Here is a 144,179-nt window from a genome sequence, read left to right as displayed (position 1 = left end):
CAAAACACTGAAAACATACAGTCGGAACAGGCCTGATCAAGGACGACTTTCTTCACTGGCAGAGACAGAGAGACTTGCACTTCATTTATAAGTAAAGGTAACACGATAATGAGTTTTTTTAATTATTTTTTTCTATGCTACAGTTTGTATACAGTATATAAAGAATGCTGACATGACATTTTAAACAAAACACGTTAACTGTTTCCAATCAAATGGTGAATAAGCTACTCTTTGGAGTTGATATGTTTATAAATCTGACTGTGACGACGTCAGTGCCTCACCAGCCATGAACCTCACTGGTATGTATGTATGTATGTATGTATGTATGTATGTATGTATGTATGTATGTATGTATGTATGTATGTATGTATGTATGTATGTATGTATGTATGTGTGTGTGTGTATGTATGTGTGTGTGTGTGTTTGTGTGTGTGTGTGTGTGTGTGTGTGTGTGTGTGTGTGTGTGTGTGTGTGAGTGTGTGTGTATTTGTGTGTGACTGTAAGTGTGTTTTTGTGTACGTGTGCGTGTGTGTGATTGTGTATGTATGATTGGGAATGTGTTATTGTGTGTGTGTATATCTGTGCGTGTGTTTGTGAAAGTGTATGTATTTGTATATGTGTGTGTGTGCGTCTGTGTATGTGTGTTTGTGTTGTAGTGTGATTGTGTAGTGTGTGTCTCCCAGTGCGTTTGTGCCCGTTGTGGGGACCCTTCCAGGCACAAGTGCGCCATCGCTATCAGCAAGCGAGCGGCACTCAGCCTGTTGCCACGCGGAGATTGCCCCTCTTCTCTAAACCCCCGAGTACCAAGTGTCACCTACAGTGAGGCAGGCGTCTGCACACGCGTGTACACGCGAGGATGCAGTGGCATAGATCTTTGAAAGTACAATTTCATCCTCTCACTGCTTGTGTGTGATGACAGGCTGTTCAAATCTCCTCTCGGTGGCTGCTTGTGCGGGTGTCTTGTGTCTTCATGTGATGGCCACCAAAGACACACACACACACACACACACACACACACACGCACACACAAATGTAAAGGTCAACTAGAGCTGACAGTTGATTTTTGTTGCGATGCTTCTGACGCTAAATGTGCCTGGTGTGCACAAGCATTGCGCGAAGCGAGTCGGATGCGTGGGTGCGCTCGTTTTTCTTTTGCCACTCCGACTCGTTTGGAAATCCAAACGACCGAGATGAATTCTTGCTTGACGCCATCAATAGAAAAAATGGGGGAAAAATGGACAAAAATCAGAGTTAAAGGCATTCTCATTCTGATTCTGAAAAAAAAATAATCCCAAGAAGAAAAAAAATCACAACACTACCACATTTCTACACGGCTGTCATCAAATCCATCCCGTCTTCTTGCATCACGGTTTGGTTCGGGGCCGCCAAAAAAATGGAAAAAATCCGACTTCAAGGGACAGTTAGGGTGGCGGAAAAAAATAATTGGCACCGCCCTAGCCACTCTGGAGGATTTGCACACTGCAAGAATCCAAACAAGTCACTCCCCTCAGGCAGGTGCTACCAAATCCAGCTGACATTTCAACAGCTTGGATGGATGGATGGATGGATGGATGGATGGATGGATGGATGGATGGATGGATGGATGGATGGATGGATGGATGGATGGATGGAAAGCGAGCCAGACAGCTAATAGATAGCAAGCTAGATAGCCATCCAGACAGACAGACAACACATAGCTAATAGATAATGTATAGCAAATAGCTAGCTAGCTAAGCGTTCAGCGTTCACTCAACCCGGAATAAGTCAAGTAGATAGAAAGCGAGCCAGCTAGCTGCTAGCTAGCTAGATAGATAGATAGCCATATAGCTAATAGCTAGTCGGCTATATAGCGAGCCAGGCAGCTAATAGATAGCTAGCTAAATAGCCATCCAGACAGGCAGACAACAGATAGCTAATAGATAATAAATAGCTAATAGGTAGCGAGCTCGGCGTTCAGCGTTTACTCAACCCGGAAATGTACACCATTTCCTCAAATATAAAATGGCAACAATAACATTAAAGTAAAGTCAAACTACTTACCATTTGATGACAATGCTCTGATCTTACCTTGACCTTCCCGTCATTTCTAAACGCTAGCTAGCTAGCTACACTGTAAAACCCAACAAGTTGAAAGTACTCAAAAATTTTATGGCAACTGATTACGTCAAAATTTTTTAGTACAGTTTACTCAAAATTTTTGAGTAGTGGAAATACATTTTATGAGTTTAAATGAACTTAAATGTTATGAGTTTGTATGGACATAAATGTTATGAGTTTGAATGAATTTAAAAGATGTACTTTCAGTTAACTCTAATGTTTTCTTGTTATCTTAATTTTTAAGTTAAAATTAGTTTTTATATTTAAGCGTAACCAACTCAAATTTATGTTAAATGAAAAATATATGTATACTGTACTTACATTTGCCTTCTATGTCTAAAAACAAAAACCCACCTCACGTCTGCTTTAGTGCACATTTTTTATTAAGGTTTAAAACAACCTTTGATAAAACATTCATGATAACAGTATCAAATGCACAGCATGTCCACGTACCAAAACAACAAATAAACCCCTGAACAGTTCTTTTTTAGTAATTAACACAACATCGTGATAAAGATGTGAAATAAACACAACAAAACAAAACAGAAAAAAACTACAAATTATACTCTGCTGTTCTGTTAAAAAATAAATTCTCTGACAAGCATATACTTGAATAAATACAAGAGAATACATTTCAATGTACTCGTTATAAGGTGCAAATCAAAGTAAAACTTACTAAAACCAAACAGTATTCATGAAATGAAAAAAGACATTTTGGTGAAATCCAGGTTTACACATCAAATTATGAATAGAAAATCAGTCACAAACAGTACAGCAATGTTTAGGTATACAAAGCAGAGTAAAACTATGAAATTACTTATCCAGTGTTACTTTGTTCCGTAATATTGGAGGCCTTCAATATTGCGGAACAAAGCATTTTTCAAACTTAGCAGGCGTGGTTTGAGTGGTCTGTTATCATCAAGACACAGCAGTATTTTCTGAATGAAGGTGAATGTGTGGATTAATTTTTTTGGAGAATCTAAATGCAGTGCATACATTAAACCAAACAAGAGGAGGTGTGTATCAGCCAACCTGGGGAGACATCTCACAATAATGCCATCTTCTATCACAACAGAAATGCTGTCGGGGTTAAACAAGATGGCGCTAGTTGTCAGTTGTCACGGAGAAAAGTGTGACAGGAATGTTTTCAATGTCTGGATCCTCTTCCCACTGCAAAATACATCAATAGACATTTGTATTAAGTCAGGCAATACATACATTGCATGTTTTGAAGAACTGTGAGTCATCTTCTCGTAGGTATGCATGGAGAGCAGACTGCGTCTCGTGTATATCATGCTGTTCTTTATCAAAAGCTAGAGGAGATTTTTATCTCCTCTTGCACAAGTTTTAATTTGGGGAAAGCGACAGGAGCTAAACATTGCAGTACTTGTCTTCAGCATCAAAAACCCAAGACAGCAGCCTATGGAGACCTATGGAGAATTAAGTTTAGGTAAAATTCTGTTCAATATAAAAAAATACATACATGTATTATTTTTAATAGGATTCGGGTAATTAATCATGTAGCCTTAATAAAAATGTAAACATACCTTAGATAATGGTGGTGTTACTCAATTTCCACCCTGGGGCTAAAAGGTTGAATAGAAAAAACAGACAACAAATGTAATCATTTAATTTAATAAAACACCCTGATCCATTTTTACTTTTTAAATTGAATAAATAATCTAATTTACCAGATTAAATGATGCCATCAAGCCAGTCAGGTGTTTGCAGTTTGAAAAATGGTGTTTGCAGGTGTTTGCAGTTTCAAAAATACATTTAAAAAAGTTTTATGTTTACACATGAATGACCATTTAAAACTACACCAATTGTACAGAGTGATATTTCATTTGGCTAGCAATATATTTACTTAGTGCCTTCTTAAAACGGCAGCACAACTGTTGCACGTTGAATTAGCATGATTTATTGTGCTGCCGTTTAAAACAAAGTTAACTCAAAGCACCAACCCGGGTGACCCATATAACTTTTGAAGTTCATATAAAACTTAATTTAACACCCATTTGACGATTATTCTCAGACCTTCGCCGACACAAACATAACATTTTATCACCTCGTGATAGTTGTTACTCCACCACCGCCCAAACAAACCTGCGCAGTACAATTCTCTTAATAACACTGCTGTGTCTTTCTACAAACAAGAGACGTTTAAGAAAAATTCTTACTTACCGCAGAAGACCTCATAACATTAGGAGAACGTCTGTGTAAGCTCTCAGTCGTACAGGAGTGGTCCATCGATGAGAAGGTTTCTTCAGCCGTCATCTGTACAAAAGTGAAGGTTTCGGACGTTTCGCCTCCTATCCAAGAGGCTTCGTCAGCGAACTAAAGTCTGACTGGTCGTAGCGGCCCCATTTATAACATTAGGAGAAGTCCTTGGCTCGAGCGGTGGATGACATTGATATTAAATACGATTGTTTGTCTTTCCACCCTAATTTAAAATAAATAATCCGTCGGTCTCTGCCAGATTCAGCCGTTGAGAAATCAAATGGCGTCCAATGAGAGCACGCAATGATGTCATCACGCAGCTTCCTGCCGTGAACTCAAAATATTTGAGTAAACGATTGCCATGAACTCAAAAGTATTGATCTCCTGCAAATTAAAAACGCAGGACTCATTCAAAAACTCAAAACGTTTGAGTTTTTGAAACAAAAAATCGGCTTTTGAGTTGACTGAGCTCAATGACTTTAAGTCAATAGTATTGTTTGGGTTTACAGTGTATGTCAATGAAATCAATGAAGCTGGAAGAAAATGCTGACTGTGTCGTATTGTTTTTTTTTCTTTCACCCCGCAAGGACGAAAAGTCAACGTTCTTCCAGTTTGGCGCCGCCTTGCAACAGGAGGCCCTCCTCATGCTGGCCATCATGGAGGAATACGACTGGCACGTTTTCTCCATCGTCACCTCCAAGTTCCCCGGCTACCAGGACTTCATCAGCACCCTCCGGGTCACCGTGGACCACAGGCAGGAGTTTTGTTTGAAAACAAAACAAAAAAGGGGGCAATATGGCATGGGTGACTTGTTCTTTCAGCTTTGTGCGCTGGGACCTGCAAAGCGTGGTGACTCTGGACGCCGTGGACGGAGACCCCAACTCCAAGTCTCACGTGGCCCTCAAGAGGATCCAGAGTCCCGTCATCCTGCTCTACTGCTCCAAGGACGAGGCCGCGTAAGAATGTTTTTGAGCAAATTGCCGTGGGGAAGATGAGCGCGGCGCCGACGTTGACTCGCCTGCCGCTGCCGCCGACAGCTACATCCTGGAGGAGGCGCGCTCGTTGGGCCTAATCGGAGCCGGTTACATCTGGATTGCGTCCAGTCTCACGACGGGAAACCCGGACTTCACCCCTGAGGTAGCGTGCCGACCGACCGACCGACCGCTTGAATCGCTTGTCGCCGTTTTGACGGCAATGATTTGAGCGGCGCCCCAAAGCCTTTGGATGCGCCATCTTGGTTACATGTACTCATACTGTGTACAGTGACCAACCAATTAAGTTCATGTACTCATACTGTGAACAGTGACCAACCAATTAAGTTCGTAAGATGAGGTCATCTTATGAACTTAATTGGTTCCCGGGAAGTGTTTGTTAGACAAAAAGTGTTTGTCCACAAAAGTGTTTATCCACTAAATAAGCCTTAAAACTACACAAAATATACCTTATTTATGTATAATAAATGTGCTATTGTAATTAAAGAAATAAACTATTGTATAATCAAGTCATTTTATTGACCTTTGTGATGGTCGTTGATGTAGTTGCCTCTTGATGATATCCGAGTGAAGTTACCGTGGTTTCTCGGCGATAATACCCTCACACACTGTCCCCTGCTAGCTGCTTTATGTTAATCCAAATCAGCAGAAGTTTTTCAACCTCTTCTGTTGCCTGAGACCGTTGCTTAGACAACACAGAAACACCCTTAGCCACACGTAGCCACTTAGCGTACTGGTGCTGGGACGCTAAGTCACACAAACGCACACCTTGTTGGTGTTTTTCGATGCTCTCCTTCCGTCATTTCTTTTGTGTACTCTTCGGCTTAACACGAGCCTGTGGTGGGGTCTTTTTCACTCCCATAATAGCAAAAGTACACCACTCGATAACAAACCACGTCCGTATTGTATACGTCAGGTATCGAAAACTAGTCCGGCAGCCACGGTGGCACTGTTCGACCGTGTGGTTTGGTGTTCTTCTGCCGAAAACTACTCCGCCAGCCATTGTGGCGCTCCGTGTGTTTCTCGAAAACTAGTTTGTATGCCAAAATTCTATTCTCGCAAATTTAATGTTCGTAAGGCGAAAGGTTTGTTAGCGAAAGCGTTCGTACGCCGAGGTATCACTGTACTTGGCAGAGGGCTCTTGAATAATAATCGTCTCGTCGTCTGGCAGTCCATCGAAGTCGAAGATGACATAGCTTCCATTCTTGTGGGGTATTGGACAGTGGTTATTGTCGCTATTGCTAGTATAGCCTCGATACTGGTGGAGGCAGTGCGTTGAAGGATGTCAGTGTGTGGGACACAATCCTGCCAGGTGATGCCGAGGATCCGTTGGAGGCACCTGATGTGGAATGCATCAAGTCATCTCACATGGCGTCGATAGATGGTCCAGGCTTCTGCGCCATATAGCAGCGTGGACACACACACTGCTTGGTAGACTGCGACTTTTGTTGGAGTTCTTAAGTGGTTGTTTTTGAACACACGAGTACGCAATCTGCCAAAAGCTTTGGAGGCTTCATTGATGCGGGCCTGGACGTCATCATCAATTACACAGGAGGGTGTTAGAAGGCTGCCAAGGTAGCTGAATTGTTGGACAACCTTGAGGGGTGTGCCACTGAGGGTGAACACTGGGGGTGGAGAACTCTATTTTGCCATGACCTCCGTTTTGGTTACATTGATCACGAGACCGAGTGATCGGTAGATGGAGGACATGGTATCAAGGGCATGCTGCATGGCAGCTGGGCTGTGGGCTAGCAGAGCACAATCATCTGCATACTGGGTCTTGGTCTTCTGTAGGCGTCTGATGTTAAACAGGCTACCATCCAGGCGGAATTGGATTTGTACACCGCCACCTTCCTGGATGGACTTATGGAAGAGGGGCGTAGCTGCCATCAGGAACAGGTTGAATATAGCAGGGTCAAGTACACAACCCTGCTTCACCCCGACTTCCACAGAGAAAGGGGAAGATTGCTGGCCACCAACAAGTACAGTTGCTTGCATGCCGCTGTGGAATTGTTTAAGGATGCTGAGAAATTTGGAGGGGACGCCAAATTTCTGCAGTATGGTCCACAAAATGTCACGGTTAACTGTGTCAAATGCCTTGGTAAGGTCGATGAAGGTGATATAGAGGTCCTTGTTTTGTTTCCTGCATTTATCCTGAACTTGGCGCACAGCGAAGATCATGTCCTGAATGCTTCGATCCTTTCTGAAACCGCATTGTGCCTCTGGGAGGATGTCTTCGGGAATGTGCGATGTAAGACGGAACAGCATTACTTTTGCAAGAATCTTGCCAGCAACAGAAAGCAGGGAGATGCCACGGCTGTTGCCACAGACTGACTTGTCCCCCTTCCTTTTATAAATGGTGACAATGCTGCTGTCTTTCCATTCCTGAGGAAGTGTCCCATTTTGCCAGATGTTGCAGATGAGGTGGTAAAGTTGCCGTGTCAGGAGGTAACCGCCGCTCTTGAAAACCTCAGCTGGAAGGCCATCTCAAGGTCACTTTACAGTCACAGTATGGGGTTTTCTGTGGGTGAGCAGCGGCAGCCACACACGGCAGCGTTCACTCAACCCGGAAGTAAATAGATAGTAAGCTAGCTAGTCAGCCATTAGATAGCTAATATATAGCCAAAAGATAGCTACCTAGATAGCCAGCCACTCAGATACCAATACAGCTAATATATAGCTAAATAGATAGAAAGCCAGCCAGCTAGTATATAGCTAATAGATAGCCAACAGATAGCTAGCCAGATTGCTAGCAAACTAGATAGCCATATAGCCAATAGAAAGCTGAAAGATAGCAAATAGATAGATAGCTAGGTAGGTGTCACATCTCGTCGCCGTCCTGGGCGCGCCCCGCCCCTCCTGTCATCTCCTCCGCTGCTCCCTGGAGACGGCCCCTCCCATCATCACGCACCTGGGTTCCCACAGCTGTTTGTCATTCCCGTGATTGTGCCTTCTGACTATATCTACCGATTGCGCTATTCAGTCTCCGTCGGAGTATTCAGAAAGCTTACCTCGCGACCTCCCTTCCGTCAGGTCTGCCATCTTTTTCCCTCACTCATCGCCACTTGTTTTGTTTGTGCACATGCTCCCAGTAAAGACTTTTCTTGATTCAAGTATCTGTCTCGCCGTGTACTTTGGATTCGACCCCCCGCTTTCCCTCGTCTCTTGAGTCCTGCCTCCTAGCCTCAAGAGACGCAACAGTAGGTACCTAGATAGAAAATAGATAGCCAGCTATGTAGCGAGCTAGATAGCAAGCCAGCCAGACAGCTGATAGCCAGATAAATAAGAAGTGAAGAGAGGAAAAAAGAAATAACAATAAAATAAGGCGAAAAGTTGGTTAGCGAAAGCCTTCGTAAGCCGAGGGATCACTGTACTTGGCAGAGTGCACTTGAATGTCAAGTCTCAGTCGATTCATTCCTTCAAGTGCTCAAAACGAATCGGCGGAATGCACAAATGCAAACGTTGAAATAGCCGCTGGTCGTTTCTCGGGGGCAATCAAAGCCAAAGGCACATGTCAATGCTCGTCGTTACCCGAGCTGCGCTCTCTTTAGGCTTTCATGTTCCTTTTCATTCAGATCAAAATGTCATTTGCATTCCCAATCATTTTTCGTTCTTTTCAGATACTTTTTCATTTTTATTTTGAAATTATGGTTCCATGTTAATGACGAATACATCTTCATTTTAATTCATAAGGAATTTTAATTTTTATTCATTTTCATGAAGAATAAGTAGTGATTTAAATTACAATGGATATTTTAATTCATGGTAAATTATCATGAATAATTACATTTTATTTTCATTTTAATTAATAATTCATTTCTATGTTTATTTTCATTTTAAATAAGAATTGTTTTTAATTTTAATATAATTTTAATATAGTTATAATATAATTTTCATTCAGAATACATTTCCATTTCAATTACAATTGTCATTTTAATTCATTGTAAATTCTCATGAATAATTATGGATTATTTTCATTTTAATTAATAATTTATGTCAATGTTTATTTTCATTTTAATTAAGAATTGATTTGAAGTTTCATTCATCATACATTTGAATTTGGATTGGATTGGATTGGATTGGATATGCCTTTATTAGTCTCACAGTGGAGAAATTTACATTTCACAGCAGCAAAGTGATGAAAGGAATGAAAGTAGAAAAACGAAATACATGAGCTGCTGGAAAGGCAGCCACTCTCGCGGCGCCGTCTTGAAGTCAAAAGAACAAAAAAAAACTAAATACCAAATAATATGACAGCATAGAGACAATATGACAAAACAAAGACACAGAGAGACATTCATTCTTCAGGACTTGCTGTACCCTCTTTGTGATGACACAGAATGATGAAACAGTTCTAGATGAAAGAGGAGAAGATCAAAGTGTCTTTCCACCAGTGGATCAGGGACATCATGGTGGAATGTGCATGTCAACTACAAGCTAAATGTTGAAAGCAAACACGCAGCTGTAGCATCCATTGACGAAAAGAGATTGTCTCACATCTCCTGTTCCACATAAATCTGCTTCAATTCCAAGCCGCAACAGTTCCACATACGCATCGGCGCTCTGCTGATTTTCATTCAGAATAAATTTTCATATTCATTCATATGAAAATTTCATTTTCATTCTGTCAGAGATATGACAGTCAGACACCGTGGACAGAGACTCGGAACCGGAAAGATCTTCCCCACTGCCGGCAGGAGACGCAGTGATCAAATGACATATGTCTGCATTCTGCGCCTCTCTGCCAAGCTATTTATTGAGAGTATATGTAAATTAAAGTGATATACAGTAAAGTCTCGTTATATCGATATTCAAGGGAGTCCAAAAAAATATCGATATAACCGGGACTATCGATATATCCGACCCTGTTTGCATGTAATTTTCTCCGTGCGTGCATAGAAATAGTATCGATATAACCGGGACTATCGATATATCCGATATCGATATAACGAGACTTTACTGTATTAGTAAAACATAGTTTTCTTGATTATAATGCCACGCCTCTGGGCGTTCTGAGCACCAACAGCTGCAAGCAGTAAAAGATAGACATTTTAATTGGTTGTCTTTTCCATGAACTGATAAATTTGTAATCTGGCACTTGTGCAGGATGTTTAAGCCGTAAATAACTTTGGTGAAAAGGGAGTATCTAAAGCCCTAAATTCTGTGCAAGGCTGGACCTTCTAGAACAGGGGTGGGCAAACTTTTTGACTCGCGGGCCGCATTGGGTTCTAAAATTTGACAGAGGGGCCGGGCCACGAGCATTTGGAGGGAGTGTTTGGGCCGGAAATACTAAACCTAAAGAATTAAAGGACAACCGACTTCTCCGAACAAGTTATGTCCATAATTTGTAAAATCACTTCAGATGACTTCGACTGGGAGTATTTTACAAAGATTCCACAGCAAATAGCTATAGTTTACATTTTAAGACTCACGCTGAATATTCATGAAGTCTTGTTTTCGAGTTGATGACGATCCCCATGTGACGTCACGTTTGGACCGCCCCTGACCGAGAAAGCGACACACAATGCATTTTGCGGTACTTTGTTTAGTCTGAAAACTTCGTGTTGATCCATGTTGATGGCGAAATTAGAAGAAAAACACATAACGCAATGGTTGTGTGTTGCACCAAGACAACTATTTGATATTCGCTGACACAAATTCCCAGCTGACAAATCAGCCCATTTCCAACGGAGCTTGGGCGCAATCTTCTGCATTTTCTGGGTGCTACATTGCTGTCATTGACGGCTGGAATTGATATTGGAGGACACCTTTAATCAATTGCAAACATTGATGCTTTCTTCATTAGAACTATTTGAATCATATTCATAACTGGATGAGTAACAAGAAAGCATCTTCTCCGAATCTGAAGCCATTGTTTTGATTCTCGAGCAAGGCAAAACGTCTTGGCGTGACGTCACGAACAAGGGGGTGGGACCTTCTGAAACTGGCCATTTCCGGATTCATTTTGAAGTCATCTTTATTGGTGTTTTTCATTGAACTAAAAATATCAGCCTGCCTGATTTGGGTATTTTCGATGCTATAGAACGTTTTTCAGTGGGAAACAAAAAAAGGTGCCGGTTGTCCTTTAAATGCAGTGTGTACAAACCTCATAGCACAGTAAGAACACTACAACCCAATTTATTAACTGTATTTCAAATGTGAATAATATTCCTGATCAGTTAATAAAATTGTCTCAAGGAATATGGCGTTTACATACTATTTCGCAGATACTTGGAGGTGGAAATGGAAAGAGATTAAAATAACATATGCACTGTGATTTATCAAGATCGCGTCTGTTTTTATTTTCATTGAAGTTGTCATCGAAGGGGCAAAGTTAAAGAAATCAACATTTATTGAAAAATAAATAAATTCCGCCAAATCATGGATGGATTGTCCTGACCGTGCGCTCTACAAACTCTCCACTGACGCCCTCGCCCTCACGCATAAACAATACACGTGTACGATCGCCGAGCACACAGACATAGGCTACTTGCAGTTGAAATTTGCATACTTGGCACGGCAGCCAATCAGAAGCCTGCTTCTTTCTTCCGGACTTTCGCAAGCGTTATAAAGTTATAAAGTCATTTTTCAAAATAGATGCACAGAACCTCAGCCCAGAAGAAAGATTCAAAAGAAGCTAACAACATGTGTGACGCTACAAAACGTAAATTTATATCAAACCGTGACTGTGAAGTGTACGTGAGACTTATGAAAGGGGCTTCGTGGCTCGTAGGAAGCAATGCAAACGTTGCGTTGTGCACCGCAATGAGAATGGACTACTGCAGCAAAATCTACAGCCATGCACATTTACCGTAAATTAAGCAAGGTACAATTTGTAGTTGGTACATTCTTGATTTAAAAAACTTTATACTTCGAGACAATGTTTTTTAATGTGATTAGTTGTCTCATTGTGTTTCAAGTTGTGAAAAATGGGGCAGGCAACTTTTCCGTTGTCTGGCCTGTTGTCTGCTAACTTTTTGTCATGAGTTTCAGACACTTTTTTTACTATAATTTGGGCAAATTCGGCGGGCCGGATTAAAAAGCATAACGGGCCGTATGCGGCCCGCGGGCCGTAGTTTGCCCATGCCTGTTCTAGAATCTAAATGGAGACGACAGTTCACCTTGCCGTGTCTGTTTCACTCAGATTTATGTGGCCATCTGCGCTTTGACTGTGGGCCCATTGTTTAGTTGGTCAGCAAAGCACGGCACTTTTAAACATGATAAATTATTATTCTCCATCACATTCCTAATCATTTTTCATTTGAATGTTTCTTTTCATCTTCTCCTCTTCTTTTCCTTTGGGCTTTTCCATTCACGGGGTCGCCACAGCAAATCAGTGTCCTCCATCTTGAGAGGTTTGATCTGCATGTTTGTTTTGGCCAAGCTTTTACATCGGATGCCCTTCCTGACACAACCCTCTGCATTTATCCGGGTTTGGGACCGGCACAAGAAGACTTATGCCTCTTTGTGGTTACAGGACAAGCAACTCGCTAAGTTAAAAGGCTCCCAAACACAAAATGGTAATCGGCACAACAACATTCAAAAAAGCAAAATGAATGTTTCTTTTCATCTACTTTTTTATTTTTATTTTGAAATCATGGGAATCACGAATACATCTTCATTTTAATTCATCAGGAATTTTAATTTTCATTCATCATACATTTGAATTTTCATGAAGAATAAATTGTCCTTTAAATTACAATTGTCATTTTAATTCATGGTAAATTGGATTGGATTGGATTGGATTGGATTTGCCTTTATTAGTCTCGCAGTGGAGAAATTTACATTTCACAGCAGCAAAGTTATGAAAGAAATGAAAGTAGAAAAAAATTCTCATGATTACGGCTTATTTTCATTTTAATCAACAATTAATTTCAATGTTTGTTATCATTTTAAATAAGAATTGATTTTCATTTTTAATTCATCTTACATTTGAATTTTCATTCAGAATAAATGTTCAATTAAATTACAATTGTCATTTTAATTCATGGTAAATTCTCATGAATAATTACAACTTATTTTCATTTTAATTCATAATTCATTTCAATGTTTATTTTCATTTTAATTAAGAATTGATTTGAATTTTCATGAAGAATAAATTTTCATTTGTCAGGGTGGGGAATGGGAGACGCCAAGCACACATCGTCAATCCTGCGTGAAAGCACTTTGTCACATTTTTTTTGGCTGGCAATCAACAGAGCAGCTTGAATCAATACCGGCTTGATGTATTGATCACCTTGTGCTGCCGTCGCTTCGCTTAACTTAGCATTTCGCTTAACTTAGCATAGCATCACCAAACTAGACGCTAAACGGCAAATTGACACGACGATTTACAACCCAATTAAGGGAAACCTCAAACTACCGAGGCTGCCTTTGAAATGCGGCTCCTCCATGTCTTTCCACTGCCCATCTAGGCGTTTCCCCTGGGCATGATCTCGGTGTCCTATGACGATTGGGAATACCCGCTGGAGACACGGGTGCGAGACGGGGTGGGCGTCATCTCGTCGGCAGCCACCGCCATGCTGCGAGAGAAGGGAGAGCTGCCCGAAGCGCAGGGCGGCTGCTACAGCACGCCCTCCGACCGCAGCCCGGGCAAGCTGCCACCCAGTGCCCTGCGCAGGTACGTTTCCGTGCAGCCTCGATCAGTGACCCCCTGCACCCCCCTTCCCCCCACCGCCCCATCCAATGGAAGTGAAAGCTAACCTAGCAGAAACTTTGTGACATGAGCTGTGGTCAGTTTTTTTTCTGTCGTCTCGCGTGTTGCTATCAACGTCTTAGCAAAGAACGTGACGACTGCCTCGATAGGCTGCGGGATAACACCCACACACAAAAAAAAACATATGGTACAGTTTGGCGTCTCTAATGTTTGTGTCAAACCCCCCTGGCTCATACGTTCTGTGGACGTCGTGGATTTTCATAAATCGCGACCCTTCTGCCGAGACGGGATGCAAAACAATATCAAATGAAAAAAAAAAAAGATTTTTGTTACAACGCCGTTGTTACTAGCGCTGAAGAAAGTCAACATGAAAAATACAAGGTGGCGTTTAGTGCGGCGTTTCTGTCTCATCTTCACATGACTGGATGCGGAGTCAGGGATTAAAGTGGCTTTGTTCTCCTTTTTTTGTTGCTCGGCTCTGCGGCTGTTACGCAAGCACGCATCGCAGAATAGAAACGTTGTGTTTGTGTATCTGTGTCTTTCTTTGAAGATGACTGGGTAGTGGCTGCAGAACGTCTTGCATTGATAGGCATAGAAATGTTCACCACTTGGCAACAACCAGCAGAAAATGCAATTTATTCAGGGCCAACCAAGGTTTTGCCTAAACGGGATGCGGCTGTGTATAAACAAATCCAAACCGTAATTCAGAAATGTTAAAACAAATTGTCAGTTTTGACTACACAGAATCAGAGTCATCTTGATTGGCCAAGTACGTAGAATGCACAAGGAATCTGTCTCCCGTAGAACACGCTGCACTCGTATCATCATCAAAAAAATTGCAAAGAGGCACTACACAGTTCCAATTTTGCGTTCCTGTTTCGTTCATGATGTTCATGGCGACAGGAGAAAAAAACTTTAAATGTCCGCTGAATTTTTTATTGTATTTTTTTAACCGCATGGATCAGTAGCGGCGGCCTGAGGAGAGAGGCTGGAAAAGGTGGTGGGCATGGTGTGGAGGGTCCAGTCGGATTTTCCGCACCCTTGTTTTGATTCTTGCAGCGTGCAAGTCCTCCAGAGTGGCTAGGGTGGTGCCAATTAGCAAATCAAACTTGATTCCTTTGTGTTTGCTCTGATACTTTTTTCCAGCAGCCCGTTTAGGCAGCAATAGTAACTCATTTGGAAGCGTGACACGGTTCATTTGCTACGCTGCGTTAACAGAAGCTCAAAACGACGAGTGTGAATTTTGGTGCTGCGCCTGATTTCTACGGACTATGGCTTACCTCAGCGCCCCGTTCCGAGGCCGTGAGCATTGTCTTTCAAAGTCACATCGCTGATTTATGAGTGGCTCGGTGGCACCACCTCTTCTATGAGCACAAGCTCCCAAACGTATCACGGCGCATTTCAATATCTCGGTCGCCACCAGCTCATTTATCGTGCTAACTTATGACATTAAATTTGCATATTTGTCCAAACAACTGAGCGAATATTACGTGTAGGCACTTTTGCAGCTTTTTGAATGTTATTTCTTTATTTTTGGTCCCCACAACAAAGATGTTCCCTAGCGCAGGAATAAAATGTCTTCGACTCGTTTGACTCTGACTATTTATATTTTTTAGGGGGGATAAAAGTGCTTAACCAACAGCCCAACACAAATACTTGAATAATTGAATAGAGCACAGCGGCAAGACACAGAGGCTGATTGATGCCTGAATGGGCTGCGGAACAATGTCAAAGTCAAAGAAAAGAGGACAAGTCCGGAAATTTGTTTTTCATGTATTAAACCAAGAGTGTTATGTAGGACGACGTGCCGTTAATACTATATTGCTGTTAGCGCTGCATAAATGGGCCGCTGAAGTCTGCTAAAACCAAGTTCATGTGAAAACCATTGGTATCTTTTTTGTCATGTTAATGTCAACATTGCTGCGTAATTCTACATCATCATTTGTAATGCTGCCTCAACAGGATGTGGAAGTGAGGATGCAGATTCACTGTGCTGCAAGTGGCCTTCATGCTGCCAAAACGGGCTGCTGAAAAAAGCAAACATGGACAAAACCAGCTCTACACGGCTGGCGTACCGATTCTTACATTGGTGTCAACCGTGGGAGAGAGTACTCCATGGTTCGTAGCGCTGCCTCGACAGGTTGTCAGAGAAAGTTGATTGAAGAAACAGGGTGGAATTTTTATAGCATGTCTACAACATTATTAGCAACAATGCCCAATAGTGGTAAGAGCTAGGGCGTTACCCATGCCGCCTAAACGGGCTGCTAGAGAAAGTCAAGAGTGTATTGCGAAATCAATAACGACTTGAAAGTGTGTTGCTGCTGCCACTTTTCTGGCTGCTTCACTCCAGCTCGTTTGCATCTCAGTGTTTTTGTTGAAGTGCGTGAGTAAGACCGAGCGAGGCTGCGAATCTCAGAAATCAACGGCAAGCGTCGTCGGGTTTGGTGTGTGCCCTCTGACTCGCCACCTCCCACATGCCAACACGGACATGCACGCTGAGCGAAGGCCTCATCGATTTGAAGAGCGCTCTCCTTGCTCGCGGGGATGACAACTGATAACTTGTTTCAAAGCACATACAGTACACGGTCAGGTGCGCCTTGCCGCCTAAACGGGTGGACAAAGAAATCCAAAGTGGGAAGCCATTGTGAAGAGTGTGGCCCGTTGCCAGCAAAAAAATAGGAATCCGGGCAAAATATCAATTCCGTCGCACAGGGACGGTTCCCGGCAGCCCGTCGAAGCAGCCCATCACATGACGCAGAATCCATCCTCAGTGTGTTGCTCGCCGCAGGCACATGATGCACGTGTGGAACGAGGGCAGAGATTTGTCCTTCACGCCCGACGGTTACCAAGCCAACCCCAAGCTGGCGGTCATCGTCTTGAATGGCAAGAGAACGTGGGAGAAGGTACGAAGCGGACCAAAAATCTCCACTTTCTCCTCGGCATAAAGCCTGACATTTTCTTTTCTTCTCTTCTTTTTTGTCCTCAGATGGGTCGCTGGGAGAACGGCACGCTGTCGTTGATGTTCCCCGTGTGGCCCCGCTACAATTCGCACGGTGACGAGGACGCCGACGAGAACCACCTGTCCATCGTCACGCTGGAGGAGAAGCCCTTTGTCATCGTGGACAACGTGGACATCCTGACCGGGACCTGCATGAGGAACTCAGTGCCTTGTCGCAAACACGTCAAAGAGTAAGTCGGGCGGTCGATCGGCGGGCGAGCGCAGAGCGATGATCGGCGAGCGCCGAGCGAGTGACGAGCAACGGGCGACGAGCAACGAGCGGCAAGCGGCGAGCGTGCGGCGAGCGTGCAACAAGCGTGCGACGAGTGAAAAAGTGAGCGACGAGTGATGAGCGATGAGCGATGAGCGACGAGCGATGAGCGAGCGACAATCGCCGAGTGAGCGACGAGCGCACTGTCGTTTCAGCTTTTTTCGGCTTCGTCGAGATTTGATTGAGAAAGCCATTTAATTTTAAGCAGATTCTTTACTTACAGACAGTGTAGGTGTTCAAATACCTGACGTGTTTCGGCGACTACTTCCGTCTTTTGTCGCCGAGACATGTCAGATATTTGAACACCTACACTGTCTGTAAGTAAAGAATCTGTTTAAAATTAGATATCAAGTAGACAGGATGAACTTAGTACAACGAGAAAGCCATTTGTTTGTTTTGATCATGACATTTCCGAATTGAAGGCCGCTGTGCGCCTTCTAATGAGATGCAAATGTTTTCCGCGGGTGCAATTATCACATGTTAGTGATGCGATTCCGGTCATATGACTGGCAGCTCATTAGCTATAATCTGTTTTCTCGCCGGACGTTTTTTGCCGTTTTTGGCGCATTTATTCATTGTGATTCACGAGCTAGCGTATGCCGCTTTGTTTTCCCAATATTGTGTTTGTTAATCACTTTCTTCCTTCTAAGGACAAATTAGCATCATCCAATTAGCATAGCTTGTGTGCGATCCGGCGCGTTGATGTTGTTTAAAAAAATGGCGACTTATCTGCTTGTGCTGCTCTTTGCAAGAGTGTGATGAGAGATGACTGAGCGACTTTAACATTGACGGCACTTTAGCGTGCAAATTGGGTCAAGGATGCTAACGCGACGTCGGGCTATTTCTTACAACCGAGTGGTGAATAAATCAAGAGCCGTATCCGCGAGAGACTTTTCTCACGCCGCTTTATTCCACTCTCAACCTCGCACAATTTTTTTTGCGCCGTAACTTTCTGTTAGCCCTTAACTGATTCATCATCATTTGGCTTCCTTTCTCTACAGTTTTTTTAATTGTCTTTGTATTTATTTGTTTGTTTGTATATGTACTTGTGTATTTAATAATGTTGTTTTTTTATGATGTGAGTACATCTTTTTATTTATGTACAGTATTTGTTTGTTTAGTTGTTTATTAGTGGGGCTACTTGTGATCAATGCGCCAAGCTGTGGTGGAATCGTGTCCTCATACAGATTATAAATGTATATAATAATAATAATAATAATAATAATAATAATAATAATAATAATAATAATAATAATAATAATCATAATCATAATGCATTTCATTTCTAAGCGCCTTTCAAAACTCTCAAGGTCACTTGACAGTGACAGAATCATTTTTTTTTGCAGGTGAGTAGCGGCAGCCACACGCGCCACCGTTCACGCAACCCGGAAATGACTCAAATTGAAAGAAAGCCAGCTCACTCACTAGCTAATAGATAGCTAATAGCTAGCTAGATAGCTAGATAGCTAATAGATAGATAGCCAGCTACATAGCTAATAGATAGCAAATAGCTAGATACATCAATTCGAGAATTGAAAGGCATAACGAGGGGCGCCATTCCCGAATTCATTTGTTTTTGTTTTTTTTTTGCTTGGGTGCCATAAAGCCATGGCCTCTGGCAAAGTTCTTTCCTTTTCCACGAGGGGGCATATTTGCCTTTTGTTCATGTTAGCGCTTTGTTCCAGCAAGAGCTGTTGGGAAAACGCTATATCAATCAGGTTTTGGACAGCCGCCCCCATTTCAAGCTCAGATAACTCCAGACCCATATCACTTGGGAATTAACTTAAGAAGAGAGTTTAAGATTTGATACGCTGAATTGAATGTTTATGGCATCCTAAAAGTCCATATTCTACCAGTGTCTGAAACTCATGACAAAGAGTGAGCGGACACCAGGGCAGACTACTCTGAAAAGTTGCCTGCCCCATAAAGTTGCCTGCCCCATTGACATTTGTAAAAAGACCACAGAGGGTACCCAGGTCTTTGAACATGTGTCAAAACGAAAGAATAGGGAATGAAATCAACAATTCTGAAGATACGAAAAGGAGAGGAGTAGCAGTACCTTACGTTGCAGGAGTTTCTGAAAAACTAGAGTCCTTTGGCAACACAAAATTCCTACTTATTTCAAACCGATAAATACTTGAAGGCAAAAATTAGTGCATCCAAAAATAGGCTGCCAAATGAAAAACATAGTAATTTAGTTTATTCAATACATTGTAAGAATGAACATTTTAAAGAGCAATACATTGGGGCGACTAAACAAATTCTCAAAAAAAGACTTTAACAACATCGCAGGGATAATACGAATGGGCCTCAATTGGCAGTACATTTGCACCTAAAACCTAGCAACCACTCCTTTGACGACAATGAGGTTAAAATCTTAGCGAAATAAAATAGAAAGGGGGGTAAAAGAAGCTATTTTCATAAAACAGAAAAATCCTTAACCGCCATGGTAATGACAGGTTCAATTTGGATCGTTCGTACAAGATGGGACTTAAAGGACAACCGACGTCACTTTTTTGTTTTTTTAACTGACACCAGAAAAACGTTTTATAGCATCTAAAATACCCAAAATACGCAATATGATATTTTTAGTCAAATGCAAAACACCAATAAAAATGACTTAGTGTCCAAAATCTGCAAAAAAATTGAGCTGCGAATTGGGCATTTTCAGAAAGTCCCGCCCCCAGTTCGTGACGTCACGCCAAGACGTCTTGCATTGCTAGTAAATCAAAACAATGGCTTCAGATTCGGTTTATGTGCTTTCTTGTTACACATCCAGTTATGAATATGATTCAAATACTTCTGAAGAGGAAAGCATACATGTTTGCAATATATTAAATAATTTATTTGTGCCATTTTGAGGCAACATTGGGGGAAAATCTCTCACCTAAAAAAAGAGGCACAAAATGGTGACATCCTGTGGCCACCTCCGTTTACACAGGCTGATAAATTGGACGCCCTCTTCTGGCCTTCTGGCAGCTTTTGGGTGCAACACGAGGTCCCCAGACCAAATAAGTACGGCAAAATACATTGACGTGATGGAAGGACCGCTACAATGCGTTTTCACGGTCAAGCGCAGTCCCTTACTGACGTCACATACGGACTCGTCACCAACTCAAAAACAAGACTTCCTGAATATTCAGCGCAAGTCTTAAAACGTAAAATATAGCTAAATGCGGTGGAATCTTTGTAAAATACGCTCAGTAGAAGTAATTTGAAGCCATTTTACAGAGTGTCATTTCAGTCACGGAGGTGTTTGGTGATTGACGGCATGACCCCGGATGCCTTTTGAGTCAGGTTTTAAGGCGCCACGCACAGGGGCGCAACGTCCCGAACCGTAATGGAGTCGTTGACACGAGAGAAAAGCGTCACATCAAATTGGTCAAAAACTCGTTTCTCACATCCATCACACAGTGCGTATCTTTGTGGGACTTAGGTGTCCGCTGTGCACAAGCACTCTCCTTGTGTCTACATTATCCTTGCCCAGCTGAGGCTAAGCTGTCCTTCTGCCACAAAAAAAATAAATAATAATAATAAAATAAAATTAATATATTTCCTTTCTTCACTACTTTTTTATTTATCTAGCTATCCATCTGTCTTCTCATCGATGGACCACTCCTGTGGTCCATCGATGTCATCTGTACAAATTTGAAACAGATGACGGCTGAAGAAACCTTCTCATCGATAGCTATCCATCTAGAAAAATAAAAAAAGAAATGCGCGTGATCCGGGTCTTTCCGAGAATCTCACTGCATTTTCTGGGTGCTACATTGCTGTCATTGACGGCTCGAATTGATATGGGAGGACTCCTTTAATCAATTGCAAACATTTATGCTTTCCTCTTCAGAACTATTTGAATCATATTCATAACTGGATGAGTAACAAGAAAGCATCTTCTTCTAATCTGAAGCCATTGTTTTAATTCTCGAGCAAGGCAAGACGTCTTGGCGTGACGTCACGAACAAGGAGGGGGGAACCTACTGAAACTGGCCATTTCCGGATTCATTTTGAAGTCATTTTTATTGGTGTCTTTCATTTGACTAAAAATATCAGCCTGGGTGTTTTGGGGATTTTAGATGGTATAAAACGTTTTTCTGATGTCAGTAGGAAACAAAAGAAATGGTGCCGGATCTCCTTTGAATGTAGTGTGTACAAACCTCATAGCACAGTAAGAACACTACAACCCAATGTATTAACTGTCTTTCAAATGTGAAAAATATCCCTGATCAGTTAATAAATTTGTCTCAAGGAATATGCAAGATATGGCGTTTACATACTATTTCGCAGATACTGGGAGGAGGAAATGGAAATAGATTAAAATAACATATGCACTGTGATTTATCAATATTGCGTCTATTTTTAATCAGTTTCAATCGAAGGTGCAAAGTTAAAGAAATCAACATTTATTGAAAAATGGAATCACTTTCAACATTCAAAACATATTATTACACAACGAAATATTCAAGCTCAATAATACCTACTTGTGTTAAATTCCGCCAAATCATAGATTGTTTGTCCTGACCGCGCGCTCAACAAACTCCTCACTGACGCTCTCGCCTTCACGCGCTAACAATACACGTGTACCGTCGCCAAGCACACAGACATAGGCTACCTGCAGTGAAATTTGCATACTCAGCACGGCAGCCAATCAGAAGCCTGCTTCTTTCTTCCGGACTTTCGCAAGCGTTATAAGGTCGTGCATTTGCATATCATTTTCCAAAATAGATACACAGAACCTCAGCCAGAGAATACAGATTCAAAAGAAGCTAACAACATATGTGATGCTACAAAATGTAAATTTACATTAAACTGTGACTGTAAAGTGTGTGAGACTTAGTGGCTTGTAGCAAGCAATGCAAACGTTGCATTGTGCACCATGATGACAAATGACTACTGCAGCAAACTCTACAGCCATGGACATTTGCTGTAAATTAAGCAAGGTAGCGTTTGTGCTAGGTACGTCCTTAATTTAAAAAAATATATATACTTTGAGACAATGTTTTTTTTATGTGATTACTCATCTTATTGTGTTTCAAGTTGTGAAAAATGGGGCAGGCAACTTTTCAGAGTTATCTGCCCTGTTGTCTGCTAACTTTTTGTCATGAGTTTCAGACACTGTTTTTACTATAATTTGGACAAGTTCGGCGTGCCAGACTAAAAAGACTAACGGGCCGTATGTGGCCCACGGGCTGTAGTTTGCCCATGTCTGATCTAAACTGAAGGAAGGCAAAGCACGACTGTGGAGAATAGCCATGGAAATACTGCCTCCTCCCTGAAGGGATAAAGCATGAAATATATATGACAATGTTCCGTTATACTCGAATAAATACGGTACTTCTGTTATCTATTATCTATTAGCAATCTAGCTGGCTAGCGAGCTATCTAGCTGCCTAGCTATCTATCTAGCTAGCTAGCTATTAGCTATATAGCTGGCTAGATAGCCAGCTATTAGCTATGTATTAGCTTGCTAGCTAGCTTTCTATCTATTTGAGTTACTTCTGGGTTGAGTGAGCGCTGGCGCATGTGGCTGCCGCTGCTCACCCACAGAAAAATCTATCCTGTGATTGAAAAGTTACCTTGAGAGTTTTGAAATGCGCTTATGAATAAAATATAATAATAATAATAATAATAATAATAATTATTATTATTATTATTATTATTATTATTATTATGTATGCACACACGCACACACCGTGCCTGAGGTACATGCTCATCTGTCGACACAAGCACACACAACAAAGCCATGATGTTGGAATTGCGTGCATGCATGTGTGTGTGTGTGCTTGTGTGTGTGTGTGTGTGTGTGTGTGTGTGTGTGTGTGTGTGTGTGTGTGTGTGTGTGTGTGTGTGTGTGTGTGTGTGTGTGTGTGTGTGTGTGTGTGCGTGTGGGTGCGTGTGTGTGTGCGTGTGGGTGCGTGTGTGTGTGCGCACGTGCGCGCAGCAACAGCACATCGGGTGGCTCGTACATCAAGCAGTGCTGCAAAGGCTTCTGCATCGACATCCTGAAGAAGATCGGCCGCAACGTGAAGTTCACGTATGATCTCTACCTGGTCACCAACGGGAAACACGGCAAGAAGATCAACAACGTGTGGAACGGCATGGTGGGAGAGGTATGGACCCCACACAAAACCAACCGCCGCTGCCATACACTCAAGCACCTTGCTAGGAAAGTCGCTATCTCCTTAGCTGGCTAGCTAGCTAGCTAGCTCGCTCATGTCCAAATTCCCCATGAACGGCCCCCGTCCCAGTGGTACGACCGCCTCAGCTCCCGAACGTGGACGTCCGCGGCCGTTGACAAAGTAATCAAACAACACTCCCCTGGAGGCAATATGGCGCGGCGGCCCCGCCGTCATGTGTCACGTGACGTTGGCACGCCAGCGGGGATAGATGACAACCACCATTTCTTCTTCAATGCCCCAGAAGCATTGAAGAATATATACTTGTATATATGTATATATATTAGTGACGGGCAGTCAGGGGAGGCAGGTGAGGCCGTGCCTCATCTGTCATCATAGAAATATCAAATGCAAAATAAATTAAACAGTTATATTTATTTAGTGATTTGTACTTTAAAGTTCTTTTCCATTTAACTTCACCATTTTTGGATTTTTTTTCAAAGTCAAAGAATTTTCACGTTTACCGTTCAAATACTAAGTAGAGACGAGCAGTGAGGCAGCAGCCGGATAAACCTCACCATGGGTTGTGCAATAACTATGCTAACTTGCTGGCTTGCTCTGCAGTGAGACCGCATTGCTGTCCCTCTGTATATCGCAATTAAAGTGTTCAAACGCTTCGAACTAAATTTCTACAGTTTAGCTCAGGCATGGGCAAACTACGGCCCGCGGGCCGCATACGGCCCGTTATGCTTTTTAATCCGGCCCGCCGAACTTGCCCAAATTATAGTAAAAACAGTGTCTGAAACTCATGACAAAAAGTTAGCAGACAACAGGCCAGATAACGGAAAAGTTGCCTGCCCCATTTTTCACAACTTGAAACACAATGAGACAACTAATCGCATTAAAAAGCATTGTCACGAAGTATAAAGTTTTTTAAATCAAGAATGTACCAACTACAAATTCTACCTTGCTTAATTTACGGTAAATTTGCATGGCTGTAGATTTTCCTGCAGTAGTCCATTCTCATTGTGGTGCACAACGCAACGTTTGCATTGCTTCCTACGAGCCACGAAGCCCCTTTCATAAGTCTCACGTACACTTTACAGTCACGGTTTGATATAAATTTACGTTTTGGATTGGATTGGATTGGATTTGCCTTTATTAGTCTCACAGTGGAGAAATTTACATTTTTGTAGCGTCACACATGTTGTTAGCTTCTTTTGAATCTTTCTTCTGGGCTGAGGTTCTGTCATCTATTTTGGAAAATGACTTTATAACTTTATAACGCTTGCGAAAGTCCGGAAGAAAGAAGCAGGCTTCTGATTGGCTGCCGTGCCGAGTATGCACATTTCAACTGCAAGTAGCCTATGTCTGTGTGCTCGGCGATCGTACACGTGTATTGTTTGTGCGTGAGGGCGAGGGCGTCAGTGGAGAGTTTGTAGAGCGCGCGGTCAGGACAATCCATCCATGATTTGGCGGAATTTATTCTTTTTCAATAAATGTTGATTTCTTTAACTTTGCCCCTTCGATGAAAACTTCAATGAAAATAAAAACAGACGCGATCTTGATGAATCACAGTGCATATGTTATTTTAATTTCTTTCCATTTCCACCTCAAAGTATCTGCGAAATAGTATGTAAACGCCATATTCCTTGAGACAAATTTATTAACTGATCAGGGATATTATTCACATTTGAAATACAGTTAATAAATTGGTTTGTAGTGTTCTTACTGTGCTATGAGGTTTGTACACACTGCATTTAAAGGACAACCGGCACCTTTTTTTTGTTTCCCACTGAAAAACGTTTTATAGCATTGAAAATACCCAAATCAGGCAGGCTGATATTTTTAGTTCAATGAAAAACACCAATAAAGATGACTTCAAAATGAATCCGGAAATGGCCAGTTTCAGAAGGTCCCACCCCCTTGTTCGTGACGTCACGCCAAGACGTCTTGCCTTGCTCGAGAATCAAAACAATGGCTTCAGATTCGGAGAAGATGCTTTCTTGTTACTCATCCAGTTATGAATATGATTCAAATAGTTCTAATGAGGAAAGCATCAATGTTTGCAATTGATTAAAGGTGTCCTCCAATATCAATTCGAGCCGTCAATGACAGCAATGTAGCACCCAGAAAATGCAGAAGACAAGCTCCGTTGGAAATGGGCTGATTTGTCAGCTGGGAATTTTTGTCAGCGAATATCAAATAGTTGTCTTGGTGCAACACACAACCATTGCGTTATGTGTTTTTCTTCTAATTTCGCCATCAACACGGATCAACACGAAGTTTTCAGACTAAACAAAGTACCGCAAAATGCATTATGTGTCGCTTTCTCGGTCTCCTATCCAAGAGGCGAAACGTCCGAAACCTTCACTTTTGTACAGATGACGGCTGAAGAAACCTTCTCATCGATGGACCACTCCTGTACGACTGAGAGCTTACACAGACGTCACTGATATATATATATATATACAGTAAAGTCTCGTTATATCGATATTCAAGGGAGTCCGAAAAAATATCGATATAACTGGGACTATCGATATATCCGACCCTGTTTGCATGTAAATTTCTCCGTGCGTGCATAGAAACACTATCGATATAACCGGGACTATCGATATATCCGATATCGATATAACGACACTTTACTGTATATATATATACATACATACATACACACACACACACACACACACACACACACGCACGCGCGCACGCGCACACACACACACACACACACACACACACACACACACACACACACACACACACACACACACACACACACACAGGTAACATCCCACTTACAACTTACAGCCGTAAGTCAAAATGGTCGTAAGTGGAAATCCATGCAAATGCTAAATGACTCGCAAACTCTGGTGCCATCACACGGTCGATTGCTGTGCGAGAGTGAGATGCTGGCTGGCCAAAATCGTTGAACGCGTTGCCGGCCTGGTAGTGCGTTGTGATGCCAGGCGTAGAATTTAAATTTAAAAAATAGGGTCTAGGTCAGGGGTGCAAACTTTTTGACTCGCGGGCCACAATGGGTTCTAAAATTTGACAGAGGGGCCGGGCCAGGAGCATTTGGAGGGAGTGTTGGGGCCGGATATACTAAAGCATTAAATGCAGTGTGTGCAAACCCCATAACATAGTAAGAACACTACAACCCAATTTATTAACTGTCTTTCAAATGTGAAAAATAGCCCTTATCAGTTCATAAATTTGTCTAAAGGAATATGCAAGATATGGCATTTACATCCTATTTCGCAGATACTGGGAGGAGGAAATGGAAATACAGTAAAGTCTCGTTATATCGATATCGGATATATCGATAGTCCCGGTTATATCGATACTATTTCTATGCACGCAAGGAGAAAATTACATGCGCGCAGGGTCGGATATATCGATAGTCCCGGTTATATCGATATTTTTCGGACTCCTGAGAATATCGATATAACGAGACTTTACTGTAGATTAAAATAACATACGCACTGGGATTTATCAAGATTGCGTCTGTTTTAATAAGTTTCAATTGAAGGCGCAAAGCGAAAGAGATCAACATTTATTGTAAAATGTAATCACTTTCAAAACATATTATTACACAACGAAATACTCAAGCTCAATAATATGTACTTGTGTTAAACTCTGCAAAATCATGGATGGATTGTCCTGACCGCGCGCTCTACAAACTCGTCACGGGCGCCCTCGCCTTCACGCGGAAACAGTACATGTGTATCGTTGCTAAGCACACAGACATAGGCTACCTGCAGTTGAAATTTGCATACTTGGCACGGCAGCCAAGCAGAAGTTTGCTTCTTTCTTCCGGACTTTCCCAAGCATTATAAGGTTGTGCATTTGCATCTCATTTTCCAAAATAGATGCACAGAACCTCAGCCCAGAAGAAAGATTCAAAAGAAGCTAACAAAATGTGTGACGCTACAAAATGTAAATTTAGATTAAACCGTGACTGTAAAGTGTACTTGAGAGTTATGAAAAGCGCTTGGTGGCTTGTAGCAGGCAACACTAACATTGCATTATGCACTATGATGAAAAACTACACCTGGAGAAAAACAACGGAAATTAAGCAAGGCCGCATTTGTGGTAGGTATAGGCTTAATTTAAAAAGTTAACGTTATACTTTACGACAATATTAATACTCGTCTTATTGTGTTTCAAGTTGTGAAAAATTCGGCCGGCCGCTTTTCAGAGTTGCCTGCCCTGTTGTCCGCTAACTTTTTGTCATGACTTTCAGACACTGTTTTTTACTATAATTTGGACAAATTCGGCGGGCTGGATTAAAAAGCCTAACGGGCTTGTGGCCCGCGGGCCGTAGTTTGCCCATTTCTGGTCTATGTCGTGGTCATAAGTACAGGTGGTCATAGGTCGAGCAGGTCGTAAGTCGGATGTTACCTGTATATGATACAGTGCCCCCCCCCCCTTGCTCCCCCCCCTCTGTGTGTCTTCCAGGTGGTGTACAAGAAAGCCGCCATGGCGGTGGGCTCTCTGACCATCAATGAGGAGAGGTCAGAGGTCATCGACTTCTCCGTGCCCTTCGTGGAGACGGGCATCAGCGTCATGGTGTCGCGTAGCAACGGCACCGTCTCGCCGTCGGCCTTCCTCGGTAACAAAGCGGTTGGGAAAGGGGGGGGGGCTTCGTCGTATTATCTGCGTTATCCGTTTAGTATTAGCATCCCATTAGCGTTGTGGGACCTCAAGTATAGACACCTCTACCTGAAAAAAATGGCTAACGCGAGCAGTCACATATGCACGCCCCCAACCCCACCACCCTCAACCACCACAGACATTTACACACACTTTGTCAGTGTTTTGCTTCCGTGTGTGTTTGATCCCCGCCGCCCCCTCCTCTTATTCTTCCTCCACTACATACAGTGATACCTCGGCTTACGAACGCTTTAGCTCATGGACTTTTCACCTTACGAACGTTATAACGTATAATCTTGGCATACAAACTATTTTTCACACACACGGAGTGCCACAATGTGCAGTTCGCTCTTGGAGCTGGATCTCTGAAGTGGACAAAGAGAGCCTAACACTCCTAACACTTTTTTTTGGCCTCTATTCCTCGCCCCCCATTCTTTGGTTTGAGCCGCACGTGATTGGTCAAGATATGTGGTAGAGGAGAGAGGGGACACACGCAGCAGGACACATGCAGCAGTGAGGAGGAGGGAGGGGTTAGAGAAACAATCACGCTGTGAGCACATGAAACAGGAAAGGCAGGCGACAGAGGTTGAAGTAAAGAAAAAACAAAAGTGAAAAGGTGAGAAAATGGACGGCAAATACAGTGAAATTTTGACTCGTTTCAACTTTATTGATAGTTCAAAGGCAGAGTGTAGACTGCAAGGTTAAAATATCCCATCAATCATGCTCCCCAAATAACCCACGCAAGCCATCTGTACAGTTTGAAGAGAAAAGACAAGCAAAGGAACCAGCTATTAATGAAGTTTCTAGTGTGTCTGCCTGCATCTGTTGCTGTTGCAATATCACAACTTCCAAGATGTACAACCCAGAGCTCTTTGAGACTCCACTCCATTCCATCAAGCCATCGACGACCATCACAGAGGGAAATAAAATGACTTTATTATACTGTAAAGTTTATTTCTTTCATTACATTACCTTAGCACATTTATGACACATAAAATAAGGTATAGTTTACATAATTTTAAGGCCTGTTTAGTAGAAAATTATGTTTTATGGGGACCTGGGAACAGATTACGGGAAATTAATGTTTGGAATACACACTTTTCTTACACACATTTTCTGGGAACCAATTAAGTTCGTAATCACTGTATGCAAATGTTTCCAAACCACTGACTAACTCTTTCTCCTCTTCGTGTGCCCCCCTACCCGCACCGCTTCACCATGGACTTTTTCTCCTTCCCTCAGAGCCGTTCAGCGCGTCCGTTTGGGTGATGATGTTTGTGATGCTGCTGATCGTGACGGCCATCGCTGTCTTCCTTTTCGAGTTTGTCTCTCCGCTGGGCTTCAACCGCAACTTGGCCCAAGGCAAAGGTACACAAGCGCGGAGGCCAACCAGCGCCCCCCCCCAATCCCCCTTCTCCAAACTCCTCCGTCGTTGTTACGCAGTTTTTTTTTTTGGGGGGGGGGGGGGTGCTAGCCGCTACTAATGCGCTCCCAAAGCATCCGTGCGAGCCCGCCGTCAACTTGCCGTTTCTATTTTCATCCTCGTTTCATTGGGGAGGATGTGGGGCCACCCCCGCCTCCAAAAAAATGGCCTCATTTCCAAACCCAATTTTAAAACACGTTGGATGATTTAGCTGTCGTAGCATGTTGTTGCTAAGCTAACCTGAACGTTGAGTTGTCTCGGAGAAGAACAGTTGTACGTCTCCCCCCCCCCCCTCAGACCCCCACGGTCCGTCGTTCACCATCGGCAAGGCTGTCTGGCTGCTGTGGGGTCTGGTGTTCAACAACTCAGTGCCGGTGCAGAACCCTAAAGGTACCACCAGCAAGTTCATCGTGTCCGTGTGGGCTTTCTTCGCCGTCATCTTTTTGGCCTCGTACACGGCCAACCTGGCCGCCTTTATGATCCAAGAGGAATTTGTGGACCAGGTCACCGGACTCTCGGACAAGAAGGTAGGAACTGCCGGGCACCCCCTGATGCCCCAACCGCTTCGTTCGCTCATCAAATTGATCAAAAGGTTGAGCTGGTTTTCCGCTAAAGTGATTCAAAAATTGTTTTCAGATTTTACCTCGGTTTACGAACCCCTTGGCTTACAAACTTTTTGGTTTCCGAATGTTAAATTTATGAAAATTTAACCTTGGCAAACGAACTATTTTTCGGGATACACACGTAGCACCCCAATGAGTGATGTGTCGTTTGCAAACGAGCCCGTTCTCCAAACAATAAAATGGCAGCTGACTTTTTTTTGTCCTCTATTCCCCGCCCTGAGTCTTCGGTTAAAGTCATGTGATTGGTCAAGAACGCAGCAGTGGGGGGGCGTTCTCCTACCAAGAAAATGGTAGCCGACTTGTTTTTGTCCTCTATTGCCTGCCCCCAGTCTTCGGTTAAAGCCACGTGATTGGTCAAGAGCGCAGCAGTGAGGAGGGTGTTGAAACATTAGAAAAGAAATTGATTATAATTAAAGAGATAGTCAGACGACAGAGAGTGAGAAAATGGATAGAAATCAGTGAAAGTTGGACTCATTTCAACTTTGATAGTTATAAGGCAGAGTGTAGACTGCAAGGTTAAAATATCCCATCATGTAACCCGCACAAGACATCTTGATGCAAAAAGCTATCAACCCAGCTAAACAGAACACAATTAATGAGGAACTAGGTAAATTTATCGCAGAGAAAGCACCTACAAGGGATCATTCCTCAAGATGGTAAAAGAAGAAGGCTACGTTCCTCATCAAGTGTTTAATGTTGATGAAACCGGCCACTCCATTCCATTAAGTACAGTACAATTACAATTACACAGTACAGTTAATTACTTTAATTACAGTCCTTATGGAATGTTACTCTCTTTCCAAACAGCAATTCCCTACCTCCGACCTCCTCCCACCCCATTCCATCAAGCTATCAACGACCATCACAAATGTAAATAAAATAACTTGACGATACAGTGCAGTGTATTTCTTTCATTAGAATACAGTAGAACATTTATTATACATAAAATAAGGTATATTTTGTGTAGTTTTACGGCTTATTTAGTAGAAAATCATGTTTTATGGGGACCTGGGAACGGATTATTCTCATTTTAATGTTTTCCTGTTTTCCTATGGGAAATTATTTTTGGGAATACACACTTTTAGCCTTACACACTGCCTGGTAACCAATTAAGTTCGTAAGCCAAGGTATCACCGTATTCCTATGCAATTGATGGGGGGGGGGGGGGTGGAGGCAGGTGTAAAGGGGGGGGGGGTAAAAAAGGGTCAGCTTTAATCCAGTTTGCTCATTTGAACAAAACAACCTCCCCCCCAATTGGCATACATGTTTGTCAATCAGAGAGCTGTGTTCACGTTTTAGTTGTATTAAGTTCATCCTGTCTACTTGATATCTAATTTAAAACAGATTCTTGTCAGGTATTTGAACACCTACAATACAATGTCTGTGTGAAAAGAATCTGTTTTAAATTAAATTATGTGTTGACGTTTGTTCGTGGAGGGGTCTCTTGTCAAACCCGTGCCAAGCTGAGTGACAGCTTGCCGGCTGTCACTCAGCCCGCACTTGTTTGCTCACGCACACTTTGCGCGTCATCCCGCAGTCGCACTAAGCGACGGTTTGGTTGCGGCCTGGTCCCTGTCCAGTTTCAGAGTCCATACTCGTATTCGCCACCCTTCCGCTTCGGCACGGTGCCCAATGGCAGCACGGAGCGCAACATCCGTAAGAACTACCCGGACATGCACCAGTACATGACCAAGTACCATCAGACTGGAGTGCAGGACGCCCTGGTTAGCCTCAAGACTGGGTAAGTCCGTCAAAGCCGAACTGGAAGCCGTTTGGTCCTTTGGGGTCCGGGTGAGCCCTTGACGCCTGGCTTCCGACGGCAGCAAGCTGGACGCGTTCATTTACGACGCGGCAGTGCTCAACTACATGGCGGGCCGAGACGACGGCTGCAAGCTGGTGACCATCGGCAGCGGTTACGTCTTCGCCACCACCGGCTACGGCATCGCCCTCCAGAAGGGCTCCTACTGGAAGAGGCTGGTGGACCTGGCCATCCTCGGCATCATTGGCGACGGTGCGCTCGCCTTAGATTTAGATTTCCCCCATCCATTTCCACCAAGCCCCTTTGACGGCTTCACCGTTTACTTCCCTGTCAAGTTCCCCGACCTTCCTCTCTTGCCCATCCTTTGCGCCAAACCCCCCCTTTCATGCGCTCTCCTTTTGACCCCCAGCCAATTCCTTTTTGCAGCCCTTTCAATTCATTTTGCTCGACGCATACCTTCCCTTTCATTTTTTCCCCAACTCCTCTCCATCTCACCCCCCTCCCCTCTCAATTTGTTTTCAACCCCCCCTTTCATGCGCTCTTCTTTTGAGCCCGAGTCAATTCCTTTTTTCAACCCTCTCAATTAATTTTGCTCGAGAGCGTCCCCTCCCTTTCATTTTTTCCAACTACACTCCACGCACCGACCTCACCTCTCAATTAGCTTTACACGCTCCCCCCCCACCTACACCCCCACCCTTCCCTGCACTCTTCATTTTTTTATCTTTCGGCTTCTGTCCTTGTCCAATTTTGACATCATTTCATTGTCTATTGGACTTCCATTGTCCTTCTATCCTTCCTTTTTGATTGACCTTTCTTTTTTGGGGGCGCGGGGTCCAGGTGAAATGGAGGAACTGGAGGCGCAGTGGCTGACGGGCATCTGCCACAACGAGAAGAACGAGGTCATGTCCAGCCAGCTAGACGTGGACAACATGGCGGGGGTCTTCTACATGTTGGCCACGGCCATGGGCCTTTCCATCCTCACCTTCGTCTCCGAGCATCTCTTCTACTGGCGTCTGCGCTACTGCTTCACCGGCATCTGCTCAGGACGCCCCGGCCTGCTCTTCACCATCAGCAGGGTGAGCGAGAACAAGGCCAACTGCCACACCCCCCAAAAAATTGCGCGTGCAGGTTAAGTGTCTGGAGGAGGAACACGTCCTCGCACTTAAAGGCGTCATGCGCTGACATCATGGCCTCAATTCAACCCGGAGGGAGTCATTTTGTCATTTGTTGCATCCTGGTTCATCAAGGGCATCTGGAGCTGCATCCATGGCGTTCACATCGACATGAAGAAGAAGACCCCCGAGTTGGACTTCAGCCCCCAGGCCAACATGCTGCACCTGCTGAAGTCGGCCAAGTCCATCGCGATGTCGTCGCCCAAACGCAACACGGTGCTGCTGCAGCCCAGCATCCTCGACGTCATGACAGGAAAAGGTCTCATACACCTCCCCCGTACCCACGAGCAAGGCTTGCAGAGTGTGGACTTCCGGTCCACCTCGTGGTTTCAAATTCAGGTTTTAAACAAGGACTTCAAGTATACATTCGAGTTGCAAACCCTGGTTGACTTTCAAAGGCAGGTTTCTGTGTCGTGTATTTGGGTTTCAAGACAAGGGGTCTCAAATTGGAGATCGCCTTTGCTTTCCTGACCAAGGTCTGGGTTTCAAAGGATGCTTTTGAGTCCAGGTTGGGGGTTCAAACCATGACTTCATGTACACGTTAGCATTTCAAGCCAAGGTTGGGGTTCAAGAGAAGGTTTCAAACACAGGGTAGGACTTTTAACTGTCATGCGTTTGGCTTTCAATACAAGGGGCGTGAAATCAGAGAGCGGGTTTGGCTTCCGGACCAAAATGAGTGTTTCAAATTCTTGTTTTGAGCCCAGATGGGGGTTTCAAGCCACCACTTCAAGTCCACGTGAGTGTTTCGGGCCATGGTTGGGTCTCAAATACAGGGTGAGGCATTTCCGTGTTGTGTGGTTGGGTGTCAAGACAAGGGTTGTTAAACCAGGTTTGGCTTCCCAACCAAGGTGAGGATTTCAAATTTGTGTTTCCAGCCTGGATCAGGGTCTTAAACATTGACTTCCGGTACACGTTAGTGTTTCAAGACAAGGGGTATCAAATCGAAGGCCAGGTTTGGCTTCCTGACCAAGGGGAGGCTTTCAAAGGTTGCTTTTCAGCCCAGGTTGGGGATTCAAGACAGGTTTGGGCTTTCAAAGTGACATGTTGGAGGGGGCACGGGCGCCCACTGTACACGCCCTCACCATATTTCCTCGTCTCCTAGGTAACTCCCTGCACAGCTTGAATCCGAAGGGTCCCTGTCTCTATAGCAACGCCGGTGGTCCGCAGGCCTTCCTGTCTCTGGCCGGCCGCCACAAGAACCTCCTGAACAATGCGGCGCCTTTCCCGGCCCCGCAGAAGCCGCCGACGCTCCAGGTCAGCCCCCCCGACAAGCCGCAGCTTTCGGTCGACAACGGCAAGACACAGGGCGTCCTAGCAGGGGGTCCTGCCGGACCTCCGTCCAAGCCCCGCGCCCTTTGGAAAAAAGAGCGTGGAGACCCTCAAGACTCAGCCCGGGGGGCCGGCGCCGGGCGGCGCTCCCGTTGTCGCCGCGGGCGGTCCGCCGGCGATGCTGAGCCAGCGCTACCTCCCTGAAGAACCGCCGCCCCCGCCCCATTCGGATATCTCCGAATGCTCCAGCCGCCCCGCATCCCACAAAGACTCTGACTCCGTCGCCGCCAGGGGGGGCTTCAAATCCGTGAACCAGTTGAGGAAACGAGGCGGCGGGGGTGGGGGGGCCAAGATCTACTCCATCGACTCAGACCAGGCCAGCCTGCAGTCGGCGCCGCCTTGCCGGCGCGACAGCCTGGGGTACAGCGGCGAGGCCGACAAGGGGGAAGCGCCCATCCTGCAGTTGAGCGCCACCTTGCTGCACCACAGCCACAGCGCCGAGGCCGACCTGCACTCCATGAAGGACAAGAAGTACGGCACCTACGCGCACGGCAGGTGAGAATCGCACACGCACATTCGCTTTTTGACATCTGGAGATCTATCGCCGCTGCAACGGCGGTAGACACGCTCGGGTAGCAAAAACAAAGGTACCTTGCTTTTGTGCCTCGTGACCAAGCACCTAACAAGGCGTCTTGACGCTTGCCGATTGTTTTGCTGCCCACCCGCCCCCGCAGCTGTACCAGGGACAAGTCCAGCGCTTCCTTCGAGGCTCCCGGTTCGTTCGGCCACTGCCGGTCTTGCCTGACCAAGCTGAGCGGCTACTCGGGTCTGTACACGGTGCGCCCCCCGCAGGCTCGCTGCGACGCCTGCGCCCACCTGTGCAACCTGTATGACATCAGTGAGGACCACCTGAACTACTCTCGGGTGACCGAGGCCTTCACCCATTTCCTGCCCCAAAGCCAGCTGGGGGTGGTGGGAGAGGGGGACGACCTGGTCAGCCATTTTGAGCCGGCGACGGCGGCCGCGCCTACGCGCTCACCGTCCGCCCTGACCGGCACCTCCTCGTCCGGGGCGCCGCGTCTGCGGCTGAGTCGCCAGCACTCGTACGAGAACCTGCTCCCGGACGGCGTCCCCGAGCGGGACCGGGAGGCAGCCTTCAACGAGGGCCCCTACGCCAACGTGCTCACCGTGCGCTCCGAGCGCCCCTTGAGCGGCCGCCACCAGCCTTCGCCGTCAACCTCGCCCTCCCCCCTGCCGACCCCACGCCGCTCCAAGAGCCTCTTTCCCGACCGGCCCTCGCAAAACCCCTTCCTGCACCCGGGACAGGGCGCCCACACCGGCGCACTGCCCGCCGGCCGTCCGCTCTGCCAGCAGCGCCCGACGTTCTCGTTCACCGTGGCCAATCACGGGGGCCACCACGCCAACCACCACTTGGACCCGCAGGCCTGCTCCCCTCAAGCGGAGCCCCCCGTGGTGGCCTACGTGGTGCCGCCCGCCGCCACCCAGCCCATCAGCTACGTGACGGCGCCGCGAGCTTCCAGCGCCGGCGGCAACCGGCCCCGCCTCTATCCACGCATGCCCAGCATTGAGTCCGACGTGTAAGACACACACCCCCCCGCGCCTCTCTCACCAGCCTTCCTGGACTTGAGGGAGGGGATACTCACTGCCACCACACAGGGATTAAATTTACAGATGGTGGACTGACTGTGTTCTCGGACCCCTTACACACATGCACACACACACAGAAAGACTGTTTGATAATGTTGATGTCAGCCAATTGAACAAACTAAGTCAATCATTTAAAGGGGCAGGGGGAGGGGCTTGCTTTCAGGATAAGGTGTGCTCCATTGGGACCTGAAATGGAAGCACACTCACACACATACACGCATACACACTTACACACAAACATAGCAAACACACACACATACACGCATATACACTTACACACAAACATATCAAACACACACACACACACACACACACACACACGTCTCTATATATAGCATTTAGCATCCTAGCTTCCTTCCTCTCTTAGCTCCTAGCCTTCAGGTCACACACTTGCATGCTTCCTTAACAACCCTGCGCGACACTCATACACGCGTACGCAGGGTCACGGATGTGCACATGCACTCCTACACATACACGCGCACACGTGCGTGTGCGTGTTGATGCGGTAAACTAGCCTAGCCGTTGTGCACTTTGTACATTTTCTAACGTGCCAGCAAACACGAACCAAAAAGAAACACTTTTTTGATACTTGCACAAATTCGCTGGCTTTGATGCTTTGCTCTCTTTTGTTTTCTTTTTCCTTTGGAGCCGAGGCGGCCGCTGTGAGCTCATGAGTTAACTCTCGGCTTCATTCTTAGACATGCTAGCGAACGTGCGTAGGCCTGGTTGAGTGACGTGAGACGTACTTTCTAAAGTTGCTTTATCATAATCATCATCATAATAATACATTTAATTTAAAAGCGCCTTTCAAAACACCCAAGGACACTTTACAATTAAAAGAACAAGAAACACCAGAACAATAAAACCATAAATAAAATGATGATTAATAAAATAGTTTAACCCCCTCCTGCCCCTACTAACATCCATTATTTTTGTTTTAGTTTAGTTATTTTTATTTCTTGGTAGTTTTTTCCCCTTGCAAATGTGCATAGCCCCCCCTACCTAGTAACACCCATCATTTTTGTTTGATTATTATATTTTTATTTTTTGTTTATTTTTCTTTTTTGTTGTTGTAATTTTTTATGTATGATTTTTTTGCTAGCGAGTGTGCTGAGGCCTGCCTGAGTGACATGTGAGATGTGCTTTCTAAAGTTGCTCCCCCACCACCACCTTGCCCCGATTTTAATTAATGTATTTATTTATTTTGTATTTGTTTTATTTAATTGTCGTATCAATTTCTTTATTCATTTTTAGTATCTTGTATTCCCATCTTGCAGAGGAAGGTCCCGGAGGTGAAAGTACACAGAAGACACATGCATTTTGGAACAAAACTTGAACACTGTGTCGACATGCGGAATGGCTTACACACGCGCACACCCACATACAAACACAAACACAAAAACTGTGTCCCAGTCGAGGGTGTTAAAAAAAGCATTTAAAAAAAGATCAATGAGGACGAAGAAAAGATTTGAGATGCCCATTTTGAGTTGAGGGCAACCTTTTGGGCAGCGTTATGCATGCCGCAGGCCGCATTTAATTGATGCGTCATCAAATGCAGTCCTCTTTGAATTGGGGCAATAGAATTTTGGTCTACCTTCAACTGCCCCCCTCCGATGGGACACGGCCACACGACTGCAACTTGATGACAAGACGCAAAGCCAAGTGGAGTGAGGACCTTTGGGGGACGGGGCGGAGGTTGATCCCACCCCTATTCCAAACACTCACATGCCCACACATACATGGTTTGTGGATGGCCCCGCCTCCAGCCCGGCCCCCCAATGGTCTCGTGTGAGTCCTATGCACGAAATGGGGTTTCCATCTGATTGATGTCCAAACATTGTGACGCGGTGCTTTTTTGCTTTGGCTTCGGTCGGATGTGGGACCACAACTTTGGATTCTTCTGATAACAAACTGCCATGTTTTCTATGTTTCGTCTAAGGGGGCGGGGATGTGGGTGGGGCGGGGTTCTCCCCTCTTTTTTTCCCCCTCTTGGATTCCTGATGTAATGACGTCCGTCGCCCGGGAATCAATGAGGAGTGCGCAGTTCCCTGAAGCCGCCTGCGTGCGCGCGCGGTTACTTTCCTCTTCTCTTCTTTCCTTTATCCCACTGGTAACATTTGACCCACTCATGTAACACAACACATGCACTAATTGATGTGAGTGTGATTGTGAATGTGTGTGTTATTGTGTGTGTGTGCGTGTGTGTTATTGTGTGTGTGTACGTGTATGAGTGTGTGTGTGTATGTGTGTGAATATGTACGTGTGATTATGTGTGTGTGGATGTGTACATGTTCTAGTGTGTGTGTCTGCTTGCGTGTCTGTGTGTGTGTGTGTGTACGTGTGTGACTTTGTATTGTGTAATTGTGTGCGTGTGTAAATGTGTGAATATGTACGTGTGTGATTGTGTATGAATGTGTGTGTGTTGATGTGTACATGCTATTGTGTGTGTGTCTGCTAGCGGGTCTGTGTGTGAGTGTGTGAATATGTACGGGTGATTGTGTACGTGTGATTTTGTATGTGTGATTGTGAATGAATGATGAATGAATGAATGTGTGTGTATATCTGTGTGTATATGAATGTGCGTGTGTGTGTGTTATCTGTGTGTTTGTGTTAGTGTGATTTTGTGAGTGTGTGTGATGTTTATACCATCACTGGAGATTTGAATGTGTTTTTTTTTCCAACTTGCATGACTGCACTTGTGTTTCTGGTGTCATTTTTTGTTTGTTTTTTTTTTAAGCAGAACGCGCGCGCACTCCAACACACTACCGCACATCGGCTGCACAATGAGCGGGCGATGTGCGGTTACGCGCCCACGCGCGCTATTTTGTCCCCGTGTGTACGTGTCCGTTCAGGGCTTTGGACACGACTGCTTATGTTCTACACAAAACATGTCACACGCTACTTGTGCACAAGGTGGAAAGAAGTAAAGGGGACATTGTTTTATGCGGCTGTCTTTTTGATTGCTTGCGGTGCGGCGTCAAATCAACACATCGTTCGGGATGTTCGGCGTGACGTGAGCCACCCAGAAACCAAATCAAAAGACGCCCAAACAAAAAAATCGCATGACGAGCCAAAGAGGTCTCGAAAATCAGACGGGGAATCATTTGAGGGGACGGCGGTTGGTTGGTGGCGCTCAATGCGGAAGAAAACCTCGACAAGCGTCCGCAGGAAGTGCGCCAGCAAGTAAAACAAAAAGTCAACCAGGAAGTGACCAGCCCAGCGGGAAGCCAAATGACAACATGACAAAGTCCACCAAAAGTCCAGAAAAGAAAGTTTGGCGGACATCTTGGGAGGCTCACCAGGGAGCAACCATGGAAAAAAAACAACAAATACACACACACACACACACACACACCAACATTTTAGAATAATAATAATAATAATACATTTCATTTATAAGTGCCTTTCAAAACTCTTAAGGTCATAAGATGAGTTTTTCTGTGGGTGAGCAGCGGCAGCCAGACACGCCAGCGTTCACTCATCCCTGAAGGAACTCAAATAGATAGTAAGCGAGCTAATATATAGTTACTATCTAGCCAGCTAGATAGCAAATAGCTAGCTAGATAGCTAATAGCCAGCTAGATAGCTATCATATAGCCAGCTAGATAACCAGCTTGACAGCTAATAGATAGGTAGCCAGATGGGGAGGGGCATATTTAATAATAATACATTTCACTTCTAAGCGCCTTTCAAAACTCTCAAGGTCACTTTACAGTCACAGGATTGAGTTTTTCTGTGGGTGAGCAGCAGCAGCCACACGCGCCAGTGTTCATTCAACCCGGAAGTTAATAAACAGAAAGCTAGCTAGCCAGCTAGTAGATAGCCAACAACCCAGAATAACTCAAATAGAGAGAATAGATAGCTATTATATAGCCAGCTAAACAGCTCATAGATAGCAAATAGCTAGCTAGGCAGCTAGATAACTAGTCAGATAGATAGCTAATATATAGCCAGCTAGATAACCAGCGAATAGATAGCTAGCTAGATAGATAGCTAATAGATAGGTAGATAGCCAGCCAGATTGACAGCTAGATGTTCTTCTTTTCCTTTCGGCTTTTCCCTTCAGGGGTCGCCACAGCGAATCAATGCCATCCATCTATCCCGGTTTTGTGCATCCTCTTCTCTCACAACAGCTACCTTCATGTCCTCTTTGACAACATCTATAAACCTCCTCTTCTGTCTTCCTCTCAGTCTCCTGCCTGCCAGTTCAAGGCTCAGCATCCTTCTGATATAGTCTTTCTCTGTCCTCTGGACATGTCCAAACCATCTCCGTCTGGCCTCTCTGACTTTCTCTCCAAAGCCTCGAATATGAGTTGTCTCATTCCTGATCCTATCCAACCTGGTCACTCCCAAAGAAAACCTCAACATCTTCAGCTCTGCTACCTCCAGCTGTGCTTCCTGTCTTTTCTTCAATGGCACTGTCTCCAGTCCAAACATCATGGCTGGTCTCACCACTGTTTTATACACTTTTCCTTTCATCCTAGCTGAAACCCTTCTAGACAGACAGACAGACAGACAGACAGACAGGCAGGCAGGCAGGCAGACAGACAGACAGACAGATAGATAGATAGATAGATAGATAGATAGATAGATAGATAGATAGATAGATAGATAGATAGATAGATAGATAGATAGATAGATAGATAGATAGATAGATATAGACAGACAGACAGACAGACAGACAGACAGTTAGATAGATAGATAGATAGATAGATAGATAGATAGATAGATAGATAGATAGATAGATAGATAGATAGATAGATAGATAGATAGATAGATAGATAGATAGATAGATAGATAGATAGATAGATAGATAGATAGATAGATAGATAGATAGATAGATAGATAGATAGATAGATAGACAGCCAGATAAATAAAAAGAAGTGGAGAGGAAAAAAGAAATAACAAGTCATTGATGTGCTCGGATTCCAACGCCGTGCGAATAGTTGAGCATTTTGACCACAAAATAAAAAATGTTCAAAATGTCAACAGACTTGAATTTTGCAAAAACATTTTGTATTTTACAATAATTGTAAGAATCGTCTAATTGTGTTTATTTTTGGGGCAAAGAAATGCTCGCAAACATCTGACTAAATTCTCGTGAAGGCGGAATTCCGAGAAGTCGTTAAACTTTGGCAAAAACCGAAAGCAATCAATGAATCCATCCAAAGCGACTTGACTTGAAAGCGGCGAGCCGCTGCCTGAATGTTTTTTCAATCGGAGAGCGACGCCCCCTGGTGGCCACCGTTGTCTTTTTGAAGAAAACAACAACACCAAAAAAAGTCTTGATCACTGTAACAATTAACCCGGCGCTCATGCTAATCCGACAAACTCCCAAACGGAGACCAAATCACCTACCGGCCATCCGCAAGGGGACGCCAAAGTGACGACCGCGAGAACACTGGAGTCATTCATTTGTCGAACGTTACAGGTGCATACCCGTCAACCTTAACTAATGACTGCAGTAAAAAATGATTACAATTCCCGTATAAAAGTTGTAGTACGCCGTACATTATTTGAAATGATTAAAAAAAGACAATAACACAAGTGGAAATGCAGTTTACCGCGCATGCGCACATTATGCGCTCATAATTGACCGTATGCAGCGATAAAAAATATATACATATGATCGAGTATTACTTTTGCTCCCCTTATTAATGATTGCAATTCCCCTTATTAAGCGATAATAAACCTTACAAACACAACTTGATATAATTATTTACTTATAGCAAGAATAAAAACAGAGATAGAATAAAAACAAAGGTAATTTGTTGAAATTATTTTATTTACTTACTATACACCACAAGCAGTTATTTCAATTTTTTTCTTAGTGCTCTCCCCACATGTGGTAAATTTAGTGTTGCTTATTATGTGCAGCAGTGCAGGATTTAGCAGACTTCATCTGTTCTAAAGATTGTTTTACTCTGTAGCACACACTGTCACAATTTAGCTTCATCTGCAACAATGATGTTAAAGTATCAGTAAAATCCACTTGCAGCAACTTTTACGTTCTTTTTACACGGAACGCAGAACGAAAACTGAGGACCTTTTGTCGCCGATTTTATCCACCTTGGAGACTCTCCCATTGTTTTTGGTGCCCGATCCTAGAGTTTTTCTCTTCTTACTTGGCGGTTCTCCCATGCTTACTTCTACGTTATAACTAGTTGATTCCTCGATTGCAACACAAACGCCGGACTTCAAATACGGAAACGGAAACACAAAATCAAACGAAAACAATGTGACGCGCATGCGCATATCATGCTTCATCGGCAAAGATTTGATAACCGCAGAATTTTCTTTTAGCGTATAAAAGTTGTTATATGGCATACACAATTCAAAATGATGAAAAAACATAAAATAGGAGGAAAACGGAAACATTGACAGGTATGCAGGTGTTTGAATGTCACTTCTTTTCCTTTTTCAACATTTATTTTCCAGCTTCAATGATATTGTTACCACATCTGGAGATGTACATCATTAAACCTTTGTCTCTTAGTGGGTTCACAGGAAGAAAAAAATTAACCAAAAACAGCCATCTTGTAGAAAAAAAACAAGTATTTTTTTAATTTGATCTTTCATTATGTTACAAGACTAAAAGCTAATCATAAAAAATGATTAGGAGGATGGAAAGCTGTTTTAAAAACCTTGTGAATGGTGGGGAACGCTGTTCAATGTAGCACGATGCGGCTGAAGAGAATACCTCGCGGCAAAAAAAATGTAAAATTGTCTCGCTTTGACGAGAAGTGGTGGTTAAACCCATGAATTCAAACGTGCTAATGTTGTAACAGGGTCGGAATTCAACGACCTTTACAGTTGACTATGACACTCTCACAATGCTAATGATCTATGCCGGATTGTTTAAAAAAAAAAAGCAAAAAATAAATATGCGTTTCTGCCCAGTTTGTCCACTTGGTACGGAAGAGCATTAGGGCCAGGTTGAAATATATATATTTTTAGAGATGGTGTATTATTCTGAGAAAAAAAGTTGCAAATTTGCGAGTTTCAAACTGGCAAATTTGGTAGATTTAAAGTCACAAATTTGGTAGATATCACACAAAAAGCCGAACTTCTTTCTTCGGATTTTCGCAAGCGTTCTAATTTGCGAGATTTAATCTCGCAAATGCTACATTTAATTTCGCTAATTTGCTAGATTTAAAATCACACATTTGCTAGATTTAATCTAGCAAATTTGCTAGATTTAATCTAGCAAATTTCCTACATTTAAAGTCACAAACTTGCTAGATTTAAAGTCGCAAATTTGCTCGATTTGAAGTCACATTTTTGCTAGATTTAATCTTGCAAATTTGCTAGATTTAATATCGCAAATTTGCTCGATTTAAAGTCACAAATTTGCTACATTTAAAGTCACAAACTTGCTAGATTTAAAGTCGCAAATTTGCTCGATTTGAAGTCACATTTTTGCTAGATTTAATCTTGCAAATTTGCTAGATTTAATATCGCAAATTTGCTCGATTTAAAGTCACAAATTTACTGGATTAAAAATCACTAATTTGCTACATTTAAAGTCACAAATTTGCTAGATTTAATCTCGCAAATTTGCTAGATTTAAAGTAATAAATTTGCTAGATTTAAACGTAAAAGAAAAACTTTTGGAGTTTGAGATACATCATTCGGCCGTGCGGTGGGTCAGCGTTAGCAGCCTTGTGAGACGAGATAATTTGCAGAACCGAAGTTGGTACCTGTGGAGTTGCAGTTATGGCGTAATTCATGTATTTTATAACGTTTTCATGGCCTAACTATGGACAAAATGTCAATACTTTTGACGAGTTCACGACACCGCCTCTTCAAACGCTGGATAGAAATCACAATATTGTGATTCTGTGCAAAGACTTGAAGGATCTCTTTGAGACTAAACCCGATCTCAAAGTAACAACTGATTAATTCGTCCATTTCAGCAAGACCATATCCGTCAGCGGAGGAAGAGCATTAGGCTGCTAACCCCCCGCATGACCGAATGATGTATCTCAAACTCCAAAAGTTTTTTTGGAACATTTAAAACTTACATAGTTGTGAATTTTTTACATTACATTAGTTATTTTGTGTGTGGAATTATTTACGTGACAAAAACATTTTGGGCTTTTTTGATGTGGGCCTGTGGGGGGGGGTTATTTAAGAAGAATGCATATAATTAATAAGGACCTTTCAAAACTCTCAAGGTCACTTTACAGTCACACGATATGTTTTTCTGTGGGTGAGCAGCGGCAACCAGACGCACAAGCGTTCACTCAAGCCGGAAGTAACTCAAATTGATAGAAAGCTAGCTCGCAAGCTAATACATGGCTAATAGCTAGCTAGCTAGCCAGTTTGATAGATAGCTAGGCAGCTAGATAGCTCGCTAGCCAGCTACATAGCGAATAGATCAGGGTTGAGTTTTCAATTCCTCTCTTTTGTTTAGTCTTCCCTGCTGCGGGAAACTGGAAATTTCCCACTATTTGACACATGAAAATAAACAAACGGCCCTAAACTTGTCCTTTCACTTAAAAAAAATGTCATATATATTTCATGCTTTATCCCTTCCAGGAGGGGGCAGTATTTCCATGGCTATTCTCTACAGTCATGCTTTGCCTTCCTTCAGTGTCCATTCTCAGAAAGACCCGGATCACTGCATTCCTTTTTTTATTGTTGATTAGCATTTCTTTAGCTACGCTTCATTTCCTTTCCTCGCCTCGCCGACAATGAAACGTGAGTTAAGCATTGCTGTTTTGCACAATTACCAATATCCAGAGTTTACGTTCAGTGTTCTTCATACAGTAAAGTCTCGTTATATCGATATCGTTTATATTGATAATACTGCTTATTACGACACTATATTCATTTCCCGTGCACATTTCTAGTCTTCTTATGTATAATTAGTTCCGTTTAGTACGATTCGTGGTTTTTACGATAATCCGGTTACTATGGTGCTCTTTTTCATCTCCCGCCAGCCATTTTGCTATGTTTATATCGATACAAAAGATATTCAAGATGAATCGATATTTGCTTAGGGGTTTCTATACAGTACCACCATTATCAAAATCTGTATCGGTCGCGCCATTGGTCGACTTGGTCACGTGACTTGCTCACGTGAGTTTGTTACATGACCAGCTCCCGTGTAGCAGAGCCATTTTCATTTTCAGACGCTAGCTTGTGTGTAGCAGACGAGATTGAAGTGTTTTTTACAAGGTAAAAATGGGAAGCCGAAGAAGATTGCTGACTTTTTTAAAATGTATACATAATACAGTAAGATGTAAGTGTTGCAGTTTCCCTGTTGTGTTATGTACATGCCCACTGTACTGTATATGAATGCAATCGTTTTTTGCAACAATGTTTCTTGTTTTGTCTGCTGAAGCGTGATGATTTTGAAAATTACCGTACATTCCCTACTGAGTATTAAAGGACAACCGATATCACTTTTAATTGAAATGCAAAACACCAATAAAAATGACTTCACGGCAAGACGTCTTGCATTGCTTGTGAATACAAACAATGGCTTCAGATTCGGATAATATGCTTTCTTGTTACACATCCAGTTATGAATATGATTCAAATACACTGTAGTTCTGAAGAGGAAGGCATACATGTTTGCAATCGATTAAAGAATTATATGTGCCATTTTGAGGCAACATTGGGGGAACATCTCTCACCCACCCCCAAATGGGAGCTCATGGCCAGCTCCGTTTCTTATATGGCGCTTGGATGCCCTCTTTTGGCGGCTTTTGTTAATGCAGTTCGGCGCAGGACAGATATATCGACGGTACGGTTATATCGACATTTTTTCTAACTCCAGAGAATATCGATATAACGAGACTTTTGTATTTTACTACTGTATTTTAATTGATATACTGTTACCGAGCCAAGAAAAAGTGAAAACAATGTATGCCGATTTTTAATTGAAAATTAGGGGTGCGCGTTATACACATGTGCGTGTTATACTCAAATAAATACAGTAATGACTGTTTTTGTCAACAGGCTAAAAAGGGGGAAGAAAAAAAGGGGCAAGATACTGTTTCCGAATCAGCAAAACAACAAAAACGACTGTGTAGGTCGTTCAAGGTTTGAACTTGTAGCTTACTCGCCCTCCCAAAATGTTGTGTGTGTGTGTGTGTGTGTGAGTGTGTGTGTGTGTGTGTGTGTGTGTGTGTGTGTGTGTGTGTGTGTGTGTGTGTGTGTGTGTGTGTGTAGCATTGTTAATGGCTAATAACACTTTGATACAACCACATCTTAAAAACGCATATTTCCTGTGGCGGCAATTTTTTCGCACTGTTCATATGTGCCTTTTTTTCTTTTTTTCACTCTTTGACTCAACTTTCTTTCATCCCATTTAGCCTTTTTAGTCTTTTTATCTTGACTTCATTTCTTTTTTCCTCTCTTCACTTCTTTTTATTTATCTAGTAATCCAGCGATCTATCTATCTCGCTAGCTATCTAGCAAGCAGCCCTTGAGAGTTTTGAAAGGGGCTTATAAATGAAATGTATTATTATTATTTGGAAAAAGTGGACACGCAAAGCAAAAGAGCTATCCTATCCTATCCTATCCTTATGCTAAGCGTACTTTTTTGATGACATGTCACACAACAATGACTTGTTTAGTCCTTTCCATATCTGTCTGACGATCGTTTAGAATGAAAATCAGAATCCGAATCCTCCTTATTGGCCAAGTATGTAGAAAACACAAGGAATGTGTCTCTGCTAGAACACGCTGCACTAGTATCATGAAATCCTACTGGACCCTCCGCACCCTGCCCACCACCTTATCCAGCGACCCCCCTCAGGGAGGCACTACTGATCCATGCGTACCAAATCCAGCAGACATTTAAACGGCTTCTTCCATCATCTGCATTTATAATAATAATAATAATAATAATAATAATAATAATAATAATAATAATACATTTCATTTGTAAGCGCCTTTCAAAACTTTCAAGGTCACTTTACAGTCACAGGATCAGTTTTTCTGTGGGTGAGCAGCGGCCGTCACACGCGCTAGCATTCACTCAACCCGGAAGTAACTCAAATAGATAGAAAGCTAGCTAACTAGCTAGCTAATAGATAGCCAGCTAGATCGACATATAGATAATAGATAGCACCTAGATAGCTAGTTAGCCAGCATGATAGCAAATAGATAGATAGCTAGGTAGCTATCTAGATAAATAAAAAATAGGTGAAGAGAGGAAATATATTTATTTTGTTTTACTATTATTAGTTTTTCTGTGGGTGAGCAGCGGCCACCACACACGCCAGCGTTCACTCAACCCGGAATAATTCAAATAAATACAAAGCTAGCTAGCTAGCTATTATATAGCCAACAGATAGCTAGCCAGCGAGCTAATAGAAAGCCAATAGATAGCTATTAGATAGTCAGATAACCAGTCAGTCATAATAATATTCTAATTCTAATAATATAATAATATAATAGTCATATTAATAGATAGCGAGCCAGCTGGATAGATAGCTAACACTCTCGAAACAGGAAGCCGAATAGAACCCAAATAATAAAAAGTGCCTCTTTGCAATTTAATTTGATCCGATTAGGTAATCCTTTATGAGTGTCCTCCATAATTATTTTGTCATGTCTTTTTTTTATGATGATACTAGTGCAGCGTGTTCTAGCGGAGACAAATTCCTTGTGTGTTCTACATACTTGGCCAATCAAGAGGATTTGGATTCTGATTTAGCATTTCACCTTCAATTTACACAAATGACCTTCCGATCGGAACGAGCGTTTTGGATTGAAGACGTACAGCTGGAGTGCGAGGGTCCACGGGCGCCGGCCTTGTATTTTCAATGTAAACAAAGTTGAACCCGCCGAGGATTTGTCACACCCGCACATCACTGTAAGTCTTCACATGCTTTCCAGCAGCTCCTATGTTTTGCTTTTCTACTTTCATTTCTTTCATAACTTTGCTGCTGTGAAATGTAAATTTCTCCACTGCGAGGCAATAAAAAAGAAGAAATAATAAAGGCAAATCCAATCCAATCCAATCCAATCCATGTTGTACAGTAGCAGGAGGACCATTGGCAGTGTCCCATTTAGCCTTGAAAACACGACTAGGAGAGAAAAAAAAAGCAATTGTGCTTATGAGGACTCAAAAAAAAAAGTTCATCACAGTATCACTTGTGGTAAAATATTTGGGAAGAAAATAAAAAGAAAAAACGCAAAAGCCTTTTTGTCCTTGCCAGTTCATGGTAGCACCAAGCAAACAATTTCCTCCTTTTTCCAGAGTCCAGTAACCGTTTTCCTGGCATCATTTTCAGGCACCCTCGTTTATTTTGGCACATGGTCGGCCTCTCGGTTGAAAGGCTCCAGAGTGCTTGAATTCCACAAAAAGGGGGGTACTTTTAAGGTCCAGTCTTCGTTCTGTGTTATTTTGGTTCCGATGTTAGACTACACTGATGTGTGCGTGTGCAAAAAAGGTGTGTACCCATGTTTAGGACAAACCAATGCACGTCCTCAAAACTCATGAAAACGTGTGTCTGGGTGAGAAAAAGTGTTGACCAATCTTTGTGAGAAATCAACGTACATCCTTAAAACTCATGAAAACATGTTTGTGTGTGTGTGTTTGCGTGTGTGTATGTGTGTGTGTGACAGTAACATAAGTGCACAGCACAGCACATCACCAGCTATTAACTCAGTGGTGGCATTCATATTTACAGCGTCTTTACAGTGTGTGTGTGTGTGTGTGTGTGTGTGTGTGTGTGTGTGTGTGTGTGTGTGTGTGTGTGTGTGTGTGTGTGTGTGTGTGTGTGTGTGTGTGTCTAATGAGAGGTCCTTAGTGGACCGAAGACTGCGGCCGGGCGGCGGTGTGGGGCCTGTTGGGTGGGTCCAGCTGGTCGTTGGGGACGGAGCGGCGGTTCTGGTCGGGGCGGTTGGTGGCCAGGTATTTGGCCCTCATACTGGAGGTGTACTGAGGACCACCGGGGAGATGTCAAAGGACAGAAAAGAAACAAGACCAGAGAAAGGTGTTTTACATGGAGTCAATGCAGCCGAGTTGTGTTTGCGGAAGTGGGGTGGTGGTGCTAGGGGGTGGAGGTAGCTTGAGGAGCTAGGTCGGTAGTGGAAGGATGCAGATGGAAGGATTGTTGGGTGAGAAAGGGAGGTAGGTACGGCGCTCAGTCGCTCGGTCGGTAGAGGTATGAAGCATGTAGGTAAGTCGGTAGGTTGCTCGGTCAGTCGGTGTAACACGTAGCTCAGTCGGTCGGTACAAAAATAGACAAATGGAACTGTCAGAAGAAGATTGCCAGGTAGGTGGGAGGAACACCAAAGTAGATATATAAGTAGATAGGTAGGTAGGTAGGTAGGTCTGCAGGTCAGGTGCAACACATTGGTAAGCTGATGGAAAGGGAGCGAGGTAGGAAGCTAAGGAAATAGGAGTTGAGGAGATCAGTCGGTCAGTCATTGGGTGTACACGAGAAGCGAGAAGAAAAGAAAGGATAAGTGCGATTCGGTGGAAGACTTGGGTCACTTGGTCAGGACTTGGTTCATAGCTAGGGTGGAACACATGGCTGAGCTGCTAGAAAGGTAGGAGAGTCAGTAAATAGGTCCGGAGGTGATCGGTCAAGGATTTTGTTTGCTTGGTTAGTTTTGGTTAGGTATGGTGATGGTCGGAAGATGGGGAAAAGTCGGGAGGCAGGGGGGGGGGGGGTGTCTCCTTTGGTCCAGTCGCTCGGTCAGTGGAATACAGTTAGCCAGGTTAGTAGGGAGATGGATGACGACGACAGGAATATTTGGACCGGTCATTTGGACAGCTGGGGTTTAATTATAGACATTAATTGACAATCAATTAGGTGGAAACGAGGTTATTGTCATTGATTAAATCGTTAGTGCTCCAGTTCTGATGTTAGCGCGCTAACCACTAATACTCTGCTACATCCAGCGGGCATGTAGCATGTGCACTGCGCAGCAAGGACACACACACCTCCACTCAAAGGCACACAATGAAACACTGTGGGTAGAGGCGGAGTGGTGGTGGTGGGGAGGGGGGTTCAAGGAGAGGCTGGGATGGTGGAGATCCGAGGAGGGGGAAGGTGGGAATAGGGCGTACCGAAAAAACCGTTACATGGACTCGCACTAGCAAACCCCGCGGATACCAGAAGTAGAGGACTCATCTATTGTCGTTTCCCCAGGCTGCCAAAATGACCCTGATCCGGACCCTGGTGGGGGTTGGGGGGTGGTCATTCCTTCCAATTGCCACCGATGACAAACATCCGGTTGATGGTGTGGCTAATTGGAAGGCGGCATGCGTGCGATGGGTGCGGGGGTGTTCTAGAAAGTGTGCACTTACAGAGGGTGGAGGGGACTCCCTGCCAATCAAGGGGGTGTTCTCACACCGGGGGGTCTGAAAGTTTGCGTTCTGGTTCCTGCGTTGTAGAATCAGAGGTTACCGCGACGGGCAGACGGCTAGCGGCTCGGCTAACTCGATTGCAGCGTGTCAGGCTTGCCAAAAAAATCTGGAATGTTCTAGCGCAGGGGTGGACACTCCTGGTCCTGGAGGGCCACCCTCCTGCATGTTTTCCAAGTCTCCCTGTTACAATACACCTGATTCAAATGAGCAGGTTCAGTATTGTAACAGGGAGACTTGGAAAACATGCAGGAGGGTGGCCCTCGAGGACCAGGAGTGCCCACCCCTGTTCTAGCGTGATCGTTTTCGGGGGTCTGTTTTGGCGAGGGAGACAAGCGGGAGGGCCGATAATTTGTCCCCAGGTACGCAAAGATCTGTTTTTTGGTTTGCTACTGCTTCAGGAGGCACCTCAATGGTGGAAACATGTTATTTTACGCTAAATATCAGGTACCTAACGCTGAATATCAGGTTGAACAATGATTTTCACTACATTGTCACAGTGACGGGCGGGTATCGCACTTTTGCTTTGGATTCAATTTTGGGAACCGTCGTGGTGCAAATGTGGGGCACCAGAATTTGTTACTCTGCAGAGCAAGCTACTTTGGGACCCTTGGACTACAGTGGGTGGAGTCAAAAAGTAGAAAACTGCACTGCAGTTAGGGTCTACGTATCGGCTACCAACCAGCGGTACCAAACGGACCGCTCCATTTTGTGCGCAATCGCCACGACTTGACAGATCTCTTTTCGCAGCATTAGCAAAAATCGCCGCACCCTACCGACGTGAGGACTTTGGTTTATTGTACCCCTCACCTATGCTAACTCAAGCCGAGCTGTTGCTAGCTAGCATAGTGCGCTAACTCACATGTACTCAGTGACGGGGGCATTGCTGACGGTGTGGGCGGTGGCGGGCAGGCTAGCTTCGCTACCGTAGCTGGAGCCGCAGCTGTAGAGACTGGGCATGTGAACGCGGTACAGGTTATCGTGAACACCGCCGCCTCGCGAGGCGCCCGACTCATCCTCTCCGTCTTCCTCCTCCGTCCTTTTGTGGGGAAGGGCGAGGGGGGGTTAGGGAGCGGCGGGTAGAGTCGGGAATTGGTGGTGGGGGGGGAGACAACAGATTGTAAACAAACAGCAGGAGAGGAGAGGGGCAAAGGTGACTTAGCTCGGCGCTAACATCGGCGCTAAAGCCGCCCGGCGGCAACGTGAGCGCCATCATGCCGAAAACATGCAGCCGACGGGTGCACATGCAGCCTTTTTTGTCCGGGAAACTTAAAGCAAATAGGATCATGATGATGATCGGCGTACCACGAAAAACAAGAGGGGCGGGTTGGCGGTTGGCAAACTACCATTTCCAGACAACAACAACAAACACAAAAAAAAAAAACGGTGAAAATGAAGCTGATTATCAGCCAGTCAAGTCGAGTCACTGCTGATTTGGAATGTGGATCCGATGTATATACATTCACAGTGAGTAGATTTGAAATGTTGGTTTGCCGTTACGCAGTTTTGTGCTGCCCTTGAAACGGCAATTAATTTTTGAGAAGAAAAACATTTGCAACGGCTACTGACGGTTTCGCAACCTGGCAACACGGAACAAATTCCGTCGATCTCACAGCATCCATTAAATCCTTCCTATTCGCTTATGCAAAATGTCATTCCATAAAACATTCCATAAAAAAATAAATCAACAAATCATTAAATGTGTGAATAAAAAAATAGACAAATAAATAAATATGCAAATAAATAAACACACCAATAAATAAATAGATCAATAAATGAATAAATAAATTAATAAATAAATGAACTCATAAATGAATAAATGAATGAATTAACATCTGAAAAGGTACATTGATTGACAAAAAAATAAATACCTGAATACATAAATAAATTGATAAATAAATGAACACACAAATGAATGAATAAATACATGAATAAATAAATGAATAAATAAATGAGTAACTGAATAAATATGTTGAGAAATAAATAAATAAATGAACAAATGAATCAATGAATGAATAAATAATCAATGAATAAATAAATAAATAAATAAATAACGGAATGAATACATTGACTGATGAATAAATAATAAATAAACAAATAAATAACGGTATGAATACATTGACTGAATAAATACATTGATAAATAAATAAACACGAATGAATAAATGAATGAATAAATAAATAACTAAATGAATACAATGATTCATAAATAATAAATATAAAAATTAATGAATAAATGAATAAATAAATAATGAATACAATGATTCATAAATAATATATAAATGAATGAATAAAAGAATAAAGAACTAAATAAATAAATACAATGATAGATATATCATAAATATATAAATGAATTAATAAAAGAATTAATAAATAACTGAATAAATATGTTGCTAAATAAACACATGATTGACTAAATAAATAAATACGATTGATAAATAATAAATATATATATGAATGAATAAAAGAATGAATAAATAACTGAACAAATAAATACAATAATAGATGAATGAAGTTAGCAGTTTTTTTGACGACGATACTAGTGCAGCGTGTTCTACCGGAAACAAATTCCTTGTGTGTTCTACATACTTGGCAATAAAGATGATTCTGATTCTGATTAATAAAAGAATAAATAAATAACTGAATAAATAACAAAACATGAATAAATGAACAAATAAATGAATAAATAAATACCTAAATGAACACGATTGATAAATACTAAATATATAAATGAATAAATAAAAGAATAAATAAATAACTGAATAAATACATTGATTGAAAAACAAACAAATAAATGAGGTGGTTGTTGCCAGAATTAGCATGGCCGCTAACAACATGGAATCTCGCCCGCGTCATTCACGTGACCACGCGCCGATCAAGACGTCGGCACGTCAAAGCGAAGGAGACAAAGGAGGAGGAAAGGACGGAAAGAAGAAGGCAACACACACAGGCAGGAAGACACGGCCATGTAGAGAACTTGGGCTGGTTTGGAGTGGTTCGGAGGGTTCCACACAAGCGGGTGCCGCAAAGATCAAGATCTGAAGATGAAGGATGCAGGGGAACACGGCGCCCAAGGACAACATGCAAAGACTCCTCAAGTCTCCAAACAGCCATTCCTTTCGCGCAGCGGTGCTTCCCAAACGTAACGGCTCGCCACATTGCAACATGCAACATATACACCGCGAGAAAGTCCCCCAACCGCTTCCGGCCCGTCTTTGGGTGGCTTTTGTCAAGTGATTCCAGTCTGAATATATGAAGCAAAATTTGAAGCCTGTGCCTAAAAATGACGTCCAAAAAGAAAATCAAATACATTTTTCAGAGAGTTTAGGGTGCCCCCCCCCACCCACCCACCCCAAACCCTGCCTGATACCCGAAAACGGCCAGGACATTTTACAAGCGCATGGTCATGAGTCGCAAGGCGCTCTATGTTGACGTCATTTTGCAACTTCATGCCCAGCATTTTGACTTGGAGCCGAGACAAGTTGAGGAAACCCCGCATGGCATATCAGTAGCACGTTAGATGTTAGCGTATGCATTCGTCGCGCGGGCGTGCGATGGCGCGCAATGGCGCTTACCTCTTGCCGGGCCAGGTGTGCGGCACGCTGCACACGATGGAGGAGAACATGAGCGCCGTGACAAAGGAGAAGAGCACCAGATAGATGAAGCCCTCCACGCCGTCGTAGCACAAGCCCGTCAGAGCTTGCACGTAGTCCTGCAACAGGCAAATAGGGGCCGCCCGCGACAAGAGCACAAGTGTCAAAGTCTTTTTCTTGCGGCTCGATCGCTAGCTAGCTCTATTGCTAGCTAGCTCCATCGCTAGCTGGCTCAATCGCCAGCCGGCTCTATCGCTGGCCAGCTCCATCGCTAGCCAGCCCCATCGCTAGCTAGCTCAATCGCTAGCCAGCTCGATCGCTAGGCAGAATCAGAAAACCTTTATTCGTCCCACAATGGGGAAATTTGCATCTAGCGATGGAGCTGGCTAGCTCCATCGCTAGATAGCTCCATTGCTAGCTAGCTCCATCGCTGGCTAGCTGCATTGCTAGTTAGCTCCATCGCTAGCTGGCTCGATCGCTAGGTGGCTCGATGGCTAGCTGGCTTGATGGCTAGCTGGATCGATGGCTAGCTGGCTCGATCGCTAGCTGGCTTGATCGCGACCTAGCTCGATAAATGAGTATGGAATTTCACAAATTTGATTTGCTTTCACGGGCCGAATAAAATGATGTGGCGGGCCAGATTTGGCCCCCAGGCCTTGACTTTGACACCTGTGATGTAAACTGGCAATGGGAAAGGACCAAAGGACCATTTTCAGAAAATCGCTGAAGAGGAAATAAAGTCTGATTAATAGACCAATTAAAAATAATAATAATAATAATAATGTTTCAAAAAAAATCATGTGCCCGTTCTTGCACCATCATGTCCTTTTGGATTCGTTTCACATCACAACTAACAGTGATTTTTATTTTTCAAGTAAAAACCAAAAAAGGCCTGAAGAGTGGAATGGACGCCCGGGAAAATGGCATCCGTTCAACCTTTGGGCGACCACTCACCATGTGCAGGCTGCGACAGTCCACCAGAGCCGTCAGCTGATGAAGGCCCGCTTCCGTCGAGTTCAGTACCGACTGGATCTGATCCAGACTTGCCTGAGGGCCACGCGCAACCAAGTTACTCATTGTACGAGTTGCAAAAAAGTTACAAGATACATAAAATAAATAAATAATTGTAAAAAAAAATCAATCATACGAGATTATGTTAGGATTGAATAAACAAGACGAACATTTTTGCAACGCAATACGTGGGGTAAAAGTAAGAATGAAGTGGAGGCAGGGATGAGAATGACAAATGAGATGAGGCGTGGTGCACACACATCGATACTGTGTGTGTATATATATATATATATATATATATATATATACAGTAAAGTCTCGTTATATCGATATTCAAGGGAGTCCGAAAAAATATCGATATAACCGGGACTATCGATATATCCGACCCTGTTTGCATGTAATTTTCTCCGTGCGTGCATAGAAATAGTATCGATATAACCGGGACTATCGATATATCCGATATCGATATAACGAGACTTTACTGTATATGATTAGAAGTATGTTGATGCTAACGTTAGCCAGGGGCTTGCATTAGTGCCACTGACATTCGACTGTTTCATCCATTGTATGGTTTCATTAGAACGTGTTCTCTCCACAAAGGCGAATTCTTCGGTCCATTCAAACAGATGTATTTTAACTTGTCTGGTTTTTCAAAAGGGGAAGTTCACCTGCTTTGATCATCCAATCAAAATGGCGCTTTCCACCAACCGGCGTCAGTATCATTCATTCAAAATTGCGTTTTCCGCCAACACAAGTCGAAAAAGGAAATGAACAGCGAAAAAGCGAGAATACATATTTAGTTTTATCCGGTCATTTTGGTCTGAAAAAGTCAAAATTCGCCGATCGGCGGAAAATTCTCATCCCTGAGTGGAGGAAATTATTTTCAAAGCACAGTCTGAATTTCACAAAATGGCATTAGTGTGAACCCCCCCACCACCAAGAACAACAAAAGAAAAATCCTTGTCAATTTCTTGACTTTTTTAAAGGACAACCGACGCCTCCGTTTGGTCGGAAAACTTTGTGTTGAGCTGTGTTGATGGCAAAATTAGAAGGAAAACACATAAATAACGCGATGGTGAATCGTTTATGTGTTGCACCATTTGATACTAGCTGACACAAATTCCAAGCAGCCAAAACCCATTTCCAACGGAGCTCTGGCTCCATCTTCTGCATTTTCTGGGACGCTACACATCAGTCTTGATGCCTCAAAATGACCCGGAAGACCTTCTTTAATCGATAATTTATGCTTACCTGTTCAGAACTGTTTGAATCATATTCATAACTGGATGCGCAACAAGAAAGCATCTTCTCCGAATCTGAAGCCATTGTTTTGATTCTCGAGCAAGGCAAGACGTCTTGGCGTGACGTCATGAACTGGGGGCGAGACTTTTTGAAAATGCCCAATTCGCAGCTCAATTTTTGGCAGATTTCGCACACTTTAAGTCATTTTTATTGGTGTTTTGCATTTGACTAAAAATATCAGCCTGCGTGTTTTGGGTATTTTAGATGTGATAAAACATTTTTTTGACGTCAGTTAGGAAACAAAAAAACGGTGTCGGTTGTCCTTTAAAGGACAACCGACACCATCGCGCTGAACATTCAGGAAGTCTTGTTTTTGAGTTGGTGACGAGACCGTACGTGACGTCAGAAAAGGACCGCCTCCTCACCGTAAAAAACACGCATTGTAGCGTCTTTCCATCATGTCAATGTATTTTGCTGTACTGTTTTTTTAAACCATGTCTTACACCCAAAAGCCGCCAGCAGAGGGAGGCAAACTCCATGGAAAGAATGTATCAGCCTGTGTAAACGGGCTGATTCATTCCTCACCGGAGCTGGTCGCCATTTTTCTGCCTCTTTTTGGGTGAGACATCCCCACCGCCCCTTGCCTCAAAATGGCCCAAATAAATTATTTAATCGATTGCAAACATGTATGCTTTGCTCATCAGGACTATTTGAATCATATTCATAACTGGATGTGTAACAAGAAAGCATATTCTCCGAATCTGAAGCCATTGTTTTGATTCACAAGCAATGCAAGACGTCTTGGCGTGACGTCACGAAATGGGGGCGGGACTTTCTGAAAATGCCCAATTCGCAGCTCAATTTTGGATTGGATTGGATTGGATATGCCTTTATTCGTCTCACAGATAGTGGACACTAAGTCATTTTTATTGGCGTTTTGCATTTGACTAAAAATACCATACTGCATGTTTTGGGTATTTTAGATGCTATAAAACGTTTTCTGGTGTCAGTTAAAAAAAAAGTGACATCGGTTGTCCTTTAAGTGAGAATATGATCCTGTACTAAGCCCGCCCCCGTGCGTGCGTGCGAACCCCCCCCCCGGAGCAAGCTAACGCACGGCACACCTTGGTGTTGGCGTATTCCCGCGTGGCCGATCGCAAAAGCTCGGACACGTCATCCTGCATCTCCACCAACGCCTTGTGGCTCCCCGACAGCCTCTGCATGCGCACACACACACAAACAAATACACACACACACACAAACACACAAACTCCAGTCAACATGGAATATTCATGTACATATGTCCAAGATGGCTGCCATGGACACACTTTGATGGTCAGCCAAGTGGGGCCTGTCAAGTCTCGTCTGTTGTTTTTGGAGCACTCTTGTGGCTATTAATTGCTAAGATCCCTTCAAACCTTAATAATAATAATAACTTTCATTAATAAGCGCGTTTCAAAACTCTCAAGGTCACTTTACAGTCACAGGATAAGTTTTTCTGTGGGTGAGCAGCGGCAGCCACACGCGCCACCGTTCACTCCACCCGGAAGTAACTCAGATAAAAAGCTAGCTAGCGAGCTAATAGATAGCTAATATATAGCTAGACAGATAGATAGCTAGCCAGCTAGATAGCTAATAGATAGCTAGCTAGATAGATAGATAGGCAGCGAATAGATCAGGGTTGAGTTGGATTCCTCCCATTTGTTTTTTCTTCCCTGCTGCGGGAAACCGGAAATTTCCCACTGCAGAGAATGAATCGGGAAACAAAATGCCGCTGAAACTTGGTCTCGTTTCCATTTGGCGGTCGCTAAATAGGCAGCCATTTTGACTTTGGTCACCTTTTTTGCTTTGCTGCCCCCAGGGATGGGTGTGCGTTGAGAGTTCTGAAAGGCGCTTATAAATGCAATGTATTATTATTATAAACGAGGCCCGGGAAAAAAATTCTCATGTAGATATTTCATGCTTTATCCCTGCCAGCATTTCCTTGGCTATTCTCCATAGTCGTGCTTTGTCTTCAGTTTCGATTCTCCAAAAGACTTCACACGCATTCCTTTTCTTTGGATTGTTGATTAGCATTTCTTTAGCTACGTTTCATTTCCTTCCCTCGCCTCGCCCACACTGAAACGTGAGTTAAGCATTGCTGTTTTGCACAATTACCAATATCCAGAGTTTACATTAAGTATTTAACTTGTCAATAAATTATTTTTATCATGGACGCATATTTTGTCACGACAATGCTTGGTGTGAGCCGAGAAAAAGTGAAACAAAATTTTATGCCGATTTTTAATTGAAAAATAGGGGTGCGCGTTACACTCGAATAAATACAGTACTTTTCAAATGTGATGTCAAAAATAATGACTGTCGTTCTGGTTGTATGGGAAAATTTGAAATTTGGGTTTGGACTTTAGCAAGCGTAATGGCGCTTGATGTGCTTGCTTTGCTTTGGCGGGCCGAGTAAAATGATGTGGCAGGCCAGATTTGGCCTACGGGCCTTGACTTGGACACCAGTGATCAAAGGGATTAGCCAGCTAGCTGAATAGAAAGAGAGCTAGTTAGTTGGATCGCTGGCTAGATCACTAGCTATCTAGCTCGCTAGATGAGCATGGAATTTAACACATTTGATTTGCTTTGGCGGAGCTAAATAAAATAATGTGGCCCCTGGGCCTTGACTTTGACACCTGTGGTGTCAAGATCTTTCCATTGTAGACGTGGCACATCTCCAAGTGGAATTCAAAGAATCAAATTACCTGCTGGAAAGGGTTGACTTGTCCCGGGCTGCACATAAGGTAATACTGCAGGATATCTGGCAACCAAACAACATATGTGATAGAGATTAGACAGAATAAGAAGTTATCATATTTAAGTTTCGTCAATCACGTGGAATAATCATTTCCTTCTGTGAAGCGAAACATGGCGGCCACGGGGGGTTGAGGGAGGGGGGCAGTCGCTTCACATGCTCCGAAGAGGAAATGCCATTTACATGCCACCATTTGTGCAACCCGCCACAATGTGTGTGTGGGTGTGCGTATATGTGCGTGTGTGTGTGTGTGCCATTGCGGAAACAAGTGTGAGACAACAGATCCCATTAAAACAAGACACAAGGGAAATGAGAAATAATGCTGTTAAAAAATAAATAAATAAACAAACAAATAAGTCAAGAAGTAAATGGATCAAAAACACAGAAATAAATATATAAGGTGAATAAATAAATAACCAAGTGAATAAATAAATCAAATAAATGAATAAATACATAAACACATAAACAGATACATCAAGAAAAGAATATGTAAATAGATAATCAAACAATTGGACAAACGAACAAATAAATTGATAAATAAATGAATAATAAATTAAATAAAAACATATACAGTGAGACCTCGACTTACGAACACCTTGTCTTATGAACTTTTCATCTTACGAACGTCAAATTTATGAAAATTAAAACTTATAATAAGCACTATTTTCATAATACACACCCACCACGGTTGGTCCATCAAGCACACGACCTTTGGATCTGGCGGAGTGATCTTCGGCGGAAGCACATGACCGAACAGCGCACCAGCCGGCGCTACTTTCCACACACCCTCTCATTGAATGCACACATCGATCGCCTACTTGGAGCTTTTTGCTGATAATTTTACTATGATGGGACCGGAAAAAAAACACCACAGGCTCGTGTTCAGCCCAAGAAGACACAAAATATAATCACCGTCGCTGAGAAGAAGGAGATAATTGAAAAACACAAACAAGGTGTGCGTTTGTGTGATTTAGTGGCCGAGCACGGCTACGCTAAGTCAACCATTGCTACCATTCTCCGGAACAGAACCAAGCCATCAGAGGTGCGTCTGGTGCAAAAGGTGTTTCCATGCTCTCAAAGCGACGGTCTCGGGCAATCGAAGAAGTTTAAAAACTTCTGTTAATTTGGATTCACGAAAAGCAGCTATCTGGCGACAGCATGAGTCAAGCAATTTTATTTATTTATATTATATATTATATACAGTAAAGCAACCTCAAACTAGCAACAAGGAAAGCGGCTACGACCAAATACCTCCAGCGGGTGAGGCAAGTCCTAAGAAGCCAGCTCAATGGCAAGAACAAGACCCGGGCAATAAACAGCTATGCCCTGCCAGTGATCAGATACCCTGCAGGAATAATAAGATGGCTAAAGGTAGAGATTCAGACCACTGATGTTAAGACCCGAAAACTCCTCACCATGCATGGAGGGTTCCATCCCAAGTCCAGCACACTGAGACTGTACACAAGCCGTAAGCTAGGAGGTCGGGGGCTAGTGAGTGTGAGAGCCACTGTCCAGGATGAAACATCCAAGCACATGGAATACATCAACGGATCCAACGGATGATGTACTCAAAGAATGTCTCAGTGCTGGAAGAGGGACAATCATGTGAGCAAAAGCCCCTACACGGGATGTACCACTGAACCATAACTGAAGTGGCTGATCTCAAGAAGTCCTATCAGTGGCTAGAGAGGGATGGCCTAAAGGACAGCACAGAGGCACTCATCCTCGCTGCTCAAGAGCAGGCCCTGAACATCAGAGCCATAGAGGCAGGGATATACCACTCCAGGCAAGACCCAAGGTGTAGGTTGTGCAAAGAAGCACCTGAGACAATCCAACACATAACTGCAGGGTGTAAGATGCTGGCATGGAAAACCTACATGGAGCGCCATAACCAGGTGGCTGGCATAGTCTACCAAAACATCTGTGCGGAGTCTGGCCTGGAAACCCCAAGGTCAAAATGGGAAACACCTCCCAAGGTAGTAGAGAATGACCGAGCTCCTGTGGGAATTCCAGATACAGACTGACAAGATGGTAATGGCCAACCAACCAGATATCGTGGTCATAGATAAAGGACAAAGGAAAGCCGTTGTCGTGGATGTAGTGGTCCAGAGTGATGGAAACATCAGAAAGAAGGAACATGAGAAAATCGAGAAATACCAAGGGCTCAGAGAGGAGCTGGAGAGAGCCTGGGAGGTAAAGGTGGTCGTGCCTGCTGTGGAGCACTCGGGGGCAGTGACCCTCAAACTCGACCAGTGGTTGCAACAGATCCCGGGAACAACATCGGATATCTCGGTCCAGAAAAGCGCAATGCTGGGAACAGCACGGATACTGCGCAGAACCCTCAAGCTTCCTGGCCGCTGGTAGAGGACCTGAGCTAAAATGGGGCCAGACACCACCCGTGGGGGGTGAGACGAGGAATTTTAACATTTTTATATGCTTATATAAGTGAATAGGTGAATAAATGAATAAGAATGAATAAACGAATAAGTTAATAAATAAAGTTAATAAATGAATGAATAAATAAACATATATAAATAATTACTATCTACTAAATATCCTATACAACCGATGTCAGAGTCTGGTTTGCATTGCGTTTCCAGTGAGGGTTGGGCTCCACCAAGGCTGCCCTTTGTCACCGATTCTGTTCATAACCTTTATAGTTATGAACAGAATCCATTCATAACCTTTATGGTTATGAACGCAGCCGAAGCGTTGAAGGGTTCCGTTTTGGTGGCCTCAGTATAGCATCTCTGCTTTTTGCAGATGATGTGGTAATGTTGGGGCCTTCAAGCGGAGCTCTCCAACTCTCTCTGGAGCGTTTCGCAGCTGAATGTGAAGTGGTTGGGATGAGAATCAGCACTTCCAAATCTGAGACAATGGTTCTCAGTCGGAAAAGGGTGGAGTGCCCTCTCCAAGTCTGGGAGGAGATCTTGCCTCACGTGCAGGAGTTTAGGTATCTGGGAGTCTTGTTCACGAATGAGGGTGTGAGGGAGCGAGAGGTCGACAGGCGGATCGTCTGCTGTGATGCGGACTTTGTACAGATCTTTCGTGGTGAAGAAGGAGCTGAGCCAAAAAGCGAAGCTCTCAATTTACCGGTCGATCTACATCCCACCCTCATCTATGGTCACGAGCTATGGGTTGTGACCGAAAGAACGATTACCCAGATACAAACAGCCGAAATGAGCTTTCTACGTAGGGCGTCCAGGCTCTTCCTTAGAGATAAGGTGAGAAGCTCGGTCATCCGGGAGGGGGCATCTGATTAGGATGCCACCTGGACGCCTCCCTGGTGAGGTGTTCCGAGCATGCCCCACTACCGGGAGACCACGGGGACGACCCAGGACACGCTGGAAGCCCAGACTTCCTTCTCCCCAGCCACTTATTCTAGCTCGTCCTTGCGCATCCCGAGGCGTTCCCTGGCCAGCTGGGAGACATAGTCTTTCCAGCGTGTCCTGGGTCGTCCCCGGGGTGGCAGAAGATGGGTGGATGGATAAATAAATGAACAAGTCAATAAGACAATCAATAAAAGTAATGAATAAATAAATAAACATATATCTAAATAAGTGAGTAAATAAATAATCAAATAAATGAATAAATAAATAAACATACACTGAAATAAAAGAAAAAATAAATAGATAATCAAATAACTGGACAAAAAAACAAATAAATGGATAAAAAACTAAATAAATATGCATATAAATAAATATATAAATGAGTGAACAGGTGAATATATGAATAAAAATGAAAGCAAAAATAATCTGATGAATAAATAAAGCAAATAAATAAATAAGCAAATAAATTAATGAATAAATAAATATATATATAAAAAAAAAAATCCTCGTCTCACCCACCATGGGTGGTGTCTGTCCCCATTTCAGCTCGGGTCCTCTACCAGAGGCTAGGAAGCTTGAGGGTTCTGCGCAGTATCCGTGCTGTTCCCAGCACTGCGCTTTTCTGGACCGAGATATCCGATGTTGTTCCCGGGATCTGTTGCAACCACTCGTCGAGTTTGGGGGTCACTGCCCCGAGTGCTCCAACCACCACAGGCACGACTGTCACCTTTACCTTCCAGGCTCTCTCCAGCTCCTCTCTGAGCCCTTGGTATTTCTCGATTTTCTCATGTTCCTTCTTTCTGATGTTCCCATCACTCGGGACCGCTACATCCACGGCAACGGCTTTCCTTTCCCCTTTATCTATGACCACGATATCTGTCTCGTTATATCGATATCGGATATATCGATAGTCCCGGTTATATCGATACTATTTCTATGCACGCACGGAGAAAATTACATGCAAACAGGGTCGGATATATCGATAGTCCCGGTTATATCGATATTTTTTCGGACTCCCTTGAATATCGATATAACGAGACTTTACTGTATATATATATATATGTATATATATATATATATTTATTCATTAATTTATTTGCTTATTTATTTATTTATTTGCTTTATTTATTCATCAGATTATTTTTGTTTTCATTTTTATTCATATATTCACCTGTTCACTCATTTATATATTTATTTATATGCATATTTATTTAGTTTTTTATCCATTTATTTGTTTGTTTGTCCAGTTATTTGATTATCTATTTATTTTTATATATAAGTGAGTATATAATCACATGAATTAATAAACACACGAACAGATAAATAAATAAATAAAAGAATACTTAAATAGATAAACAAATAAATTGAAAAATGAACAAATAAATACATGGATAAATAAATAAAAGGGAAATGGTAATACAAATGGTAAATAAATAAAATGAAAATAAGAAATGGATGGTAAATAAATACAAAATAAAGACACAAATGAATAAATACATCAATTTGTGGAATACAATGCAGCAGCAAGCGAGCCAGCGATTGGACGCTTGCGCAGTTCGACGGTACCTTGATTGATGACGGCGTTTTCCTTGGTGGCGCGGACGACGTACGTGTCAGGGGAATCGCAGAAGTCACTGGCCGCCTGCACGTATACAAAGAATCAGAATCAGAATACCTTTATTCGTCCCACAATGGGGAAATTTGCAGTCCAGAGCAGCAATTGAAAAGGGATGGGGTAGGGGTGGGGGTGAAAGGATCGAAAACAAGATATTCTAAGCATAACAAAATAAAGTGTAACAAAATAAAGTGTAAAGAGATGGTGTCGGCTCGCCGACATTGCCACGGCGACAACCTTACCGCAGCAACGCCCAGTTCCAGGCCCAGAGACACCCAGCTGACGATGAGCGTAAGTACGCCCAGCAGGCACACGCTGCCGACGGTCACAAACGTCAAAGTCGTGAACGTTGGGGGGTGAAAATGTCTACGGGTGAACTTTGCGGCGCCGTGACGTACCCAATGAGAGTTCCCCTGGAGTTGCGAATGAGTCCGAAGAGAACCAGGAGGCAAATGAGGACGTCGAACAGCAACAGGCCCAGGTAAGCCAACCACCTGCCAACGCACCACCACAACAACAATGGCGTCCATCAAACTTGTTCAACTGAAATGACCAAGGCCACTTTTTCCAGACCACTTTGCCAATTGTTGTCGTGGGAAACGCGCACGAGTGAACCTGAAATAAAACAAAAATGAGGAAGCTTTGCGGAGGAATGTCCCGAATGATCAGAATGCTTCAAATGTGTTGAGAAATATGGAAGGACTGTGAAGGGTGGGCAAGAATGGGAGCGGGGGTTCAAAATTTTTGAGGGATTGATATTCACGTACAGTCAATCCCTGGTTTTTGACCATAATCTGTTCCGGAAACATGTTCAAAAACCGAAACAACACTTCCCATTGTACAACCCTTTTTAACTATTTTACTGCAATTGCGGAGATCTAAGCCAAACACGGCTGCCGTTTAGTAAAAAAAAAAAGGGATTCAACAAAACAAAGGCATCGGCAGTGTCTGAAACTCATGACAACAAGTTAGCGGACACCAGGGCAGACAACTCTGAAAAGTTGCCTGCCTGCCCATAAAATTGTCTGCCCCATTTTTCACAAGTTGAAACACAATAAGATGACTAATCGCAAAAAAAAAACATTGTTGCAAAGTACAGGTGACATCCGATTTACGACAAGCGCTCGTTACGACCACCCGCACTTACGACCACCAGACCGTTTTTTTTTTTCTTTTAAATTGTACGGATGCCACCGCTACAGCCAGCAACGCGACAGAGACCCGTGCAGGATGATTCATTAAGCTACAACACAAAGCGCTGGTCTCAAAAACTGGACCAGGAAAATAATCAAAAATAAAGAATACCAAAAACGACGAGTCGGGGGCAATAGAAAACCCAACAATGGCGAAAAGCAACTCGCACACGGTGAAGCAGAAAAGGTACAATTCCGAAAGGATGACGGGATGTAGTGGGGGGGCTCGGACCGACCACCGAAGATATACAAAGTCCAGGGTAATACAAAATACAAATACAAGTTGACAGCGTCCATTGGATGCGGAGAGGCGTTGCCCCGCCCCCAGCTGTCAATCCGAACGTGACAATATCGAAGTAGGAAAAAATGAGGATACAAAATAACTGTTTCTTAACAAACGCTTATGAAAATTTTCTTCAGCATGACAGCATCTCACTAGCACAGTAATTGGACACCCCCACACTCGAGCGGGTGGGATCGCCGCGACGCAATTGCCGCGTCGGCTCACGGTCGGCGCCGCTGCCTTTTTGAGACAGTTCATTCTGCTGTGCTGCGAGATGGCGGGTTGGGAGAGTCGGCGTTGCAGACGGCCCCTCGGTCGCGCCGCACGTCAGCGTGGGGTGCGGCCGCAGAGAGGGCAACCGGGAGAACCTTTTTGCTTCTGCGTCCGCCGGAGTCCGAGCGTGTGTCTTGGGTGACTTCTCCGTTAGCAAGGAGAGCGATTTTTGGACGGCTCGCATGCGTGGGGAAGCCGTGCGGATTTGGGTCAGCAGAAAGCATGTGCGTCGACACAGTAATAAAGATCGATAATATGAAATATAAAATGATTAAAATGACACTGAAAATTATACGATTTATAAATGAACTGTCAACATTTTGATATGTAATAATATTCAATAGAAAACGTTGCTTAGAAACAACGGATTTAGATCGTATACTATCCTGTCGTATGGGAGATGCCAGCGTGTCGTCATTTGTTATGATCATGTGGTCGGTCGCGTCAGCCATTTTGAATGCTTTTCGATTTACGACCGTTTGACTTACGACCGTTTTGTCGGAACGGAACCTGGTTGTAACTCGGATGTTACCTGTATAAAGGATTTTTTTAAATTAAGGAAGTACCTAACACAAATGTTCCCTTGTTTAATTTATGGTAAATATCCCTTGCTGAAGATTTTGCTCCAGTGTCGTTGGTCGTCATGGTTGTCTGCTAAAAGCCACGTGGACTCCTCTTTCTAAGTGCCTTTCAAAACACTTTACACTCACGGTATAATGTACGTTTACATTTTGTAGCGTCATAAATTTTGTTAGCTTCTTTTGAAGCTTTCTTCTGGAGCTGAGGTTCTGTCAATCTACTTTGGAAAATGATATTAAAATGCACGACCTTATAACGCTCGGAAAAGTCCGAAGAACGAAACAGGCTTCTGATTGGCTGCCGTGCCGAGCATGCAAATTGCCAAACAAACGTTCATTTGGCTACATCAAGAAGTGACACAAAAGGAAGCGGATGGGAGTCGGGTGGTGCATTTAGGTGCGCTCAGTTTGGTCCACAACCCTTTTTCAGTTGTAAACGGAGTCATCAAAAACTCAACATTTTGGTCGAAAACTGACTTTGTCTAGAACTGAGACGCCCGAAAACCCAGGTGACCATAATCGGTTCCGGAAACTTCTTGGAAAACTGACTTGCTTGAAAACCAAAACAGCACTTCCCATTATAATCAATGTAAAAAATGTTCATCTGTTACTAATTGATAAAGTGTGGAAAACTGAGACGTTGGAAAACCCAGGGTTGACTGCAATTTGACTGATCAAAGGGCTAAAGCGAACAGCAGACAATTGTCAGCAAAAACCAAAAAAAGCAGAAACATTTTTTGCACCAAAATTGCACCGTGATGTCATATTTGTCCAAAATGTGAATAATTTGAGAAATGTGGAGTGACTTTCTTGAAAACTTGGAATTAGCATGCCATTTGGCGGATGAATTAAGGACGTCCAAGTTTTTGATGCTAGAATTGTTTGAATGATTTGCAAAATGGGGGGGCGGGGTCCGACCTGTAGAAGTCAAAGGCGTCGGTGCGGCGGGCCAGGTCCTCCAGAGACACGTCCGTGTTGGACCAGAAGGGGACGTCGGCCAGGAGCTTGAGCAGCTCGTCCAGCTGGCCCTGCAGCTTCTGGATGATGGACACATAGTCCGTCTGCTCCCGGTAGACCGTCTCCAACTGGGCCAGGTTCTCCTCCACCGTCCGGTTCAGGGCCAAGGCGTTGTCCCACACCTGCGGCGGGGGGACGTCAGGCACCGGCCAACGCATCGTTCCTTGACGCGCCCCTCCCTTACCAGTTTCTCCATGCCTGACACAGTGCGGTTGGCGTGGCGCAGGGAATAGGCCAGGCGACCGGCGCCATCGCTGGATTCGCCGTTCCCGTAGAAGCCCACGGCAATGCCGGCGCTGGAGGGACGAAAACGGGCGGTGACACAAAGATGCTGCTTCGCTGGCGGAACGTTTGCGAGGGAATTCACGGCAGGCCGTTCTGCTCCGCACACCCGCGCGCAAGCTAGGTGATGAACGCGCGTGCAGCGACGACATCAATCCTCATCTGCCGACGCTAACAAGACGGAAGCTGGGATGAACATCCATTGTAGTTTATGGGAACCAATGAGTTTTTTTATGGTCTCCACAATGCAATTTCACGGGGGTGGGTGATGGGGGGGATACTTCATCACCTCACCACCCTTTGTCTCAAACCTAACCGCACCAAAAAGGATCCTTACGCACCTTAGCCAAAACAGAATTATAATGCTGCAAAAAAAAACAACAACATTTTTTAAAACACTTCTCGTCAGCCAATCTGCTTCCATCACCATGGCAACCATGAGAGGCCGGACCGAAGGCAACAGCTGTCAATCAAATTTCACACACACAGTCGTGATCAACAAGGATTCTGGTGGAGACGCACCGCCTCTCGCACTTACTTGAGTGACAGTTGGTTGTGACCCCCACCCACCTGCCCCCACACCCCCACTTTTGGCGACAAACGTGAATGGACATCAAGCGTGGCTCACCTGCACACCAGGGTTGCGATGATGACGCACCAGGCGGTGCAGCAGCAGTCAGCGCTGGGCCGCCGGGAGTGGTCGCGGTGCAGCGAGGCCGACGAATGGTCGCTGCTCTTGCGCCGGCGGCAGCACAGCCAGAAGGAGTAAAAAAGGAGGAACAGGAGGTCCAGGCCCAAACACAACAAGGCCACCGAGCCCAGCAGAAGCACCGACTGCCAAGACACAAGTGAGCAGGGGTTGGGTTGCGGTGGCACAGAGTCAAAATGGGAGGCCGCGTGAGTTAGCTTCCGGCGCTAACCGCCAACTCGGATTGAAACCTGCTGGAAACAGCCACTGACAATGGTCCCCAAAGTCTTTGTCGTGAACCGCTAGCATCTCTGCGATGCTAGCTTATTAGCACGTCATCAAAAACGCGCCCATCCTCCACGCGGGGAGCCCAAACCACGATGATTTGACAACCATTGTGGTTAAAACGGTGGTTCTCGTTTTTGACCCCCTCGTGGTCAAATTCAATCCATTTTCTGTCAATGCTGGTGCTGAAATCGAAACACACTCGAGTGTGAATATTTCTTGATTTATTTATCTAGCTATCTAGTTGGATATCTCACTAGCTAGCTATTTGCTATCTAGATCTCTGGCCGGCTATCTAGCTACCTAGCTATTAGCTATATATATCTGACTGGCTGGCTAGCTATTAGCTATCTATTGGCTAGCTAGCTAGCTAGCTTTCTATCTGTCATGGTTTGCAAGGTGGTGATGGCGGTTGTGGATCCCAAAAAAGCAGGCAGGAGGGAGCAGCAGGTTGTATTTGACAAATTGTATTAAAATAAAGTCAGCTGGAACAAAATCTAAAACATCAAAGTCATCCGAACATAAAAGTACAAAGTATCAAAGAAAACAATGAGTAAAAATCTGCCGAGATGAAACAAACCTGACAAGGTGAAGCAAACACATTCAATGCACACATACAATGACCAGACACGAAATGGTCGTGCCGGGAGTCCTTTCAACTGCCACTGATTGCAACGATCAACACCTGTGCGGCTGCAGGCAGGGCCGACAGCGCTATCCGTTGGTCGCCAACCAGAGCGTGACAGTGTGCCCCTGATCGGAACGACCAGCACTTGTGCAGTTGCAGGCGCGGCCGACAGCGCCACACGATGGTCGGCAACCAGATCGTGACACTATCTATTTGAGTTACTTCCGGGTTGAGTGAACGCTGGCGGATGTGGTTGCCACTGCTCACCCAAAGAAAAACGTATCTTATGACTGTAAAGTGAGCTTGAGAGTTTTGCAAGGCGGTTAGAAGTGAATTATATTATTATTATTATTATTATTATTATTATTATTATTACCCCCCGGGGGCGACCCAGAACACGCTGGAGAGACTATGTCTCCCAGCTGGCATGGGAACACCTCGGGATCCGCCAGGACGAGCTAGAAGAAGTGGCTGGGGAGAGGGAAGTCTGGGCTTCCCTACTGAAGCTGCTGCCCCCGCGACCCGACCCCGGATAAGCGGCAGAAGATGGATGGATTATTATTATTATTATTATTATTATTATTTATTGTACATAACTCAGCAATGTTGCTGCGACATCAGGTTGGCCATTCCGTACCCCAGCCCGAAACCCCCCCATTTCTGGCTAATCTCCCATCTCGGTTCTTCGACCTCAAATCCCCTCGGACAGTCTGGAAAAGTCATTGTGAGGCAGGACCTCACCAAGAGCCGGAATGTTCTCAGGACTCCATTTTGGATGGCGACCGAAACTGACCACCCCCTCCTCCCCTATTTGACCTCGTTTCTCCATCCCCAAATTCACTCGGTTCGACGGTTGCACACACGGGGCATCACGGGACCTGTTTGGTGTCGGTTAGCATCAAAGAGCACAATGCTAATGAACGAGCATGGCTTGTACGACCCTCCCCCGCTACCCCGCCTACGAACTGTATTGGTCGCACTTGCACAATGGCATGAAAAATGTCCTTGCTACCGTCTCAAATTTTAGCAGCGACCATTTGGGGACGGTATGGCGCCATGAAGTTAGCTTGGCCACAAAATTATTGGATTGGATTAGCCTTCATTAGGCTAATCCAATTACTAAAGATGAAAATTTATGATTTGTTGAACGTTTTCATGGATAAATATTACAATATTTACTTCATATTTTGTTTGAGTCTGGATTTATCTATCTGGCTATCTAGCTAGCTATCTAGCAAGCTATCTGGCCAACTACCTACCTTGCTATCTATTATCTATATATAAGATATCAATTAGCTATCTGGCTGGCTAGCTGTCTATCTAGCTATATATCTGGCTATCTATTGTAGCTAGCTAGCTTTCTATCTATTTGAGTTACTTCCGGGTTGAGTGAACGCTGGTGCGTGTGGCTGTCGCTGCTCCCCCACAGAAAAACTGATCCTGTGACTGTAAAGTGACCTTGAAAGTTTTGAAAGGCGCTTAGAAATGAAAATTATTATTGTTATTATTATTATTATTATTATCATTGGGGCTATTGTGAACATTGTGAGCATGCACGAAAATTTTGCGCAATCTGGCAAAACCGCAAAGAAGTTTTGAATCCTTCAGTTTCATTTTCGGCTTTGGAGCAAACCAGTTGGAATTTACCACACAATTGTCTGCAAAATAGAGACAAGAAAGCCCGTTTACATGTTTCATCCGACTCAGACCCCCAAAATTGTGCTTAAAAAAAGAGAGGGAAAAAAGAGACTAGCAGATCCAAACCGACAGCTGTGAGATTAACTGTCAACGCAGATTAGGCGAGAACCAATTAGTTTGTAATTAGCACACTCAGCTCGCGGCGTGGGGGTGTTGGACTCCAGATCGGCTTGCGGGGTGGGCAGTCAGCCGCAGTACGTGATCTACTTTCAATCTGTGCTTTTCCCAACGCGTGAGCGCGGTCGGGCTGACCCGATCAATCGCTTCCACTGCACTGACTCATCCTTGTAACCCCCACCCCCACACCCAACCACAACCCTCCCGGGCGTTACACAAAGACTTTGAGCCTGGCAAACAAGCACCCGGTCTGTTTTCCCAAGGCGTTCGCTGACCTCCAGTTCATCCGAGCGCCGTTTGCCTTTGACCCAGTCACCAAGACGGGCCACCGCAAGACTTCTCCGATGCTTCCCAAAACGGCAACGAATGACAATGAGAGGGCAAAGCCGCCGTGGTGCTCTACCGCTGGGAAACCGCAAAAGCGACTCTGCAGTTCCATCGTTGTATACAGACAACACACGCGGACACACACCAGTTCTAGTCTGAGGCCCTGACAGAATTTGCGGACTCTATATCCAGTTTCAGAAAGGAAAAAGTCACCAGAGAGAGAGAGAGCAAGAAGATTGCATTGAATGTATTTCTGCCATTCTTTGAGCCAAAATGGCCGCCACAAAGAAAACCATCATGGCCTTTTGTTCCCTAGTTTGTGTGTGAACATGCAAACATTTGAGACGCAACTACGCTTGTGCGACCAGAACCTAAGTCAATCCCCTTTTTTTCATTTATTTCAACTAATCTTGCTGACAAGGTCTGCCGCCATTTTGGCAAGGAGACGCAAACATACAGCATGTGCTTCGTCTTGGAAACATTTCTACGACTGTTTGAGCCAAAATGGCCCCGCAAAGAACATACTTTTCTCCAATGACAGGAAACTGTTTGGGCCTTTTGTTCCCTTGTTTGTGTGTGAACATGCAAACATTTGAGACGCAACTACGCTTGTGCGAGCAGTACCTAAGTCAACTGCCTCACCCAGCCTTTTTTTTTTCATTTACAACTAATCTTGCTGACAATGTCTGCCGCCATTTTGGCACGGAGACGCAAACATATTGCATGTACTTCATCTTTGAAGCTTTTTTGCGACTGTTTGAGCCAAAATGGCCACCGCAAAGAAGATAGTTTTCTCTAATGACAGAAATCTATTTTGGCCTTTTGTTGTGACATGCAAACATCAGCGTTTCAACTTTGACGTATTTCTGCGATTGTTTTTAGCCAAAATGGCTGCCACTTTTAACCACCATCTTTTTTTTCTTCCTGTGACTGTGTCTGGTTGTGCCGGATGCAAGAAAGATCTTGCGGGTGAATCAAAAGAGGCCTCGCTGTGAAAAAGTGGCCGGGAAAAAAGTGCTCTTTTCTTTTCAGCCAGCAAGCTATTCAACCTCCGATTCCTTTCTTGTCATTCTCAGCCACTCTCCTGGTCTAACATAATTAACGATTGCACCCTGAATGGAACCCCTCTCTTCCCATCACCCCCCCTCCCCGACTGCCCTCCCATCAACGCACAAAGTAAGACACACGTCTATAAAAGGCCCGAGGAAGCTTTGTGAACGAACGTCAAGTGCTAAATACGCACTGACACAGAAACCATGCACACAACATGCAATCAACAACATGCGAGATGGTGCCCAATGTATGGCGCGCGGGACAGAATAGGACCCTCGATTTGGCCCGTGTGCGTAGATTACACAAAAATCACAATTTTAAATTCAAGTACCCGTTGAGGATGATGCTGATGTCCACTGGAGGGCGCACATACAACTACCTAGCACACTGGTGTCCAAGTCAAGGCCCGGGACCAAATTTGGCCTGCCAGATTATTTTATTTCGCGGGAAAGCAAAGCAAGCATGTCAAGGGCCGTTAGCTGGAAAATGTGGTGGGCAGGGTGCGGAGGGTGCAGTAGGATTTCCCGCGCCTTTGTCTTGATTCTTGCAGTGTGCAAGTCCTTGAGAGTGGCAATGGCGGACTGCTAAAGTCCAAACCAAAATTTCAAATTGTCGTACATAAACCACAATAAGTCATTATTTTTACTTCAAATTTGAAAAAGAAATATTCATTCTTTTTGGGGGGTTTCTGATGTATTGTGTGGAGGGGATAAATATTAATAATACATTTAATTTCTAAGCGCCTTTCAAAACTCTCAACGTCACTTTACAGTCACAGGAGAAAAAAAAGCAGCATTGGGCAGAAAATGAATCAGATCCAGGTGCTCTATTAGCAAAATGGCTGTGCAAAATGTTTACAACAAGAGAAGTACATTCCACATGTGTACTGCCGCAGTCGTCTTTGCTCCCACAGGAGAGGCTGAGACCAGGAGACGAGGACCTGATCATGACGATCAAGCGAAAGATGTGGTCGCCACCAAAGTGGGAGGGGCCATTCACCGTGCTGATCACAATGCCAACTGCCATCAAAATCGCGAAAGAGCCACCTAGGTGTACCAAAGTCATTGCAAGGTCGTTCACCAACCGGATCCTGATTAGGTGGAAGACGGGTGGTGCCAAACCCGTACCCACAGAAAAAGCTAGGTTTGATCCTACTCACTAGCTATGGGTTGGGTCAACATTATCTTTATGTACGGACTCGTGGGGGCCATCCTGATGACACACGTAAAGCTCCCCACTCTTCCCGCCTGCCAAACTCCACTATTCTATCCAGTGACAACAGATAAATGCCCAAACATGGCACATCCCGTGGCCTGCCTGCCCCTACATGCTGCAGGAATAGTTTTGTTTCCCCTTGGCGTCCTAGTGAATAAAGCACGACAAAATGGAAGTGATTATCCCCATGGTTCTTGGTACGCTCGTGTCAAGTTGGGGAAGGCTTAGACCACTGGTTGGGATTACGTTGTGGTCCATTCCAAGCCCGACACAAAATGGGTTCGGGACAGCTGTGCTCAAGAATGCAGCACGAATTGTCCTCAGAATAGCTAGGGGGAACTGGTTGGGAACTGGCACTATGACAGATATCCAACTTGCTATCATAACTCACGACGTTGCAGGATGCATGGACTTGAGGCTCTGTCCAGGGCTTCCTGAACATCATATTGGTTTTCCCGTAACTATATGCATTATATCATCTGTGGCATCACCAGTCGTGACGTCGCCTGTCCACCATAAACCACACAACCACACTTTCATTTCTTTCATAACTTTGCTGCTGTGAAATGTAAATTTCTCCACTGCGAGACTAATAAAGGCAAATCCAATACAATCCAATCCAATACATCAGACTGTCAGCCTGGGTGGAGGCAGCTGACAACACTGCCCAGAGCCTAGGTGTCATAGACGTATAATATCAACCGTTTGCAGGAGAAAGACATGGCTGGAATCTGTTATTATCAAACACGTGGTACCGTTATGCTACGCTCAGTGCGAAGCAAAATAGAAAAAGTAATTGTTTTGTATGCTCTTATATGCCTTATTCTGTGACACAACAACGCATGCATTCGAAGTTATTCGGAGAGAGAATGGCTAGAGATGCATATTTGTCAATATCTTTGCATAAATCCGATCAACATTTTCCGGTTCTTCGTAATGCTTCGAAAGGAGAGATGGTTCCAGGCTTAGACACTGTTTTGGAACCAGTTAACCAAGTTATGACCGAGAGCGGGTTGTGATTACCATTACGCGTTATAATGTACAGTACGGGTCAAAATTTGGGTTTTATAGATGAGGATAGATGTTTATCCCTTTACGGACGATTGGGTCAAATTCGGTACACTAAAGATAAGTGCTTATAGATCGACAAAATGAAAGGTAGCAGTTCAAGTGCCGATTGGAACTGATGCAGCACAAGTTACATGTCCCTTTAAAACAGGTTATGTGCAGCTTTGCCTTTAAGAGAATCAGTGACATCATCTCCTTCTTGCGCAACACAACGTGCGCTCCTCGATCTTCAAAGCTCCTTCTATTTTTCGTCATGGATCAAATATCACGTAAGTATATGTTGTGATGATTTTATGAGCTATTCAGAAGAGGTTTACCTTGATAGTCCGGTTATATCGATATTTTTTCCGACTCCCAAGAATATCGATATAACGAGACTTTACTGTATTTTAATAAAAAGATGTCATATGATTAAATGTGCTACCGCTAAACACTAATGTCACCGTTTTGCCCGTATCTTTGCATCTTTGGTGGTTATGCGGTTGGAAAGTATATTCTTTTATTCCCCCGCGAGCCTACGTCTGTGCGCACCTGGTACTGTGACCGACAATACTTTCATCGTCACCAGCCGTCCAGTACACCATCATGTTAAGAGAACAGAACGCTCTCAGACTTTTCAACGCTTCATCCACTCTGTCCTGCGCGGTCTTGACTTCTGCTGTGCCTACATCGACGACATCCTCATCGCCAGCGACTCCCAAGAAGAGCACCTGCAGCACCTGGAAACGGTTTCAAGCGTCTGGACGAGCACGGCCTGGTCGTCAACTCCGACGAGTGCGTTTTTGGCCAACCCAAGATCAAGTTCCTGGGTCACCTAGTCGATGGCAAAGGAGTACGCCCTCTACCCGGCAAGGTGCAGGCCATCTGTGACTTTCCCACACTTGAGACAGTAACCCAATTACAACGATTCCTCGGGATGGTAAACTTTTACCGCCGCTTCATCCCGAATTGTGCCGAGGCTGCCCTGCCACTAAACTCGCTGACTGGCAACAAGAAGAAGCATGTTCCCGTCGACCTCTCCTCCAAGCAATTGACGGCTGAAGGATCTCGTTGCCGATGCAACACTCCTAGCTCACCCAAGCCCCGGTGGTCAGTTGTCTCTCATGGTTGACGCCTCCACGGTTTCAATCGGTGCGGTTCTCCACGACGGCCTCAACGGTGACTCTCGACCCATCGCCTTCTTCTCCAAGGCCCTCCAGCCGGCCGAACGACGGTACTCCACCTTTGGCCGGGAACTTCTTGGCGTCTACCTCAGCGTGAAGCACTTCCGGCACTTCATCGAGGGTGGCCGCGTCATCATCTACACAAGCCACTCCTCTCCGCCATCCCCTCGGCATCGACGAAGTACCTGGAGCGAGAAGTTCGGCACTTGGACTACTTCTCGCAATTTCACCTTGAGTTTCGCCACGTCCAGGGGGCTCAAAACGAGGTCGCAGACGCCCTTTCTCGAGTTGAGATCAACGCGATCCAGTTTCCCGACGGTCTTGACTACGACGAGATGGCATCAGCCCAGGTACGAGAAGGGCTGGCCGACCATGCCAACGACCCCAACATCATCGCTGTCCCTGTCCATAACTCTGGCTGCACAATCCTGTGCATCCAGTCTGTCCCTCGACCACTGGTTCCAGACTCCTTCCGGCGAAAGGTGTTCCACTCTCTACACAGTCGCTCTCATCCCGGAATTCGTGGCACAATCAAGTTGCTGGCGAAAATGTTTTCCTGGAAGGGACTGCAGAGGGACACGCGAGACTGGGTGTGCGGCTGTCTCCGATGCCAACGCTCAAAGGTCCAGCGCCATACAAAGTCACCCATGGGAATTATTGACACACCGGACGCCCGGTTCAGTCACATCCACATAGATCTTGTCGGACCCATTTGCCCCTCCCGTGGCTTCCGGTACTTGTTGACTTGCGTTGACCGCTTCACCCGATGGTGCGAAGCCCTTCCCTTGTCCGACTACGGGTCCGAAGATGTTGTCGTGCCTTCCTCCAACACTGGGTCGCCCGCTTTGGATCACCAGTCTGCACTATTTGGCAAGCTGTGCAAGTTTCTGAGATGTGAATGAAACCACACGACCGCCTACCACCCAGCTGCGAATGGCATGGTTGAGCGCCTCCACCGCCAAATGAAGGCCTCCCTGATGTCTTCCGACAATGCCGAACACTGGGTGGATAACCTGCCTCTGGTGTTGCTGGGCATCCGCTCCACGATAAAGCCTGACATCAACTCGACTCCAGCGGAGCTGGTATACCGCGCCAGTTTACGTCTGCCTGGTGAGCTGTTCAACCCGACCGACCCTACGACTGTCGTCGTCAATGATCTGCTTACCCGCCTCCGGCAGTTTGCGCTGGCTCTGCGGCCCCGGCCGCCGCGAACATCGTACCAACCTACGCACGTGGATCCTGCACTCCTCACATGTACGCATGCCTCGCGCGGTGTGATCAGGTGCGCAAGCCCCTCCAGCCCCCTTACGATGCCCCGTATCCCGTCCTCTCCCGCGGTGAGAAGACGTTCCGGATTCAAGTCAACGGCCGCAAGGACACAGTCTCCATCGACCGACTCAAACCGGCAGTCGTAGAGCACACGTTGCCGTGCTCCCGAACATCGACTTCGGCCACCCATGTCTGATGATCGACCTTCTTCGTGCCTGCCTGGCCTCTCCGTGTGGCCGAACGACCGGCAGCGGCAGACGTGTGCACTTCCCAGAACGGCTCACCTCCTACCGGCTCTTCTGAGCACGTCCAGCACATTTTTTCCTGCGTCACCTACCCCGACTTCAGATCCAGGAGGGGAGCCCTGTGGCGTCACCAGTGCGCACCGCGGCTTTGATGTCTTTCAAGCCGTTGATCTCCTTGATGTGCGGCTCAGCCTGACGCATATCACATGCTTGAAAATTGTATAAAAGTAGCCGTCGCAGGACAGAGAGGTTCACTCATCTCGGACTCAGACCCAGACAGACACACAGCTCAGAGACCTGCTCAGCATCGCACGGCCTCATGACAGGGGGCGTTGGTGATTACAGATTCTTCTCGCGACTCCTCGGCTGCAGAATAATAGAATTAGTGACAGCAAGCTACAGTAAACAGTTAGCAAGTTAAGTGCAACCATCCAGTCATTTTTTGTGTTGCTTGGCCTTATTTTCAGAATGGTGGATTACATATCTAAATTGAAAGAATTTTCTAAACTGGACTTTCAATCGAAGCAGGAGATAATTAAAGGAAGACCAACACCGGACTGTATAGCTCACAAACGGTGAGGAATAAATGTAAATCTCCTGGACAGCTTCTCAGCTTTTTGGCCAAGAAGGATATATCATTGAAACTATTCCTGAAGCGACAAAGTTGCTCCAGCTCGTGCTCACTGTTCCAGCTACTAAAGCATCAGTGGAGCGGTCATTCTCAGCACAAAATACTGAAAACATACAGTCGGAACAGGACTGATCAAGGACGACTTTCTTCACTGGCAGTGATCTCCATTGAGACAGAGAGACTTGAACTTCATTTATAAGTAAAGGTAACACGATAATAACATTTTTGTAATTATTTTTTCTATGCTACAGTTTGTATACAGTATATAAAAAATGCTGACATGACATTTTAAACAAAATACATTAACTGTTGCCAATCAAATGGTGAATACGCTACTCTGTGGAGTTCATATGTTTGTAAATCTGACTGTGATGACGTCAGCGCCTCACCAGCCATGAACCTCACCGCACGACACTGGTTTCCAGGCAGGCTGGAGAAAAATGTCAGGTGTGATGTGTGATATAAGGATTTCAGCTAGCATGAAAGGAAGTGTATAAAACGGCGGTGAGACCAGCCATGATGTTGGGACTGGAGACAGTGCCACTGAAGAAAAGACAGGAAGCAGAGATGGAGGTAGCAGAGCTGAAGAAGTGACCAGGTTGAATAGGATCAGGAATGAGTACATGAGAGGGACAACTCATATTAGAGGCTTTGGAGAGAAAGTCAGAGAGGCCAGACTGAGATGGTTTGGACATGTTCAGAGTAGAGAGAGTGACTATATCAGGAGAAGGATGCTGAGCCTTGCACTGCCAGGCAGGAGACCGAGAAGGAAACCAAAGATGCTGTTTATGAATGTTGTCAAAGAGGACATGAAGGTAGCTGGTGTGAGAGAAGAGGATGCACAAAATCGGGTTAGATGGAGGACATTGATTTGCTGTGGCGACCCCTGAACGGAAAAGCCGAAAGGAAAAGAAGATCATATAGCTAATAAATAGCTAATAGATCAGGGTTGAGTTGGATTCCTCTCATTTGTTTTTTTCTTCCCTGCTGCGGGAAACTGGAAATTTCCCACTGCACAGAATGAATCCTGAAACAAAATGCCGCTGAACCTTGGTCTCGTTTCCATTTGGCGGTCGCCAAATAGGCAGCCATTTTGACTTTGGTCACCTTTAATTTGCTTTGCTGCTCCCAGCGATTTGGCAACTCTAATGCGGGATAATGGCTTCCCCAAATTCATAACGGCCCCCGAGAGGAAACCGGAACAACCCCCCCCGTGGCAAAAAAAAACAAATACTTTGACACCCCTGACCTAAACGACGTTGGGAAATGGGCTGTTTCTCGGGATTCTACGCCTGATGATTTCGTAAGTCTATAAGCTGTTGTAGGCTTATGTTTGATAATAAAAAGCATCAATAAACGTGAGTCTTTTCAAAATGTACATTTGCACCCAGGAAAAAAGGCGGGAGGTGTTTGGAATTGTCATTTTTGCTGGCTTATTAGGCCACAAATATTCACACCGGGCCCGCTTGAGATCAATTTGGGGTAAATGTGATCCCTTAAAGGACAACCGACATCACTTTTTTGTTTCCTAACTGACATCAGAAAAACATTTTATAGCAACTAAAATACCCAAAACACGCATTATGATATTTTTAGTCAAATGCAAAACACCAATAAAAATGACGTAAAGGGTCCAAAATTTGCAAAAAAATGAGCTGCGAATTGGGCAGTCCCTTTTCTAACTGTTCCAAAAAACAATTAAAAAAAAAAAAAAACAAGTGTGCTGAAACTGCAAAAAATTGAAACCGGAAGTGGCCAGTTTCAGAAGGTCCCGCCCCCTTGTTCGTCGTGTCACGCCAAGACGTCTTGCCTTGCTCGAGAATCAAAACAATGGCTTCAGATTCAGAGAACATGCTTTCTTGTTACTCATCCAGTTATGAATGTGATTCAAATAGTTCTGAAGAGGAAAGCATACATGTTTGCAATCGATTAAAGAATTTATTCCGTGTCATTTTGAGGCAACATTGGGGGGGAATATAGCACCAAAAAGAGGCAGACGATGGCGACAAAGCTCCGTGGAAACAGGCTGATTTGTTTTCTTAGATTTTTTTTGTCAGCGAATATCAAATTGGTGCAACACACAACGATTCACCATAGTGTTATTTATGTGTTTTGCTTCTAATTTCCCCATCAACACGGATCAACACGAAGTTTTCAGACCAAACAAGGTACCGCAAAATGCATTGACGTGATGAAAGGACTGCTGCAATGTGTCCTTTCTCGGTCAGGGGCATTCCTTCAGTGATGTGACATGAAGACATGTTTTCCTTTTCTACTTTCATTCCTTTCATAACGTTGCTGCTGTGAAATGTAAATTTCTCCACTGCGAGACTAATAAAGGCAATTCCAATCCAATCCAAGACTCGTCATCAAGTCAAAATCAAGACTTCCGGAATATTCAGCGCGAGAATTAAAACGTAAGACATAGCTATATGCGGTGGAATCTTTGTAAATTACGCTCAGTAGAAGTCATTTGAAGCGATTTTACAAATTATGGACACAACTTGTCCTGAGGCGTCGGTTGTCCTTTAAATGAATCTAATCCCCCCTAGTTTGAGTGGAATGGGGAGGCTACTTAAAATTCCATCGCTTCCATGCACACACAAAGAGCCTCAGTTAAGCAGTGAAAAGGTCACAGGAAGTCGCCATATACAAGAAAAAAAGCAGCTCCCACGGCTCATCAAGCTGGCGCCCCTCCAGCCTTTTTGCTCTTCCTGCTCTTCGTCTCCCATCACCCTCATCATCATCGTCATTGCCATGCCCACCACAAGCCTGTGCTCCCCCCCTCCCTCCATTTTATTTTGTTCTCGACGCCGGTAGACGCTTGGTCTTCCCACGCTGTCAGCGCAAACGCCGCTCGGACGTGCGTTTACTCAACTGCAGATAGGTCAAGGCGTCTATGGCGGCAACGCGGCGGTGATGAAGCGAGTTGCACAATTACCTTTTGATACTCGGTGTCTTCGGGTCGAAAGTCGCTGCTGACCAACTGGAAGTCCAGGTTGAAATGAGGCAAGCGGTGGAGCAGGTTGACCCACCACGGCGGCGAGTAGTTGACCACGGCCGCCATCTTTATGACGAGATGGTTGGCGTACCCCTCGTTAAAACACGATTATTCGATGCGGACACTGCGGGAGCCAAAAGATATCTTGAAAATAAATCCCTCACACTTGATCAGCCATAATTACACAAAAACAGTAAATAAATAAAAATAAACATCGCTTTTGCTCTCCCAGGGACGTCAAGTTAAATATTTTCTTGACAAGAATGAGCTCTATGCACCTCCACTAGTCTACACATGGCGTTCTGAGAAATAATAATAATAATAATAATAATAATAATCATCATCATCATCATCATCATCATAATCATAATAATCATCATAATCATAATAATAAATTTTATTACTAAGCGCCTATCAAAACTCTCATGCACACATCATAATAATACTACATTTCATTTATAAGCGGCTTTCAAAACACTCAAGGACACTTTACAGTCACAGGATAAGTTTTCAGTCATCTAGACAATAACAATAAAAACACAGATCAAATTATAAATAATAAAAAGAGATTAATTTATATTAAGATTTCAATTTTAAATAATTGCGTTTTGAGATGGGATTTGAAGGTGGGAAGAGAATCATATTTTCGGATGTAAAATCGAGTTTGCGCAAAAATAATTTCAGCAGTAATATGCAGCCATTTTGGGGGCGGCCATTTTGCCTTGTGCTGTCGCCAGGCAATGACAACATTCCTGCTCAGGTAATGGACCAATTACGGCTCACCTATTTTGTGGGTTTGAGTCATAATTGGTTCTTATTTCAGGCAGTGGCACCGTGATGACATTTTTCGTTAGAATATGGATAGTTACACGTTCTCTTGAAAAGAAAATACTTAATTTTGGAGGGGCAAAGGGGATCCTCTTGTTTTTGAAACTATTTTTATCAATGAATATTTTTTTTCGTTTCTCAAAAACAATTAAAATCATTTTTTTAAAATCCCCCCCATGAATAAAATGAAAAAAATCTCTTTGAAAGAAAAATCTTTACAGCTGTCAAGTCCATTTTTCTCTTTTGAACAAAATACTTTTCACCTTGCAGTTCATTCACACGAAAATAAGTCGGTGCTCAAGAACAAAAATTAAAATGAAAATATTCAATGTTTTTAAGTTTAAAAAAATCACAGGGGGAATAAACACCAAAAAAATTATTTCAAAAAAATATGCGTGTTTTCATTTCGTAAAATGTCCGCCTAATAGTCAATCTGGTATTTATGTATCGATCCAAATCGTGCCGTTTCGTCAAAAAAGGGAAAAACACTACGTTCCCCCTTTTCTCCCGGAACAACAAGAAAATTTCAGTTTCGCTCACGACTATTGGAATTTCTACACGTCTGCTTTTTTTCTGCATTTGACGATCTTTCTGCTTCAGTCCCCTGCAATCGAATGCACGGGCTCCTTTCGCCTTCATGTTTACCACGGGCTGACACCACTTGACTTTCATATCGATTCCCATTCAAGTAAACAGCTTTTTTGGAGGGGGCGGGGCGTCATTCGCCGGCGAAGGTGGGGAGGGGGGGACCTCAACAAAAGCAGACACATTATTTCGACTCGCACGTTGACAATGGAAGACGAAAACAAAGCCTTCCCAAAAGTTCGATGGCCGACTCCACATTATAACGGACAACAAAAATGGCCGTTCAATCACACATCCATGTGTCCGTCCGTCCACACATACACGCGCGCGCACACACACGCGCACACACAAGTAGGTCAAGCTCGGCGCTCGACGCCGGCCGGGACCCCCCGGTAGTCGAGGCGACCTGGCCCGGTTTAGCTCGCTGGCGTCAGCCGCCCCCCTCCACATCCCCACCCCACCGGCTTTGTCCTCGGCGAGTGCCGCAGTCTCGGCCGAGTCGCCACGGCAACACCACCGCAGCGCCTCGGAACATCCCGTCCCGCTCACCTCTCTGTTCGCTCCGGGGGCGTCTGTTGCCTTGTCCGTTGCCGCATCAACGCGACGGCGGCGAGCGAGCGTTCACCGTCAGTGGCCGACGACCATTTCCAGGCTCTCGCGGGGGTCGAGTCGGTCGCTCCGGCCGCTTTGTTTGGTTCACCTGGTCGCGATGGCGTCCGCCGGACCGCCGTCGCTCATATTCACCGCGGACGGTGCTCGACGAAATGCGCACACGCACGGGAAGTGTTGGAAAGAGCGGAGAAGATTGTGGGGAGGTTTCGCGGTGGCTCACGCAGCGCGCGCGGGTGCATGTGATTGAAAAAATAAATAAGAGCGCAAGGTTACCCCCTAGCGGAAAACAAATGACAGTTCCCAAAAAGAAATGACGTCATCCATAGGACGACTTTAAAAAAAAAACTACAGAAGGCTATTGTTGCCAGATCAGGACAAAAAAAATCAATACTTTAATTGGCTATCGTTTTACTTTAATTGGCTAGACATTCACAATTGCGAGAAAATAAATTTACCCCTCAAAAAATAGGTTTTCCCTTGCCCACAAGGTTGAGATTTGATCCCCACAACTGGATGATTTATTTGATTTGATCAAACTTTTTGAAATGATTCACTTTTCTTTGAAAATCTGTCATTTTGAATCTTTGTGTCTTAGAAGAAAAATGTCCCTTGAAAAGTAACAAAAATATCATCACGTCACCTGAAAGGACAACCAACGTCACTTTTTTGTTTTTTAACTGACATCAGAAAAACGTTTTATAGCATCTAAATACTCAAAACACGCAGTATGATATTTTTAGTCAAATGCAAAACACCAATAAAAATGACTTCAAGTGTCCAAATTCTGCAAAAAAATTGAACTGCGTTTTCAGAAAGTTTTCAGAAAGTCCCGCCCCCAGTTCGTGACGTCACGCCAAGACATCTTGCATTGCTTGTGAATCAAATCAATGGCTTCAGATTCGGAGAATATGCTTTCTTGTTACACATCCAGTTATGAATATGATTCAAATAGTTCTGAAGAGGAAAGCATACATGTTTGCAATCGATTAAAGAATTATATGTGCCATTTTGAGGCAACATTGGGGGAAAATCTCTCACCCAAAAAAAAAGAGGCACAAAATGGCGACCTCCAGTGGCCACCTCCGCTTCCACAGGCTGATAAATTCCTTATATGGAGCTTGGATGCCCTCTTCTGGCAGCTTTTGGGTGCAACACGGTTCTCAGACCAAACATGTACAGCAAAACACATTGACGTGATGGAAGGACTGCTACAATGTGTTGTTTTTCCGTCAGGGGGCGGTCCTTTCGTGACGTCACGTACGCACTCGTCACCAACTCAAAATAAAGACTTCCTGAATATTCAGAGTGAATCTTAAAAACGTAAAATATAGCTATATGCAGTGGAATCTTATTAAAATACGCTCAGAAGTCATTTGAAGCCATTTTACGAATTATGGGCACAACTTGTGTCGGTTGTCCTTTAAATCAGACATCAGAAAAACGTTTTATAGCATCTAAAATACCCAAAACATGCAGGCTGATATTTTTAGTCAAATGCAAAACACTAATAAAAATGAATTAAAGTGTCCCAAAACTACTTCAAAATGACCTCGGAGATGGCGAGTTTCAGGTCCCGCCCCCTTGTTCATGGCGTCACGCCAGGATGTCTTTGCCGTGCTCTAGAATCAAAACAATGACTTCAGATTTGGAGATGCTTTCTTGTTACTCATCCAGTTATGAATATGATTCAAATAGTTCTGGAGAGGAAAGCATAAATGTTTGCAATCGATTAAAGAAATACTTGGGTATCAATTCGAGCTGTCAGGACTCCAATGTCGCGTCCCAGAAAATGCACAAGTGGCGTCTACTGGGAAGTTGTGTCAACTAGTATCAAATAGTGCAACACACAACGATTCACCATCGCGTTATGTATGTGTTTTCCTTCTAATTTCGCCATCAACACGGATCAACACGACGTTTTCAGACCAAACAAAGTGCCCAAAATGCATTGTGTGTTGCTTTCTCGGCCAGGGGCGTTCCAGACGTGACGTCACGTCAGGCATCATCATCAACTCAAAAACAAGACTTCTGAATATTCAGTGCGAGTCTTAAAACGAAAAATATAGCTATATGCTGTGGAATCTTTGTAAAATATGCTCAGTAGAAGTCATTTGAAGTGATTTTTAAAGTCAAAGTCAGCTTTATTCTCCAATATGCTAATATGTGTGACATACAGCACAGATGAAATTACTGTCCTCTCGGACCCAGCATGCAAGGCACTTATAATTACTTTAACAAACATAATAAACATGAAAAAGCCAATTTGCCGGGAGAGGGGAGCCGCTGCGTGTTCACGCGCCGCCATCTTGGGGAAGAAAAAAAAATGACAACACAAAGACACAGAATCATTCATTCTTCAGGACTTGCTGTACCCTCTTTGTGATGACATGAAGCAGTTCTAGTTGAAAGAGGAGAGGATCAAATCATCCATGTCAGCAGTGGATCAGGGACGTCATGGTGGAATTTGTACGTCTACAAGCTAAATGTTGAAAGCAAACATGAAGCTGTAGCATCCATTGACAAAAAGACATTGTCTCACATCTCCTGTCCCACATAAATCCGCTTCAATTCCAAGCCGCGACAGTTCCACATACGCATCGGCGCTCTGCGCTGACGCTGCTTTCTTCTTATCGCGGGCTCCTCAAGCCAGGCATCCATCCAACTGCAGACTGTCCAACAGCACTGACCTTTCCGCTGACAAAGCGGGGCTGTGAAGATGCTGCCCATTACAGGCGCAAAAACGCACAATGGCCCGAGAGCTGTCCAGCGATCGCAGTCAAATGGCTCCGACATTCCTCCCATTCAAAAACAGTACTGGCATATTCATGCTGCCGAAAGGCGCAACCGCTCAGCACAGTCTCCTCCTTAATGATTGTCGTGGCCAAAAATGATAAAAAACATTCTGTATCCGTTCCACACGACGCACAACAACACAAAGTGGCAAAAGAAAACACAATAACAAGACAAAAACAACACAAAAAGCAAGGCTCGTGAGAGCACTTGCTGATGGCTGCCTACTTAGGCGCCATCTTGGAAAAAAAAAGGTTGGTGAGATTGACAAATGAGTAGAGTGGGCAATCAGTGATTCAGGCGGAATCAGAGATACCAGCTCGTCCTTTAAAGGACAACCGACGTCTCCGGACAAGTTGTGTCCATAATTTGTAAAATGGCTTCAAATGACTTCTACTGAGCGTATTTTAATAAGATTCCACCGCATATAGCTATATTTTACGTTTTAAGACTCGCGCTGAATATTCAGGAAGTCTTGTTTTTGAGTTGGTGACAAGTCCGTACGTGACGTCACCAAAGAAAAAATGACGCATTGTAGCAGTGCTTCCATCACGTCAATGTATTTTGCTGTTCTTGTTTGGTCTGGGGACCTCGTGTTGCAGCCAAAAGCCGCCAGAAGTCCAAGCTCCATAAAAGGAATTTATCAGCCTGTGGAAACGGAGGTGGCCACGGGAGGTCGCCATTTTGTGCCTCTTTTTCGATGAGACATTTCCCCTCAATGTTGCCTCATAATGGCACGGAATAAATTATTTAATTGATTGCAAACATGTATGCTTTCCTCTTCAGAACTATTTGAATCATATTCATAACTGGATGTGTAACAAGAAAGCAGATTCTCCGAATCTGAAGACATTGTTTTGATTCTCCAGCAATGCAAGACGTCTTGGCGTGACGTCACGAACTTTCTGAAAATGCCCAATTCGCAGCTCAATTTTTTGCAGATTTTGTACACTTTGTCATTTTTATTCGTGTTTTGCACTTGAATAGAAATATCAGACTGCGTGTTTTGGGTATTTTAGATGCTGTAAAACGTTTTCCTGATGTCAGTTAAGAAACAAAAAAGTGACGTCGGTTGTCCTTTAAGTGTCATTCAAAAGAAAACAACATTGCATTTTCCGAAAAATTAACATTTATCTATCAAAGAAATATCACCCATCCATTTTTTGAAGACAGATATTCCGTCGGTCACTCCAAAAAATCTTTCAAAAAACATGACACATTTCTAAAAAAAATCTTTGAAATGAAAACACATTTCATTTCCTAAACATAAAAAAATCAACTGTTCACAAAAAAATGGGACTTTCAAAAGTTTCTTAAAAATAACACAAAAATCTTCAAAAAGTCTAAAAACATGAAATTTTCCTCTTAAAAAAATATGTCTCTTTACCCTCACTTTGTTTTCGCATGACGTCCAAACTACATCGTATTCACGCCGGCTCCACTTTTGATTTTAATGTATGCACCCATATGAATTATGTCGCGGCTTGGAATTGAAGCGGATTAATGTGGGACAGGAGATGTGAGACAATCTCTTTTCGTCAGTCAATGCTACAGTTTGGTGTTTGCTTTCAACATTGCGCTTGAGAAGCCTGATCCACTGCTGAAAAGGATGCTTTCATCATCTCTTTCATCTAGAACTGCTTTATGTCACAAATAGGGTACAGTAAGTGCTGAAGAATGAATGACTGTGTTTTTGTGTTGTCATATTGTTTGTTATTTATTTATTTTGACTGCAAGATGGCGCCACGATAGTGGCTGCCTTTTCTGCAGGTCCTGTATTGTTTTTCTACTTCTTTCTTTCCTTTCCTCTTCCTTTCAGAACTTTGCTGCCGTGTTACTTCCGGGTAGAGTGAACGCTGGCGCGAATGGCGGCCGCTGCTCACCCGCACAAAAAAATCCCGGGATTGTGAAGTGTCCTAGAGAGTTTTGAAAGGCGCTTAGAAATGAAATGTATTATTCTTATTATTATTACTACTGCACCAACAATAACGATATTTTTTTATCCCCGTTTAAATTTCTCAGATGATGAAGCAAACGTCACAAAGACGACATTTTTTCCCGGCAGGATTCGCTCCGTACGAGAAGGCACTTTGGGTGGCGGGTGGTCCAGGGGGGGGCTACGTTTCCATGCCGACGGCGACTCCGCCCGTAGGTGTTCCACAGGGAGGAGTACCGCTCCCGCTGTCCTTTTGCGGTCACATGATCCTGGCCTCTCTGCTTCTCCGAGGGTACGACTCGGCCACGATGATGTCGTCCGAATGGTCCGAGTCCGCCGAATAGGCGTCGTCACCCGTGTCCATCTCTGTGTCGCAGGAAAGGCGGGTTGAAAAATGTGAATAACAAACGGCGGCCATATCCCCCCCCCCACCCACCCCAAAAAAAAAAAAAAAAAAACAGAAGCAAAATACAGGTAACATCCAAGTTACGGCTGTCGCGATTTACGACCACCCATACTTACGGCCACGACCGCCAGACCATTTTAAAAAAATATTATGCCTGGCACCGCAACTCGCAAGCAGCCGGCAACGCGTACTACAATTTTGGCCAGTCAGCATGTCACACACTCGCACAGCAACCTACTGCGTGACTACACTCAATACAGTAGTTATACAGTGCAGATACCATCTCCTGTAGTACTGTACACTGCTTTTTTCCGAGCGTGTGTGTCGGGTGACCTCTTCTGGCTGTTAACAGGGAGAGCAATTTTTCGACAGCTGTATTCTTTACGTGTAAGTGTTTTCTTTAACCCACGATATAAAATCTAAATATAAAATATAAATCGATAATATGAAATATAAAATGATAATGGTGACACTAAAAGCGAAGTATAACATTTATAAATGAACTGTACAGTAAACAGTTTTGTATACATTACAGGTATAGTTATACAGTAAAAAAAAAATCGATAATACAAAATATAAAATTATAAAAATGACACTAAAGGTTATAATTTTTATTATTTATAAAATGTATAAATGAACTGTAAACCGTTTGGTATATAATAGTATTAACGTAGCTTAAAGAACAACCAACGTCTCCGGACAAGTTGTGTCCACCGCATATAGCTATATTTTACGTTTTAAGACTTGCGCTGAATATTCCGGAAGTCTTATTTTTGAGTTGGTGATGAGTCCGCACCCTACGACGTAAGGTTCATTCAGTGACGTGGGGTTCCTTCAGTGACGTAGGGCCTATGTCACTGAAGGAACGCCCCAGACCGAAAAAAGGACACATTGTAGCAGTCCTTCCAACACGTCAATGCATTTGGTTGTACTTGGCTGGTCTGAAAACATCGTGTAGCACCAAAAAAGAGGCAGAAGAGGGAGACAAAGCTCCATGTAAGGAATTAATCAGCCTGCGGAAACAGGCTGATTAATTCCTGAGAGGAGCTTTGTCGCCATTTTCTGCCTCTTTTTGTGCTACATTTCCCAACCCCCGATAGCTCAAAAGGGCATGGAATAAATATAAAAAATAATCGATTGCAAACATGTATGCTTTCCTCTTCAGAACTATTTGAATCATATTCAGAATTGGACGAGTAACAAGAAAGCATATTCTCCGAATCTGAAGCCATTGTTTTGACTCTCCAGCAAGGCAAGACGTCTTGGGGTGATGTCACGAACAAGGGGGTGGGACCTTCTGAAACTGGCCACTTCCGGGTTCATTTTTTTGCAGATTTTGGACACTAAGTAATTTTTATTGGTGTTTTGCATTTGACTAAAAATATCATACTGCGTGTTTTGGGTATTTTAGATGCTAGAAAATGTTTTTCTGATGTCAGTTAAGAAACAAAAAAGTGACGTCGGTTGTCCTTTAAAAACAAGATTGAAAAAGGGGAAATGCCAACCTTCCAAAAAAATTAAACAGATAAAGAACTTAGAAAGGAGTGACCACTTCCGATATCTACTACGACTACTATACAAAAACAATAAAAATCATAACATCAACTGAAAGAAATGACATAATACAGATAATGATGGATGCGTATAAAGGAGGGAAAAATAAAGTAATCTCATCCCTTTACAAAGGGCTCCTGTTGAACAGGGGGAACTCAACTCTATACATAAAAGAGAAATGGGAAAAGGAACTAGCATAACAGAGGAAGAATGGTCAAATATTTGCAAAATACAACAATCAATAACCACTTTGAGACATTGGAGAGAATTTGGATGGAAGAATATCATAAGATTTTTTTACAACCCCGGAGGTGACCGGGAAATATACACCAGAACAGAAAAAGTGCTGCCGTCTATTGGACAGGAAAGAAATGTAGATCACGCACATATATTTTGGTAATGTCAAAAGTTGAAAGGTTATTGGGAAGAAGTTTGGAGAGAACTAAAGAAGAAAATTGGCTACAATATTGGCATATTGTAATATAAAAAAGATGTAAAATACAAAAGATCGATTTGGTGATGTATCTAGCTAACATAAATCAAGAAAACGTGCAAAAAAAGAAATGGGTACTTGATAAAAGTGCTGCTGATAGCTAGCAAGAAAGCCATATCAAGAAAATGGTTTAAAACTGACCCACCCACAAAGAATCAATGGTTCGAAATAGTGAAAGAGATATTTGAGTTGGCTAGATTCACACACATATTGAGGTTCCAAGTAGGGAAGTTTAAAACAAGATGGGAAAAATGGGATGAATATAAATAAACAATCAAATGAATGAACGAATGACACCACAAATCAGTCAGTCAAGATAGCTCACGAATATAAATCAAAATTAGGGGAAACTTGTCACTATTGATCACTTTTTTTACTATTACTGATAGAGTGTTTATGCACATTAGTAAACATATTACGTTATTTCATGTTTAGATTAAGTAAACATATGTTTTTTCATGTTTAGCTTAGTATATATTATGAATTGTGCACGTTTAATTTCAGTCTAATTTAGTTAAATAAAACTATCAGTCTTATTAGTTCAATAGCCGTTGGAAGGAAAAGGCAGCGGCTCCAACTTCAATCTGAGACCCGCCCAACACTGAGTTGTTCGTAACCGATTGGACGGGAAAGGTCGACTTGTTCGCAACTGATTGGACAACAGATCGCCACTCTGTATGTTTAAAAACTTGTCAGAGCGGGAGCTCGGTCTCTTTTGCTCTTTCTCTTTGTTCTCTGTGCTCATGTCTTCGTCCCACCGAGACGAGAAGTGCTTTCTCTGTCTCATTAGAATAAAGTAGTTTTTTGTTCACCATCTATTGTACTTGCTGATATTTTTATCAAGTGAACTCCAGACAATGCGCGAACCAGGAAAGACAAACGAAGTTTGAACCAGACATTAATTGGTGCCGATTAACCCGTGCCAGTCAACCTGCCTTAGCGTGAGGACTACAACTGGGCGACCAGTCAAGGCGAGACGGGAACTAAAGAAGCTCCTGGTGGTTGACCCGTTTTATAATTTTGACGGGAGGCGCGCATTGAGAGGCGCGTCGAACCTGCTCTTTGATTGGGGCGACCTACGGAAGAAACGAAGATTTTTTTCGTTCTTCACTGAAGCCTGCTCGTGCAATCCTCCGCGCGAGAGACGGAAAGAATCACAACTTTCTGGTGGCGTTGTGGCTCCTCGCGTTCTGGCTGAAGGACTACACGGCAGCATTCAAAAGTTCACTAAGTAAGTAGCGCGCTAGCTAGCAGCCATTGTTTGAATGCATTGTGAGACCTCTCCCGGCCAGAGACGGTCCTATTCCACTTGACTCACGTACGAACCGGTGTGAAGCGATTTTCGTTAGGCAAGGTGGCCAAATGAGAATACGTATGCCGGTGGAGGAGTGCATATTAATGTGCACGAAATATCCACACGCCGAATTGTGAATCGGAAGTTTTCCAGTGAAAGAATATTGTTCACAAGGTGGTGATAGCTGGGATTCAGTTTGTGTGGTGGACCGCTTTTATTCTGAAGAGCGGAAGTGTTTTAGGGCAGCTGCTATAGTACTGAGTCAAGAGGAAAGAAATAAGATCAAAAATACATTCTTAACTTGGTTTGTCTATGCTAGCATAGTGGCACAGAGAAGGTTCTTTGTCTCGGAGAGAAAAAAGGGTGGGGGCGAAGTCATTTGAGCCGTTGGTGTGTGTGTGTGTGTGTGCGTGTGTGCGTAAGAGCATTCCTTGTGTGTGTGCGTGAACGCGCATCCTGGCTGAGGATTGGCGCGAATCACGCCCTTTGTTCTTGGGTTTGAATCAACATCGCGAGGTGTGCTTCCTTTCTGGTGATAGTTAAAGAAGGAATTTGTTGTTGCAATCGTGAAAATGGGTGCTATTTTTTCTAAAAAGACCCCAATTCATAGGGACGTAGAGTTTATGTCCAAAAAGTTCCCAGGTAGCGAACTTTATTGCAAGAAGTGGATGGACTGTAGTACGTTCTCTGGTGCTTTGCAACTACAACCTTTGAAGGAAATCATGTTTCGATTGAAACTTCAGGAAGCATCCGCGATGAAAAAATCTCTTGGAAAGATACGTGCCGAGATAATTGCCTGCGAAGCTTGGATTGCGCAAGCAAAAATCAGAGAGAGAGAAATGGAAGCCAAACGGATGAAAAAAGAGGAGAAAGCGATAGTTGCAATGTCTTCCAAAGTGGGCTCTGACGATGAAACTGTGGCTTCGTCTGTTGCACGTCCCAATGAAAAGTTGGTGGAAAATGGAAAGCAGCCATTGTTTCAATCCCCAGAGCTCCCCCACGGGAGGCGAGGAAAAGAGGCGGGGGGCTGCGCCGCCGAGCAGGCGCCGCGACCCCCCTCCTACCACTCCTTCTCTTCCCCCTCCTCCTTCTACCCCTCCTCCGCAGGGCTGAAGAAAGGGGAGGACGCCATTTGTTCAACCCCTGTGGGGCGGGTGGGCCCCCCTGAGTGGGCCCCCCCGGTGATGACTCCAAATGTCTGTTGGGCAGACCAGCAGAATGGAGCGCTTATGACCCCTACTGGAGGAATACGAGGATTGCAACCTGATATTAAAAATCAGATTGCTGCTGATTGTGTCTCTTCGCGTACGAGGAGCAAAGCAAATTGTTCTGGACAATTGTATCCGTTTGAAGAGTTGAATGGAATTGAAATGAATAATGGAAGCGACTGTGACGTTTTGCCACTCATTCAGGTAGCAAATCCTAATTCTTCAAGCATACATGATCAAACTATCTTGGTTTATCGGCCATGGGGCGACAGTGATGTTGCAGAGGCGTGTAAAGGACTAGGTGATGTTGTTGAAAATGCAGAAAGTTGGACTGAGAATTTTGAGGAATTATGTGCTTCTTATCAGTTGAATGGACAAGAAACACTTAAGGTTCTCAGGAGATGCTTGGGACACCATTGGAATCGGGTGAAAGGTGACTTTACTGGGAAAACATCGATGGGAACAAACATGTCGTACGAGGAAGCAACAACCCAACGAAGATTGATTTGTGAAAACATCCGAACATTATGGAAAAAAAACACCAAACTTTGGCTTGATTCAGAATTGTAGACAGTTACGTGGGGAAGATATTAACATTTTTCGGGGACGCTTGGAAAATGTTTTTCGAAACCACTGCTGTATTCCTGAATCTGCTGATGAGAATTCCATATATGTCAACCAATTCAAGCAAACATTTTTGCAGAATTTGACGCCGGAAATTGGAGATTTCATTCGCAAACATTATGTCCAACACCGGACTGGAAGGTTGGTTGATCTCATGGAGTGGGCAATACACGCCCAAGAAGTGGTGAGAAAAAAGTGGGGAAATGGTGCAGATTCGCCGATGGAACATGTGATGGCATCTACCATGGGTAACATAATGGAGAACGTGTTATACCAGGATCGGATGAAGAGACGGATGCCGCACAATAAAAAATCGACTCAGAAAAACCATGGAGGCAACAGGCAAACCATGGCCTGAATGTCTGTTTTTGGTTAAATTATATATGAGAATAACACCCACTAATAATGGCTTAACGCCTTTTGAGATCTTGCATGGCAGACCTTTCATCCTCCCATTATGGGAAGGTGTGCCCTGGCAAGAAAATGAATCAGATCCAGGTGCTTTGTTGGCAAAATGGTTGTGTGAAATGTTTACAACAAAAGAGGTTCAGTCAGCCTGTGTACTGCCGCAGTCTGCCCTGTTGTCTCCACAGGAGCAGAAGCTGCTTCGCCCCGGAGACCACGTGCTGATCAGAGCGATTAAACGGAAGCCCTGGTCGGCGCCAAAGTGGGAGGGGCCATTCACCGTGCTGATAACAAAGCCAACTGCCATCAAAATCGCCGAGAGGTCCACCTGGGTGCATCAAAGCCACTGCAAAATCGTTCACCAACCAGATCCGGAGCAGGTGGAAGAGAGACGGAGCCAAACCACTCAATAGCCATGGGTTTGGTCCACATCATCTTGCTGTATGAATTAGTGGAGGCAATCCAGATGACGCACGTAAAGCCTCCCATTCCATCAGCCTGCCAAACTCCACCATTGCAACCAACGATGACAGAAAAGTGCCCGAGCATGGCACATCCTGTAGCCTGCTTGCCACTACAAGATACAGGAATCATCTCATTTCCTCTTAACATCCTCAGGAACGAAGCACGACAAACTGGAAGTGATTACCCTCATGGTTCTTGGTACGCTCGTATCAAGTCAGGGAAGACTTGGACCACTGGTTGGGACTCCGTTGTGGTCCATTCTGAGCCCAAAACAAAATGGGTTCAAAATAGCTGTGCCCAAGAAGCAAAACGAATTGTCAGAAAGATAACTCAAGGGAACTGGTTAGGAACTGGAACTGGCACAATGACAGATATCCAACTCGTTATCGTAACCCACAAGGTTGCAGGATGCATGGACTTGAGACTCTGTCCTGATTTTCGTGAACATCACACTGGTTTTCCCGTAACTATATGCATGTTGTCATCTTTGACAACACCAGTCGTGACATCGCCTTTCCAGCGCAAACCACACATCAAACCGACAGCCTGGATGGAAACACCTGACAAAAAAGCCCAAAATTCAGATGTCATGGACGCATTATATCAACCATTTGCAGGAGAAAAACATGACTGGAATCCGTTGTTATCAAACACGTGGTATCGTTATGCTACATTAATTGCTAAACAAAATAGGAAAAGTAATTGCTTTGTTTGTTCTTTTATGCCACATTCTGTAACGCAACAAAGAGTGCATTCAAAGGTATTTGGAGATAAAATGGCTCGAGCTGCGTATATGTTAATATCTTCGCATAAACCTGATCAACATTTTCCAGTTCTTCGCAATGCTTCGAGAGGAGAGATTGTTCCAAGTTTGGATACCATTTTGGAAACTGAAAATCAGGTTATGACCGAGAGCGGATTGCGATTACCAGTATGCGTTGCAATGTACGGTACAGGTCAAAATTTAGGTTTTATAGATGAGAATAGATGTTTATACGTGCTACCGTTAAACACCAATGTCACCATTTTACCTGTATCTTCACATCTTTGGTGGTTATGTGGTTGGAAAGTATATTCTTTTATTCCTCCGAAAGCCTACGGTATGTGCGCACCTGTTACTGTGACTGACAATACTTTCATCGTTACCAGTCGTCCAGCACACCATCATGTGAAAAGAAGAGTGTCGTTTAAGCCCCACGATTCGATCTGGGGAACTGATGTTCCAGAACAATTCAAACACCATAGCACGGGAAGTAAGGTAATGTTAGCTCTTTTTCCACAAATTGGAGTAGATAAAAACATGCTACGAATTGAAACAATTGACTACAGGTTTCAAGTGTTTGTAAACGCCAGTTTGGAAGTAGATGAAATGCAAAACACTGAAATTGCAGCAATTAGACAAATGGTGCTGCAAAATAGAATGGTTTTGGACCTTTTGACAGCGCCACAAGGGGGCGTCTGTGCTATGGTGGGTGATACTTGTTGTACGTACATACCCGAAGAAGCGAATTCCATAAACATGACTGATGCTCTGTCTGTTGTCAGGGATCTCAGAGATGCCATGGCCAAAGATCACCGGCCTGATCAACCGTGGATCTTTGACGGGCTCTTTGGGGGCTCTTGGTATAAGACTTTGCTCAGAATGTTTATCCCATTCGCAATTGGGATTGTACTTATTTTCTTAGTCATTGGTTGTATTATTCCATGCTTAAGAACAATGCTAATGAATATGATAACTAATTCCCAGGTGAATTACGCAAAGGTTTTGTATCAACAAATGCGTGAAGGGGACCCAGTGTTGTAGCTAGGGATAGTACACCATGGCCAGAGAGTGGTTGCTCCAAAGAACAAAAGCAAAAAAGAAAACGGAGAGCCGAGAAGGAGTTTTCCTCATTAAAAACCCTCAAAAATGGAGAGGTTATATATCACAGCAGCAAAATTGTGATAGAGGTTTTTCGCCTTCTCCATGGTAAGTTAAATAATATTAGACGTTGGATAGATGAGATTAGAATGGTTCCCTGTGCAATTAGTATGACGTGCATGCATGAAATCTTATGGAAATGTATGAACTGATGTTTAAATGTACAACAGGAGGGAATGATAGAGTGTTTATGCACATTAGTAAACATATTACGTTATTTCATGTTTAGATTAAGTAAACATATGTTTTTTCATGTTTAGCTTAGTATATATTATGAATTGTGCACGTTTAATTTCAGTCTAATTTAGTTAAATAAAACTATCAGTCTTATTAGTTCAATAGCCGTTGGAAGGAAAAGGCAGCGGCTCCAACTTCAATCTGAGACCCGCCCAACACTGAGTTGTTCGTAACCGATTGGACGGGAAAGGTCGACTTGTTCGCAACTGATTGGACAACAGATCGCCACTCTGTATGTTTAAAAACTTGTCAGAGCGGGAGCTCGGTCTCTTTTGCTCTTTTTGCTCTTTCTCTTTGTTCTCTGTGCTCATGTCTTCGTCCCACCGAGACGAGAAGTGCTTTCTCTGTCTCATTAGAATAAAGTAGTTTTTTGTTCACCATCTATTGTACTTGCTGATATTTTTATCAAGTGAACTCCAGACAATGCGCGAACCAGGAAAGACAAACGAAGTTTGAACCGGACAATTACTGTTATTGTTTTGTTTGTATTTTTGTTAATGGGTTCATTGGTTGTTGTCCTTGTTGAATAATTTGCACAGTTACATCCGACGTAAAAGCTTGGCCAAAACAAACATGCGGATCAAACCTCTAAAGATGGAGGACACTGATTTGCTGTGGCGACCCCTTGTAGGGAAAAGCCGAAAGGAAAAGAAGAAGACAAAACGATGTTGTTATACAAATTAGCCATGAGGAATTCTGTATTCAAATGTTCAATTTCAAATGGTTTTATATCAGTGTCTGAAATAACATCTGCCCGGATGCCCAGCGCGTGCAACTTTTACGTCAGGCTTACAAAACGTCTACGCCCGGGTGGCCGATAACTTCTTCAAGAAAAAAAAAAAAGAAATATTTTTTTTCAAATTAAACGTTTGCTTAATTCAATAAAGCAAACGTTTGAACAAAGATTTCGAAATAGGAATAAATAATTGCGATTTCGAAATTTTTGAATTTCGGTTCATTTGGAAATTTGCATCCTCGGCACGGCAGCCAATCAGAAGCCTGTTTCGTGCTTCCGGTCTTTCCTGAGTGTTATATATATATATATATATATATATATATATAAGGTCATGCATTTGCGTATCATTTTCCAAAGTAGATGGACAGAACCTCAGCCCCAGAAGATAGAGTCAAAAGAAGCTAACAAAATTTATGACGCTACAAAACGTAAACGTACATTATCCCGTAACTGTAAAGTTTCCTTGAGAGTTTTGAAAGGCACTTAGAAATTGAACGCACATTAAAAGCATGTGGAGTTCACGTGGCTTGTAGCAGACAACGCAACGCAAACATTGCATCGTGCAACATGACAAACAGTATCTGGACAAAGGACAATTGGAGCAAAATCATCAGCAAGGGATATTTACCATAAATTAAGCAAGGGAGCATTTGTGGTAGGTACATCCTTAACAAAAAATACTTAATACTTTGCAACAATGGTTTTTTTGCGATTTGACATCTTATTGTGTTTCAAGTTATGAAAAATGGGGCAGGCAACTTTATGGCCGAGCAGGCAACTTTTCAGAGTTGTCTGCCCTGGTGTCCGCTAACTATTTGTCATCAGTTTCAGACACTGTTTATATGTTGTAAAAATAATAAAGATGCAAGTTACAAGAAAAAACAACAGATTGACATGGTATACGATCCTGCCGTGTAAACGTCACGTCGGCCATTTTGAATGGATTCCGACTTGCGACCGTTTGACTTATGACCATTTTGTCAGAACAGAACCCGGTCGTAACTCGGATGTTACCTGTACGTTGTGAGCGAGCAGAGGAATTGCACAAAAAAGGTCTGCTTGCATTTGCCCGGGCCGCTCTAACCTTTCGAGGGAGTCGGTGAACCGTGCGTGGAGCGCAAGCTGCTTTTCGCGGCGGCGGTGGGGTCTTCCGACTCTGCCGCGGCTTCCCTTGTCAAACTGTTTGCACACAGGCACAAGACATTGAGTTGTCTGTCGACCGTGACGGAAGCGCACGGGGGGTGGCCGGGTCGGGGCGGCGTTTCACCTCCACGCAAGGTGATGCATGCGGGCCAGGTGGCCCCTGAACGCCGCCTGCAGGCTCACCAAGGAGACCTCGTCCAAGACGCTTCTGCTCAGCGAACAGACGGAATCGCCGGCCTGAAGACAACATTTTCAAGTCATGAGAACAATTCCAAAGTATTTTCCAAAGCGCGGTTGGGACGAAAAACGCAATTGAAGACGACTAGACGGGAAGCGGCAGTTAAGACGGCGTTCCCTACCTGGCTTTGGGCCCTGTTGTCGTTTGCCAAGGTCTCTGCGGCTTCCGTTGGCTGTTGGCGTCTTTCTTCCTCTTCTTCAGGGTAGTCGTGGTCCGCCTCATCCGGCTGTTGTGCGTCCTGGTCTTCATTTACGTTCTCCTCCAGAGTCCGGAGCAGGGCCTTCAGCCGGCTCAGCTCCTGCCTGGTGAAGGCCAACGGGAACCATGACAGTTTTTTTCGGCTGCTTTCATTTGGTAAAAATGGCGAGCGAGCTCATCGGAAACTCCCGCAAAAGAGCGTCCGAACGTACCGGTGCTCCCGCCGCTCGTCCTCCAGGCGGCGCCGCCATCGCTCCGCCTCTTCTTGGCTTTGGCCGGTCAGCTGGCGCACTTCCTCCCTGTGCACATGTCACAAGGCGGGACGAGGCGGCGTCACGGGAGAGCGGGCGTCGGTGGGACGTACCCGTGGCGCCGTCGCTCCGATTCCCGCTCGTCGCTACGTTCGGCTAGCCAGCGTTCCAGTCGCCTTTCCAGCTCTTCCTTTTCCACCTTCAGCTCACCCATTTGGTCGCTGCGGCCGACGGGCGGTTTGGAGACAGTGACGCCACGGCTTTTGAATCAAGACAAAATGGCCGTGGGGCGCTCAACATACCAGTGCTGCCGCCGAGCGTTTTCCCGCGCTTCCTCCTGCCGCGTCCTCGTCCGTTCGGCATCCTCCCTGCGAAGAGAAAGACTCGCCGCTATCAAGGCCAAAGAGTGGCAAAACGGCGGCGAAACGGCAGCAAAACGGTGGCGTGGCTCACTCTTGACCGATCAGCGCCTCGCGCAGTCGTGTCCTCTCCGCCTCTAGCCGCTCCATGCGCCCTCGCAAGCGTGCCACATCGTCCTCCTCCACCGTCTCTGTGTAGGCGTCTGCCGTGTCCGCGGGAGGCATCTGGACCGCTACGTCCAGGAGCTTTGCACGGACGGTCTGAACCTCCCGGTGAACCACTGCGACGGCGGGCAGCGGTGATGTCGGCGGCTCCGGTCGATTCCTCGCTTTCAGGGCGTTTCTCTCTTCCAATCTCTGATTGGACACACGGTTGCCATGGCGATGTCAATCGCAAAAGTTCACTTTGGGCGTCGGCGACCGATTAAAAGTAAAGCGCTGTTGAGTGGTCTTCGATAAGTTCAACAATCAAAAAATGAAAGTCAATTGGAATCGCCAATTAACTCATTCAGAAATCAGTAATTGAAAATATGGCGTAGAGCGCCATTCCCAAATGTGTTCAGGTTTTGCTTTTTTCATGCTTGGGTGACGAAGCGCTGGCCATGGCCTCTGGCAATGTTTTTTTCCTTTTCCACAAGGGAGCAGCATTTACACCTTTTTCCCCCCATGTTAGCGCTTTGTTCTAGCTTCAGCTGTTGTTAAAGCGCTACATAACTCCAATATGTATGTCTTGCATTGTATTTTGGACAGCCACCCCCGTCTCAAGCTCAGACAACTCCGGACCCATATCATTTAGGAATGTACTCTTTTTTCCTGATGAAAGAAGTGAGTCTAGCGCTTTGTTCCAGCTTCAGTTGTTGTTAAAGCACTATATAAATTCAATAGGTATGTCTAGCATTGTATTTTGGACAACCACCCCCATTTCAAGCTCAGATAACTCCAGACCCATATCACTTAGGAATTAACATTTTTTTGGGGGGATGAAAGAAGAGTGTCCAAGGTTTCTAATGCTACATTGAATGTTTATGTGGTCATAAAAGTCAGTACTCTGTGGGACCTGGGAATTCGAGTGACCATGACAAAAACCCGAGCACTGGAGTGGACACATTTTTGCACATGCCTGGCAGTGAATGAGTCAATTTTTTTAAATGGATTTTTGGAGGCGACTTCCATATTGGATTTTGGTTTGACACACGTACAAGGTCCCCCAACAATAGCGAGAAATCTCCGCAGAGACTCCTGAGTCGCACTTGCTTTTGTCCCAAAAGGAGTTTGAACTGACCTTTTCCAGTTCAAGGAGCCTCCTCAACAGTCGATATTTGCTCCACTCTTTGTAACCTACCAGATAAGATACACAACAATAATAATATTAATAATAATAATAATAAGATACACATGAATGTTCATGAAGACCCACAAAATTAGTTCTTTCAAGATTTCACAGGAAATTCGACATCGATACACAAATCTTGCGGACCAGATCTGGCACCACGGGTCAGTTTCGATAGATGAGCATGGAATTTCACAAATTTATCAAGTCCACCCAAGCCACTCTCGAGGACTTGCAAGAATCAAGACATGGGCGCGGAAAATCCGACTGGACGCTCCGCACCCGCCCACCACCTTTTCCAGCCTCAGGCAGGTGCTACCGATCCATGCGCACCAAATTCAGCAGACATTTCGACAGCTTCTTCACCCGTCGCCATCAACTCTCAAAACAGTAACCCAAATGATAATAATAGTAATACAGTAAAGTCTCGTTATATCGATATCGGATATAGCGATAGTCCCGGTTATATCGATACTATTTCTATGCACGCACGGAGAAAATTACATGCAAACAGGGTCGGATATATCGATAGTCCCGGTTATATCGATATTTTTTCGGACTCCCTTGAATATCGATATAACGAGACTTTACTGTAATAGATTTCATTTATAAGCGCCTTTCAAAATTCTCAAGGTCACTTTACAGTCATATGAGAAGTTTTTCTGTGGTTTTAACTGAATCTTTCTTGCAATTTTTTCTTCTTGCAAAAATGACATGGAGACAAGAAATAATAGTGGTGGGGGGTTATGAAGTCAAGTATTAGCTATATAGCTAGCTATTCGCTATCTATTAGCTATCTAGCCAACTAGCTTTCTATCTATTTGAGTTAATAGAATTTGATTTGAGGTGCTTAAAATGTAATGTATTATTATTATTATTATTGATAAGATTAGCCTTCATGAGTGTCCTCAATACTTGTTTGTCATGTCATTTTTAGGATGATACTAGTGCAGCGTGTTCTACCAGAGACAAATTCCTTCTGTGTTCTCCATAATTGGCCAATAAAGATGATTCTGATTCATCATGGAATTTAACAAATTTGATTTGCTTTGGCGGGCCGAAGAAAATGATATGGCGGCGCAGATTTGGCCCCTTGACATGGACACCTATGTCATACAGAGTTGGCATTTTTTTTGTAGTCATCTAATGAATGGAAAAAGCAGCACTGCTCATTGCAGAACGGAACTCGGCGGCCATTTTGCGTGGTGACAGGTCGTAAGGGGAGCGTGGAGTGCGCGTCAACCTCTGATGCCGGCAGCGGGGCTGTCGGTGTCCAGCTCATCCCTGAGGGCGGCGTTGTCCAGATGCAGCTGTTTGAGGTCCTCGGACAGACGCAGCACGGTGGAGCTCAGCGCCTTCTGCTGCCTGCGGAAAACTTTACCCTCTGAAATGCCACTGCGAGGGCATGGAGGGAGGGGGCGGGGCGGACAGCGGTGTTAGAGGACACGTATCCATTGAATTCTTGCATTCATGATCATTTTCTCCAGTAAATGGACCTCGGTTACATTTTCACCGCGAGGGCGTTCACGTTTCACATGCTTTCACGTTCACGTTTCACATGCTTTGGTGTATTTATTTCCGTATTTATTTGTTTTATTTATTTATGTATGTATTCATGGTTTCTATAGGTTTTTATTTATCCATTTATATATATTTATTTATTTGTTTATTTATGTATGTGTTTATGATCTTTGTTTTTATTTATCTATTTATTTAAATATATTTATTTGGCTTTTATTTAGGTGTGTAAGTACTTACGGTTTTTATTTATCTGTTTATCTATTTATTTAATGAATGTTAATGTTAAGCAGATTCCTTACTTACAGACAGTGTATTGTAGGTGCAGGTATTTTTTTAATTAATTTTTTACTTTTTTTTTTTATTTATTTAATGCTTTTTTTGGTGTATTTATTTACGTATTGATTTGTGTTAGTTATTTATGTATGTATTCATGGTTTTAATTTATCATTTACTTGTGTTTTTTATTTCTGTTTATCTATTTATTTATTGACTTTTTTGTGTATTTATTTGTTATTTATTTTGGATTGGATTGGATTGGCCTTTATTAGTCTCACAGTGGAGAAATTTACATTTCACAGCAGCAAAGTGATGAAATTTATGTCTGTATTCATGGTTTTTATTTATCCATTTATCTATTTATATTCATGTATTTATTTATTTGTGTATGTATGTATTGGTTTTTGTTTTTATTTATCTATTTAGATGTATTTATTTGGCTTTTATTTATGTTTATCTCATTATTTATAGATTTTTGGGGGGTATTTATTCACATATTTATTTGTTTATGTATTTATTCATGGTTTTTATTTATCTATCTCTCTAGCCAGCTCGTTATCTGTCTATTTATCTTACAACTTTGTGTGTGCGCATGCCAATTTCGATCTAGCTAGCTAGCCATCAATCTGTGTAGCTAGCTCGCTATCTATCTAGCTAGATACTGTAGCTACAGTATCTATTTCTTCTAGGTAGAATACCTATCTGGCTACAGTATCTAGCTAGGTACCTACAGTATCTATTTCTATAGATAGCTACAACATAGCTACATTAATAGCTACAACAGGGGTCAGGAACCTATGGCTCGCGAGCCATATATGACTCTTTTGATGATAGCATATGGCTCGCCGATACATCTAAATACATATTCTCGCTTTTTTTCTGTTCATTTTCTGTTGGGGCTGCAGATGGCGGAAAGCGCAATTTTGATTGAATGACACTGACCTAGGTTGGCGGGAAGCGCAATTTTGATTGAATGATACTGACCGTCAGTTGAAACAGGTGAATGCCCCTTTAAATGAGCCCGACGAGTAAAAACAAGGTACACTTCAGCTTGAATGCACCCAGGATTCGCCTTTGTGGGGAGAAAAGGTTCTGATTCTAATTTGCAATGAAACAATACCATCGATGAAACAGTTGAATGTCAGTGACATTTTAACAAGCCCCATGTTAACGTTAGCATCAATATACTTCTGTGAGAAGTATGTTGCATAGCAAGTGTGGAAGCTAATGAGCCGTGTGCAGGCTAGCTAGCAGTAACTTCGCGTATGGAGCCGGCAAGTTGACTTTCATTGCGATCGTTTGGCTGGATTTTTAACAATCATGAGGAACAGAAAACCATTCATGTTAACAGTGAGTACTATCAAAGTTATTTTAAATAATACATTCTGACATTTTGTTGAAAAGTGGCCGTGCGCTCGCGTGTTGTGGCTCTCACTGAAAAACATTTCTATTTTACTTTTATGGCTCTCTTAGTCAAAGGTTCCTGACCCTTGAGCTACAGTATCAATCTATCGAGCAAGCTAGCTCTCTATCTGTGTAGCTAGCTCGCTATCATCTATCTATCTGTTTATTGATGTATTTATTTTGGCGGAGTTGTTTGGCGTTGCGTTTTGGAGAATTCCTGCGCTCTGGGGTTGGGGGGCTCTGGCCGCTTCTTGCCGGCTTGTTACAACAGGCAAGGGCAAGCAAAGCGCGCTTGAAAGAGGGCCAGCAAACCTTTTCTCGGAAGCCTCCAGAAGCAACTTGAGTCTCTGGATCTGAAAGGATGAAGAGGCGTTTCCAAGCGGTTTCCAGAGACTTTTGTCCCCTTTGTGTGTGGCCGAGGCCATTTAAATTCACCTCCTCAAAATAGTTCTTTACGGTCATCTTCATCTCCTGCAGGTTGGTGGCCCTCAACTCGCTCTGAAGGTTACTGGTGGGAACACAGGGAGATCAAACGACAAGGTTTCATTGGTTCCGGCACGTTGGAGGGGAGGGCATAAATGGCGAGTGGGGCAGATGGTGTACCCGATCGCATTCTCCTTCTCTCTGCACTGCTGTTCCAGCTTGAGGATTCGCTGCTTCAGTCCGTTCACCACCTGCCCGGATGGGCACAATTGCAGTTGAGGATTGACAGATAATCCAATCAATAAAGTGATTCATCGATGAATTGATTATGAATTGATTTAATCAATTCATCGGTCAATGGATGGATTTGGATTTGCCTTTATTAGTCTGAATGAATAAATGAATGGATGAATAAACAAATAAATAAACAGAGAGATTAATAGATATACATACATAAAAAACTAGATAAAATAAACATAAATAGATGAATAAATACATGAATAGACAAACATCAACACATAAATGACTAGATCAAAACTAAATACAAAAATAAATAAACATATAAATACATAAATGATTAGACACAATAAACAAACTAACAAATAGACGAAGAAATAAATGAATAGACAAACTGACAAATAAACAAATGCATATAGAAATGAATAAATACATAAAATAAAAACAGATATATAAATAAATACAGTAAAGTCTCGTTATATCGATATTCAAGGGAGTCCGAAAAAATATCGATATAACCGGGACTATCGATATATCCGACCCTGTTTGCATGTAAATTTCTCCGTGCGTGCGTAGAAATAGTGTCGATATAACCGGGACTATCGATATATCCGATATCGATATAACGAGACTTTACTGTACATAAATGATGAGATAAAATAAACAAACTAACATAAAGATAAATAAATAAATGAATAGACAAACAAACGAATATATACATGAATAAATAGATAAAATAAACAATAAACAGATAGATAAATAAATATAAATGATGAGATAAAATTATAAAATAAACAAACTAACATAGATAAATAAATAAATAGACAACGAAACAAATAAACAAATGAATATATAAATGAATAAATAGATCAAATAAATAAACACATATATAAATGATGAGATAAAATAAACAAACTAACATGAATAAATTATGAAATGAATGAATAGACAAACAAACTAATAAATGAATATATAAAGGAATAAATAGATTAATAAATACATAAACATATACAGTAAAGTCTCGTTATATCGATATCGGATATATCGATAGTCCCGGTTATATCGATACTATTTCGATGCACGCACGTTACATGCAAACAGGGTCGGATATATCGATAGTCCCGGTTATATCGATATTTTTTCGGACTCCCTTGAATAGCGATATAACGAGACTTTACTGTATATATAAATAAATACAGTGGGGCCTCGGCTTACGAACACCTTGCCTTACGAACTTTTCGGTTTACGAATGTTAAATTTATGAAAATTAAAACTTGGATCGCGCACTACTTTTCGCGATACACACCCCCCACCACGGCTGGCGGAGTAATCTTCGGCGGAAGAACACCAAAGCACACGACCGAACAGCGCCCCAGCCGGCCTACCTTTCCACACCCCCTTTCTATGAGTGCACATGTCAATCGTCTTCAACTATACTTTTGCTTTTATGGGACCGAAAAAGACCGCACCACAGGCTCGTGTTCAGCAAAAGAAGACACAAAACAAAAAATTACAGTCGAGGAGAAGAAGGAGATCATTGAGAAACACGAACAAGGTGTGCGTTTGTGGCATCACGGCTGCGCACCGCAGCTTTCATGTGAATCTCAGCTTGACACATTTCCCATGCTGTGTGTCACTGCCCTGAGAGTAACTTTCTACTACCATTCTACAAATAAAGAGCCCGGTACCAATATGCTAAGTCCAACATTGCTACACAAAGGAGTTATTTACTCAACGCTTTCACGTGAGTAATGACACCGTACTCATCATGTGCGAGCTGACAGCAGGCGCGGGGTCGCCGCTCCCGACCTCCGCTGCTGTCAATCCCCTGATCACCGATACTGGGACATTTCAACGAGTTGCTGTCACCTCACCAGTGACATGATTACGACGCCTTGCGCTTCGCCAGTGTCTTGGACTTTCCAGCACAAGAGTATGCTTCGCCCGAGGTGATTGTTAGCCGCGATCGCGCAAGTTTGTTGCTTTCCGGGATAGCGAGTTTTTTCACCCCCGCATGCAATTTTATTTTGCCTAGCTTGATAGGCTGGACGGATCGCCCCCGTCCGCCTTCTTTTGTTGCGTCATTTCAAATATATATATATATATATATATATATATATATATATATATATATATATATAGATATATATATATATATATATATATATATATATATATATATATATATATACAGTAAAGTCTCGTTATATCGATATTCAAGGGAGTCCGAAAAAATATCGATATAACCGGGACTATCGATATATCCGACCCTGTTTGCATGTAATTTTCTCCGTGCGTGCATAGAAATAGTATCGATATAACCGGGACTATCGATATATCCGATATCGATATATCCGATATTGATATATCGATAGTCCCGGTATAATATATAAATATAAATGAATAGACAAAATAAACAAAACCAAATGAATATATAAATGAATAAATACATAAAATAAATCAATAAACAGATAAATAAATATATAGATTATTAGATAAAATAAACTAACATAAATAGATGAAGAAAGAAATGAATAGACAAACAAACTAATAAACAAATGAATATATAGATAAATAAATGAATAAATAAATGAATACATAAAGGAATAAATTGCTTGCCACTTACGACACTGCCCTCGTGCTTCTTGTCCACAAGGCTGCGAATGTACTCTGACCTCTGTGGGGAGACGTATTAATGGTTACGCAACCTTGGCAGTCGCTTTGCAATTCGAAAAACAAAATGTTCCCCCCACAATGCAATCACATTAGTGGGATCCAGGAGCTCCTCCAGCTGCTTCTCCCTTTTGCCGTTGTCCTCCTCCAGACGCCGAAGCTTGACTTTCATCTTCTGATTGTCTGACTTTTGCTCGTGGAGACTCTGCGCAACCATCGATGGGAACAAAATGTCACGAGACGCACGCCCAAAAAATGAAATAATTTATAAGAATCCTCATGATGCCGAAACGCCAAATTTGCTTTATGCAAATCAAGCTCGTTCAAAATGGCAGAGTGGGGGGGTTACCTTCTTTAGCAGCGTGATCTCATTCTGCATTTCCTCCTTGTCTCCGGCAACTGCAAAAAAGGCGGGGGGACAACAATGACGGATGGACAGATGGGAGGTGAACTCCCCGCACCCCCACACACTTACTGTTGTTTGGCACTGATTGATGATGTTTCCTGGGGGGCAAAGTGTGTCTGGGAAACTCTGCTGTCATGTCCCACTCAGATCGTTGATCTTTAAAAAAAAATAAAAACTTGAAACAGAAGGCACGTAAAATCCTAGTGGACCCTCAGCACCCTGCCCACCACCTCTTCCAGCGACACCCCTTCGGCAGGCGCTCCCGATCCATCCAAAGTTTCCAAATACAGTGGGACCTTGGCTTACGAACTTAATTGGTTCCCAGACACAGTGTGTATGGCGAAAAGTGTGTATCCCAAAAATTAATTTCCAATAGGAAACCATTAAAATGAGAATAATGCGTTCCCTGGTCCCCATAAAACATTTTTCTACTTTCTAATTTTCTAAGCCTTAAAACTACACAAAATATACCTTACTTTATGTATAATAAATGTGCTATAGTATTATGATTAAAGAAATAAAATGTACAGTACAATAAAGTCATTTTATTTACCTTTGTGATGGTCGTTAATGGCTTGATGGAATGGAGTGTCCGGTTTCCTCAGCACTAAACATTTGATGAGGAACATAGGCTTCTTTCATCATCTTGAGGAATTATCCTTTGCAGGTGCTTTCTCTGTCATAATTGTATCTAGTTCTTCATCAATGGTGATCTGTTTAGCTGGGTTGATAACTTTTTGCATCAAGTGTACAGATGACTTGTGCGGGTCATTGTGGCGCTCCGTGTTTCCCGAAAAATAGTTTGGATGCAAAGATTATATTCTCGCAAATTTAACATTCGTAAGGCAAAAAGTTTGTTAGCTAAAGCGTTCGGAAGCCGAGGTATCACTGTATAAGGTGCATCGAGAACAGTGGTTCTTAACCTGGGTTCGATCGAACCCTAAGGGTTCGCTGAGTCAGTCTCAGGGGTTCGGTGGATCCTCCACCACAGAGGTCCACCCCTCAGTGTAGTCTGCAGTTAGTAGGCACAGTCATTGGAAGAAGGGTTTGGTGAATGAGCATATGAAACTGGTGGGGTGCCTCCAACAAGATTAAGAACCACTGATCCAGAAGCTGTTTAAATGACTGCTGGAATTGATAGCGCCTGCCTGAGGGGAGTCGCTGGAAAAGGTGGTGTGAAGGGTGCCGAGGGTCCAGTCGGATTTTCCGTGCTCTTGTCTTGATTCTTGCAGTGGCGTAAATGCGCAAAACAAGTTGCTTTGCTTCCGCTTCCCAAAAGGGGGGATGGGTGCGCTCGTTGTTTTGAAACACGCACCGTGGTGGTTGCTGAGGGATGTGAAGCGAGCTGAGTATGTTTCCCCGCCGGGCGTGTCACACAGCGACGTCCGCGGCAGCTTCCAGGCCGACATGGCCGCCTTCCTGGAGCTCATGTTCATGCTGGAGAGGTACGGGGACCCTGCATGAAAAAAAACAGGACATTGACAAAAGTGTCTGTTGAGATCCCGGGAGGGGCGGGCTTAAATTGTGGAAGCCGGCCAGCTCACTGAGCGAAGGCGGAGGCCTGCCCACTTTCCTCTTTGGCGTCTGAGAAAGAGAAAAACGTGGATGTATTGAAAAGACACCTTGACATACAAAGAGCAATTGTGAAATGGGTGACACGCTGTACCTTTTTTGAATAATCACCGTAGTACGAGAAGCCATTGTCGGGCTGAATCGCATGGCGAAAAAGTGCATTCACGTTAGCGTCTTTTTTTGCGTGTCTTTTTTTGTGTTCAATGGTGACAATATGGCAATAATAGCATGGGGAATGGGGGCGGGGCATAATAGCATCATGTTGCGATGGGAGTTGTGCGACTCACCAGCACTTCAAAGTCTTCGTCTGTCGGGACGTCACTTGCCCCGGCTGACATGACAGCGGCCGACGAGGGTGCGCGTTAGGAGGACATGGCGGCCTGTGGTGGCGTCGGAGTGGACTGGCATGAAGGGTGGGCCGCCGGAGACGGTGGGGATGGTGAGCGTGACATCATCACATCGCTTTCGTTGCAGGTGGCACGGAAAGGCAACAAAGCAGGTCACAGGTGACACGGTGGTATTATCAAAGTCGATGAAAAGGTCTAAACTACAAATCAAACAAAGTTGTCAATGTCGGGTGGATGTCCAACGGACCAATCTACACCTCGGTTCAGTAAAAAACATCGGCAACAATAACCTATTACAAGGTTCCTCACCCATTGTAAATCGTCATCCGAGCCTTTTTGCAGGACTCTCTGCACCTCCTGAAACTTAACTTGTACAGTAGTGTACCTGTAAATATTATACTGTATATTGCACCACCGGCATTGATGGCGCCGTGACAATTTGGGACTTTAAGGCAGCCACTCGCAATATATGTCTCATTAATTAACTTCTTGATTTTTGGGGTACAAATCGCCGCTCTCCAACAAAGAGCTGAATTACAAAATTCAAAATGAACGAACCACTAAAATGAGTTCTGAACCATCTGCTTAATCATGCTGTCCATATTTTGACATCCATTGATCCACAATTGGCAGAACTTTCAAACCGAGCAGCTTCGTTGTAACAGAGGGAATGGAAAAAAAAAAAAGTCACCGGAAGTCATCAAGAAGACCTCTGTAAATGAATGTTGTACCGGTGGTCGACATGTCCAAAGTCCGAGACGGGGGCCAAATGCAGCCCGTTGTCAATTTTCAGCCTCAGCCACCGTCATAAAATCGCTCGCGTCAAGCCCACTCTGTCCCGAAAGAGGAGCGTGTAATAAGTGTTTTTTTCATTTGCCGGAGTTCATCTATTAGCTATGTATTTTCTATTTATTAGCTAACTGGTCGGCTAGCTAGCGATCTGGCTGGCTATCTATTTGTTATATAGCTAGTTGTCTAGCTGGCTATGGTCGTTTTTTTTTCAGTCAAACAGGAAAAGAAGATTTACCGAGCTATCCAGCTAGCTAGCTGGCTTCTCGCTAGCTAGCTATTTGCTATCTAGCTCCCTGGCAGGCTATCGAGGTAGCTAGGGTTCTATCTCTGAGTTGGGTTGAGTGAATGCTGGTGCGTGTGGCTGCCGCTACTCACCCACAGAAGAACTTATCATGTGACTGTAAAGTGACCTTGAGTTTTGAAAGCCGCTTAGAATAATAATAATAATAATAATAATAATAATAATACATTTAATTTCTAAGCGCATTTCAGAACACTCAAGGACACTTTATAATAAAATAAAAAAAACACAAAACAATAGGACCATAAATAAAATGATGAATAATAAAATAGCTTATTGAACTAAATAAAATGTATTATTATTATTATATGTTGTATATGTATTATACGTCGATTATATGAGAGTTTTGTACTGCACTACAAACATTTACTGTGCTTCTGTATCGATGAGAAGGTTTCTTCAGCCGTCATCTGTACAAAAGTGAAGGTTTCGGACGTTTCGCCTCCTATCCAAGAGGCACGACGGGCAACCGTACAGTCGGAAAGCAAAAGTAGCCCGGCGGGAGACGAAGGTGCGAAGGGCACCACAGATTCGATGAGCCCCGGCATCACAAGCATCACGAAGGCCCGTAATAGGCCGTAAGGGATGCGGTCACCGCCCAGGGCTGAGAGCCAAGGGTCTCGAAGCACGGGTAATGGCGGCGACACCGAAACCCCCCCCCTCAGACCCCAGAGGGGCAAATAGATGATGCCGGTGGTGAGAAACCGGGGCAATGGAGGAATCTCGAGCGGCGGAAGGGAGAAGAGCGAGCGCAAAGTCGAGATCGAAAAGGCCCTCGGAGAAAGGCCCCGCGGCCCAACCCTGCACAGGGACGGGCGGCGGGCCCGGCATCCGGGGGTAGCGGGTCTGTTATCAGCCCGGGGGAGCCCACCCCGAAATGGTTCACAGTGGGTCTACGTGAGAAGGACGGATGCCAGCCAGGGAAGCCTCTTCGTCGGGCGACCCGGGCACAGACGTTCACGCGTACACGGAGACGACACTTACTCGATGGCCGAGGATAAACCCGCCATAACGCCGCCTCCGTGGAAATATTGGGAGGGACGCCTCGCTAACAAACGTCGACGCCCCAAGTCGACGCGAACAAATGCCTCGCCCGGAGAGCCGCCCTACCATAGCCAGGTCGACCAGTCGTCTTCCCAGAGAAACGCGTGAACGGACCGTCGTAGTCCCCTCCGTACAAACTCACTCCCCGTAGGGGCGGGCAGACCCCGCCGAACCCCAGTAAAACACGAAAGTAGCCCCGGAGTGGGGGGGCTAAGGAGCGAAAACAGACAGCGACAGCGTGGCCCTCCGGGATAGTAATACGGACCTTACCCCGCACGGGGGGGGTCGCAGTACCCGGAGTGCAGGTTCGTGACCAGCCAGGGGCTCCCAACCCCGAAATGGTTCAAAAAAATGGGGCCCGGAGGAGAGATGACACAGGGACCCGAAAACGGAATCACTGACGGGCGGACGACCGAACGTCTCTAGGTCAGAAACCCGCTCAGACAGTTTACAGGGAATAGCACAAACGAGCGAAAGAAAGACACAGCCACCAGTACGAGAGGAACCGCATGTGCAGACATTTGGTGCGTGCGTTTGGCCGAAGAGCCAATGGTGCGAGGCTACCATCTGCGGGAGTATGACTGAACGCCTATAAGTCAGAATCCCGCCTAGACGCGCTGATACCGTGGCGCCGGGGCCTCACGGCGGGGGGAGGTCCCCCCGTCGCACGGAACGCCGCTCGACACTGGGCCGGGGTGCGCCCGGATGATGGGGGCACCCTCTCCAGTTACCTACACCGCATTCGTGTCAAGACTCGGTGCTAAATAACCTGTAAACGACCTGATTCAACGAAGCGCGGGTAAACGGCGGGAGTAACTAGGGCGAGCGCCGTAGGGGGCGGAAGTAGTCCACCTAAGGGTGACAACCACGACACGAGGTGGGCTCCAGGGACGCATGTAAGGACCCTTCACGGGCACCACGTTCCTAAGGGGTAGGGCTTGCGCGTCGAGGCGCGGGGCACAACCAACCCCTAGGTCTCAATCCCTGCTGGAGCGGAGTGCTGCAGGAAGACCGGACCGTCTGGACATACCGAGGACTGCAAATAAACGAGATTGGATACCAAGGCCTGACTCGTGTGCTCATTGTGTGGTGTCGCTCTATGGGATATAAGGGGGCACGGGTTAATGGAAGCAATCAGTAACCCGCTGTTCAATGCCCCACAGAGCTGCCACTGCTGATAACAGAGTAAACCGACACATGATGGAACACCAATCGCGGAAGGAGGCGGAAATAGAGAGACCTAGGGTCCCCGCACCTGCAAAGGGATGTGAGAACCGCGGAGGTGGGCGCACGACCGAATCCCCACAACCTATCCCTTCCACTTCGGGGTGCAGGGCGGTCGAAGGTAACGTTAGGGGGGCGTCCGATATAAAGAGCACAGGACCGATACGAATCGGACTACCTAGGGTTTGTAAAGCATGCCCGTTGTGTGGGCTCCTCCTGGAAGGAGTGCTGGCGGTGACGAAGCACTTTAAAATCAAACACGCCAGGGAGAAGCTAGAGTTCACGTGCCGGAAATGCGGGAAGACCTCCCCAAGATGCCACCCTATATCATGCCATGTACCAAAATGCAAAGGCCGGGAACCCGATAAGACCGGAGCGATAGAATGCGCCTGCTGCGCACGTAGCTTCTCAACTAAAAGAGGGGCCTCACAACACATGAGGCACGCGCACCCTGAGGAGTGGCAACACCAGAAGGAGGCTCGCACTCTCAAGCCTAGATGGTCCGGGTCCCCCGCATCTAGGGAAAGCACCGAAGGAAGGATCCCGATTGTGGGAGCAAGCGAGAGAGCCTCTGAAAGAACGGCAGGGGAACTCATTAACTGCAACGCAGGAGCCCAGGTGAGTCGAGAGAGGACCACCATGGAGACGGCTATCCGGGATCACGCGAAGCTCCTATGGGGGAGACTGAAGCCTACAACCGGGAGGAACGAAGGGCTGACACAACCACCAGGTACTAGGAACAAAGATGAGTTCCTAGAAAAGATGATCAGCGCAGTGGAGGGGGAGGGGGAGCACAGGGCTCGGGAGGTCGCCGAGCTGAGAAAAGCTGCCCTGACCACTGCGGAGGGAGTCGAGTTGGCACTGACAAAGCTGACCAGTAAAGTGGTCCCCCTAGGACCCCGAAACCTAAAAAGGCGGAGGAAGAAAAGCTGGTTTGGGGGAGCGCCATCAGTACCAAAGAGGAGGAGAGTCGATGAGTACCGATACCATCAGTCTATGTACAACAAGGACATGCGTCGACTCTCTGCCAACATCATGGATGGCGTGAAAAGCCCAAATTGCCCCATACCAATGTTGGAGCTAGAGGACCACTTTCGGGAACGGTGGAAAACCGTCAGAAGTACAGAAAGCTTGGGAGGTTCCGAACGGAGGGGACAACGAGCAACGGGGCTATGTATAAACCAATTCGCCCGCCTGAAGTCATTAAACATCTGAAAGAGATGAGGAAGAACACCGCCCCGGGGCCTGATGGAATTAAGGTGGGGGAGCTTAGGAAGCATGACGAGCGGGGGACGGCGACGGCCGAGCTGCTCAACTTGTGGCTTGTACATGGCTCCATCCCGCAGTCGGCCAAAAGCTGCCGTACCACGCTATTACCTAAGTCCGCTGACCCCACGGAATCCGCCAAACCTACTAGCTGGAGGCCCATCACCATCGGCTCTGTTCTTGTGAGGCTCTTCATGAGGATAGTGGCGATGAGGATGGGTCAGGCATGCCCGGTTCACCCAAGGCAGAAAGGATTCCTCAGAGACGCTGACGGTTATGGGGAGAACCTCACTACGCTGGACTTTATGATCAAGCGTGCAGTCCAGAGGAAGGAAGACCTGGCGGTAGTCTTTGTTGACGTCGCCAGGGCCTTCGACTCAGTGAGTCACAGCCACATCAGTAGGGTGCTCAGCCGCGTGGGTGTGGATAGGCACATCCGGGCCCTGATCAAAGATTCATATAGCGGCTGCACCACTAGGATCGTCGCCGGGGGCAAGGAGTCGGGTCCAATCGATATGGAAAGTGGGGTGAAACAAGGAGACCCACTGTCACCGTTGCTATTCAACCTGGCCCTGGACCCACTCATTGCCTCCCTAGAGCGGGGAGGATACGGCCTGGACTGGGAGGGGCAAAGGCTGGCCGTCCTGGCATTCGCCGATGACCTGGTGGTGGTCAGCGGGACATATGAGGGAATGGGAGCGCAGCTGGCCCTGGTGGAAAGATTCTGCAGCTACACAGGGCTCGACATCCAGCCCAAAAAGTGCAGTGGATTTTGGCTGTCGGAAGGGAAGATCTCCAATGCCCCCCCATGGACGATAGGCGATGCCCTGATCTCAAGGGTTGGGGTCGGGTCATTGATCCCATACCTGGGCGTGCAAATAAGCCCAACGAGGGGGATCGTCTACCAGGATGCGCTCAGCCAGGTATCAGCATGGCTGAAAGGGGTGGGTGAAGCCCCACTAAAACCTGTCCAGAAACTAACAATATTGAATAGGTTCCTGGTGGTGAGGGTGACATACAGTACCACCATGGGCCGGGCACCAGTCACGAAGCTGGGGCACCTGGACAGAGAGATTAGGAGGGCCGTCAAGGAATGGTTCCATCTAAAGAGAAGCACAAATAACGGGGTCCTATACTCGAGGACCAAGGACGGAGGCCTCGGGGTTACGAGGCTGGAAAGACAAGTTCCCGGATGCATGATTAAGCGGACATGGAAGATGTGCTCGAGCGAGGACCGTTGGGCCAAGATGGCAGCTCGGGCCATCGTCAACAGTCCGGCATGGACAGTATGGTGGAGAGCAGCCGGGGGGGGGCCCAGACCACCTCCGGCCATACCAGGAACAGGACCCATCCCCAAACTGACGATACCCCCATGGAGGAACGAGGAATACAAGACATGGTGCGACCTGAGACGGCAAGGACAAGGGGTGGCAGTATTCAAGGGGGACAAGATCAGTAACTCATGGCTGTGGGAACACAAAAATAATGTGATCCGCCCCAGGCAATTTATAAGAGCCGTGGCCCTGCGAGCCGGTAACGCCCTGCCGGAGCCCAAAAGAGGTGAGTATGAGTCGGGAAGCTTGGGCACCTGTAGGGCGTGCGGACGGGAGATTGAAACGTTGGGCCACGTGCTCGGCCGCTGCACCGCGCTCAAAAACAACATCATCCGGAGGCACGACAAGCTATGCGCGACTCTGGCCAAGGCAATGATTAAGAGGCGGTGGGCGGTCGAGAGGGAAGTGGGGGTGGCAGGCGAGGACGGGCGGGTGCTCAGACCCGACATTGTAGGGATCAAGGGTGGGGCCCTGCTGGTCGTGGATGTCACGGTGAGGTACGAATCAGTCACTTACCCCCTCGCTGGAGTAGCTAAAGCAAAAGCAAATAAATATAGGGAAATCGCAGAAATACTGAGGATCCTGCACGGGAAGGACGAGGTCCGTGTATTCGGCTTTCCACTTGGATCTAGGGGCAAGTGGCCCGCTTGCAACGACGCTGTGCTCCGTGAAATAGGATTTACGGGAGCGGACCTGAACAGACTCGCGAAATACATGAGCAGGCTAGCGCTGGTACTCTCTATTGACATTCTCAATGCATTCAACTGCATACTGAAAAAGTGAAAAAAAAAAAAAAAAAAAAAAAAAAAAAATTTGTAACAAGTGCGGTGGCGGGAATGCTCACAGAATTACCGGTGGTGGGTAGATCATCTCGGAGTCACTGGTGGTGAAATGTCCGATCGAGCACTCGGGTAAAGGGGGGGGTCGCGATAGCCGGTGTGGGGCCTCGGGCCACCACAACAGGCCGGTGGGCATAGGCAACGGGGCCGCCAAGCAGTGACGGTGAAGGGATGGGAAAGTCCTACCTGAGCCACCCACCGGCAGACTACTGCAAGAATAAGGGGAGCACACGATGGCTCCGCACAAAAATGGTCCGAAACACTAACTCCCTGAACAAACGGCACCCCCAGAACCTCGAGACACAAGCCACTGGGAGCTTGTACGAGAAGGGGAACCCGCCAGGGAGGGCCCACGCCGGGCACGGAGCGGCAGGCGGCTCCGCCGAACCAAGGGCACGACGGGCAACCGTACAGTCGGAAAGCAAAAGTAGCCCGGCGGGAGACGAAGGTGCGAAGGGCACCACAGATTCGATGAGCCCCGGCATCACAAGCATCACGAAGGCCCGTAATAGGCCGTAAGGGATGCGGTCACCGCCCAGGGCCGAGAGCCAAGGGTCTCGAAGCACGGGTAATGGCGGCGACACCGAAACCCCCCCCCCTCAGACCCCAGAGGGGCAAATAGATGATGCCGGTGGTGAGAAACCGGGGCAATGGAGGAATCTCGAGCGGCGGAAGGGAGAAGAGCGAGCGCAAAGTCGAGATCGAAAAGGCCCTCGGAGAAAGGCCCCGCGGCCCAACCCTGCACAGGGACGGGCGGCGGGCCCGGCATCCGGGGGTAGCGGGTCTGTTATCAGCCCGGGGGAGCCCACCCCGAAATGGTTCACAGTGGGTCTACGTGAGAAGGACGGATGCCAGCCAGGGAAGCCTCTTCGTCGGGCGACCCGGGCACAGACGTTCACGCGTACACGGAGACGACACTTACTCGATGGCCGAGGATAAACCCGCCATAACGCCGCCTCCGTGGAAATATTGGGAGGGACGCCTCGCTAACAAACGTCGACGCCCCAAGTCGACGCGAACAAATGCCTCGCCCGGAGAGCCGCCCTACCATAGCCAGGACGACCAGTCGTCTTCCCAGAGAAACGCGTGAACGGACCGTCGTAGTCCCCTCCGTACAAACCCACTCCCCGTAGGGGCGGGCAGACCCCGCCGAACCCCAGTAAAACACGAAAGTAGCCCCGGAGTGGGGGGGCTAAGGAGCGAAAACAGACAGCGACAGCGTGGCCCTCCGGGATAGTAATACGGACCTTACCCCGCACGGGGGGGGTCGCAGTACCCGGAGTGCAGGTTCGTGACCAGCCAGGGGCTCCCAACCCCGAAATGGTTCAAAAAAATGGGGCCCGGAGGAGAGATGACACAGGGACCCGAAAACGGAATCACTGACGGGCGGACGACCGAACGTCTCTAGGTCAGAAACCCGCTCAGACAGTCTACAGGGAATAGCACAAACGAGCGAAAGAAAGACACAGCCACCAGTACGAGAGGAACCGCATGTGCAGACATTTGGCCGAAGAGCCAATGGTGCGAGGCTACCATCTGCGGGAGTATGACTGAACTCCTATAAGTCAGAATCCCGCCTAGACGCGCTGACACCGTGGCGCCGGGGCCTCACGGCGGGGGGAGGTCCCCCCGTCGCGCGGAACGCCGCTCGACACTGGGCCGGGGTGCGCCCGGATGATGGGGGCACCCTCTCCAGTTACCTACACCGCATTCGTGTCAAGACTCGGTGCTAAATAACCTGTAAACGACCTGATTCAACGAAGCGCGGGTAAACGGCGGGAGTAACTAGGGCGAGCGCCGTAGGGGGCGGAAGTAGTCCACCTAAGGGTGACAACCACGACACGAGGTGGGGTCCAGGGACGCATGTAAGGACCCTTCACGGGCACCACGTTCCTAAGGGGTAGGGCTTGCGCGTCGAGGCGCGGGGCACAACCAACCCCTAGGTCTCAATCCCTGCTGGAGCGGAGTGCTGCAGGAAGACCGGACCGTCTGGACATACCGAGGACTGCAAATAAACGAGATTGGATACCAAGGCCTGACTCGTGTGCTCATTGTGTGGTGTCGCTCTATGGGATATAAGGGGGCACGGGTTAATGGAAGCAATCAGTAACCCGCTGTTCAATGCCCCACAGAGCTGCCACTGCTGATAACAGAGTAAACCGACACATGATGGAACACCAATCGCGGAAGGAGGCGGAAATAGAGAGACCTAGGGTCCCCGCACCTGCAAAGGGATGTGAGAACCGCGGAGGTGGGCGCACGACCGAATCCCCACAACCTATCCCTTCCACTTCGGGGTGCAGGGCGGTCGAAGGTAACGTTAGGGGGGCGTCCGATATAAAGAGCACAGGACCGATACGAATCGGACTACCTAGGGTTTGTAAAGCATGCCCGTTGTGTGGGCTCCTCCTGGAAGGAGTGCTGGCGGTGACGAAGCACTTTAAAATCAAACACGCCAGGGAGAAGCTAGAGTTCACGTGCCGGAAATGCGGGAAGACCTCCCCAAGATGCCACCCTATATCATGCCATGTACCAAAATGCAAAGGCCGGGAACCCGATAAGACCGGAGCGATAGAATGCGCCTGCTGCGCACGTAGCTTCTCAACTAAAAGAGGGGCCTCACAACACATGAGGCACGCGCACCCTGAGGAGTGGCAACACCAGAAGGAGGCTCGCACTCTCAAGCCTAGATGGTCCGGGTCCCCCGCATCTAGGGAAAGCACCGAAGGAAGGATCCCGATTGTGGGAGCAAGTGAGAGAGCCTCTGAAAGAACGGCAGGGGAACTCATTAACTGCAACGCAGGAGCCCAGGTGAGTCGAGAGAGGACCACCATGGAGACGGCTATCCGGGATCACGCGAAGCTCCTATGGGGGAGACTGAAGCCTACAACCGGGAGGAACGAAGGGCTGACACAACCACCAGGTACTAGGAACAAAGATGAGTTCCTAGAAAAGATGATCAGCGCAGTGGAGGGGGAGCACAGGGCTCGGGAGGTCGCCGAGCTGAGAAAAGCTGCCCTGACCACTGCGGAGGGAGTCGAGTTGGCACTGACAAAGCTGACCAGTAAAGTGGTCCCCCTAGGACCCCGAAACCTAAAAAGGCGGAGGAAGAAAAGCTGGTTTGGGGGAGCGCCATCAGTACCAAAGAGGAGGAGAGTCGATGAGTACCGATACCATCAGTCTATGTACAACAAGGACATGTGTCGACTCTCTGCCAACATCATGGATGGCGTGAAAAGCCCAAATTGCCCCATACCAATGTTGGAGCTAGAGGACCACTTTCGGGAACGGTGGAAAACCGTCAGAAGTACAGAAAGCTTGGGAGGTTCCGAACGGAGGGGACAACGAGCAACGGGGCTATGTATAAACCAATTCGCCCGCCTGAAGTCATTAAACATCTGAAAGAGATGAGGAAGAACACCGCCCCGGGGCCTGATGGAATTAAGGTGGGGGAGCTTAGGAAGCATGACGAGCGGGGGACGGCGACGGCCGAGCTGCTCAACTTGTGGCTTGTACATGGCTCCATCCCGCAGTCGGCCAAAAGCTGCCGTACCACGCTATTACCTAAGTCCGCTGACCCCACGGAATCCGCCAAACCTACTAGCTGGAGGCCCATCACCATCGGCTCTGTCCTTGTGAGGCTCTTCATGAGGATAGTGGCGATGAGGATGGGTCAGGCATGCCCGGTTCACCCAAGGCAGAAAGGATTCCTCAGAGACGCTGACGGTTATGGGGAGAACCTCACTACGCTGGACTTTATGATCAAGCGTGCAGTCCAGAGGAAGGAAGACCTGGCGGTAGTCTTTGTTGACGTCGCCAGGGCCTTCGACTCAGTGAGTCACAGCCACATCAGTAGGGTGCTCAGCCGCGTGGGTGTGGATAGGCACATCCGGGCCCTGATCAAAGATTCATATAGCGGCTGCACCACTAGGATCGTCGCCGGGGGCAAGGAGTCGGGTCCAATCGATATGGAAAGTGGGGTGAAACAAGGAGACCCACTGTCACCGTTGCTATTCAACCTGGCCCTGGACCCACTCATTGCCTCCCTAGAGCGGGGAGGATACGGCCTGGACTGGGAGGGGCAAAGGCTGGCCGTCCTGGCATTCGCCGATGACCTGGTGGTGGTCAGCGGGACATATGAGGGAATGGGAGCGCAGCTGGCCCTGGTGGAAAGATTCTGCAGCTACACAGGGCTCGACATCCAGCCCAAAAAGTGCAGTGGATTTTGGCTGTCGGAAGGGAAGATCTCCAATGCCCCCCCATGGACGATAGGCGATGCCCTGATCTCAAGAGTTGGGGTCGGGTCATTGATCCCATACCTGGGCGTGCAAATAAGCCCAACGAGGGGGATCGTCTACCAGGATGCGCTCAGCCAGGTATCAGCATGGCTGAAAGGGGTGGGTGAAGCCCCACTAAAACCTGTCCAGAAACTAACAATATTGAATAGGTTCCTGGTGGTGAGGGTGACATACAGTACCACCATGGGCCGGGCACCAGTCACGAAGCTGGGGCACCTGGACAGAGAGATTAGGAGGGCCGTCAAGGAATGGTTCCATCTAAAGAGAAGCACAAATAACGGGGTCCTATACTCGAGGACCAAGGACGGAGGCCTCGGGGTTACGAGGCTGGAAAGACAAGTTCCCGGATGCATGATTAAGCGGACATGGAAGATGTGCTCGAGCGAGGACCGTTGGGCCAAGATGGCAGCTCGGGCCATCGTCAACAGTCCGGCATGGACAGTATGGTGGAGAGCAGCCGGGGGGGGGCCCAGACCACCTCCGGCCATACCAGGAACAGGACCCATCCCCAAACTGACGATACCCCCATGGAGGAACGAGGAATACAAGACATGGTGCGACCTGAGACGGCAAGGACAAGGGGTGGCAGTATTCAAGGGGGACAAGATCAGTAACTCATGGCTGTGGGAACACAAAAATAATGTGATCCGCCCCAGGCAATTTATAAGAGCCGTGGCCCTGCGAGCCGGTAACGCCCTGCCGGAGCCCAAAAGAGGTGAGTATGAGTCGGGAAGCTTGGGCACCTGTAGGGCGTGCGGACGGGAGATTGAAACGTTGAGCCACGTGCTCGGCCGCTGCACCGCGCTCAAAAACAACATCATCCGGAGGCACGACAAGCTATGCGCGACTCTGGCCAAGGCAATGATTAAGAGGCGGTGGGCGGTCGAGAGGGAAGTGGGGGTGGCAGGCGAGGACGGGCGGGTGCTCAGACCCGACATTGTAGGGATCAAGGGTGGGGCCCTGCTGGTCGTGGATGTCACGGTGAGGTACGAATCAGTCACTTACCCCCTCGCTGGAGTAGCTAAAGCAAAAGCAAATAAATATAGGGAAATCGCAGAAATACTGAGGATCCTGCACGGGAAGGACGAGGTCCGTGTATTCGGCTTTCCACTTGGATCTAGGGGCAAGTGGCCCGCTTGCAACGACGCTGTGCTCCGTGAAATAGGATTTACGGGAGCGGACCTGAACAGACTCGCGAAATACATGAGCAGGCTAGCGCTGGTACTCTCTATTGACATTCTCAATGCATTCAACTGCATACTGAAAAAGTGAAAAAAAAAAAAAAAAAAAAAAAATTTGTAACAAGTGCGGTGGCGGGAATGCTCACAGAATTACCGGTGGTGGGTAGATCATCTCGGAGTCACTGGTGGTGAAATGTCCGATCGAGCACTCGGGTAAAGGGGGGGGTCGCGATAGCCGGTGTGGGGCCTCGGGCCACCACAACAGGCCGGTGGGCATAGGCAACGGGGCCGCCAAGCAGTGACGGTGAAGGGATGGGAAAGTCCTACCTGAGCCACCCACCGGCAGACTACTGCAAGAATAAGGGGAGCACACGATGGCTCCGCACAAAAATGGTCCGAAACACTAACTCCCTGAACAAACGGCACCCCCAGAACCTCGAGACACAAGCCACTGGGAGCTTGTACGAGAAGGGGAACCCGCCAGGGAGGGCCCACGCCGGGCACGGAGCGGCAGGCGGCTCCGCCGAACCAAGGGCACGACGGGCAACCGTACAGTCGGAAAGCAAAAGTAGCCCGGCGGGAGACGAAGGTGCGAAGGGCACCACAGATTCGATGAGCCCCGGCATCACAAGCATCACGAAGGCCCGTAATAGGCCGTAAGGGATGCGGTCACCGCCCAGGGCCGAGAGCCAAGGGTCTCGAAGCACGGGTAATGGCGGCGACACCGAAACCCCCCCCCTCAGACCCCAGAGGGGCAAATAGATGATGCCGGTGGTGAGAAACCGGGGCAATGGAGGAATCTCGAGCGGCGGAAGGGAGAAGAGCGAGCGCAAAGTCGAGATCGAAAAGGCCCTCGGAGAAAGGCCCCGCGGCCCAACCCTGCACAGGGACGGGCGGCGGGCCCGGCATCCGGGGGTAGCGGGTCTGTTATCAGCCCGGGGGAGCCCACCCCGAAATGGTTCACAGTGGGTCTACGTGAGAAGGACGGATGCCAGCCAGGGAAGCCTCTTCGTCGGGCGACCCGGGCACAGACGTTCACGCGTACACGGAGACGACACTTACTCGATGGCCGAGGATAAACCCGCCATAACGCCGCCTCCGTGGAAATATTGGGAGGGACGCCTCGCTAACAAACGTCGACGCCCCAAGTCGACGCGAACAAATGCCTCGCCCGGAGAGCCGCCCTACCATAGCCAGGACGACCAGTCGTCTTCCCAGAGAAACGCGTGAACGGACCGTCGTAGTCCCCTCCGTACAAACCCACTCCCCGTAGGGGCGGGCAGACCCCGCCGAACCCCAGTAAAACACGAAAGTAGCCCCGGAGTGGGGGGGCTAAGGAGCGAAAACAGACAGCGACAGCGTGGCCCTCCGGGATAGTAATACGGACCTTACCCCGCACGGGGGGGGTCGCAGTACCCGGAGTGCAGGTTCGTGACCAGCCAGGGGCTCCCAACCCCGAAATGGTTAAAAAAAATGGGGCCCGGAGGAGAGATGACACAGGGACCCGAAAACGGAATCACTGACGGGCGGACGACCGAACGTCTCTAGGTCAGAAACCCGCTCAGACAGTCTACAGGGAATAGCACAAACGAGCGAAAGAAAGACACAGCCACCAGTACGAGAGGAACCGCATGTGCAGACATTTGGCCGAAGAGCCAATGGTGCGAGGCTACCATCTGCGGGAGTATGACTGAACTCCTATAAGTCAGAATCCCGCCTAGACGCGCTGATACCGTGGCGCCGGGGCCTCACGGCGGGGGGAGGTCCCCCCGTCGCGCGGAACGCCGCTCGACACTGGGCCGGGGTGCGCCCGGATGATGGGGGCACCCTCTCCAGTTACCTACACCGCATTCGTGTCAAGACTCGGTGCTAAATAACCTGTAAACGACCTGATTCTGGGTCAGGGTGTCGTAAGTAGCAGAGCAGCTCGATCGCTGCGATCTATTGAAAGTCATCCCTCGATCCAACCTTTTGTCGGCCGGCCGACCCCGGCCGACTCCCCCCCCTCTCCGTGGAGAGGTACCAGTAAGGGCCGGAGGGGTGAAAATTTTCTAAGTGTTGAAAATTTTCTAAGTGTTGACTTTGAAAATTTTTCTAAGTGTTGACTCTTCGAAAAATTTTCTAAGTGTTGACTCTTGGAAAATTTTTCTAAGTGTTAACTCTTCGAAAATTTTTCTAAGTGTTGACTCTTCGAAAATTTTTCTAAGTGTTGACTTTGAAAATTTTTCTAAGTGTTGACTCTTCGAAAAGTTTTCTAAGTGTTGACTCTTCGAAAATTTTTCTAAGTGTTGACTTTGAAAATTTTTCTAAGTGTTGACTCTTCGAAATTTTTTCTAAGTGTCAAGCAGGTCAACCATGGAGGTGATGAGGCCGAGAGGGAACCAGCGAAGTCGGGCAGGAAGCGCTGGAAGTCGGCCTCTGGTTCCAGAGTTCCAGACCGGGCATCCACGGAGGTCTTGAGGCCGAAGGTGAACCAGCAAAGTCGGGTAGGTGGCGCTGGAGGTCGGCCTCTCTTTCCAGAGTTCCAGACCGGGCATTCGCGGAGGTCCTGAGGCCGAGAGGGAACCAGCAAAGTCGGGCAGGCGGCGCTGGAGGTCGGCGTCTGGTTCAAGAGTTCCAGACCGGGCATTCGCGGAGGTCCTGAGGCCGAAGGGGAACCAGCAAAGTCGGGCAGGCGGCGCTGGAGGTCGGCGTCTGGTTCCAGAGTTCCAGACCGGGCATTCGCGGAGGTCCTGAGGCCGAAGGGGAACCAGCAAAGTCGGGCAGGAGGCGCTGGAAGTCGGCGTCTGGTTCCAGAGTTCCAGACGGGGCATTCGCGGAGGTCTTGAGGCCGACAGGGAACCAGCAAAGTCGGGCAGGCGGCGCTGGAAGTCGGCCTCTAACATTTCCCAAGTGTTGAAATTTTTCTAAGTGTCAAGCAGGTCACCCATGGAGGTTGTGAGGCCGAGAGGGAACCAGCAAAGTCGGGCAGGCGGCGCTGGAGGTCGGCCTATGGTTCCAGAGTTCCAGACCGGGCATTCGCGGAGGTCCTGAGGCCGAAGGGGAACCAGCAAAGTCGGGCAGGCGGCGCTGGAGGTCGGCCTCTGGTTCCAGAGTTCCAGACCGGGCATTCGCGGAGGTCCTGAGGCCGAAGGGGAACCAGCAAAGTCGGGCAGGCGGCGCTGGAGGTCGGCGTCTGGTGCCAGAGTTCCAGACCGGGCATTCGCGGAGGTCTTGAGGCCGAAGGGGAACCAGCAAAGTCGGGCAGGTGGCGCTGGAGGTCGGCGTCTGGTGCCAGAGTTCCAGACCGGGCATTCGCGGAGGTCCTGAGGCCGAAGGGGAACCAGCAAAGTCGGGCAGGAGGCGCTGGAAGTCGGCGTCTGGTTCCAGAGTTCCAGACCGGGCATTCGCGGAGGTCTTGAGGCCGACAGGGAACCAGCAAAGTCGGGCAGGCGGCGCTGGAAGTCGGCCTCTAACATTTCCCAAGTGTTGAAATTTTTCTAAGTGTCAAGCAGGTCACCCATGGAGGTTGTGAGGCCGAGAGGGAACCAGCAAAGTCGGGCAGGCGGCGCTGGAGGTCGGCCTCTGGTTCCAGAGTTCCAGACCGGGCACTCGCGGAGGTCCTGAGGCCGAAGGGGAACCAGCAAAGTCGGGCAGGCGGCGCTGGAGGTCGGCCTCTGGTTCCAGAGTTCCAGACCGGGCACTCGCGGAGGTCTTGAGGCCGAAGGGGAACCAGCAAAGTCGGGCAGGAGGCGCTGGAAGTCGGCGTCTGGTTCCAGAGTTCCAGACCGGGCATTCGCGGAGGTCTTGAGGCCGACAGGGAACCAGCAAAGTCGGGCAGGCGGCGCTGGAAGTCGGCCTCTAACATTTCCCAAGTGTTGAAATTTTTCTAAGTGTCAAGCAGGTCACCCATGGAGGTTGTGAGGCCGAGAGGGAACCAGCAAAGTCGGGCAGGCGGCGCTGGAGGTCGGCCTATGGTTCCAGAGTTCCAGACCGGGCATTCGCGGAGGTCCTGAGGCCGAAGGGGAACCAGCAAAGTCGGGCAGGCGGCGCTGGAGGTCGGCCTCTGGTTCCAGAGTTCCAGACCGGGCATTCGCGGAGGTCCTGAGGCCGAAGGGGAACCAGCAAAGTCGGGCAGGCGGCGCTTGAAGTCGGCCTCTAACATTTCCCAAGTGTTGAAATTTTTCTAAGTGTCAAGCAGGTCACCCATGGAGGTGGTGAGGCCGACAGGGAACCAGCAAAGTCGGGCAGGCGGCGCTGGAGGTCGGCGTCTGGTGCCAGAGTTCCAGACCGGGCATTCGCGGAGGTCTTGAGGCCGAAGGGGAACCAGCAAAGTCGGGCAGGCGGCGCTGGAGGTCGGCGTCTGGTTCCAGAGTTCCAGAGTTCCAGACCGGGCATTCGCGGAGGTCTTGAGGCCGAAGGGGAACCAGCAAAGTCGGGCAGGCGGCGCTGGAGGTCGGCGTCTGGTGCCAGAGTTCCAGACCGGGCATTCGCGGAGGTCCTGAGGCCGAAGGGGAACCAGCAAAGTCGGGCAGGCGGCGCTGGAGGTCTGCCTCTGGTTCCAGAGTTCCAGACCGGGCATTCGCGGAGGTCTTGAGGCCGAAGGGGAACCAGCAAAGTCGGGTAGGCGGCGCTGGAAGTCGGCCTCTAACATTTCCCAAGTGTTGAAATTTTTCTAAGTGTCAAGCAGGTCACCCATGGAGGTTGTGAGGCCGAGAGGGAACCAGCAAAGTCGGGCAGGCGGCGCTGGAGGTCGGCCTCTGGTTCCAGAGTTCCAGACCGGGCACTCGCGGAGGTCCTGAGGCCGAAGGGGAACCAACAAAGTCGGGCAGGCGGCGCTGGAGGTCGGCCTCTGGTTCCAGAGTTCCAGACCGGGCACTCGCGGAGGTCTTGAGGCCGAAGGGGAACCAGCAAAGTCGGGCAGGAGGTGCTGGAAGTCGGTGTCTGGTTCCAGAGTTCCAGACCGGGCATTCGCGGAGGTCTTGAGGCCGACAGGGAACCAGCAAAGTCGGGCAGGCGGCGCTGGAAGTCGGCCTCTAACATTTCCCAAGTGTTGAAATTTTTCTAAGTGTCAAGCAGGTCACCCATGGAGGTTGTGAGGCCGAGAGGGAACCAGCAAAGTCGGGCAGGCGGCGCTGGAGGTCGGCCTATGGTTCCAGAGTTCCAGACCGGGCATTCGCGGAGGTCCTGAGGCCGAAGGGGAACCAGCAAAGTCGGGCAGGCGGCGCTGGAGGTCGGCCTCTGGTTCCAGAGTTCCAGACCGGGCATTCGCGGAGGTCCTGAGGCCGAAGGGGAACCAGCAAAGTCGAGCAGGCGGCGCTGGAGGTCGGCGTCTGGTGCCAGAGTTCCAGACCGGGCATTCGCGGAGGTCCTGAGGCCGAAGGGGAACCAGCAAAGTCGGGTAGGCGGCGCTGGAGGTCGGCCTCTGGTTCCAGAGTTCCAGACCGGGCACTCGCGGAGGTCCTGAGGCCGAAGGGGAACCAGCAAAGTCGGGCAGGCGGCGCTGGAGGTCGGCGTCTGGTTCCAGAGTTCCAGACCGGGCATTCGCGGAGGTCCTGAGGCCGAGAGGGAACCAGCAAAGTCGGGCAGGCGGCGCTTGAGGTCGGCCTCTGGTTCCAGAGTTCCAGACCGGGCACTCGCGGAGGTCCTGAGGCCGAAGGGGAACCAGCAAAGTCGGGCAGGCGGCGCTGGAGGTCGGCCTCTGGTTCCAGAGTTCCAGACCGGGCACTCGCGGAGGTCCTGAGGCCGAAGGGGAACCAGCGAAGTCGGGCAGGTGGCGTTTGCCTCCGGCCTCTATCCTCCAGGCGCCAGACCGGCTACCTACGGAGGTGTTGAGGCCGGGAGGCAAGCGCCATCGGCGGCCGTTCAAGTGCGGAAACTACCAGGGGCGCGGCGACTTGGGGAGCGGCGCTGGGGGGAGAAAAAAAGCCCGAGACAAAGCCTCAAAGCCGGGTAAAAAAAATTCGGGAACTACCAGGGGTCGTGGCGACTTGGAGCGCGGCGCTGGGGGGAGAAAAAAGCCGGAGATTAAGCCTCAAGGCCGGGGAAAAAAAATTGGGAACTACCAGGGGTCGTGGAGACTGGGAAGCGGCGCTGGGGACTAAAAAAAGGAAAAAAAGAACCCGAAACCAAACGCCTCCCAGGCGGACTGAGCTGAAGTCAAACGCCTCCCAGGGAACCAGAGCCGGAGGTAAACGCCTCCCAGGGAACCAGAGCCGAAGGTAAACGCCTCCCAGGGAACCAGAGCTGGAGGCAAACGCCTCCCAGGCGGCGAGAGCCGAAGGCAAACGCCTCCCAGGCGGACCGAGCTGGAGGCAAACGCCTCCCAGGCGGCGAGAGCCGAAGGCAAACGCCTCCCAGGCGGACCGAGCTGGAGGCAAACGCCTCCCAGGCGGCGAGAGCCGAAGGCAAACGCCTCCCAGGCGGACCGAGCTGGAGGCAAACGCCTCCCAGGCGGACCGAGCTGGAGGCAAACGCCTCCCAGGCGGCGAGAGCCGAAGGCAAACGCCTCCCAGGCGGCGAGAGCCGAAGGCAAACGCCTCCCAGGCGGACCGAGCTGGAGGCAAACGCCTCCCAGGCGGCGAGAGCCGAAGGCAAACGCCTCCCAGGCGGACCGAGCTGGAGGCAAACGCCTCCCAGGGAACCAGAGCTGGAGGTAAACGCCTCCCAGGCGGCGACAGCCGGTCCCCAGACGCCGCCCGGGGAACCGCGTCGGGTGGGACTGAGCTGGAGGGTGACGCAGCCTCCCTGGAAGTGTGACAGCGGGGGTTTGCGGAGGTCTTCAAGCCGGCTATCAAGCACCAAAGGCGGGCATGCTTGGGGGAATCTCGGCCGGTGGGCATAGGCAACGGGGCCGCCAAGCAGTGACGGTGAAGGGATGGGAAAGTCCTACCTGAGCCACCCACCGGCAGACTACTGCAAGAATAAGGGGAGCACACGATGGCTCCGCACAAAAATGGTCCGAAACACTAACTCCCTGAACAAACGGCACCCCCAGAACCTCGAGACACAAGCCACTGGGAGCTTGTACGAGAAGGGGAACCCGCCAGGGAGGGCCCACGCCGGGCACGGAGCGGCAGGCGGCTCCGCCGAACCAAGGGCACGACGGGCAACCGTACAGTCGGAAAGCAAAAGTAGCCCGGCGGGAGACGAAGGTGCGAAGGGCACCACAGATTCGATGAGCCCCGGCATCACAAGCATCACGAAGGCCCGTAATAGGCCGTAAGGGATGCGGTCACCGCCCAGGGCTGAGAGCCAAGGGTCTCGAAGCACGGGTAATGGCGGCGACACCGAAACCCCCCCCCTCAGACCCCAGAGGGGCAAATAGATGATGCCGGTGGTGAGAAACCGGGGCAATGGAGGAATCTCGAGCGGCGGAAGGGAGAAGAGCGAGCGCAAAGTCGAGATCGAAAAGGCCCTCGGAGAAAGGCCCCGCGGCCCAACCCTGCACAGGGACGGGCGGCGGGCCCGGCATCCGGGGGTAGCGGGTCTGTTATCAGCCCGGGGGAGCCCACCCCGAAATGGTTCACAGTGGGTCTACGTGAGAAGGACGGATGCCAGCCAGGGAAGCCTCTTCGTCGGGCGACCCGGGCACAGACGTTCACGCGTACACGGAGACGACACTTACTCGATGGCCGAGGATAAACCCGCCATAACGCCGCCTCCGTGGAAAAAAAAAAATGGGGCCCGGAGGAGAGATGACACAGGGACCCGAAAACGGAATCACTGACGGGCGGACGACCGAACGTCTCTAGGTCAGAAACCCGCTCAGACAGTCTACAGGGAATAGCACAAACGAGCGAAAGAAAGACACAGCCACCAGTACGAGAGGAACCGCATGTGCAGACATTTGGTGCGTGCGTTTGGCCGAAGAGCCAATGGTGCGAGGCTACCATCTGCGGGAGTATGACTGAACGCCTATAAGTCAGAATCCCGCCTAGACGCGCTGATACCGTGGCGCCGGGGCCTCACGGCGGGGGGAGGTCCCCCCGTCGCGCGGAACGCCGCTCGACACTGGGCCGGGGTGCGCCCGGATGATGGGGGCACCCTCTCCAGTTACCTACACCGCATTCGTGTCAAGACTCGGTGCTAAATAACCTGTAAACGACCTGATTCTGGTCGTTGAGGCGAAACGTCCGAAACCTTCACTTTTGTACAGATGACGGCTGAAGAAACCTTCTCATCGATGGACCACTCCTGTACGACTGAGAGCTTACACAGACGTGTGCTTCTGTATGTATGTCATGTACTGTGTTCCACTCAATTTGGCCTTAGAAATATTTTCTTGGACTCATACACATGTAAATTTATCCATCCACACAGGGTTGGCTACATCGCGGATTTTCGTCTATCGCGGGTGGTCCCGGTCCGTGTTAATTGCAATAAACAGAAACAGGGTTTCTTTGGGAGTGACGAGGTTGGATAGGATCAGGAATGAGTATATCAAAGGGACAACTCAGAGGCTTTGAGAGAAAGTCAGAGAGGCCAGACTGAGATGGTTTGGATATGTCCAGAGGAGAGAGTGACTATATCGGGAGAAGTATGCTGAGCCTTGAACTGCCAGGCAGTAGACTGAGAGGAAGTCCAAAGAGGAGGTTTATGGATGTTGTCAAAGAGGACATGAAGGTCGCTGGCGTGAGAGAAGAGGATGCACAAAACCGGGTTAGATGGAGGACATTCGCTGTGGCGACCCTTGAAGGGAAAAGCCGAAAGGAAAAGAAGAGTTATTTGACTTTTATTTATGTGTGTATGTACTTATGGTTTTTATTTATCTGTTTATCTATTTATTTATTTATTCGATGTGGCGACCCCTGAAGGGAAAAGAAGACATGAGCTGTTTGAGTTAGAAGGCTCCTCTTGGTCCTTAACAGTTAATAAGCATATTGGAAGATTTGAGTCTTATTTGGAAAACTATACTATATACTATTACTACTATATACTATACTATAATGTGTTTGAAAAATACCGGCGCCTGTGGATGGAAGGAAGAAAATTATCTACTTTTCTTTTGGACGTTTCACTCCAGGGGTGGCCGCAGCAAATCAGTGTCCTCCATCTTCAGAGGTTTGATCCTTATGTGTTCTACATACTTGGCGATAAAGATGATTCCGATTCTGATAGAAAAGAAATTAGAAAAACAGCGACTGTACCTTCATTCCCCTCGCTGGTGGTCTTGATTTTCATTGTTTTTTAATCTTCAGGGGGACGTCAGGACAGTAGCCTCGCTAGCATCGAGCCATCATTCTCTTTAAACGGACCGCGGCATTAGCATTAGCATAAGCAGTTGCCGATTGGCCTACTGCGCTCACATCGCATTAACTCGTCCGCGTTCTGCAAGTTGGCACTGCCAGTTTGCTGGCGACATGGCGTCTCCAGGCTACGAGTAGTTGTTTTTCTCTGGTAGCTGGGCTTACTTGTTTCACATCGGGTCGTCTAGCAACCAGGCGACTGGGGGACACACTGGAAAACCGGGAGGGTCAATCGGAAACACAACAACCACGCCTAAATAATAAAAGTATTAGCTGGCTATGCCTTGTCAAACCTGGAAGGCTCACGGTGTATATATTCAAAAATATAGTTTATACTTTAGGTGTTAAAACACTGCACAAAATATAATTATATGCATGGCACTTCTGTGTCAACTTTAAATGTATTGTGAAAGCCAAACGTTTGCGTTGAATAACGTTGTCTGCTTTAGAGGACAACTTCCGCTGACTTTTGTGTTTTCTCATCGATCAAAACGCTACAAAGGCCCGCCTCCAGAGCACTAACCGACAATAAAATAAGAGAAAAATACTCTTGGGAAAACCGCGAGATACGTGTCTATTGAAATGAAAACAAGTGACATCAACATTGTTTTAAAATATGGTATTATGTGTTAATATATCATTTTTGTGAAGTGAACAATGTCGTCGTTTGATCGGATCCTCTCCAAGTGTTGCGCCAGACATTCCGGCAGCAGTACGAGCGTTTTAAACAGTCACCAAGATAGTAGTTTACCTTAACGATGGCGAATAAAACTCACGAGAGAATAATGACACACACACACACGCGCGCGCGCGCACACACACACACACACACGCACGCACGCACGCGCGCGCGCACACCCACGCGCACACGCACACACACGTGCACGCGCACAACACTCCCACACAAAGACATGTTTACAACTCCATGTCGTAATAAACACAAACAAATTTCAAAACAAGAAATACATTGTTACAAAATAAAACATTTTACATATTGGCAATACTCTGTAAACTTCAAAATATTCACATCACGCTCTAAACCAGGTGTCACAAACTTGCGGCCCGCGGGCCAACTGCGGCCCCCGAAAGAATATTTTGCGGCCCGCCTTGATATGAAAGATTAATGTTAGTGCGGCCCACATGATTGATACGAATGAAACTTGTGTGTGAAGCTGAACAAGTAGGCAAGAGAAGCCATGTTTAGAACAGTACATGTTTAATATTTTATTTATGTTAAGAAAGCTAAAAGTTCAATAACTGTTAATCCAGACAAATTTTATTAAAATAATTAGTTTTTTAATCATTATAATTATTTGATTTATTTATTACTGATTCATTTATCAGAATCAGAATCAGAATCATCTTTATTGCCAAGTATGTAGAACACACAAGGAATTTGTTTCCGGTAGAACACGCTGCACTAGTATTGTCGTCAAAAAAACTGCTAAGTGGCACTATACAGTTCCATTTTGGCTACTGTTGAAGAGTTCAAAGAGTTAATGGCTTGGGGGAAGAAGCTGTTTAAATGTCTGCTGGATTTGGTGCGCATGGATCGGTAGCGCCTGCCTGAGGGGAGTAGCTGGAAAAGGTGGTGGGCAGGGTGCGGAGGGTCCAGTAGGATTTTCCGCGCCCTTGTTCGGATTCTTGCAGTGTGCAAGTCCTCGAGAGTGGGTAGGGCGGTGCCAATGATTTTTTCTGCCGTCCTAACTGTCCGTTGAAGTCGGATTTTGTCCATTTTTGTGGCGGCCCCGAACCAAACGGTGATGGAAGAACACAGGATGGATTCGATGACAGCCGTGTAGAAATGTTGCAGCACCTCCTGTGGCAGGCCATGCTTCTTTAGCAGCCTCAGGAAGTACATTCTCTGTTGGGCCTTTTTCAGAATAGAGTTGGTGTTGACCTCCCACTTCATGTCCTGGGAGACTGTGATTCCCAGAAACTTGAAGGTCTCAACGATTGACACAAGGCAGTTGGATAGTGTGAGGGGTAGCTGTGGTGATGGATGTTTCCTGAAGTCCACGATCATCTCAACTGTCTTGAGCGTGTTCAGCTCCAGGTTGTGACGGCTGCACCAGAGCTCCAGCTGCTCCACTTGTTGTCGGTACGCAGACTCGTCGCCGTCTTTGATGAGACCGATGACCGTGGTGTCGTCTGCGAACTTTATGAATTTGACAGCTGGGTGCGTTGAGGTGCAGTCGTTTGTGTAGAGAGAGAATAGCAATGGAGAGAGGACGCATCCCTGCGGGGCTCCAGTGCTCGTGGTTCGTGTTGTGGATGATATATTTCCCATTCTGACCTGTTGTGTCCGTCCTGTCAGGAAGCTGAGGGTCCACTGGCAGATCGTGGGGGACACACCAAGCTGGAGAAGTTTGGGGATGAGGAGTTCTGGGATGATGGTATTGAACGCAGAGCTGTAGTCCACAAACAGGATCCTTGCGTAGGTTCCTGTGTTGTCAAGGTGGTCGAGGATGTGGTGCAGTCCGATGTTGACTGCATCCTCCACAGACCTGTTTGCCCGGTAGGCAAACTGAAGAGGATCTAGCAGAGGTCCGGTGATGTTCTTTAGGTGGTTCAGCACGAGGCGATCAAAGGACTTCATGACCACAGACGTCAGAGCGACAGGTCTATAGTCGTTCAATCCCGAGGGTGCTGGATTCTTTGGAACTGGGACGATAGTAGACTGTTTGAAGCAGGATGGGACTTCACACTGCTCCAGGGATCTGTTAAAGATTTGTGTGAAGACCGGAGCCAGCTGGTCAGCGCAGACTCTCAGGCAGGAGGGGGACACTCTGTCAGGTCCTGCAGCTTTCTTGATCTTCTGCTGCTTGAAGAGCCGTCTAACGTCCAGTTCGTGGATCTGTAGGGCAGAGGACGGAGATACGGTAGTTTCTGGTAATGGTGGGCAGACCGGGGAAATGGTGGTGTCCTTTTCAAATCGGCAAAAGTATGTATTTAACTCATCAAGCACAATCGTCACAATTCGTTGCTGACTCCTTTTTTGTCGGAAGATTCCAAATGACAAATATGGCGGAATTTAGAACTGTTTAACTCTGAGGCGGGGGCGGCCCGGTAGTCGAGTGGTTAGCACACCGGCTGCACAGTGCAGAGGTCGCCGGTTCGCGTCCCGGTCCGGCCTCCCTGTGTGGAGTTTGCATGTTCTCCCCGGACCCGCGTGGGTTTTCTCCGGGTCCTCCGGTTTCCTCCCACACTCCAAAAACATGCATGGCAGGCAGATTGACCACTCCAAATTGTCCCTAGGTGTGAGTGTGAGAGTGACTGTTGTATGTCTTTGTGTGCCCTGCGATTGGCTGGCAACCAATTCAGGGTGTCCCCCGCCTCGTGCCCGAAGACAGCTGAGATAAGCTCCAGCAACCCCCGCGACCCTAATGAGGAATAAGCGGTACGGAAAATGAGATGAGAGATGAGAGAACTCTGAGGCGGTTGGATGAGAAATATTCCAACAGAATTTTAAATGTGTCTTATCTTGTCTTCCTAAAAACATCTAAAGTCATCCTTCAAATTGATGTTCGCATAGCGAATTACCCCAACAGATGGTCTCGATGCTCACCCTTCAAGAAGTCCACCTCGCTCTGCGAGTGAAAGCTGACGAGGTGACCTTGATCTGCCACGCAATAAGCCTCTGCATTCCTTTCATGATTGTGTCCAACCATCTTGGAATTGGTAGCAAAAATTGCCATGCGGAATATAGTCGGGGTCGCAGTGGGAAGCTAAGTGGAGAAATATTAATGAGAAAATCTTGAACCATCAACATTTAATACCAATTAAGATTGATGGGGGAGGAGCATCCGTGAGACTCACTTGGTGTCAAATCGTCGTCGCCGTCCAGAGCGCGACCCTCCCCTCCTGTCTCCTCCTCCGCTGCTCCTTGGAGATGGCCCCTCCCTTCCTGACTCACCCGGCTCCCGTACCTGTTCTTGATTCTCATGATTGTGCCTTCTGACTATAAAAGCCACTCCTACCATACTGTCTTTGTCGGAGTATTTCAGCTACTACCTCACCACCAGGTCTGATCGTTTATTGCCCTCATTGTTACCTCTTTGTTTGTTTGATTATTGCGTGTCTCAGTAAAAGACTCTTTATTGGAACTCTGTCTCACCGTGCATTTTGGATCCAACCCTTTCCGCCTTCCGTCGTCCCTCGAGTCTTGTCACTACGCCTCGAGTGGACGTGACATAATATTCCGACTACCTATGGGTCCCGCCGGTGGAGACAGAGTTATCGCCGCCCTTGTCCAAGAGGCGGAACGTTCGATCCAGCTGGCCCAAACTATAGAGAAAGTATATTACGTTCACGCTGGCTCAACGTTTAAAAGAGGTAGAGACACACCTCGCCACCCTCACGGCCCCTTCCTCCCCGCCCGTGGGTAGGCGCGATATCCAGCTACCTCACCCCTCACGCTACGCAGGCGAAACTGGGAGCTGCACGCAGTTCCTCATGCAGTGCACGCTCGTGTTCGAACAACAACCACACGCCTACGTTAGCGATGAGGCTAAGGTAGCCTTGATCACCAGCCTCCTCACAGGCCAAGCTGAGACCTGGGTGCTGGCCGTCCGCGAGTCCCGATCGGAGCTGTGCACCTCGTACCCGGACTTCGTGGCCGAGCTACACCAGGTCTTCCAACATCCGGTGACGGAGGTCGAGGCAGAGGGGCGAATCCACGACTGCGTCCAAGGGTCCCGTTCGGCCGCTGAATACTCCGTCGCGTTCCATATCCAGGCCGCTGGCAGTGGCTACAACGACCAAGCGCTGAGTGGAGTGTTTCGTCGCGGATTGAGCCCCGCACTCAAAGATGAGTTGGCCACCCGCGACGCTGGCACTACCCTCAATGACATGATCGACATTGTCATCGGCCTGGATCACCGTCTTCGGGAGCGGCAGAGGGAGCAGAGCAGCCAGCGGTCCAACGAACCCGGAAGCCGCCACAGGACGACCACGCCGGCGGCAGCGAGCGAGTGCGGCCCCTGGAGGGGTCCCCCAAACCCATGCACATAGGGGGGAACGATCGCACCAACCCCGGGGCTCGCCCCGCTAAAACTCAGGTTAGCGGGCAACCATACCGAACACCGTCAATTTTTAGTCATGCCCTCCCGGAACGTGCCGTTAGTACTGGGCCTTCCTTGGCTCAGTACCCATTACCCGTCCATCTCCTGGGAGGGTCCCACCATACAGGGCTGGAGCCCCTACTGCTACACCAACTGACTGCGGTCAGCGACGGCAGGGCGAGACCTCTCCCGCGGTGGCTCGCCCGAGGTTATCTGCCTCAAGGGCGTGCCACATTTCTACCATGACTTGCGGGAGGACAGTGCGCAATACCTGCCGCCCCACCGGACGTATGACTGTGCTATCGAACTGCAGCCAGGGGCCCCGTTACCGGACTCCAGACTATACCACATCTCACAACCGGAACAAGAAGCCCTGAGCACTTACATAGACTCTTCCCTTGCGGCGGGACTCATTCGACCGTCGCGTTCTCCGCTCGGCACAGGGTTCTTCTTCATTGACAATAAAGATGGATCCCTGGGTCCGTGCGTCGATTATCGGGGTCTGAACGACATCACCGTCCGCAACAAATACCCTCTCCCCCTAATGGACTCAGCCTTCTCGCCCCTCCAGTCGGCAACCATTTTCTCGAAATTGGACTTACGAAGTGCATACCATCTGGTCCGCATCCGAGAGGAGGACGAGTGGAAAACTGCATTCAAAACGGGCATTTTGAGTACTTGGTGATGCCGTTTGGACTTACCACGCGCCCGCCGTATTCCAAAACCTTATCAACGATGTGCTCAGGGACTTCCTCAACGTCTTTGTGTTTGTTTATTAGGATGACATTCTTATTTTTTCCAAATCTGCAGAAGAGCACCGGCAGCACGTCCAACGGGTCCTGGCACGACTCCTGCAAAATCGGCTCCACGTGAAGACAGAGAAGTGCGTGTTCTATGTCCGCTCTCTGACTTTTCTGGGGTTCGTCGTGGAGCAGGGGCAGCTCACGGCCGACCCCGCCAAGACCAAAGCGGTGGCCCACCCCGAAGACGCGCAAGCAGCTCCAGCAGTTTCTGGGGTTTGCCAATTTTCTACCACCGCTTATAGTAAGAAGGCACTCCCCCTTACTAACCTCACGTCCACCAAAGTCCCCTTCAGGTGAACACCCGCAGCGGAGGGGGCATTCAGCCGCCTCCGCCAAGCCTTTTCTAATCCCCAAGTCCTTCGTCATCCCGACTAGGACCTCGCGTTCAGGGTCGAGGTTGACGCATCCGAGTCCGGAGTGGGGGCCGCCCTGTCCCAGCGCTCCCCTACTGACCAGTAGCTTCGCCCATGAGCCTTCTTCTCCCGCAGAAGCCAACTACGACATAGGCAACCGGGAACTGTTGGCGGTCGTCCTGGCACTGCAAGAGTGGAGACACTGGCTTGAGGGGGCCAAACACCCCTTCACCGTTTACACCGACCATAAAAACCATGCTGCCATCCGGTCGGCCAAGAGACTCAACTCTCGGCAGGCCTGATGGTCACTCTTCCTCACACGGTTTAACTTTTCTCTCACCTACTGCCCAGGGTCGCAGAACACTAAGCCTGAGGCCCTATCCCGCATCCACGAGCCGGCAGAAAGGGAGGAATCTATTGCCAACAACCTGCCGGCCCAACATATCCTGGGCGCCCAACGGTGGGAGGTTGAGAGGAAAGTCCAGCAAGCCCAGGGGAGTAACCCCATCCCCAGGGGCTGTTCGGTGGATCGCCTGTTCGTCCTCCCCCCCCCCGCTACGCAGCAAGGTGCTACTCTGGGAACACACATCCAAGGTAGCCTGTCACCCGGGGGTCAACAGGACGATCCAGCGCATCGCCCAGCGGTCCTGGTGGCCGGAGTACAGGAGAGACGTCATGGAGTTCGTGAAGGCGTGCCCGGCTTGCGCTCGTGGATAGTCCTCCCACCAACCCCGGCAAGACTCCTTCAGCCCTCCCGACCCTGGTCCCACATCTCCATCGACTTCGTTACAGGCCTCCCCCCCTCCCGTGGCAAGACGGTCGTCCTCACCGTGGTGGACCGCTTCTCGAAGTCGGCCCACTTTGTCTCTTTAACCAGGTTGCCGTCAGCCATCGAGACGGCTCAACTCCCGGTTAACCACGTCGTCCGTCTCCACGGGATTCTGACGGACATCGTGTCGGATCGGGGACCGCAGTTCGTGTCCAAGGTATGGAAACGTTTCTGTCGGTCCCTAGGGTCGTCGGCGAGCCTGTCGTCTGGATACCATCCCCAGACCAACGGCCAGACGGAGAGGAAGAACCAGGACCTGGAGGCGGCCCTCCGGTGCGTGTGCCTCCACAGTCCTGCGTCGTGGGCCCTCCACTTACCTTGGGTGGAGTACGCTCACAACACCCTGGTCTCCACAGCCACAGGTTGGTCCCCGTTCATGTCCGCCTGTGGCTATCAGCCACCTCTGTTCCCCACCCAGGAGGGCCAGGTGGAGATCCCGTCCATTGAACACCACCTGAGATGGGCCCACCGAGTATGGAAGGAGACCAGGGCCACCCTGTCGTGCACGGCGTCCCGGAACCAGCTAGTCGTGGACCGGGCAGGAGGTGTGGGTGTCAACGAGGGACCTTCGGCTGGCCGGCACGTCGGCCAAACTGGGCCCACGCTTCACAGGTCCCTTCACCATCGAGACCATCCTCAGCCCGATCTCGGTGGGGCTCCGGCTACCACCCACGATGCGGATCCATCCGGTCTTCCACGTTTCCCTCCTCAAGCCAGTGGAGACCAGCTCGGGCCGACAGTGCCACCCATTGGTCGCCAACCAGATCATCACAGTACCCCCTCTTCAAGGGGCTGCTTCCAGAAGTCCCAACAGTCTCCCAAAAGGTCCACTCGCTAGGGAACAATGTTGGAGACGGCAACCGCTGCCTCTCCAGCATACGACGGGCAGCGGGACTTGGCCTGGGATGGCGGCGACGACGCATGGCTCAACGTGGACGTCGAACGGCCAGGCGCAGAGTGGCACCCTGGATGGCCGAATGGGACCAGGTTTCGGCCGGACGCCGACGTGGGCGTGAACTGCCCGGCACCGGGGAAACGAGACCAGTCCTGTGCCGCTCCAGGATCCAGCGGTGAGTGGGGTCTCGGACTGACGTTGAGGCTGATGTTGCACGGCTCGTCGTGGATGCGACTCAATTTGTCATGCACGCCGACACCGTGGCGGGACGTGGGCGTGCACTGGCAGACACCCAGTGTCACCCTGGACGGCCACCTGGAAGGAGGACGGCCACCTGGACGTTACGGCTCGTCGAGTGACGCAATTCAAACTCGACAAGGCGTGGGCTAACGTGGACGTAGCATTGCCAGGCACAGGGTGGAAATGAGACGGGTCCGTTGTGCCTGCGGGATCCGATGGTTGGTCGGATCCGATGGTTGGTCGGTTCATTCTGTCACGTTTTGTGAGGTGGTGATGGCGGGTGCGGATCCCAAAAAGCAGGCAGGAGGGAGCAGGAGGTTGTTTGACAAATTGTATTAAAATAAAGGTCGGCAGGAACAAAATGTAAAATATCAAAATGATCTGAACAGAAAAAAGTATCAAAAGACAACCAAGTGTAAAAGTCCGCCAAGGTTAAACAAACACATGCACAGCATACAATGCATGCAATTGCAGACAAAGCATGCAACAAACAATGAACCGACACCGGATGGTCGTGCCGGGAGTCCTTTTAAGTGTCACTGATTAAAACGACCCGCACCTGCGAGGCTGCAGGCAGGGCTGACGTCACTACCTGTTGGTCGCCAATCCGAACGTGGCAGTCCGCCACTGATCGGGACGACCAGCACCTGTGCAGGTGCAGGCGGGGCCGACAGTGCCACCCGTTGGTCGCCAACCAGATCATGACAGTACCCTTCCTGGGGCTGCTTCCAGAAGTCCCAACAGTCTCCCAAAAGGTCCACTCGCCAGGGAACAATGGTGGAGACGGCAACCGCTGCCTCTCCAGCATACGACGGGCGGCGGCCTGATGGGAACGTGACTCGGCCTGGGGTGGACGAAGACGCGGCACAGATCGTCGTGGGCGTGAGTGCGATCCCTCTCGCACGTTCACGCGACGATTCATGGCTCAACGCGGACGTCGAACTGCCAGGCGCAGAGTGGCAGTCCGGACGGCCGTATGGGACCAGGTCTCGGCCGGACGCCGACGTGGGCGTGAACTGCCTGGTACCGGGGAAACGAGACCAGTCCTGAGCCGCTCCGGGATCCAGCGGTGAGGGGGTCTCGGACTGACGTTGACGTGGACGTTACGGCTCGTCGAGTGACGCAATTCAAACTCGACGAGGCGTGGGCTAACGTGGACGTAGCATTGCCAGGCACAGGGTGGAAATGAGACGGGTCCGTTGTACCTGCGGGATCCGATGGTTGGTCGGTTCATTCTGTCACGTTTTGCGAGGTGGTGAAGGCGGGTGCGGATCCCAAAAAGCAGGCAGGAGGGAGCAGGAGGTTGTGTGACAAATTGTATTAAAATAAAGGTCAGCAGGAACAAAATGTAAAACATCAAAATGATCTGAACAGAAAAAGTATCAAAAGAAAAACAAGTGTAAAAGTCCGCCAAGGTTAAACAAACACATGCAATGCATGCAATTGCAGACAAAGCATGCAACAAACAATGAACCGACACCGGATGGTCGTGCCGGGAGTCCTTTTAAGTGTCACTGATTAAAATGACCAGCACCTGCGAGGCTGCAGGCAGGGCTGACGTCGCTACCCGTTGGTCGCCAATCCGATCGTGACAACACCGTTGCGCGGCTGGATTGGCTGAGCCTTTCTGAGCCAGAAAGGCCTTTTGATGCCACTAAAAACTACAAAAAGCACTGGGCTACTTTTAAAACCGCCATTTTAAAATTTGTTCTTGAAAATGAGTCGTGCTAATCAATGGAAGGTTTCGCAGTATAATGGAGAATCGGGAGAGGCCTGTCCTCTGAGTAGTCGCTGAATATTGTCACGCCGCAGCTGGAGTGCAACAAAATGCAAAAAAAACAATGCCGGATTGATTTGTACGCAGTTGGTGTAGGTGAGCGACAGGGCGTCAAACCAGTTCATGTCGTCGTTTCTCTATCGGAGCAGCGAACCAATCGGAGTTGGTTCGCTTGCAGATGTATCCGCTGGCACTGTTGAAGTCGTAATTACCCAAGCCGTACACGTCCACATAACCACAATCCCGATTGAAATTGCCCAGAGGCCAACCTTTCCGCCATTTGCTGGTAAAAAAAAAACATTCTCAAGTCTGATTGAATTTTTCATTCACTGTTGGAATAGTGTGCTGTGAAGAACTGCTTGGCAACCCATCGTAAATCACACAAGCATTCCTCATCGCACGTGCTACCCAATCACTGGTCCACCCTCCTTCCCAGATTTTGGACTGTTGCGGGTGGTCCCGGTCTCCATTAGTCGCGAAAAACGAGGGAGGATTGGTCTATATCGCCACTCAAGCACCTAGGCATACATGGCAATCTTTCAATGGCGTTAGGGAAAGAAATGACATACGTTTTTTTGTGGGTTGAAAGGACTGCCGTCCTGCCAAAGCCACACGCCCTCGGTGATTGTATCTGTCATGCCATCCGAGTAGTATTGGCTATCCATTTGCGTCTTCAGCCACTCCTACAAGATATGGTACGTGAAAATAAATACACAACATACGACTGAGCGGCAGAGGTGCTGAAGCCACTCGCAATTTGGGAACTTGTGCTCGATAAAATCAAAATTTGGTGGAAAAAAATCTGGTGAAATGACAAGACAATACATCTGTGTCAGCTCTCAGTCGTACGGGAGTGGTCCATCAATGAAAAGGTTTCTTCAGCAGTCATCTGTGCTTCTTCGAAAGTTGGGGGGATAGGTGGACTACTCCCTAAAGTTAATCTGATGACTTCTTTTGTCCTGTCTGATTATGTTCTATGACTGGCACTGATTGCCCCCACAAACGGGGCAATCAGTGCCAGAAATCATCAGATTAGCTCCCCACTGCTCCCCCAACATTGGAGCAGGGACCTATCAGAGCAGAGGTCTGGCACCGCCACCTCTGTCCATTAGGGATATATATAGAGGGCCAGAGCTGCCAGCAAATTTTGGTTCGCTGACAAAGCTTTTCGGATGAGGAGCGAAACGTCCGACACCTTCAAAGTACAGATGATGGCGGAAGAAGCTTTTTTTCATCAACAAGACATTACAGTCACAAAATGGTTGACAGGTTTACAGTTGGCTGATATGGCGCCTCACCATTTCGTCGTTGTCCTGAATGATCACCAAGTTGCTGTTTATTGATCAACAGAGGTTGTGAGCGTCAAAGAAATGGGGTGAAGAAAACTAGTCCGCCAGCCACCCTGGCGCTGTTCGACCATGTGGTTCGGTGTTCATCCGCCGAAAACTAGTTGGTATGTCAAGATTATATTCTCACGAATTTAATGTTCGTAAGGCGTGCGTGCGCCAGTGATAATGAGGCCTTAAGAAGGGCGGCACCAAGCATGAAAGGAGATGACACCTTTTTGTGTGTGCTTTTGCGCATGCCTGCCTGTGCACGCGTGAGTGAGAGAGACGGAGATCGAAGCCGACGTTGTTATCTCAAGAGGACGGCAGATGCGTCGGGGGTGTTAAACTTGCCTTCGCCAAGGTGTCGCATCGATGTGACACTTGCACATCTCAACTCCCTCGCCATGCGTCTGCTTATTGCGGTTTCAACTTTCTCATCTGTCTTTCATGTTGCGCATGACGCGTTGGCCTGGCAAGTCACCATTGTTCGGAGAATTTATTGTTTCGTCTATTCGTCAATGAATGTGATCATAGAGAAAAAGCACATCACCCCTGGGCCAGACTTGGAAGCGTTGGAACAGGCGTTACGCACACTTTCATTTCCATTTCTCCATTCCAAAACAAGATTTTTTTGTGTGTGCAAATTGACAGGGCAGAAAAATGGACAAAATGATTTGACGATGGTTACTGGTTTGGTTTGCAACGGTTGGGGGAAAAAAAATCATAATTTTCCTCAGTAAGAGCGACTAATGTCTTATTTTGGTTCGTCGTGATCAGTCAGCTTTCATTCTGAGCTACAGTACCTGAGAATCTAAAATGTTGAGGATTTGGACTTATCAATTTAACAAGGTATCAAAAGAATTATTGAATCATTTAATCATTGACTGGTTGTCGATTCATCTCTTCTCCAGTTACACGTCTCATAGTGACATGGTGCATGTGTAACATGTACTCCAACTAAACATGACATAAAATGGTCTTTTTTCATCTATCTTTGGGGATATGTTTCGGGGTTTGTTTTTCGGAATTTCTCTTCAAACTCGTTGTTGCATTCAGTGGCCGCCGCTTTGTTATTTCGTGAGGAAAATGCCGACTTCTCGAAGCAAGCGTCTATCTGAAGAGCCAGTGAGAAGGAGATGAGAGTCAAGCTATTTATAATTGTATTTTATTTATTGTATTGTATTTGTAATTGTATTTTATTATTATAGCTTCTATGCTTGTCTGTGACTGTAAAGTGTCCTTGAGAACTTTGAAAGGCACTTAAAATAAAATGTATTATTATTATTATTATTATTATTATTATTATTATTATTATTGGCTGCAAAAAATAAGAACAGGAGCCACAAAAGGGCAGCATCGCCCAAGATGCTCAATGACCAAGAACGAGCAAGCAAGTTGATGCTGTCTAAAAGCCTCCACAAGAGGGCAGCATCGCCCACGATGCTCAATGACCAAGAGCCAGTAAGTTGATATCGTACAAAAGCAACCACAATAGGGCAGCATTGACCAGGGAACGTGCACCATTTATTTTCTTATGTGAAGCACATTAAGTTTCTCGACTTATGTTGTGTATGTTTAAATGGTGGCCAAAAACTACACAATTTAAATAATGTATTATGATGATGATGATGATGATGATGATGATGATGATGATGATTATTATTATTATTATTATTATTATTATTATTATTATTATTATTATTATTATTATTATTATTATTATTACGATTGTTCTGTTTGTGATGTAATGGAAGGAAAGAGATGCCCATTTCACGGTAAAATCAGAGCATCATCATTAAATGGTGAGTATACTTTTGCTTTTTTGAATGTTGCTGTGCCGATGACCATTTTGTGTTTGGGAGACTTTTACTGAGCTAGTTACTTGTTCTGTAGCCACAAAGGGACATAAGTCTTCTTGTGCTGTTCCCAAAATACAGAGGGTTGTCTCAGGAAGGGCATCCCACATAAAAGCTTGGCCAAAACAAACATGCCGATCAAACTTCTGAAGATGGGGGACAGTGATTGGCTGTGGCTCCCCGTTGAAGGGAAAAG

General features: G+C 46.5%; 3 protein-coding genes across 6 annotated transcripts in view; 1 reads left to right on the top strand and 2 right to left on the bottom strand.

The window, feature by feature from the left end:
* grin2ab (glutamate receptor, ionotropic, N-methyl D-aspartate 2A, b) overlaps window positions 1-40,491 on the top strand; it is a 168,210-nt gene extending 127,719 nt beyond the window's left edge. The window contains 17 exon segments of the mRNA XM_089005460.1: window positions 4,905-5,071; window positions 5,139-5,273; window positions 5,355-5,454; window positions 13,724-13,929; window positions 16,754-16,868; window positions 16,952-17,154; window positions 23,176-23,344; window positions 27,815-27,968; window positions 29,252-29,377; window positions 29,730-29,959; window positions 31,636-31,796; window positions 31,879-32,066; window positions 32,652-32,890; window positions 33,062-33,245; window positions 34,089-34,345; window positions 34,347-34,810; window positions 34,990-40,491. Coding sequence (XP_088861586.1) covers window positions 4,905-5,071; window positions 5,139-5,273; window positions 5,355-5,454; window positions 13,724-13,929; window positions 16,754-16,868; window positions 16,952-17,154; window positions 23,176-23,344; window positions 27,815-27,968; window positions 29,252-29,377; window positions 29,730-29,959; window positions 31,636-31,796; window positions 31,879-32,066; window positions 32,652-32,890; window positions 33,062-33,245; window positions 34,089-34,345; window positions 34,347-34,810; window positions 34,990-35,857 — 3,966 coding nt within the window. The 3' untranslated portion in view covers window positions 35,858-40,491.
* A 1,833-nt stretch (window positions 40,492-42,324) lies between these two features.
* On the bottom strand, window positions 42,325-83,135 carry ttyh3b (tweety family member 3b). 2 transcript variants are annotated; one of them, XM_089005464.1, is made up of 15 exons: window positions 82,824-83,135; window positions 80,802-80,985; window positions 68,102-68,307; window positions 67,376-67,487; window positions 67,093-67,313; window positions 64,246-64,341; window positions 64,090-64,162; window positions 63,799-63,874; window positions 58,854-58,909; window positions 57,231-57,323; window positions 54,808-54,900; window positions 53,836-53,972; window positions 51,124-51,300; window positions 50,205-50,280; window positions 42,325-48,827 (listed from the first exon to the last, which is right to left on the bottom strand). In XM_089005464.1, exons 2-15 carry the CDS (start codon window positions 80,925-80,927, stop codon window positions 48,693-48,695), a joined length of 1,677 nt encoding a protein of 558 aa, XP_088861590.1. In that variant the 5' UTR covers window positions 80,928-80,985; window positions 82,824-83,135; the 3' UTR covers window positions 42,325-48,692. The 2 variants fall into 2 exon arrangements, with proteins under 2 accessions (XP_088861590.1, XP_088861591.1); XM_089005465.1 differs by lacking the exon at window positions 50,205-50,280.
* A 1,868-nt stretch (window positions 83,136-85,003) lies between these two features.
* iqce (IQ motif containing E) lies at window positions 85,004-131,082 on the bottom strand. Of its 3 annotated transcripts, none has more exons than XM_089005462.1 (22): window positions 130,741-131,082; window positions 109,274-109,533; window positions 109,081-109,122; window positions 108,959-108,998; window positions 108,730-108,870; window positions 107,484-107,570; window positions 107,358-107,407; window positions 107,100-107,213; window positions 106,962-107,012; window positions 104,279-104,349; window positions 104,111-104,183; window positions 103,988-104,028; window positions 101,718-101,869; window positions 100,427-100,482; window positions 99,239-99,501; window positions 99,088-99,153; window positions 98,899-99,006; window positions 98,747-98,833; window positions 98,458-98,638; window positions 98,223-98,335; window positions 98,040-98,134; window positions 85,004-87,978 (listed from the first exon to the last, which is right to left on the bottom strand). In XM_089005462.1, the coding sequence occupies exons 2-22, from the start codon at window positions 109,322-109,324 to the stop codon at window positions 87,872-87,874; spliced, it is 1,989 nt and encodes a 662-aa protein (XP_088861588.1). In that variant the 5' UTR covers window positions 109,325-109,533; window positions 130,741-131,082; the 3' UTR covers window positions 85,004-87,871. The 3 variants fall into 3 exon arrangements, with proteins under 3 accessions (XP_088861588.1, XP_088861587.1, XP_088861589.1); XM_089005461.1 differs by having other exon boundaries at window positions 109,274-109,448; XM_089005463.1 differs by lacking the exon at window positions 130,741-131,082 and adding an exon at window positions 109,643-110,569 and having other exon boundaries at window positions 109,274-109,448.
* Between the last annotated feature and the right edge of the window lie 13,097 nt (window positions 131,083-144,179).

Source organism: Hippocampus bargibanti, linkage group LG10 (genome assembly GCF_051943395.1).
Source record: "Hippocampus bargibanti isolate YZ-2025 linkage group LG10, ASM5194339v1, whole genome shotgun sequence".
Taxonomy (NCBI): domain Eukaryota; kingdom Metazoa; phylum Chordata; class Actinopteri; order Syngnathiformes; family Syngnathidae; genus Hippocampus; species Hippocampus bargibanti.
The sequence above is the reverse complement of the archived record's forward strand: the minus strand, read 5'-3'. Positions and strand labels throughout refer to the sequence as shown.

Coding starts and splice junctions, on each gene's coding strand:
- ttyh3b (XM_089005464.1), bottom strand. CDS start 80,927: ATGGCGGCCGTGGTCAACTACTCGCCGCCGTGGTGGGTCAACCTGCTC. Junction 57,324..58,853: donor AAGTCAACCCTTTCCAGCAG/GTAATTTGATTC, acceptor GTGCGCATGCAG/AGGCTGTCGGGGAGCCACAA. Junction 51,301..53,835: donor CACACCTGGCCCGGCAAGAG/GTAAGCGCCATT, acceptor TCCCCACAAAAG/GACGGAGGAGGAAGACGGAG.
- iqce (XM_089005462.1), bottom strand. CDS start 109,324: ATGTCAGCCGGGGCAAGTGACGTCCCGACAGACGAAGACTTTGAAGTG. Junction 104,350..106,961: donor AGAAGCACGAGGGCAGTGTC/GTAAGTGGCAAG, acceptor CCATCCGGGCAG/GTGGTGAACGGACTGAAGCA. Junction 101,870..103,987: donor CTGGAGGCTTCCGAGAAAAG/GTTTGCTGGCCC, acceptor ATGCCCTCGCAG/TGGCATTTCAGAGGGTAAAG.